General features: G+C 39.4%; 6 protein-coding genes, 6 non-coding genes and 2 pseudogenes across 12 annotated transcripts; 10 read left to right on the top strand and 4 right to left on the bottom strand.

Annotated features, from left to right (window-relative positions):
- Window positions 1-20,911: 20,911 nt before the first annotated feature.
- LOC100944792 (histone H2B type 1-J) lies at window positions 20,912-21,333 on the bottom strand. The gene has a single exon (XM_003801865.2). The coding sequence runs from the start codon at window positions 21,316-21,318 to the stop codon at window positions 20,938-20,940; it is 381 nt and encodes a 126-aa protein (XP_003801913.1). The 5' UTR covers window positions 21,319-21,333; the 3' UTR covers window positions 20,912-20,937.
- A 291-nt stretch (window positions 21,334-21,624) lies between these two features.
- On the top strand, window positions 21,625-22,054 carry LOC100944473 (histone H2A type 1). Its single transcript, XM_003801864.2, has one exon. It carries the CDS (start codon window positions 21,625-21,627, stop codon window positions 22,015-22,017), a length of 393 nt encoding a protein of 130 aa, XP_003801912.1. The 3' UTR covers window positions 22,018-22,054.
- Window positions 22,055-28,073: 6,019 nt separating this feature from the next.
- Window positions 28,074-36,672, bottom strand: LOC100944154 (histone H2B type 1-K). The gene is made up of 2 exons (XM_003801863.3): window positions 36,260-36,672; window positions 28,074-28,459 (listed from the first exon to the last, which is right to left on the bottom strand). The coding sequence occupies exon 1, from the start codon at window positions 36,648-36,650 to the stop codon at window positions 36,270-36,272; it is 381 nt and encodes a 126-aa protein (XP_003801911.1). The 5' UTR covers window positions 36,651-36,672; the 3' UTR covers window positions 28,074-28,459; window positions 36,260-36,269.
- LOC100959930 (histone H4) lies at window positions 29,126-29,437 on the top strand. Its single transcript, XM_012812774.1, has one exon. The coding sequence runs from the start codon at window positions 29,126-29,128 to the stop codon at window positions 29,435-29,437; it is 312 nt and encodes a 103-aa protein (XP_012668228.1).
- Window positions 36,673-36,967: 295 nt separating the features above from the next.
- Window positions 36,968-37,393, top strand: LOC100943830 (histone H2A type 1-J). Its single transcript, XM_003801862.2, has one exon. It carries the CDS (start codon window positions 36,980-36,982, stop codon window positions 37,364-37,366), a length of 387 nt encoding a protein of 128 aa, XP_003801910.1. The 5' UTR covers window positions 36,968-36,979; the 3' UTR covers window positions 37,367-37,393.
- An 11,602-nt stretch (window positions 37,394-48,995) lies between these two features.
- TRNAT-AGU lies at window positions 48,996-49,069 on the top strand. Its single transcript has one exon. It is a non-coding gene; the product is annotated as a tRNA-Thr (tRNA).
- Window positions 49,070-61,594: 12,525 nt separating this feature from the next.
- LOC100959615 lies at window positions 61,595-79,813 on the top strand (annotated as a pseudogene).
- On the bottom strand, window positions 61,934-62,006 carry TRNAV-CAC. The gene has a single exon. It is a non-coding gene; the product is annotated as a tRNA-Val (tRNA).
- TRNAS-CGA lies at window positions 64,542-64,623 on the top strand. Its single transcript has one exon. It is a non-coding gene; the product is annotated as a tRNA-Ser (tRNA).
- Window positions 79,814-83,286: 3,473 nt separating the features above from the next.
- Window positions 83,287-89,827, top strand: PRSS16 (protease, serine 16). The gene is made up of 12 exons (XM_012812777.1): window positions 83,287-83,356; window positions 83,431-83,597; window positions 84,327-84,426; window positions 84,585-84,714; window positions 86,043-86,166; window positions 86,376-86,453; window positions 86,550-86,597; window positions 86,956-87,246; window positions 87,987-88,128; window positions 89,053-89,232; window positions 89,354-89,499; window positions 89,604-89,827. Exons 1-12 carry the CDS (start codon window positions 83,287-83,289, stop codon window positions 89,670-89,672), a joined length of 1,545 nt encoding a protein of 514 aa, XP_012668231.1. The 3' UTR covers window positions 89,673-89,827.
- A 12,434-nt stretch (window positions 89,828-102,261) lies between these two features.
- Window positions 102,262-102,335, bottom strand: TRNAI-AAU. Its single transcript has one exon. It is a non-coding gene; the product is annotated as a tRNA-Ile (tRNA).
- A 4,033-nt stretch (window positions 102,336-106,368) lies between these two features.
- On the top strand, window positions 106,369-106,989 carry LOC100958982 (annotated as a pseudogene).
- Window positions 106,990-108,893: 1,904 nt separating this feature from the next.
- TRNAL-CAG lies at window positions 108,894-108,965 on the top strand. Its single transcript has one exon. It is a non-coding gene; the product is annotated as a tRNA-Leu (tRNA).
- Window positions 108,966-111,151: 2,186 nt separating this feature from the next.
- Window positions 111,152-111,233, top strand: TRNAS-GCU. The gene has a single exon. It is a non-coding gene; the product is annotated as a tRNA-Ser (tRNA).
- Window positions 111,234-127,984: the final 16,751 nt, after the last annotated feature.

Genomic DNA, 127,984 nt, shown 5'->3' with positions numbered 1-127,984 from the left:
AAAAAAAAAAAAAGAAGGCTCAGAGATAAAGAACCTCTAACCACTTGCCACTTCCTTTTAGAAAACTGTCTAAATTATATGAAATTTGGAAGACAAAAGTCCCATTTTCAGGCCACCTGGAATCATTGTCTACAGGGTATTGTGACCAAACAGGTGACAGAAATATATTATCTTTTTTGGCTTTATAAATTTGTTAGTGATACATTGGAAAACTTGTCAAGGAGACAGCCCAGAGTTGTCTGCAGGAATTCCTACATGTGAACTAGAGTGAGAGACCCCCATCTCTGCTAAATTTAGTTTTCAGAAAGTTCTTGCCAAGACCTATCTAAATTTCACAGGGTGTCCTAGGTGAGGAAGAGATAAGTCGATGTCCCTCAAAGGGGGGAATGAGATTCTTGGGAGGGTGTGGGTGTCCCCAGCCACTACTCCAACCAGAGTGCCTGAAGATTCCCTAGGAACGAGTGGTGAAGAGGTGTTCTCTGGGTACCTTAGGGAACACCCTAGAGCACAGAGGCCAACCTTAAATTGGCCAGTGTTGTTTGCTCTGGAAAACTGGCAAGATGGCCTCCAGTGATCTAAGCCACACAGAGGGGAGAAGATTGGGAAGGGAGAAAAGAGGAACATAAAAGCAAAAGCAGGAAGCTACTCACAAGGAGCTGTCAGAAGCATTGGCCTAACACCAGGGGGCTTTGAGCACTCACCAGGGTGTACCCTGGCTAGAGCCTCATAATTCTCCCCAAGTAGCAGCCACCCACAAGCAGTCAGGCTGAAGGAAGTGCAAAGCAATTGGGTCACTGTCCCCCATCCGAGGTGCAGGGGTTAGCCCAGGACAAGCTGCCTACTGTTTCATGTGTTTCAAGAACAGAGAGGAATGTCTACAATAAACCACTCCTGACAAGGAGAACCAAAACATAAGAAGAGGACAGGCACAGAAAGGGGAATGGAGAGAACAGACACAGACAGTGTGGCTCAATGATCAAGACAGGTTTATTCAGATAAACCTGGGACAGGCCTTCTATCTGAGTCCAAAGGCAGCTCTCCTTACAATCTAAAAGCTTTTACAGGCCTGCTGAGCTGGGAAAGCATATTTAAGGCAGTTTAGCCTGTTGAGGTGGGAAAGCCCATTTGGGGCCAAGTTTGGTCCGTGGCCCAGGCCATCCCTGAGAAATGGCCCTTCCCCTACAAATGAAACTCACATACTGCAAAGAGGGCCCCACCTCGGACACCATTCTGAGCTTAGTTCACCATCTCACAGTAGTCTGCCTTCCTCACCCAGCTAGTTTTTTCTACTTTTTTGGTAGAGCGGTGTCTTGCTCTTGCTCAGGCTGGTCTGGACCTCATGAGCTCAAACAATTACAAGAGCCTGGTTTATCTTGTTTTTTTTTTTTTTTGAGACAGGAGCCTCAAGCTATCCCCCTGGGTAGAGTGCCATGGCATCATGCTCACAGCAACCTCCAACTCCTGGGCTCAAACGAGTCTCCTGCCTCAGCCTCCCAAGCAGCTGGGACTACAGGCGCCTGCCACAACGCCTGGCCATTTTTTGGTTGCAGCCATCATTGTTATTTGGCGGGCCCAGGCTGGGGATTCGAGCCCGCCACCTTAGGTGTATGTGGCTGGCGCCTTAGCCGCTTGAGCCACAGGCGCCGAGCCTATCTTGTTTGTTTTTAACCCAGCCTTTTCCTTACCCTACACAATAAGTATCTTCACATACTGGGCGCTATAACAGTGAACAAAAAGCTATCTGAAAAAAGAGTTTAGAAAAAGTTTATTCCAGTGAACAATTTATTGAAAGTTCTAATGAAAGTTTATTCTAGTGAACTGAGACACATAGCCATAGGGTGTAAAATGAAAGTGCATTGCAAGGAAGACAAAGAGGGTTGCAGAGAAGAGGGGAGGATAATCCTGACCTGGTTCTCAACCAGGTCTGTTAGGCAGGCTCCAGATTGAAATTTGCTTAGTTCTGGTTGGTTGTATCTGCTGAGTTCTAATTGCTTGATATAGCTGAGCTCTGATTGCCTAAAGAAGATGAGTTGATTGGTCCAGGTCAACTCTGATTGGTTAGTTTCTAAGCCCACCATCAGAAGTTTCTGTCAGATATTTCTGTCAAATAACATCCAACTTAAATCAAGCATTAGTTGTTCTTATATATGTGTTGGATCTTTCATCAAATTTATCTCTAAGTATTTTATATTTTAATGTTATAATGTTTTTAAAAATTTATATTTCTGATTACTGCTAGCATATAGAAATAGTTTATATGTTGATCTTGCATGCTGCAGCCTTTCTGAATACAATCATTAGTTCTAGCAGCTTTTTGTAGATTGTACCTCATTTTGTACATAGATGATTATGTTGAGAAGAAAAACTGTGTGAATGCTATATTTCACTTTAGATCTTTTCTTCCCTTCTTCTTTCCTCCCGCCTTCCCTTCCTTCCTTCTTTTCCTTTTATTTCCTCCTGATTGCACAAGCTAAAATTTCCACTGCAACATTAAATAGAAGACTCTCCTGTTTACAGTCTAAGGTGAAAAATCATTCAATATTTCTCCTTTAAGTGTAATGTTAGATGATCTTTGTAGATCCTCTTTATCAGAGTGAGAAAGTTATACTCCACTCCTAGTCTACTGAGAATTTTTGTAAGGAATGATTGTAGGATTTTTTTCAAACCACCTGTTTTGTCTAATGTTTTTTCTGCATCTATGGAGATCATCATCTGGTTTTGCTTTTTTAGTTTGTTAGGATGGTATTTTATATTGATTCATTTGTCTAATATTAATCTGCTCTACTTTTTTGGAAAAACTAAAAATACTTGAACATGATATATTTTTTAATATATTATTGAATTTTATTTTCTAAAATTTTATTTAGAATTTCTGCATTTACAGTCATAAAGGATATTGGCCAGTAGTTGTGTTTATATTTGTCCAGTTTTAGTATCAAGACAATACTGCCTTCATAGAATGAGTTAGGGGTTGGAAACATTTTAAGGGGCCATTTTCTTTAGTCTGTGCAGTCCATAGGTCTCTGTTACAGCTATTCAACTTTGCTGTTATAGTGAAAAAGTAATTATAGATAATAATATTGAAGGAGCTAAGGAACTTTTGCCCCAAAACATGACTTCTTAGTATAAAGAATATTTCAAATTAAAGGCCATTCAGTGAAGGAGGCCTTTCCCCTATTTTCATAAAACCTGAGAAACCTGATTGAGAATCAAAATGGGCTGCTGACTTCTTTATTACATGCTAATAGACCTGGCCCCAAGGTCATTTGAAGCAAGATACTTGTCTCTCAAGTTAATCTACAAATCAATGTTTCCACCCATCTATACACATCCCCCCAGCAACCACTTAATACACCTATACTGTCCACATTCTCCCCTCTCCCTTCCAAAAGGCATCTATAAAGATCTCTGACCATCACTGAGACTTTGTGTAATCATTCTTGTGGTTCCTCCCCACGAGCATGGTATTTGGAAATAAACCTTTCTCTTATTAATCTACTGTAATTGTGAGTTGATTTTTCAACACCAACCAAGGGAAAAGGGCAGGTTTCACCATGATCCTTACAATATCATGTAAATTGTTATGGTTATATTCCAATAATACTTTATTTTCAAAACCAGGTAGTGGGCCATATTTGTTTTGAAGGCCATAGTTTGCTGACCTCTAAATTAGGAAGTATTTCTTCATAATTTTAATACTTACATGAAAATTCAAAGACAATTATAAAGAAGAAAATAATTAGACGATTTACACTGTGAGATAACAGTTTCTATTTTATGGTGTTATGCCCAGACATCTCTCAAACACCACACTGCCAGAGAAGTCAAATTTAAAGGAGTCTGGCTGAGACTGCCACAGTCTCCCAATGTGGGGTTTCTAAGAGCAGCCCCGAGTTGTCTGTGGCTCTGGTTTTTATAGGGCAAAACTTTTCCGGGGGAGCAAGCAAACATTATTACAGAAGCAAAAATAGCAGTTAAAGGGATAGGGGGAATTACTAGGGTATGGCAGGTAGTTATTTTACACAATGCTACGATTAGTAATTTTTTTTCCTTACAAAATAGGTACAAACCACAGTTGGGGGGGGGGATGCAGGGAGGGGAACTTACATGTAAAGGTTGTAAAGGGCATGATCATAAAAAGCTATAATCACTAGGGGCACAATCACAAGCAAACGCATTTACAGTTACACAGTGGGAGGGCAAACAAGAGGAACTAGTTTTGAAGGTAAAAGGGAGTAAATAGTAAAATGGAGTCAAGCTTGTTCTTTTAACATTTCAACATCATATAGGATGGTATGAAGACCAATTACATGAGGGTTGTTAGTGACTTTCTACACAATAGTAATAATTCTAACAGTTCTAATCAGATACACTTAAAATACCATACAGTGGGCAGGGAGGCCAGGGAAACCGTGTTTTTTGTTTTTTGTTTTTAAAGCAACAAAATGTAACAAAATAACAGAATGGAGTCAGGCCTGCTTTGCCTCCCCATTACTTCTCTGGAATAAGACTTACAACAAAATGGAGTTAGGCCTGCTTTTCTTTTACCCTAACAATGGTATGGTAATAAGGGTAACTGTAATTGAGCCAGAAATTTGTGTTGTCATCACCAGATCCAGACAAAGGTAATACTGCAGTGGAATGGAGACAGGGATGTTTTTCAATAAATTGTTCTGGGTCAATGATATGTCTATATGGAAACAAACAGATAGAAAAGACTTACAAATCAGTAAGTGAAGAATAAACAACCCATTAAAAAACGGGCAGACATTAATAACTTCCACTGGGTGGCGCCTGTGGCTCAAGGGAGTAGAGTGCTGGCCCCATGTGCCGGAGGTGGCAGGTTCAAACTTAGCCACCGCCAAAAACTGCAAAAAAAAATTTTTTTCTTCCACTAAATGACATTCTATGTACAGGAAGAATCATTATTCATCAGGAAACTCAAAATTCAGACAACAATGAAATATTACTAGACATTGTCCCAGAAAGGCAAAATTTTAAAGCCTGACAAGATAAAAGCAAAGATATAAAGCAATTAAAATTGTATATTGCTCACAAAAGTTTGAATTGATTCATCCATTTTGAAAAATATTTTTCAGTGTTTGCTATATATATGATTACCTTAAAACTGTCGATTCCACTTCTAGATGCTTAGAAGAAATGAATGAACATTTTCACAAAAGACATAACACAAAAATATTCATAGAGCTTCTATTTATAATAGGAGAAAAACTTAAAAGCAATTGAAATGTAACCAAAGACATTAAATCTTAAATTGTTAACATTTCCTGAAATTTTCTTCTCAGATAATTGTCTTCTTTTAATTGGTAAAACATAGATTAACATTTTAGCCATAATAAGATCTCATCATCATTAACAGGCCATCATGAGTCAATCAAATATTTTACCAATAAAATACAATTTTACCAATACAATATTTTATGTATTACTTTTAATCACAGCAAAACAAAAAAATTTAGAATTCTAATCTATAAACTTTAAAGTATTGACTTCGTAACATAATTAATTTAAAAGTAAAATATAGGAGCAGCACCTGTGGCTCAAAGGAGTAGGGTGCTGGCCCCATATGCCAGAGGTGGTGGGCCAAACCCAGGCCTGGCCAAAAACTGCAAAAAAAAGAAAAAGTAAAATAGAGCTTGATAATCTCCAATATAATGTCTTACATAAAATACTTTTTTTTATTAAGTATATAAATGGAATGTTGCTGGAAAGCCTAAACGTAATGTGGAAACCTACTGATTTGCTCTAATATTAGTCTTATATATTGTTCTAAAACAAAAAGTATAGTATTATAATTGTTCTTAACTATCCAAGTGTTTGTAGGTCAGCTATGGCACCTACCAGATGAAGCAAATGAGGCTTTAATAAGGATGACAGTTTCATAGAAATACATCCGTATAAGGGAGGACTACACAGTGCAAAAACAAACTTACGTAAGGACTTGAATTCAAGAACTTTTACTTACCAGATAAGAAAGCAGAATGAGAAAGCAACAATTCTCTTACTGACTTAAAAATTAATTTATTTGACATACATAATATAGACAACATTTAAAAACATGACAGTAGAATTTAAGAATTGAAAATGAGAAGTCACATTTTTGTCATGAGCAGAAAACGTACACACCTCCTCGGTACAAAATTGTCAAGGCCTGAGCACGGAAGGCTGAGAATTGTGGAAATTGCAAATTACAAAGAAATTGTTTTCTACCTTGACATCTATAAAAAGTTGTTCTAAATAAAAAGAACCAGCTCTTTCCACTCTTTCCAGGATAATGAAACAAATTCTGAAGTTTATATGCTTGGTGTTGACAATGTGCAGGTTGCAATGTGGTACTTATTGCTCTTGAGGGGATGAGGATGTTCAGAGAAAGCTACTCAAAGTTTCTGATAGGAAAAAAAAAACACTAATGAAGAGCTGTGAGTGTTAGAGAAAAACAGTGTGGTAGATTGAAGGGAAAAAGGGAATTACAGAAAGATACTGAACACAGAATACAAGGTAGAGGCTATGTGCATGGAAATAGGATTTTCTCTATGAGGAAAGGAGGAGGACCTGTTTAAATTAGTCACAAACATGCATTGAAGGTAGAAAAAAAAATTTTTTTTTTAAAACAGTCTCACTTTGTTGCCCTCAGTAGAGCTGTAGTAGCATCACAGCTCACGGCAACCTCTAACTCTTGGGCTCAAGATTCTCTTGCCTCAGCCTCCGAAGTAGCTGGGACTACAGGAGCCTGCCACAACTCTGGCATTTTTAGAAGCCAGGTCTCGCTCTGCCTCAGGCTGGTTTCAAACCTGTGAGCTCAGGCAATCCACCCACTTGGCCTCCAGAGAACTAGGATTATAGGCTGTGAGCCACCATACCCAGCCATTCTTTTGAAGAACTATGAATAGAGAGAACTATCTCATACTGAGCTTTGAGGTATATTTCCTTAGCTGTGGATTGTCAGGAAGATTGGAAGATGGTGAGAAGAGGTAGTGAGACCAGAAGCTATTCACTCGGGGCAGGGTTCCAGATGCTGAGCCATATTCTCTGAAGTTAACAGCAACATACATGTGAAACAAAATGTCCTTGATAATACTAAGTACCATAAATGGATGAAGGAATAAATGAACAAAAATCAAATGTGCATGAAAAATCTACAATATTTGGCAAATCACTGCAAGTAGAACCTTCTAACAGATAAAGGAATGCATAAATATGTAAATATATGTTAAATGAACTGTTAAGCACAGGTGAAGAAGTAATGAGGAGGGAACATGAGATAAAATAGAAGCGCACATTTTAGAATAAAAGCTATTCTGCTTTACTAGTGCTGTCTTAGTTGCTCATCAGGTATGTGACTTAAACAAGTTATTTTGCTCTCTGAGTCTCAACTTATCTCTAAAACAAGGGTATTTGTAAAAAATAACCTGGATTATGTAAAACAATGTGAATTATTCACATTTTATTGTTCCAAATACATAGACAGCCCTGAAATAGAAGGTGGCAATGTTTTACAAGGTATTTTGGGGTGGTATTTTGAAGAATATCTCAGGCCATGTAGTTCCAAGTACAGATTCAAAGTAAGGTAAAAAGTAGGCTGGAGACAGACTTGCCAAACATTCATCCTTTCATATGCACTAGGTCTCCTCCTCTCTAATAATATCCCAAAATTGAACTACTGACTGTGAAAAAATGATTATTTCTGAAGGCAGGAAGACAAAGATAATCAGAACAAAAGGGTCAGAGGAAGCATACAATGTTGCCCACAAAGTTGACTCATGTGGACAAGTCCCTTAGAGGCCAGTTTTTCTCTTCTGGGAGAAATGGAAATCTAGAAAGCTGTACTCTTAAGAAAGATTCACAGCCTAGTTTGTTTCAGGGATTGTGGCTCACAAAAAATATTATCTAATTTCTCTTCTCTAAGTGAAAGGTATTCAGTTCCAGCCTCAGAGAGGAAAGGTATATTTTCAACTGATACAATGCATCAATTTCCTTATTTAGCATTTAAAAACAAACAAACAAAAATTCCATATGTGTTAATAATCGCTAATAAACATTTAGAGCTAGTTGCACTGGGAAACATCTGCAGTCCCAGCTACTGGGAGCTGCAGATGGCATGCGGTGGGGTGGGAGCTGAGGCAGAAAGATCACTTCAGGCCAGTATTTAGATGGCTTCCCAAGTGTTTTAAAATCTTGGGCCTGTGTATCAACACTTCACTCCAGCCTGGGCAATACAAGACTTGTCAAAAGAAAGAGAAAAGAAGGAAGGGGAAGGGAGGAGAGGGGAGAGAGAAAAGATCAGGAAAAGAAGAAATTTGTTTCAACAAAACCTCAGTTGTTTAGGGTTTTTGTTTGTTTTACAAACTAAAATAAAATAAGACACCTCCCAACAGGCAGTTGACTAACTGGACCCTCTTAGCCAAGGGGATACCTAAAACTGAGTTGTTGGACACGAGAAAGATCAGACTTGCCTCATCATACCCTCTTCTTTCTCATGAAAGCACATGTAGTGAGAATAAGATGGAGTTGGTAAAGCCAACATGACACAGCTGATCTGGTCAGTTTAGGTCCTACATGACCTTCACCTCATTGCTCCCATTCTTGCTGTTTTGTTATTTCTGCTCTAATCTAAGTGTATATCTTGAATAGTTTAGGGTGATTAATTTAGGAGATTAACTTTTCAATTGGAATGTTGTTTTGGGTAGTGGGTTATGCTGATTATTTTTTATTATGGGTCATTGGTTATGATAATTATTGTCATTTAACATAAGGGTTAACATGGTTTTTACTTTGAACTTTCATGTATAAAACTGTTATTCTGGAAATGGAAGAACGGAACAGTCTTGGAGAGGCTACTCTCACTGTTTTTCTGAATCACTGGCCTTCTGACAAAGTTTGGTGGACCCATCTCCATATTGGCTGACAGTGACAGGCAGCCAGACTCCTCTTTGTCAGATAACACTTAGAGATGTCCTTTCTGATTCATTAACAGGTCTAAGACTATGCAAGATGTACCAGCAGGTCTTCAATATATGCAACAAACCACTTAGGTCTGGGCATAGTCTCCAGGAGTTTGTCTCTAATTAACAGACCCTTATCTTAACTCAAGCATTCATTTTTATTGACTCATGGTCTGTCTATTAGACAAAGCCTAACTCTTTCAGACAATTATCAGCTAAGTAATCTTTAAACCCACCTATAATCTGTAAGCCCCTGCTTTGAGATATCCTACCTTTTGGGGCCAAACCGATGTATGCCTTCCACATAACAATTTATAATTTTACCTGTAATTCCTCTCTCCCTGAAATGTATAAAGCCAGACTGCAACCTCACCACAAGCAGTCCACTTGCTCAAGGATTCTTGGCTGGCTCCGGGTCATGGTCCTTAAATTTGGCTCAGAATAAACCTCTTTAAATTATTTTACCGCGTATGGCTTCTTTTTCATTGACGGTATGTTTTTTTGTTTGTTTTTCAAGAGGAAAACTAGCAATTCAGCCAAAATGGCTGTAAGGAATGACAATTTGTCTTTGACCTAGATTACTCCCTGGAGAAAGTAAAGAAAGTTCTTTAAGTGCCTCCTACTTGGCAAAAGTAGAGCAGAGAAATATTATTTTGTTAATTTATTCACACATATTCTGTGCTAGGCACTGTTGTAGAAGCTGGGGAGTACAGGTGATCAAAATATAAACTCTACCCCCAATCTAGCTCTCAAAAATTTACATTTTAGTGGGGAGGGTGTGGTGTTAAAAACATTAAAAGAATGACAAGTAAAACATATAGCATGTCAGATCTTGGTACTTATGAGTATTATGACAAAAGGGTAGTGGAAAAGGATAGAAAATACATTTGACATGGCTTATGAGGCCTGACAATTAAGTTCATGAACTTGCCCCCATTTGCTTACATTGACAGCAATATACAAACAGTTCAGTAGAGTTTTATAATCTTAACATATCAGTATCTCACAGTTGTGTTTGTATCAACCATGAGATAGACACGTGGTGGTGTCTTGCTAAGTGGCATTTGTTATTTTTGTTGCATGTTCTTGTGTGTCAGAACTTGAATTACAACAAGGAACAAACATTAAAGTTCTTTTTAAACTTGGCAAGAGTGGAAGTAAAATCAGGAACATGTTATTTCAAGTTTAGGGGGATAATGTCATAAAGAAAACAGTGTATAAGTGGATTTTTCTGAAGGAAGAGAAAAATGTCACTGATGGGAGGGCAGTAACAAGGGAAACTGATGAAAGCATTGTCAAATTGCACATCAAAATCATTGGCTGACTGTGAGAAGCATAGAAGACCAAATAAATAACAATAGAGAAACTGTTAGGAAAATCCTAACTGAAAATCTTGGCAGAAGGGTGTGGCTCTGCATCATTACAATACACCTGCTCACATGGCATTCCATGTGAGGGGGTTTTCATTAAACAACCTCCCTACTCACTTGTTCTAGCTCCCAATGATTTTTTCCTTTACTTGATGATAAAGGAAATACTGAAAGGAAGACATTTTGATGACATTCAGGACATTAGTCATAATACTACAATAGCCTTTGATGGCCATTCCAAAAGAATCTAGGCTTGGTGTCTATAGCTCAGTGGTTACAGCCCCAGCCACAAACACCAGGGCTGGTGCGTTCGAACTCGGTCTGGGCCTGCTAAACAACAACTATAATAAAAAAAAAAAAGAAAGAAAGAAAATAGCTGGGCGTTGTGGCAGGAGCCTATAGTCCCAGCTACTTAGGAGCCTGACGCAAGAGAATCGCTTAGGCCCAAGAGTTTGAGGTTGCAGTGAGCTGTGACACCACAGCACTCTACCAAAGGCAACACAGTGAGACTCTATCTCAAAAAAAGAAAAAAAAAAAAAAAGAATAGTTCCAAATTGCTTTGAAGGGTGGACTAGATGCTGGCATTGGTGCGTAGCTTCCCAAGGGGAGTACTTCAAAAGTGACTGTCATGATATTCAGCAATGAGGTATACAGGACTTTTTCTAGGATGAGTTTGAGAACATAATTGTCATACCTCATAACTACAAGATGGCAGTTAAAGAAGTCCTCTCTAACAAGATGAGTTCCCAGTTGTAGGACCTCAAAGTCCTTCCTTACAAAGAGTAAAGGTCCCACCTCAGGAAAGGAATAGCAGTTTGTTCACCCCACAGAGGTCTTGGCAGAGCTCAGTTCCTGGACAGCTCCACAGAGAAATCCACACTTTCCCTTCCCCTCAAAGATCAGCCTGATGAGGGACAATGCGTCCATTGTAGCATTGGGGGTTCTCTCTTCCTGTCACTTGTGCAGGTAAGCCTGCTGAGAAGTTTCAGCCACTCTTCTTACTGATAGAAAAGGGCTCCAAGAAAGGTAACAGGAAAGCAAAGGACAGAACCATGTGAGGAACATGTGACCCTTCCATTTTAACTACAGGAGACAATGAGAACCCACATTTGTGTATGTGTTTTTGTACAAAGAGATCCCAGACAAGTATACAAGAAAGTAATAAATGTGGTTCATTGTAATAGTATGTCAAAGATAATTACAGTCAGACATTGGTTGGTTAAAGTGATGAAAACAGATTTTATTCAGTAACAACTATAAGTAGGGAAAAGAGCTAAGTTTCACCCAGATTTGTGCAGAGGTGACTGGGCATTCTGAAAGGAGAATGAAGGAGTAGGTAGGGGAAAGAGCAGGGTTTTAAGCAGAGTCAAGGTAGTAAAAAAATTACAAAAAAATGGGAAGGGTGGGGAGAATTGGTTCATGTGGTTTTCTCACTGTTTGGTATCCAACTTAGACTCCTATTTTACCACAGAGACCTGGAGACAGGGACCCTATCTTCAGATGTTGATTGAAACAAACAGCAAATTCTTTTGGCAGCCTCAGTTATTATCTCATGATGGTATTAGGATCATCCTGAGGATGTGAACTTGAACTATTTGAAACTGCAAGTGTTTTTTCAGGTCTTTTTAGGCCAAGGTTGGGGCCTAGTTCAGAAGTCTCCAAAGGGAATCTTTGTCAAGTACATGAGGGAAGTGGGTGGTTAGGGGCTGTTGGGAGTGAGACTGTGTATTCTGTATTCTTTGAATGTGCATTATTCAACTCTAGCAATGAAATGCCTAATTGAAACCATAAAAAAGTTTTAGTTATATTATCCCAAAGGGCCACAAGATGGCGATAGCACTTGTCAACTTCCAGCCGGATGGAAGCAGGGGACCGCCCAGCTAGCTGGTCCCCACTGTCAATAACCAGCTCAAGAAGCCCGCCACTCTTGATTCTCTCTTAATTCAGTCGCCCAGAATTTCTCTGCGCCAACGCTAGATTCTGAGCATAGCCCTTTGTTGACCGAAAGAGAAAAAGTTTCATTGATTCGGCCAGCGTTTTTTTTTTTTAACTTTTCTCTGTGGGAGAAGGGACATGGTTGTGGACACAGCGAAGTACACACAAAGAGAACAGAACGCTCCACTTCCAAGTGCTCATTATGCATGCGTCCACAATTACCAACACCTAGCCCTATGTTGTCTCTTTATCCAGCTTGATGGAAGGAATCTAAAGAAATCTCAAACGTGATTCAGTCATGAATATTTTCACAAGTATCCTAACAGATACGAATGTAAAGGAAACAGTATGATTTCACACCTAAGAAAATTTTAAAAAATGATTTGTAACATCATCTAATACCTTGTCCTTAAATGAAAAAAACAAAAAATCCTAAATTGCCTCAAATATTTTTTACAATGCTTTTGTGTGAATGGAGATCCCATTAGATTAACCAAGAACTTAATTGCTATTCCTCTTAAATCTATTTTAATGTATAAAATTTACCCACATCTCCTACTAGCCACGTTTGCTCTTTGGAAAAGCAATTGAGAGACTATAATTTGGTGGAAATTGTCACTGATCATGGATTGTCATTGCTTTAGACCATTTATTTGAAAAGTGTTAAGGTAAAGACAGTTTTTGTTTCCTGAAAAGCAATAAAGTAGTACTGACATTTTCCATTCACATTTAAGTTAAAAGGGTTCCACTAAACATCTTTGAGTTTATAATTGAAACTATTTTAATCTAAAAATCTTAGTTCCATATATGGTTAAAAACAATTTATTTTCTGTACCTATAGACAAAATAGTAAAAGACATCTTCACACTTATATTATTTAATTTCACCAGTAGAGAGTAAAGAAAGGAGAAGGGAGTTTCATTTCATGTTAAAGTAAGAATAATGGTGTTTTGCAGAAATACAGTGTTTTGAGTTTTCTCTGTACTAATAGTAATCCTTATTTTTCATTTAAAAAGAAATAAGTATATGGGTGGTATCTATGGCTCAGTGAGTAGGGTTGCTGGCCCCATATACCCATGGTGGTGGGTTCAAACCCAGCCTTGGCCAAACTGCAACAAAAAAAATAGCTAGGTGTTGTGGCAGGTGCCTATACTCCCAGCTACTGGGGAGGCTGAGGCAAGAGAATCACCTAAGCCCAAGAGCTAGAGGTTGCTGTGAGCTGTGACACCATAGCATACTACCAACGGCAAAAAAGTGAGATTCTGTCTCTTAAAAAAAAAAAGGAAAGTAAGAAAAAAAGAGAAAAGAAATGTGTATATTGAAACTATGACCTACATAAGCCAAGTTACCAATTCCTTTCTTTCTGTTATTTAAATTCTTTGCAAGTCTCACTTTGTCACCCTGGGTAGAGTGCCAGGGTGTCACAGCTCACAGCAATCTCAAACTCTCAGGCTCAAGCGATCCTCTTGCCTCAGCCTCCTTAGTAGCTGAGACTACAGGGCCTGCCACAATGCCTGACTAGTTTTATGAGAGCATTTTAAAAAACACTCAAATTATCTGCCATAGCTCCTTTCCTAAAGCCAAAAGACAGATAAGACCAAAATAGAAGGGGAAAATAAAGAATGAAAACAGAGACAGAAAGAAGAATGGGCAAGAGAAGAGTCCAAAAGACCAACTCTTGTAAGTCAAGACTTCCCATAGCTAATGATAATTATAAATATAATAATAATTTTTTAAAAATGAATATAATGAAAACAGATAATGAATATAATTAAAATTGCTTTAAACTTAATATAAAAATCATTTTTGATAAATCAATAAACTGAGTCATCTCTGAGGCTACTAGTAGACATACATATTCCTCCCTCCCTAAAACAAAAAATAGAGAAAGCCCTGAAATGCAAAGATGAAAGGCAAAATGGTTTGGAGTTGGTTACTAAGTATAATATAAGAAGAACCACTACATTTCTACCTCTCAGTTCTTATCCAGTGCATTCCAGCTATAAGGAAATTATGCCTATTTTTAGCCACTATTCAACACATATATACAACATCCAAAATTGAACACTACTTCAATTGAGTGCTGAATCACTAATGCTATTATAACTGAATCTTCCAAAAATTGAGAAATTTCTTATGAGGGATGGAGTACACATTAAGACCACTGAATTCCATGGTCATTTGTGCTTTCCATCACCTATCTATATAGACACGGGTCAAAAAAAAAAAGAGACATGAGTTATAAAGTATTGAATAAGTTGATAGATGGTCTTGCTAGCAACAGCATAAAATAAAGGGAAGCACATCTAAATCTAGAATAAGTCTCTATCCCAATGAAGACAAATCCTTGCCTCATTTGTGACAAAATGTTTGCAAAAAATGTAAGAATACTTGCCCTGACATATGGGATACTTAGCAGTGTCAGGATCAGCATTATACTATAGCACTCCAGTATAAGTTTTACCATCGCTATCCTGGCCACCTTGTTTACAAATTGCTTGCACAGGACATGAGTAGGAAGAAAGAGTATGACATCCATAAGGGTGAGGTTGTATACCTGATTATTAATAACCTCCTTGAAGAATGAGACTTTTGGTTAACATTCACATGAGACAGTATTATTCTTAAACTCTGGGACGATTCTGGGAAATTTATTCACATCACTCTTCCCCAAAACTTGTCAACAAAACCTTCACGTTTGGCCACTTAAAATCCTTGTCCATATAGACAAACCATTACTCATTACACAAAAATTAGTTTAGATGAATATCTTACACCATTCTCTTTCCAGAAAAAGTAAACAAGAAGATAAAGTTCTCCAAATTCTACCAAGTGGGAGCAATTCTCTCTTCCCTGTTATCATTCAGGAACATTCCTGAATGGGGCAACATTATTACTGCTTGTTACTATTGATGTGAGTACTAGGTATTAAGTCATGAGCGGCATTATTACATCCCCATTTTTTAATAGAGCCAGAGAAGATAATTTGGCAGTGCTTCACAGTAAGTGACAAGGCTATATTTTAAACTTAATCTTTTCCTCATGTTATTAAGAAATTTAAAACACAATTATTGTTTCAAAAGTAAAAATAATTGGAGTGGGAATCACTCACATGCCTAGCAATTATTGTACTCCATTAGTACCAGCTCAGGTTGTGTCTTATATATCACTTCAGCATGAAAATCAAGTGCTGAGGTATAACTTCGAAGTTTTGTAGATGCAATAATATGCAAGTAACAGTGGGAAACACACATTCATCTGGTTTCCCAATGTCAAGTGCATAGTGCAACTTCTGCAGTGAGTACAGAAATATTTGCAAAAACAAAAATACTAACAGTATATTAAGCATGTTCTGCAGGAATCCATAGATCTTAAATAAAATTCAAAAATTCTACTGTACTTTTATGTGTAGAAGGTAAATAATGCCTTTATGCAATATGCACTTGGAACATTTGGGAATAGTATCAGAAAAAAAATGATACACCAAAATTAAAAGCATGAAATAAGTCACTGAAATTAATGGACAATTTGTAAGTATTTATATATTATTATTTCTAATTAGATTTCCATACATCTTCAAAAATTGACAATAAAATTAGGAAAATCTATGTTATGAAAAAAATAACTTTAACATATGAAATATATTATTTTAATTGAAGAATAGGTATCTACATGATATCAGAATATAGGCTCCACTAACCTTCATGGCTGTATCTCTATCAGCTCAGGGGACTGGGTACCTTGAGTACAATAACTATTGTAGATTAGTTGAAAAAGAAATATATGCACAGTAGAAAAAGTATAGTAAATATAATCATTTGATATAACTTTAAAAAAATCCTTTAAAAACAGCTAGTTTTACCCCTAGACTAGATACAGTATTTTTTGTATAACTGGATTTCTTAATATTGATATTTGTCATTCCTGAAGAAAGTGTATTCGTTTTTAAAAAACCGAAACTGTGAGTTCGGCATCTGTGGCTCAAGCGGCTAAGGCGCCAGCCACATGCACCAGAGCTGGCAGGTTAGAATCCAGCCCAGGCTGCCAAACAACAATGACGGCTGCAACCAAAAAATAGCCGGGTATTGTGGCAGGCACCTGTAAGTCCCAGCTATGTGCGAGGCGAAGGCAGAATTACTTGAGCCCAGGAGTTGGAGGTTGCTGTGAGCTGTGATGCCACAGCACTGTACCCAGGGTGACAGCTTGAGGCTCTGTCTCAAATTAAAAAAAAAAAGAAAGTGTGTTGTACTACAAAGCCATAGTGGTCAAGACAGCATGGTATTGGCACAAAAATAGACATAGACATTTGGAATTGAAGAGAAAACCAGGAAATGAAACCAGCAACTTACAGCCACCTAATCTTAACAAGAACATCCACTGGGGGAGACTCCCTGTTCAATAAATGGTGCTGGGAGAATTGGATATCCACATGTAAAAGACTAAAACTGGACCCACACCTTTCTCCACTCACCAAAATTGATTCAAGATGGATAATGGACTTAAATTTAAGGCATGAAACGATAAAAATCCTCAAAGAAAGAATAAGAAAAACACGGGAAGATACCGGCCTGGGGAAAGACTTTATGAAGAAGATTGCTATAGCAATAGCAACAACCACAACAATAAACAAATGGGATTTAATTACATTGAAAAGCTTCGGTACAGCCAAGGAGACAACAGCCAAAGCAAACAGACAACCTACCCAACAGAAAAGAATATTTGCATATTTTGAATCAGACAAAAGTTTAATAATTAGGATCTATACAGAACTTCAATTAATCCACAAGAAAAAAAACCAACAATCCCCTACATCAATGGGGAAGAAAGATAAAGAGAACTTTCTCTAAAGAAGATAAACGAATGGCTATCAAATACATGAAAAAATGCTCATCATCCCTAATTATTAGAGAAATGAAAATTAAAACCACCCTGAGATATCATCTAACCCCAGCGAGAATGGCCTATATCACAAAATCTCAAAACTGCAGATGCTGGCGTGGGTGGAGAGAAAGGAACACTTTTACACTGCTGGTGGGACTGCAAACTAAACAACCTTTTTGGAAGGAAGTATGGAGAAACCTCAAAGAACTCAACCTAGACCTCCCATTTGATCCTGCAATCCCATTACTGGGCATCTATCCAGAGCGGGGGAAAAAAACACTTTTATTATAAAGACACTTGTACTAGGCTGTTTATTGCAGCCCAATTTACAATCACTAAAATGTGGAAATAGCCTAAATGTCCTTCAACCCAGGAATGGATTGGCAAGCTGTGGTATATGTATACCATGAAATATTATTCAGCTATTTAAAAAAATGGAGATTTTGCAGCATTTGTACTAATCTGGATGGAGGTGGAACACATTATCCTTAGTGAAGTATCACAGGATACTTGGAAAAGTATGAATCTTGTGTATTCAACTTTGATATGAGGACAATTAATGACAATTAATGACATGGTGGGACATGGGGGAAGGGGTGAGCAGACAGAGAAGGAGGGAGGGGGTGAGGGTAAGGACAAGAAAAAAAAGAAAATAGTGACTAATTCTCACATAAATTGGATTTCATTTTGACTAAAGTACATCATTTAAACATTAATTTTTACTTCAACTTGTTAATATGTTGTTTAGGATACAGGATACTACACCCTCATTTAAAAGTGAATTATGTTTGTAATTTCCCCTTTATAATAATATATTTTTTCCAATTTTAATATCAGGTGTATCCAGATTAAGCAGAATGATTTTGAAGTATTTCTTTTTCTATTGTCTATAAGATTTGGCATGATCCATTTTTTTAAATTATCTTTTATTTTTAATTATAAATATTAGTTGTCCGTTTTTTGAGACTTTGGAAAAAAATAATAAGAAGTTAATTGATAACTCTATACTGAACCTCAGAGTGAAAGCATTCTATAATAGTCATACTCATATTTGACAATGTGAATGTTACTTTCTTTGCATTATTAATATTATTATTGCTTGATACTTCATTGCAGCAATCGTCTGATTTCTTTTCTGAATGTATTTATCTTTGTTCATCATTCTTTACGAAGTTTTTGTTTCTAGTCCTTACCTTAAACATTGTTATTGTTGGTAAATTTTAAGCCTTTTTAATTCTGTGAAGGCAAAAGGTGGAAACCTAATATTCACATGTATATGTAAAAATAACATGTTTGTTTGTTTGTTGTTGCAGCTGTTTAGCTGGCCTGGGGCTGGGTTCAAATCTGCCACCTTTGGTGTATGTGGCTGGCGCCATAACCACTGTGCTACAGGTGCCAAGCCAAGTGTACATGTTTTTTAAAATGACAAACAATGATAATTTAGCTTTGAACCAATTCTTCTGTAACAGATTAGCAGTGGGTTGAGAATTGGTAGCATTTAGTTTTTCTTTCTTTTTTTTTTTTTGAGACAGAGTGCCATGGCATTATCAGAGCTCACAGCAACCTCAAACTCCTGGGCTCAAGCTATCCTTCCTGCCTCATTTTTTCTATTTTTAGCAGAGACAGAGGTTGCTCTTGCTCAGGCTGGTCTCTACTCCTGATCCCAAGCTCAAGCAATCCATCCCCCTTGGCCTTCCAGAGTGCTAGGATTACAGGTGTGAGCCAGGTCAAGCATTTAGGGGGTTTTTTGGTTTGTTTGTTTGTTTGCAGTTTTGACCGGGGCTGGTCACCTCCTGCATGTGGGGCCCGTGCCTTACTCCTTTGAGCCACAGGCGCTGCCTCAACCATTTCAAGCAAAGAAACCTTCATCTCTATTCCTAAGAGAACTTTACCAAGATGCAAACCCAAAAGGTGACTTTATTTATCCCTTGGGCAATTTAGTTTTCTGAGTTGTAGGAAAATTAGGTGAGTACTTTCAACTAAACTCAGTTTTCAAAAATTTAGCCTTTACAAACCTGTGGCTGGACAAAATGCCCAATGAGTCATCTTCTGTCCCAATCCTTCTCCTTTTCCCACAAATTCTGCTCTTAATCTGATTCCTATATGAAACGGGAGGATCAACAACAAAAAAATCATTAGCTTGGAAATTATCACTTAATTATTTGGATTAATAGAGAGGATCAGAGGCTAACGTCACACAGCAAGTAACGACATTCACAGTCATTTAAGTTCTGTGCATTCACAAGACTCAGTTATTAGTATGGATAATCAGGACGATGATGAGGGCAAAGTAAAAAAAATTGATTTCTTTTTTCCTTTCCCTCTTTTCAAATCATGAGTGTACATTCCCTACATAGAAATGCATACAACCGACCTAACAGTAATTTAACTAGGACATACTATACTATATAAGAAACTTTACAGAGGCAGTTTCCAAAGGCTCCGCAAGTGTTAAACAAAAAGTTCAAAAAAGAGAAGAAATTTTAGAGAGCAGGTATGGGCTTTAAAAAAATGGGTAGAACTTAAGTCAGCAAAGGAGAAGTGCATATTTGACAGTGGATTTAACAAAATAATAACTTTAGTCATTGCTGCGCTAAGTTTAGATCCATTCTAAACAAATCAGTTATGTATTGTCTACCTCTCAAAAAACTAGTCATAGTGGAAGCTTCCAAATGCTTATAAGAGACAATTTTCAAAAGTGATAACCTAGAGAAACTCATTTGTTGGCTGACTTGCTCTCGTTCGGCAACCCGAATGACGCAGTACTTGTATTTCCTAACTGGTTCCAGGCAAAGCGAAAAACAGGATTTAAGGCTGGGCGAGGTGGCTCACGCCTGTAAATATCCTAGCACTCTGGAAGGCCGAGGGGCGTGGGCAGCCTGAGTTGAAAGTTCCGGACCAGCCTGACCAAGACCAAGACTCATCTCTACTCAAAATTGAAAAACACTGGCCAGGCGTCACGGTGGGCCCGTAGTCCCAGGTACTTGGAAGGTTGACGAGCCCAAGTTTGAGGTTGCTGAGAAAAATGACGCCACGGCTGTATTCTACCGAAAGTGACAGACTCAGTCTCAAATAAATAAAACAGGATTTAAAAAGCAGTCTGCCTTCATTGCATCCTCATAGTCCGGCTTAATTTCGTCACACTTTCGATTATACGGACAAAGGGGAAAGGGTAAACAGTATCCAAAAAAGGCACTATCTTCCTGAATAAAAAATCACATCCTTTAAATTCCTTACCACCAACGAAAATGTCAACTGTCGGTTTGTGTGCGGGGTTCGAGCAGTGGCGAGTCCTGGATTCTTAGCTGCGCAGCCAAACCGCCCTTTCGGCAGCCAATCAGGAAGCTCAAAATAAAGGCGGGCAGCACCCGGGGACATTCAAACTGCCCGGGAAATCTCTTTGACACAATTTAAAATCTCTAACACAATTTAACATTCCATAGGCCCGCGAAGTACTTAAATTTCCTGCTGAATTCTCTTCCATCTCATTAGCCCTTATTGGTTCCAGAGGTGAGACCATCTTAAAATGCAGTTTTTAGAAATGACAAAAACTATCGGGGGTATAGTTAATTGTAAGGAAGTCTTAAAGGATAGCTTAAACCTTGAGTCGCTAGTGACTAAGTTTACTTTAAGGCAAAGCCCCAAAAGTATTGCTCAGTGTTACCTTGCATCAGAGTAGAAAGCTTTGTAGAGAGTTGTGGCAAACAAAGCCCAAGTATCAGCTCTCTTTTGACAACATAGGTGGCTCTTAAAAGAGCCGTTAGTTAAAAATTCAGTCAACTCACTATTTACTTGGCGCTGGTATACTTAGTGACAGCCTTGGTGCCTTCAGACACAGCATGCTTAGCCAGCTCTCCAGGAAGCAACAGGCGTACAGCTGTCTGAATCTCCCTGGAAGTGATGGTAGAGCGCTTGTTATAATGCGCCAGGCGTGACGCCTCGCCGGCAATACGCTCAAAAATGTCGTTCACGAAGGAGTTCATGATGCCCATAGCCTTGGAAGAGATGCCTGTGTCCGGATGAACCTGCTTCAACACCTTGTAGACGTAGATGGAATAACTCTCCTTTCGACTACGCTTGCGCTTCTTGCCATCTTTCTTCTGAGCTTTTGTCACAGCCTTCTTAGAACCCTTCTTGGGAGCAGGAGCTGACTTCGCTGGTTCAGGCATAGTAACTGCACTACAGCTCACACCAGAGAAAACCAAAAAAGTGAAGACAAAGAGTCCTGAATCGTCTTTATATAGAACGCCTTATGCAAATAAGGTGTAATTAAAGCCTACTCTGATTGGTAGGTTAGACAAAGACTAGTATTGCCCAATCAGGACTTGTAAATCCAGAAGTCAAGTTTCTATTGGTTAAAATGAAGCTACAGTCTTAACCTATGACACGTCTTTCTTTTTCGCGCCCAATATGGTTATAAAAAGCCTCGCTAGGACGGTTTCTTTCAATAACTGTTGGCGGTTAGTTTACTCAGCATGTCTGGACGTGGCAAGCAGGGTGGCAAGGCTCGCGCTAAAGCCAAAACTCGTTCTTCTCGAGCAGGTCTCCAGTTCCCCGTGGGCCGTGTCCATCGTCTGCTCCGCAAAGGCAACTATGCCGAGCGAGTTGGGGCTGGCGCGCCGGTGTACTTAGCAGCTGTGCTGGAGTATTTAACAGCCGAGATCCTGGAGCTGGCGGGCAATGCGGCTCGTGACAACAAGAAGACTCGGATTATTCCTCGTCATCTGCAGCTGGCCATCCGTAACGACGAGGAACTCAACAAGCTGCTGGGTAAAGTCACCATTGCGCAGGGTGGTGTCCTGCCCAATATTCAGGCCGTGCTGCTGCCCAAGAAGACTGAAAGCCACCACAAAGCCAAGGGCAAGTAATACCGTGGATTAGTTTGTAATAACTTGAGTCCAGTCCAAACCAAAGGCTCTTTTAAGGGCCACCTATATTCTCTTTAAAAAGAGCTTAATATTTTTTGTATGGTGAATGAGAAAAAGGGGAGCTTGGGAAAAGCGGGGCTATACTCACAATACTGATGGCCCTTGTGGAAGTAAAACAGTGGGCACCACGTATAACGGACGTATTATCCACACTTAAGGCAGATCTTAGTAAACCACTAGTGCACAGGCAGCCATTAGTTACATAAGTTCCTGTAGCTGTTCCGTACAAAATTATTACTCCCCTAACTTCACACCAAGCGAACCCTGCAGGCCACTGGGTGCCTGAGGAAGCCCTGACGCTATTGACCTCAGCGGGTGGCCGGGTGCTAAATCGCCACTACCTTAAGTACACAGCTGATTAAAACGCTACATGCGAATCCAGTGAAAGATGAAGATGATGCCTCTGGAAGCCTGTGAGTCCTGCAGAAGTCTCAAACTGGCAGGGCTACATACATTTTTCCCAGAATATAAGCTATGAAGTATACCCTTCTTTAGCCTGCCCAAAATTGCAAAGTATGTCCTTAATTGAACTTAGTAAAATATTAGGATGACATTTGACATTTGGAGACAACGTCTAGGTGAAAAGTTTCTCATAATTGGGAAGCGTGTATCTCAAGTGCAGTTATCGCAGAACCTGACCAGGATACTTTTAATAAACCTTAATAGAAATAACGAAGCTTGGGGAAATGTTTTTCCTAAATATTGCCATTGAAAAGTAAACTTGCTAGTCACACAAGTTTTTGTGTGGAAAGAAAAATAACAAAGGAGTGATTATGACCTTTCACGAAGAGTTGTCCATGAGTGTTGGAAGAAGTGTTGGTGGCTCCTGACAAACTGGCCTTCTACCAAGGCTTACATTTACTTGTGGAGAAGTTATTTAATGTGACATTGCAAGTAACTTTTGGTGGTGTAGTAAACATTGGTGGTGTTATTACCCGTGCCAACTGTTTTCCTTGCTCAGGTTGCAGAATCTTGCCTCCTACCTCGGCTCACTGAACGCTGACGTAATCATTAGAAAAAAGAAAAAGAGGTGTTCTTAGCTTTTTGTCTAGTATATTGTGGACACCTCTAGCTTTCTGGTGACACTTAACAAAAATCTCCGATCCAAGTATTAACCAGGCCTGACACTTTAGATCAAAATCTGGCGCGTTCAGGGTACTATGGCTGAGCATGGTGGTTCACGCCTTATAATTCCAGCACTCTGGCAGGCTGAGGCGGGTGAATTGCCTGAGCAAAGAGAGACTCCCATCTCCACTAAAAATAGAAAAAGTAGCCGGGCATTGTGGCAGGCAGCCTGTAGTTCAGCTACTGGGAAGCTTGAGCCCAAGAGTTTGAGGTTGCTGTGAGCTATGGTTCTAGGGCACTCAACCGCAGGGCAACTGAAACTCTTGTCTCAAAAACAAACACCTCTCAGAACAATATTTTCAGTGTATAAAATGCGAAAACAATTAGTTTTCAAAATAACTTCAACAGAGTGATGAAATATGTGATTATATAGTTAACACATTACAGAATTTGGTGAACATAAAAACTGCATATTAGTATTTAGTATAAATGCTTCAATATACGCAGCATTTTTAATGAGAAATGAAACTGAAATTTCTGAGATTTGTGGCCTAAATTAATAATAAAGTGAAATGCCAACGTTTAGTCAAAGGTTAATTTAAATATATTATTTTACTACACAAACTCACAAATTTCCCTGTCATACCACCACGACCAAACTGCTGAATTTATCCATAGGGGCATTGCTATGTGTACATACAGACCTCTGGTTAAAAACCCTTGCTCTGAAATTTGGTTGACCTACTCCATTCCTTTTCAGCTTAATTATAAGCTTTCCCTGAAATCTTTTCTTCCTATGTGGAGTTTCTTTAGCACTTAAGTCTATTGAAGTCACATATAAACAGTCACACTCTTAATGTTTCTATTTCTTGTACTTATTACTTCCAATCCTAGTATAATTATGATTTTTTGGAATAAAAATAACTATTGACAACAATATCTAGCGATGATAGGCACTCAAATGACTCCCCAAAAATAGTAAAATAGAACTTTTGATGGGATTTTTAGAATATATGTAACTCAAATAATGATTTTATTCATCATTCAATTGTTCTGTCTTTAAATGTCTTCCAATTTATTTAAATTAATGTAATAATTAAACAGATAATAGTTTAGCATAGGATGTATTTTGCAAGTATGACTAACAAATTTGCTACCGTATTTGTTGCATAGTGAAAGAATGTGAGAATGCAAAGAAACTAGGTTGTACTAAATTTATCTTGATAATTACCATATTAGAAAATAACCTTTTTAGCATCACAGTTTTTAAATGGTATCCTCTGTGTATGTTTATAGAAAATTAAACACCTCTGCCTACCAATTTCAGAAACTAAAGAGTCTGATAAACTTTTTAGATATCCACTACAGAAAGAGTAGCATTTTCCCTTTATCCTCTCAGTGTTTTTCTTGCTAGGCCTGAGAATTAAACTAATATAAGACAGATTAACAAGAAAAACACATAAATTTATTTAATGTAAGTTTTATGTGACCTGAGAGCTCTCAGAAGGAAATAAAGACCCAAAGAAGTGGCAAAACCTAAATGCTGTTATACTATGTTGAACAGAGTAAATTGAGAGAAAGTAACAAACTATGTGGGGAGTCTAACTGAAGGTAATGATTTTAAGAAAGTCTGTTTACACAGAGTTCTTTGGGTCTCAACTTCCTTATCTTGGAAAACAAAGAATGTTCTTTTTCTTTTGTTATGGAGAATACATCTTCCTTAGGGGGGTTTATTTCCCACTTTGATGAAGGGAAAGGTCAGAGTGCTTCTCTTGTAACTTTTCTTTTTAAATTGCTTTTAGCTCAAAAAAAATTATCCTTATACCAAAGTAGCATATTTTGGAGTGGCTCTTTTGGAGTGTTACCCCTTTACCATCCACTGTTATACCTATTATCCTCATTTTGCTATGCAAGCTGTTATGAAATCAGAGAAGGAGGATTCTGATTCCTGAGAAATGTACTGATTTCTAAAGTAGAGAAAAGTGTTTACAATGTATTTCAGCTAACTAATGTTGGGGAAATATAATTCAAAACAAAATCTGCCAAAAAAGAAAACAATTATTGAAAAGCATTAAACGAAAGTGTATATTGACCAAAGTCCTAAAACATTTTTTTCCTTGTAACTTAAGAAAATGACTTGTAGCCAGGCATTGTGGCTCATGGCTGTAGTTCCAGCACCTTGGGCAGCTGAGGCTGGAGGGTCACTGGAGAGGCCAGGAATTTGAGACCAGCCTGGGTAACATAACAATGTTGGAAATGGGGGGCAATGGCCCCCACTCTTTTTGGGAACTAAAACCTGCATCCCTGCCTCAGGCCAGTGGTCAGGAGGGGCAAGGGAATGTCTTTTGTTCTTTATGACACAGGAGATAGTGCAAAGAAATTCGTCTGGACAGAGGCCCACAAAATTGTTTTAGTCAAAGATGGGATTAAACTGGATGAAGGTCATGAGATTGTCTTAGCCCAAAATGGGATTACAAGATTAATCAAAATCTTTGAAAGCTCTCTGCTTCTGATCAGAGGCAGGAATTTGGATTTTGAAAATTTGGAATTTGAGAATCTGCCATTTTCCTCCTTTGCTGGCAAAGTAGTAGATTTCTCTTTTCAAACTTCTTGTCCTGCTCTTATTTTTTTTTTTTTTTGAGACAGAGTCTCACTATGTTGCCCTTGGTAGAGTGCCGGGGTGTCACAGCTCACAGTGACCTCAAACTCTTGAGCTTTAAAGCAATTCTCTTGCCTCAGCCTCCCAAGTAGCTGGGACTACAAGCACCCACCACAATGCCTGGCTGTTTTTTATTTTTGTTGTTGCAGTTGTCATTGTTGTTTAGCTGGCCTGGCCTGGGTTTGAACCCGCCAGCCATGGTGTATGTGGCTGGTGCCCTAACCACTGAGCTATAGGTGCTGCCCTGTCTTGTTCTTCTGCTGTGTCCTTGGGGACAAATGCTGAGCTTTTGATAACAGATTGACCTTGTTTCTGAGAGCACACATAGTAAGAATAAGATGGCATCTGTCAGGCTAGGGCAGATATGACACAGCTGGTCTGGTCTGTTTAGGTCCTGCCTGACCTGTCTCTCATTCTTTACTGTTTTGTAAATTTAGCTCCCACCCTAAAGATGCCCATCTAGAGTAGTTTAGGTGGATTGATTTAGGAGATTAACTTTCAAATTGAAATGTTTTGGGTCATGGATTCTGCCAACTATTAAGATAAGGAAGGATTAATATGGTCTTCACTTTGAACTTAAATGTATACAACTATAATGTTAGAAATGGAAGAACAGAACAGTTTTTGGAGAGGCTACTGTCACTGTTCTCCAGAATCCTGGCCTACTGACAAAGTTTGGTGGACCTATCCCTGTCTCTGAATATTGGCTGACAGTGACAGGCAGCCAGACCCTCTTCATCTGGTAACATTTCCACAAAAGTGGGCTATGATTGTGCCACTGTACTCCAGCCAGGCAACAGAATGAGACTTTGTCTTTTAAAAAAATAAAAATTTTGAAAGATGGCTTGTAATTTCAGGAAGTTTTGGAAAATTAATTTTAAGGTGGGAATTACACTGTCAAATAATAAGATAATCTTCAAAGTTACAATGTAGGGAGCAGGACCTCTAGCCTCCTAAAGTTTTACTGAAAAATCAGTGACATGAGGCAGATTAATTAACAGGTGAAAAGTCATACAAATTTATTTAACATGTATACATGGAACCTTTGAAAGCACATGTAAGAATAAGATGGAGTCAGGCTAGGGCCAACATGACACAGCTGGTCTAGTCGCTTGAGGTCCTGTCTGACCTTCACCCCCCCCACCCCCACCATACCAGTCACCCATTATTACTGTTTTGTAAATTTAGCTCCCACCCTAAAATAAAGATGCCTATCTTGAATAGTTTAGGTGGATTGATTGAGGATATTAACTCTTGAATTGGAATGTTATAATAGGTCACTGAGTTATGCTGATTGTTATTTAAAATAAGGGTTAATATGGTCTTTGCTTTGAACTTCTATGTATAAAACTGGTAAAACAGAACAGTCTTGGAGAGGCTACTCTTATGTTCTCCATAATTCTAGCCTTCTCACAAAGTTTGGTGGATCGATTCCCATCTCTGCATATTGCTGACAGTGACAGGTAGCTGAACCCTCTTCTTCTTGTTACACCTTCAAAATGAAGACCCAAAAATACAGGGAAAACTGTCCCTTTTTATGCTTAGGTTAAACAAAGTATGGCCAGCTGTGTAAAAATATGATTGAAAAAAGAGGATATGATTTAATGCTAACTGACTGGGAAAACCTAGCAATGCTTGTCTGTCTAGATTCCTTCTGGCTTCTTTGAGCATATATTACTTCCTTCTGGGTGTTGGGCAGGGCCCTCTCTGGAATGGGGGTGTTATAGTCTATAGTCAAATAAGGTAGGTGAGGTAATTTATGGCCAGTATTTACACAGAATAAATGTAGGTTTTATGACTGGCTTTTATGACCTGCCTCGGGGAAAAGAGGTTCTAGTTTTTTAGCTCTATCCTCAAGGAAAGAACAGGACTGAGAGGTCTACAGGACAGACAAAAACTCTAAGGCTTTCATTTTGGGTCCTGTTTCTGAGCCCCAACACAAATAATTGATAATAACATTTTGGCACCATATATAGACTAATTGGTGGAATAAAAGAACTCCAAAAATTTTTAATGTGTACATGATAAATTTTTCTAATTGGTGGGGTTAATAACCAATACAACATACTGTATTAAATAACAAGCTGGTTAACTTTTTAAACAATTATTTCTCTATACAAGATATCAAATCTATAATTACAGAGTTAGATTATGTAGAATGGATCTACCGGTTGTAGGCCTAACAGGACCTGCTGTTAATGTAAGGATCAAGGGAAAACTTCCCTTTATCCCTGAAAAGATTCATTCAACAATTAATTGACAAAAGCAGATAAAAAGGAGAAAAGGCATACAAATTTATTAAAGTACAGGAGCAGATATCACTGAGTGATTTCCCCAACCCCCCTCCAATGGGGTATAAAAGCTCCTATAACCTTTTCCACAGGGAAAGGAGGAGATGGGTTATGTAGACAATTATTGGAAGGGCAGTACATGATTATTAGGGACAACCAATAGATCCAGGAGATAACGTGCCAAGAGGCAGGCAGGCAGGCATGCATATCTAGTAGAAAAATCCATCCAGGTGTGGTTGCATTCTTCTGTCGTCTTCTCTGCCATCGACCGTGATGTGACAGGGAGTGGACTGAAGGCAACTATGAGTTTTTTGGTAAGAAGCATTCTTGTTCAGACCAGGAAATTCCAGAGAAAGTCCCTCCCTACCTTGGGGAAGAGAAAAAAGGCAAGGTTAGGGGGACCTTGATTCTGCACCTTATTTCTAAGGTCCTTCAACTTTCAAAAGCATTTAACATGCCCAAGAGCCATATTTGAGGGAATCACTCACACTCCAATGTTGGAAATGAAAATATGTAACTTTGGTGAAAGAGAATTTGGCAATATGCCTGAAAGATCTTAAAATTCTATATTTTATTAGTCCACCTTGTTCATTTTTTAGGAATTTAGCATACTGAGCATATTTCTACCACAAACTAAGGAGAAAAATGTTACAAAAATAGCACAGTCTTATGCAGAGTGTTAAAGAAATACATGTATACATGTAAAAATACTCAATGTCTTTAGTCTCCTCTGCTTTTTCGTGTATTGTCTATAATATTGAAATTTTGCTATTTAATAAAGATGGGGTAGGAATCACACTAAATGAAAACAGGAGGAAAAATAGCCTTAGTCTTAATTAAGTATTAAAAAGAACTGAAAGAAAATAAAAGAGGATAGCAGGACAAACTTGTTCCCTTTTCAGGTCCCCTCCCCCAGCATAGCGGAACTTCTCATCGCAACTCTTTTCGGGTTTCAGTCAGGTCCGCAGGAGTTACTTATAAAGAGAAGTTGCCATTCCCCTCAGTTGTAGTTTTCATTCTGTGTCTTTTGACAATGTCTGGACGTGGTAAAGGAGGGAAGGGTTTAGGGAAAGGGGGTGCTAAGCGCCACAGGAAAGTGCTGCGCGACAACATCCAGGGCATAACAAAGCCTGCGATCAGACGCCTGGCCCGCCGTGGGGGGGTCAAGCGCATTTCAGGCCTCATCTATGAGGAGACCCGTGGGGTGCTCAAGGTGTTCCTGGAGAACGTGATCCGAGATGCTGTCACCTACACCGAGCACGCCAAGCGCAAGACGGTCACAGCTATGGACGTGGTTTATGCGCTTAAACGGCAGGGCCGCACCCTGTATGGTTTCGGCGGCTAAATACCACTTCAGAAACATGTCCTTTACTAAAAAGGCCCTTTTTAGGGCCCCTAATATTTCAGAAAAAGAGTTTAAAATACCTACAAGTAGGTTCTTATGGCAGTTTAATTGTTTAATTTGTCTTTGCTGGTAACTGCAATCCACCACGGGTCGATAATTGCTTAATTTGTCTTTGCTGGTAACTGCAATCCACCACGGGTCGAGATTTTCTGAAGGCGGGAAGAAGCTTGCCTCATCCTAGCAAGTTCAAATTGTTTGCAGCTTGCTTATGGAACCAGTGATAAATGAGTAAAGTTAGAGTCCAAGCAGGACACTTCCCAGCTCCTTTGACTTCCATAAGGTGGAGGGATCTTAGAAAAAAACAATTGCATTCCACAAACGGCAGGAAGCTTGAAGAAACTTGGTGCCCTTTTTAAATAGGGGGCTTACCAGGGGTCTTATTATTGCTATGAACCTACGTAGGAGGGGCAATCTTGGCAATATGTCTACCTCCTTTTGTGTTTGCTTTCTGGTACTATTTTTAGGCACTGGAAAGAAACTACCTAGGTACTGGTGAACACCACATTGATTATAAAACAAATGGTAAGATTTCTGTCCATCTCCAGTAGCATATCCTTCTTTTTCTCCTGCCCAAGGAATTTGGTATATATTACTCCCAGGCTTTTTGCTTCTCAAATTAAGATGCATATACCCTCTTATCAATATATTATAAGGACTTTATACATTTGTTGTTGAAATTAAGTTGATGTTGAAATGTAGTTCTATTTTCTTCTCATTAATCTTGTTTTCTTATGTGTCAGTACAAAATTTACACTTTATTTTTCTGTTGGTAGATACTTAAATTGTCTCATTTTCCCTCATTACAGACCTGCAAGGGCATTGCTGTACCTAGCTGTAGCCCTGTAGTTACTCCTTAGAAGTAGAATTGCTTGATAATAGCTGTCTATTCAACATGAATAGAGGTGAACAATTTGCTTTCTAGTGTACAGTGACTCATGCCCCCTGTGGTGCTTGAGAGTTCTTATTCCCTATCATTAGCATCTGCTAATGTCAGACTAAAATTTTTGCCAATACAAAGATTTTGCTAAATGGTATCTCATTATTTAAGTTGCATTTCTCTAATTTAAATAAAGTGGTAAGTTTTTAATAAGATTTTTGGCTCTTTGAAGGTTTTCTCTTCTAGAAATTATCTATTATTTGCCCATTTATTTTCTAGGATTTTTTATGATTTGTATTTCTTATATTTTGACTTTTAATAACTGTCAGCATGTGACAAATATATTCTGTCACCTTGTGGATTTGTTTTTAAATGTTAGTAATAGCTTTGGATATGTAAAAATTAATTTTAATGCTGGACTTATATTTTTAGTTTTTGAATGATACCTTATAGGAGTTATCCTTCCCTTCCCCACTCCAAACTTCCCCTGAGAGATGCAGCCATCAATGTTTGGAAAAATTTAGGCTCCTTATCTCATGATTTGGCTTAAACTGGACAGTAAGCCTTTTCAGAAATAGCTGTAAGAATAGCAGTAAGAAAGCTATGGAAGATTTATAAAAGATTGACCTTCCTATTCTCTTAAAAAGCAATGATTAACTGAATGCATAAAATTTGAAAAGTATTGCAAGAGAAACAACAGAAAGGAAAGACAAAAAGGAAAAGAATAGTGCCTAACACACATTAAAAATATATTTAATATTGAAATAGGTATGCAATTATGTGCTGATTTCAAGGACATGGAGGGAAGCCAGTTTATTATCAAAGCTCACATATTCAATACCCTTCCAAAAAAAAAAAATCACAAATAAATGCTGTACATTTGAAGTGTTAAATGGACAGAAGTCTAAAATCTAAAGTTACAACCCCCAAAGAAATGATCGGTTTTTTCTTTCATATATTTGGAATTATGCTTAATATGCAATTCTGAGTAGACTTGTGAAATGATTTTCTTTGGGGAAAATGCCTACTAGTTAGTGCTTATTTTCAGCCTGGTAATTGTGCTGGTATTCTTAAAATATGTTATTATACCCAGGGATTTTCAAAATGGTTATATGTTTTATAAAAATATAAATATATGTGAGATAGCATTATGTTGCAATTTCTGTGAAAATCATAATTGAATTGAATGCTTTTTGTGTTTTTAACCTCACCTGCATAAACAAAAAAATAAAATGTGAGCTTTAAAAAAATTATTTAAATTTGTGTTAAGTGCTTTACATAGATTAACTCATAATATTCTTGTGATATAGATTTTATTATTCTCATATTAAAATGGTAAAATAGAGGCAACTCACAGATAGACAAATAACAAATATAGTCTAAGACTCAAACCTGTAATACTCTTAATCACTCTCAATATAGAGAAGTGGTACTAGTCCTATAATGGGGAATTTGGGGAAATGTGTCAGGACAGATTAAAAACCCTGCTGTCACTAGCCCAATGCAAATGAATTATTTCAGTTCCTCAGGTTGTGTACCTGTCAGAGAAACTTGTTTTTACTTTTGTGTCTACTATAAAGAAATCTGTGATGTAACAAGTCCTTCCCTATCATTTTTCATGTTCAAAGTCCACTGGATTCCATAATCCCTTAGGAAAAACTATCTTACAATTGTCCATTCCAGAAGGAATTATCATCCTTGGCCTAGTGCCCTATATGTTGTAGCTTTTAAGGCCAACTTCTCACTTGAGTATATGGTATACAGCATTAGCCATGTACAGCTACTAAGCATTTGAAATGTGGCATGTGACTGATAAAATAGACGTTTAATCAAAATATGTTTAAAATTTCAATTAGTTTACATTTAAAAACAGGTGCTGGATTCATTTAAGTATACTTTGAATAGCTTAGGTATGTGAATCTGAATCTACTTGTTATTATACATTAATAAACTCTAAATAGATATCAAAAATGTATGAGTTGTGATGTATTGTACAAGTGTTTTTAAAGTATCTGATTTTAGGCCAGGCTTGGTGGCTCATGCCTGTACTCCTAGCACTTGGGAAGCCGAGCCAAGTGGATTGCTGGAGCTCATGGGTTGGAGAACAGCCTGAGCCAGAGCTAGACCTCATCTCTAAAAATAGCCGGGTGGTGTGGGAGGTGCCTATAGTCCCACCTGCTTGGGAGGCTGAGACAAGAGAATCACTTGAGCCCCAGAGTTTGAGGTTGCTGTGAACTATGATACCATGGCAATCTATTGAGGGTGACAAATTGAGACTCTTACCTCAAAAAAAAAAAAGTATCTGATTTTTTGGACTTGAAATAAAAAACAATATAAGTTGTCAATTAATAATAAACTATGCATTGACTATATGTTAAAGAAGAACTTTGATATAGAGTGTAATAGTGAATATGTAAAATTCATTGTTTTTTACATTTTAATGTGGTTACTAGAAAAACAATTAGTATATCTGTGACTTGCATTACATTTGTATTGCAGAATCAGTCTTAGGGTAACTAACTGGTTTTAAAGCTTTCAGACCCCAAAATACTAATACAGATGCAAAAAGAAGAAAAAAATCCTAGCTTAAGGAAGAACAAGAAAGTAAGAGAGGAAATCAAAGAGCAAGTTGCTTTTTCCTCCATTTTAACTCTAGTCATACCTCAGATAATATCAATAAAACCCTGTGACATAATGTATTACACTTCTCATGGGCATGGAGTTGTGAAGTTTGTATCAAGCACTCAGAATAAATAATGATTAAGTTTTTCTAACTTACCCAAGGAGGAAATCTATGCCATTTTCTTCTTCTTTTGACCTCTTTAACTTCTGGATCACAAGATACTTTAAAACAGATCAAATATGTGACTGCTAAGTCATTAAGCATGGTCAAATAAACCTCCATGTTTCAACCCTAAAGCTACTCTGTTTCCCAAAGAATGGGAGAATCTAAAGCAGATGATTATTTCCCTGCATAGTGTTTTTCATAGAGCTATAACAATTGCCAGATTAAATGCTGTGGTTCAGAGTCACACAGCAATTGCTCTAAGTCTAAAGCATGAACTACTCTTTAAAAAACAAATTTTAGGGGAATTAATTTAGCACATTCGACTAATAATTTAAAGGAGATTATAAAATAAGTTAAAAGAGCTCTATTTTTGTTCCAAGTTAACATACATGGCTTAAGAGGAAATAAATGACAAAGAGATACATGGCATAAGGGGGGAAAGATAAACATAATGAATTTTCTTCTGCCTCTAGCTCTGTTCATCAGTTTTGCTATTTGAAAAAGAACATTGGAATGAACTTTGTGATTCTTTCCAACTATTAAGATCTACACTATATACAGAGAAACAAAATAAGATCCATGTGAAGAGATACAGAAATGAGAATGAAAGCATGAGAAAATTATGGCCACTGCCTGCATTTCCATTAAAACACAAAGTACTTTCAAATTCTGGAATAAAAGTAAAAAGATCTAAGAGCAAACTTTGTAAAATTGTATCAGTTTGTAAAAATAGTTTATAAGCCTAGAGTTAATGATAGCCTTGTGGGAGCAAAGGTAGAACTTCCCTTTTGCCCTCAGAAGGGTCAATGTACAATCAACTCACAAAGAAGTAGGTTAGTAACAGAAAGGCTTATTTATTTTAAAGTATATTACACAGGAAGTCTCAAAAAATGAGGATTTTGCTCCCCAAAGTGGTCCAGAAACTTATATATAACCTTCTCATAAAATGGGTTATGGGTAGGGGAGAGGAATTCTGTTTAGAGGATACTAAAAGAATTACATACATTATCTTGTTAAAAAAAAAAAAAAAAGGTGGGGGGGGATCTGTTCAGGTGTAGTTACTTTCCTGCTCTACTTTTCTGCAGTAAAGAGATAACCGGGAGGGGAAGAAAAAACTATTGTTCTCCTAAGTGGGTCTGCATCTCTGGCAGATAAAGAAACTTCTAAGATTTGGGGAAAGTAAGTGGGAGGGTGAAGGGGGGAAGGTCAGAGAGACCTTGAGGCTCAGTCCAGAATGTCAAAATGCTATATTTGGGGGTAAAAATATTAGCATACAATGAGTAAAACTTTGAGGGTAAAAATCTTAATCTAAAAGCAGTATTTATATATACCTTAAGATAGAATTTACCATCTGCATGGTGTTCTAGAAAACATGCTAATAATAAATGACATATATTATTTTTCTTAAGGTTCTTGTTCCCTGCCCCCAGTGAAATCTAAATAGGAAGAGGCACTGTAGAGGTACAATTTACTCCTGATAGCTACGTGAAATCAGTCTTAAGGATTATACTTAATTTTTGCTATGAATATTTTGCTGTAAAAATGAAGTCAGGAGCAAATAAAGTACAAAAGGATGTCCTGCTTAGGAAAACCACTCTGTGAAGGTCAAATTACAACATTCTCTCTCTTCAGACTTATTCCTTCTTCATTGCTCTCTTCTCTCTGAAAATTATTTAGATAGCTCTTCCACTTCTTTGCATTTTGATTTTCACATTTGAAAATGTGTATAATACCTACCTCATAGATATGTGTTAAGACTAAACCAGTTCATATGTCACTATGTATAGACCAGTGCCTTGTATATTGACAAAACACTAAACAATCACTTGTTGATACATTCCCTAGAATATTGATATAATCCACAAACCATTAGTAGCATAAGATTTAGACAGTAAACATATGCTTTGCATTTGTGCATTGTTAGTTTAACGCTTCCAATCTCCAAATATACTTCCAAAGACAAGCAATTCACTAATGTTCACTCACTGTATCCCTAAAGATTTGAACAGCCCGTGATGAAATATATATGTAAGAATACATATACATACATATATTTATACATATATTCACTTATATACATACAAGAATGTTGAATAAGTCATTTTCTTATAAAACCTGGATTTCTAAATCACAAATTTAGCCAGGTGACAACCAAAATTTTATCGACCCTTACTTTCAACCTCCATTCTTCCTAAAAAAAAAAAAGCAAAAAACAAAAAACCTCACGTTGCTCATTACTGGCATAAATAGCCATTCTAGCTTTCACTCGGCTCAGACTCTAGGCCCGAAGCAGTTCCTCCCCCGCCTCATTACCTCCCCTCTCCCCTACTTCAACTTCTGGGCGGTCTGGACCTGTTCTATTGGTTGTCTCCACTGGACACCAGCCAAGTTTTTCCCTGGCAAGGTCCTTAAAGTTTTATTTGTTGATTTAAAAATCACTGATTGAATCAGCAAATGTGAAAAATGCTGTTTTAAAAACTAAAAGTGGTCACGTAAAACCTTTCTTGTGATCCCTTACATCTCTTACTCAAGAGGAAACCTGTGTCTCTCACAGATTTTTTGCCTTTCCTGGTGATTCGACATTGCTTCCACCCAGTATGGGCTGGAAAAGTGGAGTAAAAGAAAAAGCAAACTTAACAAAACACCAAGTTTGCCCAAATATTTAATGTCTCTTCCTACATTTCTTAACTTTTCACATTGTATAGCCAAGGAGGAGTGAACTAAAGGGAGGCACTCGTTTATTATCATCTGCCCACTGGAGATAAAAAGAGAACATGAAAGACATTTATTAACACAATTTGCCCCGCGGTAGAAAGACAATAGCCTTTTGAGATTTTAACCGGAAGTCACAGATGCATGTTGGCGCCAAAAACCAGGAAGCGTTTTGTACTTAAAGAAAGCTTCCGGGAATACTAATTTTTTTAATGTCTTTTTTTTTTCCTCACACAAGACACTTTACAAGCGATATGCGCATTTACAAGCCACACTGTATTAAGATTAAGCGAGCTTAATTTTAAAGACAGTATTTACAGCTCTAATGTTGACGACGTAAGTGGCTCTTAAAAGAGCCTTTGGGGTCAAACTTAAAGACGCTTACTTGCTTAAGTTTACTTGGCACTGGTGTACTTGGTGACAGCCTTGGTGCCCTCGGACACGGCGTGTTTGGCCAGCTCTCCAGGAAGCAGCAGGCGGACCGCCGTCTGAATCTCCCTGGAAGTAATCGTCGAGCGTTTATTGTAATGGGCTAAGCGAGAAGCCTCACCCGCGATGCGCTCAAAGATGTCGTTGACGAACGAATTCATGATGCCCATGGCCTTGGAGGAGATGCCGGTATCTGGGTGGACCTGCTTCAGCACCTTATACACGTACACCGAGTAACTCTCCTTACGGCTGCGCTTGCGCTTCTTGCCATCCTTTTTCTGGGCCTTGGTTACAGCCTTCTTAGAGCCCTTCTTCGGAGCAGGAGCAGACTTTGCCGGTTCAGGCATGATGAAGAGAAAAACACAGCCGACTCACAAACAGCGAGAAGAAAACGTAACCGAGGCGCGACGTGTGGCTTTTATATAGAACGTCTTATGCAAATAAGGTGAAATGTAAAAGTCCTGTGTCTGATTGGTGGGCATGTTTAGTGACGTCAGAGGTTAGTTTTGACCAATCAGAATCCTCAAATACAGAAGTAATCATTTCATTGGTCAAAATTAAGCTACACTCTTAACCTATGACACGTCTTCTTTTTCGCGCCTAATAATGGCTATAAAAGGTGCCGCCTGGCGCCTTTAGAGTATTAGCTGCTGGTGCTGAGTTTGTCAGGGTCACCATGTCCGGACGTGGTAAGCAGGGTGGTAAGGCTCGTGCTAAGGCAAAGACTCGTTCTTCTCGGGCAGGCCTCCAGTTCCCTGTGGGCCGTGTGCACCGCCTCCTCCGTAAAGGCAACTATGCGGAACGGGTTGGGGCTGGTGCGCCAGTGTATTTGGCGGCGGTGCTCGAGTACCTAACTGCCGAGATTCTAGAGCTGGCAGGCAACGCGGCCCGAGACAACAAGAAGACTCGTATTATTCCGCGCCACTTGCAGCTGGCTATCCGCAACGACGAAGAGCTCAACAAACTGCTGGGTAAAGTCACCATTGCGCAAGGCGGTGTTTTGCCCAACATCCAGGCGGTGCTCCTACCCAAGAAGACCGAGAGCCACCATAAAACCAAATAAGGAGCGTGGTTAGAAACTGTTGAAAAACAAAGGCTCTTTTAAGAGCCACTTAAAGTGTCTTAAAAGGCTGAGCGCATAATCTTTTTTCGTTTTTTTGAGCATTCCGAGCACTCCTGGAGGGAAGGATGAGGTAATTCTTAGGTGTTACTTACTGGAAAGCAGTGAAAACAGAATTTCTTTAAGTGTAAATTGTTGCAATTCTAATGTTAAACAGTCCTAAGTGTGAAAGTAATGGTGTGTCCTTAAGAAGCAAGCTTAGAGACGGTACTAGATAAGGTACTAACAGAAGTTTCTGACTCCTAAGTAATTCAGTTAGCTTTAATTTTGACCAGGTGATGGAGTTTTGATGATTGGATTTCTAACAGCTGTATAGGTACGTTTTATTGATTGATTTTAAAATACTCAGGACTTGCCTGGGCGCGGTGACTCACGCTTGTAAGTATCGCTTAAGGCCAGTAGTTGAGACCAACCTGAGAAAAGTGAGACTTGTCTACTCAAAATAGAAAAGGCGGGGCACGGTGGCATCTAGTCCCAATTGGACGGGAGGCTGAGGCAGGAGGATTGCAACCTCAAACCAAAAGTTGAAGGTTGCTGTGAGCCAGTCAGAGGTCATGGTACTCTAGCTCGGGCTACAAAGCGAGCCTGCGTACCCCCACTCCAAAAAAGAAAAAGAGGGGCAGGACTTGAGCTCACGTTTGTAAATCCTTTCCCTCTATTTCTTTGAAACATTTATTCTCTTAATGCGTTCTTCTAGTAGCAGAATACAACAAGGGATGCAACCTAGAAAATCCACCACTGTGGAAATTACTTACAGGTGGGAAAGACAAACAGGTAAACGTGTAATATGTCAAGTAATACATATCCTATGAAAAAATACAGTAAGCTGTTAACAATGGGGAGTACTACTTTAGATACAGGTTAGGCAAAAATGACCTCTTTCAATGTGTTACTTGGTCAGAGAGCTACGTGAATGGAATAAAAGAAATGGCAGTTCTCAGGAGAAAAGGAACTAAAAGTGCAAAGGCCAGAAAACATTCAACATTTTGTGAGAATAATCAGAAGGCCTATGAGGCTATGAAGTAAAAGGCAGTAATATATGGGGGGAGAGAAGGGAGGAAACCCATAATATAGACCTTTGTAGGATATGTAAATTAACGTGGACAGTAATCAAAAGCAATAGCAATCCTGATCTAAGTTTCGTAACAATAGAAAAAGCTGTAGAATCTGAGACACTTTACTTAAAAAGACCATAAAAATATTAACTTTGTGAGGACAGATTTGCTATTGCCTGTGTGAAAAGTATCATCAAACCTTAAATATACCATTAGTGTAGACACAGCCATTTTAGTGAGGTAGCTATTTAGAGGACCTGAACCAAGAAGTTGAATGAATTAAACCAAAGGTCAAACCATAGAACAATGGCCAAGCCAAAGGTCCAGAGGTCAAACCACAGAATAATAAAGTCCCGTATCTCCAAAATATTGCAGGACAATTTCTCCTGAAATATCTTGGAGTGTGAATTCTCCACCCAGGCTACCAGTTCCTCTGCAGTTTTAAAAGACTAACTCTCCTTGCTTTTTCAGCAGATGGCTCTCATCTTTTACAAGACCTCCAGCAGATGACCTTTGATCTCTGTCATGGCACACTCCACCTCCTGAGCGACTCTTATGCCACACTCCAATTTGCTTTAAAAGAGCAGCCTTACCCTATCTTTGTGCTGTCACCATTTTCCATGTGGGGTGGCAGTCCATCTGCTTGCAAATGCTCTTAATAAATCTCTGCTGCTAACTCTATTCAGCCTGGTTCTCTGCAGCACCTTTCCACCTTTCTAACATCTAGCACTACCATCTTTGCCTGCAGAAACCTTATTGATAGAAAAAAGAATAAAATGCAAGAGACCTAGGAAAAGAAATTATGTTGGGTTCTTGGTATGAAGATGGTGAGATGGCAGATTACATCTTGGGTTACAAAGTGTTTATTAAGGATCAACATATATGAAAGGAGGCAGAAGAACTAGAATTGGGCAGAGTATGTCCAACGTGATACAGACCAGCTAAATGCTCAACCCAACTAGTGGAGAGCCCTGGAGCCAGTACTGCTGGCCAGAGTTGCCCCCAGGGTAGGCCAAAAGTGCTCTGGACCACCCTTTTAATCCTCACATTGCCCCACTGAAAGGGACTGCCCTGGGGAAGAACGTGTCCTTAATGTGGGGTATATAGTTCTGTAGCTGAGGCAAACACTGAAGGAGCCAACACATAGTACATATCTGTTAACTATCTCTGCAGCTGGACAGTAAGTCCTTTCTTCAAGGAGAATCTGGGCGATTCATTTCCATTTTGTGACATGTAGTATTATGTCTGTGATGTATCTGTGAGACTGACTTTATATAGCTAGTATTGCTTTTTTACTTTCATTAGGGAATTCAAGAGGGATACATTTTCTTTTTAGAGAAATAAGAAAATTTAGGCTTTCTAAAAACCTTTAGTCATTTGATATGCTCCAATAAGAGTTTTAAATGCATCAATCATTGCAAATGGAAAGTGATATAAAACAATTATGAGGTATAGGGGAGATTCTTCCACTGACTTTCCTTCCAGGTACAATATATTTCCACTTTTCCAGTACTGGAAAATAAGCTAGCTTTGCCCCATAATATGGAGGCTTCAAAATGAAAATCTGAGGCCCAAAGGAGCAGAGAGTGAACCTTTACATGGAAGAGCTATTTTGTCTCCTCACTTGTAAGCTACATATGTAACATGAATATGTTTATATGTTTATTCTCATAATTCTTTGAGGTGGATTCTAATTTAGAAAAGAAAGTGTGATGTTACTTAGCAATCAGATTCTCAATTTGTAGGAGACAACAATATATCAGAATATTATCTACCTCAACACAGAACCCACACATAACTGCTTTCTCTAAACCACCTGGTTCACATACTTTTAGGGAAGTATGTTAAAGGGAGACATTGAAAGATTCTAGCAGGAGAGTGTCATGATCAGATTTGCATTAGCAGATACCAACTAAGAAAGAAGACAAAGTTAATTATTCAAACAGTGTTTACAGTAATTTAAAGAGCAAAAATAGCCAGAGTTGCAAAAAATGAGACTCACAAAGTGTATATATTTCTTTTCTTTTTTTTGAGATAGAGCCTCAAGCTGTCACCCTGGGTAGAGTACTGTGGCATTATAGTTCACAGCAACCTCTAATTCCTGGGCTCAAGTGATTCTCCTGTCTCTGCCTCCCAAGTAGCTGGGACTACAGACAAAGTATATATATTTCTAAGATACATTTTTAAAACACAATTTTTAAAATACATACCTTCCCTCAGTTCAACCCTTTTCTTCCTCATCTTCATACCTATTACTACATGGATTCATTGTTATATATTGATTGTGGGGAATAATTTTAATAAAGTCAAAATAGTAAAAGGTCTAATTTGTGAAGGTTCAAACCCCCAAAGAAACTACATGATTTAGATAATGATAAATCTGGGAAATAACTGTGGCTACGAATAATTAGGGTCCTTAATTAAGGACAAAAGAACATAATTTTATATCAGGCTGACTGTTGGCATGGCTACACATATCAGAGAAGCTAGATCCCAAGTGGGCTAATATAAGTACCTGGGAAGAGTTCTGATTGTCTACAAGTCTGATGTCTGGACTCAAAATTAGCCATCAGCCCAGTGCAGCGGCTCACACCTGAAATCCTAGCACTTTGGGAGGCTGAGGAGGGTTAATTGCCTGAGATCATGAGTTCGAGACCAGCCTGAGCAAGAACAAGACCCGGTCTCTAAAAATAGCTGGGCATGGTGGGAAATGCCTGTAGTCCCAACTACTTTGGGACACTGAGGCGAGAGAATCGCTTGAGCCTAAGAATTTGAGGTTGCTGTGAACTATGACACCATAGCATTCTACCCAGGGTGACAAAGAGAGACTATGTCTCAAAAAAAAAAAAAAAAAAATCAAAACTAGCCATCAGTAAATGAACTTGAAATCCCAGATAATTCTTAGTTCTTAGAATAATACAAAGGAAAATATAAAAAAAAAATTGCAGGTAAAATTGCTGGTGTAAATTGATACTATTTAATCTATTAAAAGCTAACCTATTCCATTCACAGTAGAATTGCTAAGATAATTTTTATTTTTGAAAAGAAATCAGAGTATTTCATACTTTCATGCTTGACAATGTTAAGAACTAATGAAATTGGCAGACTACAATTATGTATATTCAGGGTCTGGCCTGTTTGATTTGATTTGGCACTCCTGCAGCTTTGCATTTGCTATTCTCTAGGCCCACAGTGTTTTGTCCTTGTCTCCCTGGATAAGTCATTCAGTTTTCAGATTCTACAATACATCTCTTCACTTTGTCTCAAAAAAAAAAAAAAAAAAAAAGGTTTCTTAATAGAGAAGCTGTTTGCCAAGGACTGAGGAAGGCATTAAACCACAAGGGATAATGTAGGACCCTGAAACTGTTATGTAGGTAATTACTATACCTAGGGCCAAAAGGGTAATAAGAGGAAAGCAAATCTGAAGACAGAAAGAGTTCCTTCCTTACTCTCTCTGATCTGTTTTTTCTTTCCATTGGCCAAATCCAACCAGAAGCCAAAAGGCAAAGACTAAATTCATATATAGGTCGGCTTCATGGGGATACAGGGTAGAGGAAGGGGACAGCAAATATAGACTGACAATAGTAAATATCTGGCATAGTTCATTCCTTTTGTCCTTTGATATTTATTCTTATTCTTTTCTCAAGTGAAAAATTTATATTCCAGCACAGGATGGATGAAATCAAAACCAACTCATGGGGTGATATCAGTTTGTTTATAATCCTACTTTAAACCTACAATGATAGTTATCACCTTACCACAAGTTATTGAGGTAAAAAGTAACATTAGTTTTAACATTATAGCAATAAAGCTGCTGTGAATTCTGCTTCTGTAGCTGATCATGAGGTTTAAATTAGCAATCACAGGCTGGGTATGGTGACTCATGGTTATAATCCCAGCACTTTGAGAGGCTGAAGTGGGAAGACCATTTGAGCCAAAAAGTTGGAGGTTGCAATCAGCTATAATCACACAACTGCAGTTGCACTCTAGCCTGGGGAAAGGGTGAGATCCTACCTTAAAAAATAAAAATAAAAAAGTATTATAGCTTCCTTCTAAAATTCATTCCTTGTTACCCTGATCTTTGTCAGTACCTTGGCTGGATTCTTTATATGGTGGTAAAAAATATGACTTTATTCCAAGGAAATCTGTGTCCTTATGGTCTTTCTTTTTTTTTTTTTTTTAATGGCTTTGCTACAACTTTTAATTGACCAGAGCTTGTGAGCAAAGCATATTGCGAGGCTTCCCTAGATTAGTAGAATCTTCTTTACATCTACTGTACAACAAACACCCAATTACATCCTGGATGTTGGGACCAATCATTCCAGCAAGAAAATTGAATTGAAAGGTTAACTATGCTTTCTTAGGGAAACATTTATCCATTGGGCATAAGGACCTTCAATCTCTCAGAACTCAAAGTCAAAGGGATAAATAAGATACAAAATTCTCCAAATAGATCTCTGAGTAATAACAAAAAGAGCTACTCTCACCTCTACTCTTTGATCACAGATATGTGCATTCTGGACATGAGGGAGATGGCTCTATATATTGATCACTGCTTTAATACTTACTAACACTATCATACTAATAGTTTTTTGTTTTTTTTTTATTGTTGGTGAGTAATTGAAGGTACAAGAAACCAGGTTACACAGATTGCATTTGTTAGGTAAAGTCCCTCGTACAGTCGTGTCTTGCCCCCAAAAGGTGTGGCACACACCACATACTAATAGTTTTTAATCCATATCAACGTATGGATTTTGAGGAACACATTCAAATCATAGCAATTTCCACGAGGAGGGATCAATAGTGTCAAATACTGCTGAGAAGCCATGTAAGATGAGTTCTGACAATCAAGTACTAGATATAGCCATTTTGACAATGAAATTTAAAATATCAGTTTAAGTGGAGTGTTCATGAAGAAAGCATGTTGAAGGAGATTAAATAAAAGAATGAAATGAAATAGAGTTTGATGACACTTTGGAGAATATAGCTGTAAACTGAAGGGCAGAACTATCAGTTGCTGAAGAAAACATGAAAGACGGGAGAATATTTCATTCAGATGAAAGAATTAAAAGAAAGATCCTATGAGATCAAATAGGGTTTTTCATAATACAGGACAAAAAGGAAAATTTTGCTGAAATTATGCCCTTGAATAGGAGAAAAAGTTTTTAATTTATTTCTTGTAGAAAATTTAGAAGTAGAAGAGGGCATAGCATTAGTGAATGAGATGGTAGGTTGGACTGTGCCGGATTGTCTCTTATCTTTCTTGGAATCACTGTATTTAACCTGTCAAAGTCCTCAGAATGGCTTTCAAAATTATGCATAAAAAAGAGGTTTTATTTTTTTAGAAACAAGGTCTTGATCTGTCACCTAGCTAGAGTGCAGTGGTTTGATCATAGCTTACTATAACCTCACAGTGCTGGGATCAAGTGATTCTCCTGCATAGCTAGGACTACAGGTATGTGGCACCATGCTCAGCTAACTTTTTACTCTTTTTTTTTTTTTTTAAGAGACAGAGTCTTACTTTATCACTCTCAGTAGAGTACTGTGGTGTCACAGCTCACAGCAACCTCCAACTCCTGGGCTTAGGGGATTCTCTTGCCTCAACCTCCTGAGTAGCCGGGTCTACAGGCGCCTGCCAGAACGCCTGGCTATTTTTTTGTTGCAGTTTGGCCAGGCCCGGGTTCGATCCCACCAACTCGGTATATGGGGCTGGCGCCCTACCCACTGAGCTACAGCCGCCAACTTTTTACCCTTATTTGTTTGTAAAGTCAGTGGAGGATATAGGAGGGAGACCCTTGTTACAGTGCCTGGGCTGGTCTTGAATTTCTGGCTTTAAGTAAGCCTCCCACTTTGGCCTCCCAAAGTGCTGAGATTGCATGAACCACTCTGCCCTGCCTGAGACATTTTTCTAGGCCTGTGACACCTAAGATACAGCTTTTCTCTCTCCTTATAGAGAATCACATTCAGATCAACCCAAATGCCAAAAACATCCCAGCAGAAAATGCTGAGAAGCACTTCTATCCACAGCAACTTTCTAAGTGGAATGAGAGAAGTCCCTCAGGAAAAGAAAGGGAGGAGAGATCCAATTCAAGAGACCTAAGACAGAGAGGGTCACCCTGCATTCTGTTGCATTTCTATTGGTTGCATTTTCATTCTTTGAGTTCATGTTCTTAAGACTAGAAAGCCCCCAGGTCTCTTGCCTGATCAAAAGAATTAATGTTGGTAAGCAGGTAATTCATTCAGCAAATCTGCCAACAATTAGGATGGTTTTGTACAATCTAGGGAAAAGGAGATAAAGAAAATCTTAGAAAACTAAAAACATTATTTTGGCTGCAAGAAACTTTATTATGGAACAGTTGCTGGGATAATTTTGAACCCCTTTTTTAAAATGAAAATTCTTTCCCACCAAAGGCCAAAATCTGAGTATCATCCTCTGCTCATAATAAAGTCATGCCTATCCTGCCCAGCCAGATGCTATAGGGAGAAATTGCTTTCATAAATCTCTGCCCATTCATTTTACAATCAAATAATATTGACAAATAATCTACTAAATGGCAAGCCCTCCTGATAGACTATTGAACAACATACAGTACAAACTCTGTAATTTGACCACCCAAAATACAGTAGAACCTCTTGTAATTTGACTATAACAAGTTGGTCAACATACAGAGGTGGTCAACATAAGGAACTAGGCCTTCTGTACCCATGTGTATATGTGTGTGTGTGTGTGTGTGTGTGTTACCTATGTAGTCTATGAAAATTAGGTCTATTTAAGGAGATGGTCAATGTAGAGAGGTGGTCAATTATGGAGGTTCTACTGTAGATATCTCCTTTCGGAGTATGTTGGAAAGGGAAGGAGACTGACATTAATAAAATAACTCTAATAACTTATACATCAGGACAAATGAATACAGAGACTCTGAAGAAAAAGCAAAAAAGAATCAAGGAATAGAGAAAATAAAGAAATTTGGCCTAGTCTGGGAGGAATGTGTTCCATGGAAAGGGGAAGTCAGGAAATGCTTTCCTAATTAATTGAAGCTGAAGCATGAATCAAAGTTAACCAGGTACTGAAAAGAAAGGAAATCACTCAGTATCAAAGGGAGAGCACATTTAGGACCTTGACTCTAGAGGGAATGTTCATAGAATATCAAGCCAAGAGGAAAGGAAGTCTCATAGAACTTTGAGGCCACACCAGAAGCCACCACCACCCCTTTCTGGTAACCTAGATAGATAAGAGGAAAGAAGTTTTACTATAAGATCTGAGTACCCCAAGACACTGAGCATTTTCTGATAGCTGCAAAGATAGGGAAGCCAGGACCTTGGGGCCACATGTGGCCTTCTGGATCCTTGAGTAACTTTTGACTGAATCCAAATTTTACAGAACACCTCCGTTTATTAAAAGAGATTCATTCAAGGGGCTGCACTTGGGGATTTGGAGGGCCACATGTGGCTTTGAGGCCATAGGTTTTGAGTCGAGTCTCATGCTATAATCATTTAGTTGTTAGTACTCTGCACTGTGGCCTCATTTCTAATCCAAATTTCTAAATATCCTGGCTGGACCAAAGCTGAGAAACTATAAATTTTGATAATCTGAAGTAAATTGGAGGGATTTGGGGGAAAAAAATCATGTCTCCCAATACAGCTACTATCTCTAGCTTATCTAGTTTGTAGAGTGAGTTAGAACAGGACAAGTAGAGGTGGTAAGATGGAAGTGGAAAAGTGTTGATCTAAGAGAGGGAGAGGACAGGAAAGAAAAAGTAGTTGATGCTACCTGGGGACTGCTGTGAGGTAACTAGAGATAAGCAGCTCTCCCGAGGAGCTTCCATGATCTCAGTTCTCATGAGTAGCACAGCACTCTGAGAACTCATAATTAGCACCTCATCTCTCCTGGCTCTCCTGGATTGATAGCAATTAAAAAATACTTTCTGTTTTCTTTCTTATACTTTTTGCAGCTTATTAGATGTTTATTAGAAGTTTAGCATAAAAGTATCTTCTTTTTTCTTCCCTTCTTGAGCCTTTCCTTCTAGGGGCTAAAATAGCCCTCATTTCTTCCCCACCTGTCCACCTGACATAGATTCTGAAACTCACACTAACAAAGCCTCCAAGACATTGTCACTGAGCTATCTTTTACTTTATATCTTTCTTCCAGCAATCTTGGTTCAAGTCTTCTTCCTAGTAATCTAGCAGCATTCACAGTGGTAATCTACGTTCACTTATAACACATTCTTCCTCAATTTTTTCTTCTGGGTATTTTATCTCTCCTCAGTTGTGAGGATAGGACCAAGTACATATTGACCCCAAAGTACCAGTTTTTGTCCATTCTTTGCCACAAATTAATGGAAAAACTCAGACTTAGGCCAGAGACAAATGTTTTTATCTTGTAATTCCCTAAAACATGTTTTCTACAGGTGCTACTGGCCTGAGTATAAGAAATTAATGTAATCTAACTCAGAGGCTACGTCTTAGTGAGAAAGCTAGAGTCTGAGATTTAGCACAGAGCAACTTGTAGTACCAGGAGAGTAACAGGGATAAATAAGACCAATACTATGTGATTTGGTCAAAATGTAGAGAGCTCACTTGGTACACACCATATGGTACTCGGTACACAGCTTATGTTTACATTAGATGCCTCAGGTTCTCTGGTTCACAGCAGTGTTTTGTAGTTTTGAGTGATCCTCACTAGAAATCTGATACAAACTAAACAGGGATATTATGAGATAAAGTGTTTTCATTTTCCAAGTTTTCTTTTATGAATCCACTTACATTAGTGTGGGAACATCTTAACACAACCTGTTAACCACATTTGTAAAAAGAAAACTGAATATCTTTATCTATGGCACTCATGGTCTTGAACTGCCATTTTTATTTGTTGTTGTTTGTTTGTTTTAAGACAGAGTCTCACTTTGTCCCCCTTGGTAGAGAGCCATGGAGTCATAGCTCATGGCAACCTCAAACTCTTGGGCTCAATCAATTCTCTTGCCTCAGCCTCCCAAGTAGCCAGGACTACAGAGGCCCACCACAACACCTGGCTATTCTGTTTTTTTTTTTTTTTTTTTTTTTTTTAGATAGGGTCTCGCTTTTGCTCAGGCAATCCACCCACCTCCGCCTCCCAGGGTGCTAGTATTACAGGTGTGAGGCACCCCACCCAGCCCCTTGAACTGGCTTTTTAACGTTTCTGTGCCTTGTCACCCTAATCTCTCAATGACGGTTAATGAGCATTACCACCTTCTACACTTGTTCTAAAAATTTACGGGTATTGAATGCATGATGACACAAGCTCAGTGGGGCACAAACTAAAAACATGATAAAGTAAGCCATTATTGTTAAATAAATAAATAGCATTGCTATTTAGGTGGCAGAAGGCCTTTATGCAGTAGTGATGTTGCAAACACTGGTACAATACTCAGCATCTTTATAAATTGACTTCAGTCAATTGATGGTGATAAGCTCATTCCAACCATGACATAAAAGGTTTTGTCTATCCTCAGGTTCATTTGACCCAGGCTTTTTGGCCAAAATGTTTGCTATAATGGACCATACATTTAGAGAAGGCACAGAGGTTGTGGAGAAAGGTAGATCCTAGGTAGAACATCCCCAACAGTTGTGAAATTAGGAAAAGAACTCTCCTAATAGCCCCAGAAACCCAGATGGAGCGCTCTGGGTGGGTGGAGGGGAGGGAGTGTTAGTTTGTCTCACATACACAGCAATTTGAAGCCAAGCTCCTCTAGCTCCTATTTTGTGTTAAAATATAATCTCATATCTTGGAAAACTTCCCTAAAGGAGAAGCAAACGGTTTTTCCTCCAGAGCCATAGGCCATCCTGTGGAACACCCTGTGAACACCTAACTCCTCCCTTCCAACAGCAGATAGATCTGTTGACGCCAAAGTTATCTTTGAAAGAAAAGGCCTCCCTGTGCCTGATTTGGGATGGTGGGAAACTGAGGACTGCGGGTCTCCTCTGAATCAGTGTGTCCTCATCTGGGCTTGCTTTCTTGTGCCAAAATGTACAAAATAGAAGGAAGCATGAATTCTTTTTGTTTTGGCAAATTTTTAAGGCTCCGTTTTTCAACTCCATATAGAATAAAAATTCTGTATTGGGGGACATTAACTTTTTGTTCTGTATTGGCAGACATCTAACTTTTTGTTTACTGTTCTATCTCCAATAGCTATAAAAGTACATGAAACACAGGAAAACAAATGACTCAACATTTATGGGGAAAATTAATTAAGGGAGAAATAAACGTTTCAAATATGTTGCAATATCCAATATTTCCTGTAGGGGGAGGTAGTCACCATCAAATAGATACTGTACTTTTTTAAAATTTGAAATCAATTTCAAAACCTTGCACTAAACAAAGTATTTTTTTCAATGTTATGGTTCCTCTTTTTTTTTTTTTTTTTACGAATTCAGAAATACTGATGTGTTTTCTTACTTACGAAAGCAAGTAAACTTCTGGGAAATTGCTACATTTCAGAAAATGTTATAAATACGATATATCTAAGGGCATGTTCAAGAGGGGCCCTGTGGCTTAGCTGGTCAAAGCGCCTGTCTAGTAAACAGGAGATCCTGGGTTCGAATCCCAGCGGGGCCTTAAATGTTCCCTTTTGCATTTTCAATAGCGTGCTGCCAAGAAATAAGTTGAAGATACACTACCCAATTTGTAGGGGTAAAGTCTATGTCAGTCATTTCAATTATGAAGAATCTCTTGCCAGGTAATTGCATCAGTTAGAATGAAAGGGAAAATGTATATGGCTTCTGTAATTGGTAGAAAGCAATTGGTTTGCTGATGAGGAATAACTGGTAGGTTATAGATTGTTTAAAAATAACTATATGGCGGTGTGTGGTGCACAGCAACACTTCAAATTCTGTCTTAGAAGTTCAGTCTCCAATCTCTTAACCTGTGATAGACAATATTTTCATTTATATGATAGATTTTGATTAACAGTGTCAGGTAAAGAATTAATAAGCTGTGGCATTTGGTTTAGAGTCAGATTTATTTTTATTTTTGAAAACAAGTAAGAGATCTTTGGTAGGTTTTAGATTCTCACCATTTCAGTTTTGTATAACCCTAAGAATTGTCATATGTTTGCATCACTAGAAGCTACCAGTGTTGGGGGAAAAATGGATCTCAATGATATTTTGAGGACATAAATCACAAATACATGACCACTTTCTTGAATCTTAAGTAACAACATAGTTTATAAACTAAAGTGTATTCTATGTAGTACTGACCTACACATTAGGCGTCTCAGTTTTATCTAAAGAGAATTCAAAGGTTATGACTGGAAGTTCCCCCAGAGTTATTTTCTTTTCACTTCAGTAGCAGTACTCCTGCATTATGCCTTATATCCTGCTTATACTTTACAGTAAACCTGATTTCTGCTTCCTCTTTTTATTCATAGCAGTTCTCCCCCATCTATTTCCAAAGGAATGTGAGAAAACTTTAATATTATAGTATTCACTCCTTCTTGCAAACTAAATCCAATGAAACCTGAAAATATCCTTGGATTTATATATTATATATTAAAGTGTTATTCCTGCCTTTATTTACCAAAAGTTCAATCATAGAGGGACAAATATGTTCTTTGGTACATGTCAGTTAAATAACTCCAAATGATCACTCTATAATATTAAGTAGAACACACAAATCAAGAGCCAAACTCTCACTCCCTGTCAGTTACTCCAAACTCAGCCTGCATTGAAAGGAGGCTGCCTACATTATTAACATATTCCCAGACTATCTCACAGTCTGGTTGAAGGATGAAGAAGTGTAATCCTCTCTCCTTTCCTCCTGTATTTAAGAAAGGAGAGAAGTAAATTAAGAGGATCAACAGAAGATAAGACAGAATATAGGGTGTCAACATTATTTAAAATTTTGCAAAATAACAGCGATTCAGAGAAGAATTTTTACAGAGAAATGACATGAAATATTCTTAGAAAAATAGTGATTAAGACAAGTTCAAGAAAGCAAGACAGACAAAACAAAATAAAGTAAAAGGCTTCAAGCAAAAGGGAAAACATTTGAAACTGAAAGGTCTGACAGTTTACTAGCACTTGCTTTAGTTTCTAAAGAGATGGGATTTTTAAGTTGGATCTTGAAATATTAATTTTTAATGGCAAAAAATTATTTTACACTCTAAAACAGGCAGAACATTCTTCAAACAGAGCATTTCATCTCAAGAACCTTCTGTTCTCTGCTTAATTCTCTAACATACCCAAGGATTAGTTCTCAGAAGATTGGTATTTAAAGGACTCTGAATTGGAATGCTGCTATTGAAAAACATAGGCAATTGACTAAATTATATATTCACGATTAAGTATTTAAAAATACAAACTTGGAATGCTTGTTCCATTAGCAAACAATTCCAACACGATTTTTTAGAATACTTACTAATTTATTTGAAAATAACAATAATGAACATGTTGCACATTAATAACTCCTTAAAATTTTTTATTTGATGTGTAACAATTATTTGGAGGTACATGTGATATTCTGATACATGTATACACGCACAATGTGTAATGGTCAAGTCTGGGTAATTGAAGTACACATCTTAGTAACAGCATGAAATTAGTTCTGACCTTGACCCCAGAAGTTAGAGGCTGCAGGAAGCTGTGATCATGCCACTTCATTCCAGCCTGGACTACAGAGCAAGACCTTATCTCTAAAAAGAAAAAATATATATTTTAAGGAAAAAAAATTCCTTCTGACCTTAAGGACTCTTGAGACAATACTGAAATGTTACATTGTTCCAAAATGTGAAAGAGCTTAATGAAGGTAAAAATTAGAAAATGAATTCTATTTCTCTTTGTTTATAATATCTGAGTTTGAAAAACTATGAAATGTGTTAACATATAGAAAAACCTGCTCAATTTTAATAAGCTTGTGTTCTTGGCTCACCATTTATTGCCTTCAGCCACAATATAAAAAGTGTTTGTTAAAATATTCTGTGTTTTAGCAAAATAATTTTTTTGGCTTTATGTTGACTATATTACAATGTCCTTCGTCATTTGAGAAAACAATGTTTCTCATGTAGAAATAAGCTAAAGTTTTTACAATCCTGTTAACGTCTATGTTATTTTTAAATGTTTTATTGTCACTTTGAAATAAGTAACCAAGTATTTTCTCAAGCATCCATGATCTAATTTCAATTATAAGTGTTCCAAAGTCCTGATAAATGTTAATATTTGCATTTCACAAATAAAATTCTAAATGTAAAATAAAACTCTCAGGATATCCTTTGCACCTAGAAGTCTTATTTCCCATAAGTCTCCCAGAAAATCATAATGATTTGTTTTTTCAATTTATGAAATGAGAACTTCTGGAAATAATTAGGTCTTTTTGATATGTTACTATTGATGAGTAGCATAGGAAGAGTTATGAAATTAGAAGAGATGCCAAAAGGAGGAAAGACAGAGAAAAGGCAGAGAGGAAAAGCAAGAGAAAGAAGGAGAGAAATGCTAAGTCTTCTCTAGGTTAAATTTGAATGAATAAAATGTTATTAGTGTAAATATTTCAGAAATTATATACTGAATGAGAACCTCCTAGAAATTTATCATTGCTCTTACTGTCCATGACATGTTTCTATTTATCAGAGTCTTAGTATTACTTTGGCCAATATTAGACAACAGCAGTACAGTGTAGTAAGTTATAATTTCAGTAATTTTTTAAATGTTAGTCACAATTTTACTTTCTTAATTTGAATCCAGCATCTTCTAGGTCAGTGGTGTACAAAGGGGAATTTATGTTACTTGCCTATGGAGTTTTATTAATACACATATGTGTAAGATCTACTCTAGACTTACCGAATCACTATACTTAATATTATTGATATATTCTTGATGTATTCTTGCCATGTGATTTCTATGCTTTTAGTATATTATATCTCGGAATTGTGAAGATTCATGAATAGATAAGCAAATTGTGGTATATGTATATAATGGGATACTATGCAGCCATAAAAAAGAGGAAGACTTTGCATCTTTTATGTTTACCTGGATGGAGTTGGAACATAGTCTTCTTAGTACAGTATCTCAAGAATGGGAAAAAAGTATCAAATGTATTCAATGCAATTATAAAACCAATATATAAACACTTACACATTAACTCAAATGATAAAACACAAAGCTAGTCCAGTAAGAAAGAGGAGAGAGGACAGAGAGGGGAGAGGAGGAGAGAGGGTGAGTAGAGGGAGAGTAATTGACAGGATCTCACCTAAAATACACAATGCAAGTTGTTTTGCATTTCAAAACAACTAAGAGTATATTATAAATGTCTTACCACAAAAATAAGTGAGGTGATGGTTATGTTAATTAGTCTGATTTAGACATTCCACATTGTATATCAAATCATCACAGTGTACCCCATAAAGGTATATAGGTATGACTTAATAAAAATTAAGTTTTAAAAAGTGAAAAAAAAAGGTTAATCTCTATGTTCATAACTATTTTGTCTAAAGTTTACTTTACATTGGCTATATTCTCTTGTTTTGTATGCCACCTAAAAACCAAAATCCCTTATTAGTGTCATTATTCTCATTATGAACTCTCATCAGTTCTTTCACTTTTGAAAATTATAAATAATAAATTAATTACAAGCATTTTAAATCTTTTGTCATCCCTTTTGTTTTATTTTGATGCTTCCTTGAAAGCTTGCAATTAGCTGTAGACTAGAGTGCTTCATCTTCAACAAAGGACTATTTCAAAACCTCAAGGAAAAAGACTGTACCAGGTATTTGGGCGTACAGGCTTCTAATGGCATCCATTCCACAACTCGAAACTGTTCCACTCAGCCAACATTTCCAGAACTCTAGTCAACAAGCACATGGGTTCATGAGACTGTGCTGGGGAAGTAAAACAATCCTACCATGTCAATAAAGAAAGAAGGAATACATTTTATTGAGCATTAACAGATTTACATTAGGAAGCCCCAGAGTGATGACAAAATTAGAGCAAAATCTCACTCATTTTATGCAGAAAAGCTGAAGAAAAAACAATAACTCCTCAACTTCTTGGGAGGCAAAGAGCTGCACTTAATGGCAATCTCTCATACACATATATGTGAGAGACCCCTGAGCTAATTCTAGAGGTACATTTTTACAGATCTAAAGTTTATTTTGTCCCTAAACCTTAGAAGTGCTCTAAATTATAAAAGTTATAGACTGTATTTAATCTTTAATAATACATATTTCTGAAAATTATCATAAAAACTCAGACTCACTCTATGTCCAAGTAAATATTCTATGAATCGGGGGAGGAGATATGAACACTTTGCCTTATATAAATAGAGGATATCATTTTAATTTACAACTGTTTACTTAACTTACAACTGCTAACTCAAGATCTAGTGGAACAAGAATTAACTATAAAGGACTGCATGAACTTATGAGGGATGGCTGTAGTTTTCATTTGGAATATTGCTGACATTGTTTTAGTGTTCTATATTCTAGATATATAAACAATGTATGTTACTCATAACAATTTACTACACTTTGTTTTGTAAGCTAAAATAAAACATTTGTAAATGTCTGATTGTTGCTACCTGAATAGAACTGGGAAATTCTATTGGGTATTCTTATTTTCATGGTAATATAAGTATTTGCACAGGTTCAGTAAGAACCTGTTCTCCTTTTCACTGAAACATGATTAGAAGCATTGGTTATGCAACTAAGGCTCTGCCTCAAATGTCATATTTGAAAAATGATGCTCATTTAATCAGATATGACCAGACAGTTTTAAGAAAGATTGAATTTATGGATTCCAAAGTAATCTGAAAACTGGCGTGGCACCTGGCTTGCAGGATTCCTGGCCAATTATAGGGAAATGTGGAAGGACAGGAAGGCCCCGGAAACTGGGTATATTTTAGGAATCATCTTGACAAGAGAGGTAATCACTTAAATTTATAGGTACTGCACTTGAAATCTGGTGGTCTTGGCTTCTGAACAAGCAAATAATAAAGATAGTAAATGATGAGTCTTTAAAAGTCCAATCTGAAGGCAGCACCTGTGGCCCAGTGGGTAGGGCGCCGGCCCCATATACCGAGGGTAGCGGGGTCGAACCCAGCCACAGCCAGCTAAAACAGCAGCGGCAACTGCAACAAAAATAGCTGGGGGTTGTGGCAGGCACCTGTACTCGGGAGGCTGAGGCAAGAGATTTGCCTAAGCCCAAGAGCTGGAGGTTGCTGTGAGTTGTGATGTCACAGCACTCTACCGAGGGTGACAAAGTGAGACTCTGTCTCTAAAAAAATAAATAAAGTCCAATTTGCGAGGCCTTATGAAAACTTTCAATGAAGCAAACTTAAGATAGCCTATGTGCTACACAGATGTAAATAATTAAGTATCTAAAATCTAATGACATCATTTTTATGTTATAATCATGAATACTCTGAGATTTTTTTTTTCTTTTTTTGCAGTTTTTGGCCGGGGCTGGGTTTGAACCCCGCCACCTCCAGCTCATGGGGCTGGCACCCTACTCCTCTCAGCCACAGGTGCCACCCCAATTCTGAGATTATTTTTGATCCAACTAGGGTAAGTCTGTAAGAAAATAAATGTGTTTCAAAGGAAAACTGCATTGTTTACACACAGCACATGCTTCTAGTTATCAGACTCCAGCCTTTTATTGTCTGTAAGTTATTTTACAAGTTTTGGGGTTTTGTGAACTGGTAAGGGCATGCAAATTCTATCCCATCCAGGAGAGTTTCAGTTGACTTCCCTCCCTCAGTGGAAAGACAAATTTGCCTCCATTTCCAATTCAATTCCTCTAGTCTTTATCAACTCATATTTTTTTACTTTTCCTTTAACCTGGTTATAGGGACTATTTGGTTCCCTCACTGAATGAATAAAATTAAATCTTTAATCTGTATGTATTATTTTTATTGAGGTAAAGTTTATATAACATGAAATTAACTCCTGTAAAGTGCACCATTCAGTGGTATTTAGTATATTTACAATGTTGTGCAGCCATCGTTTCTATCTCTTCCACACATTTTCATCACCCTAAAAGGAAACTCTATACTCACTAAGGAGTCAGTCCCCTTGTTCTTTCCTCCAGCTCCTGGAAACCACTAATCTAATTTCTTTATCTATGGATTTACCTCTTCTGAATATTCCATTAAATACTTCAGTTGACATAATGTTTGAGGTTCATCTGTGATGTACTTCATTACTTTTTATCTTGAATAATACTTCACTATATAGATATTTCATATTTTCCTTATGCGTTATTAATTGATAGGCATTTGTATTGCTTCCACCTTGTTGGCTTTTGTGAATAGTGATGTACAAGTATTTGTTTCATGTACAAGTATTTGTTTTTAAATCTATTGGCTTTATGCATGAGTGGCATTGTGGGATCATATGATAATTCTATGTTTAGCTTTTTAAGTGAACCACTAAACTTCTATACAGTGGCTACACCATTTTACATTCCTGGTAGCAATAGATGAGGGTTCCAATTTCTCTGCATCTTCACCAACACTTGTCATTACCTGACTTTTTTTTCTTTAACTTTTTAATTCTAGCCATCCTAGTTGATGTGAGGCTGTATCTCGATACAGTTTTAATTTGCATTTCTCTAATTAATAATATTGAGCAACTTTTCATATGCTTTCATTTGTGTATTTTCTTTTTCTTTCCTTTTTTATTTTTTTATTGTTGAGGATTCATTGAGGATACAAGAAACCAGGTCACAATGATTACAGTTGTTAAGTAAAGTCCCTCTTACAACTTGTCTTGCCCCCCTCCAAATTGTGTCACACACCAAGACCCCATCCCCCTCCCTCTTCATTTGTATATGTTCTTTGAAGGAATGTCTACTCAAATTTTTTGCCCAATTTTTAATTGGTTCATTTTTCTTTGCAATGTTGAGTTGTAATGGGTTTTTATATATTCTGGACACTAGACCTTTATCAAATATATGATTTACAAATATTTTCTCTCATTCTGTAGATCGTTGTTTTTTTTTTTTAACTGTCTTGAAAGTGTTCTCTGATGCTGGAAGGTTTTCAGTTTCAGTGGAGTCCAATGTATCTATTTTTCTTTTGTTGCATATACTTTTGGTCTTATATTTAAGAACCCATTGCCAAATTGAAGGTTATAAAGATTTATCCCTATTGTTTCCCTAGTAGTTACATTTTAAGTCTTTGGTCCATTGTGAGTTAGACTTTTTTGTATATAGTGTGAAGTAGGGGTTTAATTACATTCTTTTGCATGTGGATTTTTAGTAGTCCCAGCACCATTTGTTGAAGAGATTATTCTTTCTACCTTTGAATGGTCTTGTTGGCCCTTGTCAGAATTTAATTGGCCACCACCATATGAGTTTATTTTTGAATTCTCAATCCTAATATAATTTTCTATATAAACATATATCATTATGCCAGCACTGCACTGTTTTTATGACTGTAGCCATGTAGTAACTTTTCAAATCAGGAAGAATAAGTTTTCCAACTTGTTTTTCTCTTGATTTAGTATCCCTTGTAATTAAATATGAATTTTAGAATCAGCTTTTCCATTTGTGAAAAAAAAGCTTATGATATTAATAAGACTTGCATTGCATTTATAAATATGTGTGAATAGAATTGTCATTTTAACAATATTAAATCTTCTAGTTCATGAATATAAGATACTGTGCTAGTTAATTTTATGTGTTAACTTGGATAGCCCACTGTACCCAGATATTTGGTTAAATGCTATTCTAGATGTTTCTGTAGGTAGAGATGTTTGTGCTCCTATGAAGGTAGTTTTCAATTAGATTAGCATTCATATCTTTTGACTTTGAGTAAAAGAGATTGCCCTCCATAACATGCATTGACCTTGTTCAATCAGTTAAAGGCCTTAAGAGGAAAAAAGTGATGTTCCCTGAGGAAAAGGGAGGAGGGTTCCTTATATGTTACTAATTGATAGGCATTGTATTGTTTACATCTTTTTGGCTTTTGTGAATAGTGATGCTATAACACATAAGGAAGTTAGCAGACTAGCTTCTGATTTCTAATAAAAAATTGGACAGAAAGCATTTATATTGTTTCCACCTTTTTGGCTTTTGTGAATAGTGATGTTATAACACATAAGGAAGCTAGCAGACTAGCTTCTGATTCTAATAAACATTGGATGGAAAGTGAATAGAAAAACAAAAATTATTATTTTTTAATACAGCACTTTCTGTCTGTAGTTTCTTTTCTTTTCTTCATAGTTTACTGTTTCATCCAGTTTTGAAAAGCCTGAGAGATCTAACTTTGCTTAACTTCCAGGATGCCAACTGCCAGGGTTGGTAGACATTCTGTTTGTTGAACTGTCTTCCCCAGGCCTAGAAAATCTCTCTCCATCCAGAAACCCTTAGAGGGGTTTCTCTCATCTCTCCAGTCCTGACTCTTGGCAGCAAAAATACAATCTGCTCTAGGTTGATTTCTCTTACTTCCATTGCCATGTTCCTCCACTTCAGAAGACTGCACTTAAGGGTGCCTCACTTGATACTTCCCCAAGTTTCCCCTTGCCCTCTATTGCCATACTCTCCCATAGCAGAGGTAACAGGCAGTGCCTACCTGCAAGTCTATGCTTTGGCCAAGGAAGCCACCAGGCAAACCTTATAAATCTCTTAAAGTTTTGGAGGGCTTTTTCTTATCTTGTTTCCAAGAGTTTTTCTTCCTTGCCCTTCTGCCTATATACTGGAAATAAGAGCAGCCAGAGGTCTCTTTGCTCCTATGAAGGTCTCTTCAGAGTTAGGTTTACTTAAATTCCTTTGTGCCCTCAAGTCCCTGATGGATTCAGAAAATCTACTATTCCATAGCTTATGGTCTTGCTTTAGTTAGTAGGTTAAAAGCTTGCAATGTTCTGCAACCTCACCAGAAACAGAACTCTGCACTGAGTTCACAATTTTCAACAATATGTTTCCAGATTTTGTGTCAAAACTGCTTTCGTCATTCCTTGAAACTATCTCTTTTAAGATATATAGCAACAACCCACCCCCTTTCATTAAGAAAACTAACAGTTTGAGGGCCTACTTTGTGCCAGGTGTTTTGCATATTTCAGGTAAACATTATGTCACACTTCATCAATTCAATGGATATTAAGAAATAGCTATTATTGTTCTTTTTTTTTTTTTTTGAGACGGAGCCTCAAGCTATCCCCCTGGGTAGAGTGCCATGGCATCACACTCACAGCAACCTCCAACTCCTGGGCTCAAGGGAGTCTCCTGCCTCAGCCTCCCAAGTAGCTGGGACTATAGGCACCCGCCACAACGCCTGGCCATTTTTTGGTTGCAGCCATCATTGTTGTTTGGCAGGCCCGGGCTGGGGTTTCGAACTCGCCACCTTAGGTGTATGTGGCTGGCGCCGAGCCACTATCATTGTTCTTATGTTGAAGTTATGCCAAGTGTGAAATGTTATCAATAGGATGTCATGAAAACATCAAGAGAAGTGGCTGATCACCTTACCTATAGGTGCACCACTAGACTTTATATATACTTCAAGGTGGGATTGCTCACACATACAGGAAAACAGAATGTCACAAGGAAATTTGGATACGTGTCTGAAAGTTACCTCTAGGATTGTTCACTGATTTGACAAATGTTTTTTAAGATCTTGTCATGATCCAGTGTAGTCTTCACCATGGACATATTATCCCCCAAATAACAATGGTCCCTACCCAACTCTACCAGACCTTAAAATCCTGGAGCACCTATGACTTCTTATCAATTCCCTAAATGGTCATAAGGTCTTGTCCACCTAGGCAGTGTTTTCATTTTATCTTAAGAGGGATCTTCTCTATTTCTTTGGTCTGATGTAGTTTTCTGTACCAGTGATCAGGACAGATAGCAACCTTTTTCAGTGAAAGTACTTATACTGTGTGGCTTGAAATGCTTCCATATTGGGACATCATGGCAGATCTGCTTAAACAGAATATCCTGCATTAGAATCCCTTTCCCTTTCCTTATGCAATTTTGGAGAGTATTATCACCAGCAATGTTGAAGACAAATTAATAAAGCATACATTGATTAAAAGTTAAATGATGGGGAAAAATTATGAACCATAACTCTTCTACAAAATTCAGATTCATTCTTAGGGCAGGAGGTGAGAGTGGGGTATTTGGTAGAGAAGTGCTGATGTAGAAAGACTGGGCCATATAAAAGGTTGCATGAAAAATCATTTCCAGTGGAGCATCAAATTAGTACTTTAAATTCTGTCTTGGAAATTAAAGAGTGCAAAATTCTCATTCAGTAATTGCCAATAAATTGTGGGGTGCAGTGGCGTCTGAATGTAAGCATGGGGATAAGCTAAATAGGGTGTAGGATATGATGCTTAATCTCTATTTATATGTCATATGGAACAAGGGAGTTTATTAGTCTCTGTGCATTACCATTCTACTTTTGTGTTATCTCCTTTACTCTTTTTCTTATCACCACCAAAATATTTATCATACCTGCACTATAGTTGGCCCTTAACTGATTTTTGCAGACAGCAACGAATAGCCAATTTCTTTCAATCTCAAGTAAAAAAGTAGAACACATAAAGTTTGTTTACACTAGGTTTCTAGTGTGCCTTTGTATGAGTTCACATGTCTAAGTTTAACTTCTCATAAATTTGAGCATTATTTTTCAAGAACCATGAGAAAAAAAAAGAAAAATGAGCAAATCTGACATAATTTATATAAATAGACTAGTTTTGTTAGGTTTCTCCTTTCCTATGATCTAAACTCCCTGAAGGAGGGGAGGGGGCAGAAAAAGCTTCAGATATGTTTGTTTTGTTTGTTGGTTTCTAACTATAATTAAATTCAAGTTTTGCTTTGTTTTGTTTGAGACAGAGTCTCACTCTGTTACCCTAGGTAGAGTGCCCTGGCGTCCTAGCTCACAGCAACCTCAAACTCTTCGGCTTGAGTTACCCTCTTGTTTCAGCCTCCCAAGTGACTGAGACTACAAGCATTGGCCACCATGCCTGGCTGTTTTTCTATTTTTAGTAGAGACGGTGTCTTGCTCTTGCTCAGGCTGGTCTTGAATTTCTGAGCGCAAGCACTACTCACCTCAGCCTCCCCGCGCTCTAGGATTACAGGTGTGAGCCACTAGCCGGCCTTCAAATAGTATTTTCAATGAAAAATAAGAAGCAAAAAACGTTGCCAGGTGCCAAAGAAAAACAAGACCAAGAGATTAATCATGAAGTAGTTTAACTGTTTGTCTTAGGAAAAAAATATTTTTTTTTCCAGGCACTGACAGTTCACAACATTTCAATGGCAGGACCAGGACTACTTTTTAACTTACTTAAGATTGGAACGCTGCTGTTTAAATTCCAGTAAGTGATATTTACTATTTCCTGAAAAACTTAGGTTTCGTGTTTAACTTAATAAGAGTTGCATTATTTTAGCATTCTCCAGAGAAATAGAACCAATAGAGGAATGTGTACATACAGAAAGATTTTATTTTTTTAATTGACTCACACAACTGTGGAGGTAGACAAAGATTCTTTGCTTGACCAAACTTTAGTTAGGCTCCTAGGCCCATCTGTGCACATCCTTGTAAAATCTGGTATTAACTAAGAACCCTGCTAACAGTTTAGCAATATCCCCCCACATTTGATAACTTCTCACCCACAGTATCTGACAAGGTTCCTCATCTTCCACCATCCCCCAGATAATGTCTGATTACCCGGGCCTGTCTTCAGCAAGAATCCTGCTAAGATGGTTTAGCCAGAGTCCTTACACCTGATGCTTTCTCTTAGAAACTTCCTATCCACTGACTTCTACCCTGCTTCTCAGATTCCCACATTCCCACACATTCCCACTTGCCCATGCTGTCTTTGGAGTTGAGCCCAATTTCTCTTTTCCTCTGCAAGACCCTGTTGCAGTGACCCCTATGCCTACAGCGATGGATCCTTAATAAAGTCTTCCTCAGCAGGTTTAAAGTGGCATTAAACAAAGAGCCTCAGGTCAAAACCCGCTGCCATGTTGGGCTGGGTCAGGTCAAAAGGGCAAGGGAGTATCAGAAACTAGTTAAGACTGCGTCTTTGACAGTATTTGAACACTGGGGCTTTTCGTTAACTACCAGTGATCTCCTGCCCACTGCAACATTCTCCTCCTTCGCTTCAGGGGCTGAGTAGATTTTGGTTGAAAATAATTATCTAGCAAGAGATAAAGTATGAGTGATAGTAGCCTGACACCCGAGTCGCTGTCGTCACTTGGTTTCAAGGTGGAGCTGTTGCCTTCAGTAGAAATCCAGATTCCATAAGGAGCGACAGTGCCCGCTGCGCCTGTAGCCGGTTCATCTTTCTCTGACATTGTACTGAGAACCCTCAGACCCAGAAGGCGCCGCGCTGAAGGGAAGGAAAGGGGAATAGGGTAAAGAAGAAAAAAACTGCGCGTCTCAGAACAGCTTCCTGTGTTCAAAGAACAAGTGCGATGCGTTTTGTTTTTCATGAATAGATAAGGGAAAGGGAAAGTGGAAAGTCTTTATAACCTAAAACAGCAAATAATAGCTTGTTTCCGCCCGGTTTCGAACCGGGGACCTTTCGCGTGTGAGGCGAACGTGATAACCACTACACTACGGAAACAACTGCATTGGTTGTTGGCCTCTTTCTTGATTCAGAAGGCTTTGCCTAGCGCCTAGGCATGTTTTTTATAGTAAATGATTCTTGTTATTCATTTTTTTCCTCCTTTCCTATAAAATATTTTCAAAAACAAAAACAATTTATTAACCAAGTTACTCCTAAGGTCCCAATTCTTGCACAAATTCCAAGCGTGAAAAGCTAGACCAGAACCCTAGAGAATTTGATTTCAAGACCTCCACAAACTGTATACCCCAGTTTCTTTATCCAGAAAATGACTCTGGGAGCCAGGGTTGAGTGCCATCTGCACTTTCTGCTACAGCTTCTCTCATCATTTTCTTTGCAAGAATTACTAGACAAAGGCCCTGAACTGGCATTTATTTCCGGATATAAAAACATCGCTGTGATCCACCTGGCAATATGAGAATCCGTGGAGGTCAAACCATCAATGAAGTTTTGCCTGTGGTCCATTTCACTATAGGCATAGGCACAAGTGGGTCCCTGAACGTTTCCTGTAGTTATTTCCCCAATTCTAGACAGAATCTTTAGTTTCATGACTACTCTAGTGAATGCTATTATGATATAAAAAGCCAAGTGGAAGACACTAGAAATTCCTCTGTCTGTAAAAATAGTAAACCAAAAGAAATACTGCATTCCTAGAAGGATTTCAGAGATTGGTGCCACCATCAAGAACCTGAAAGAACCATATCTCTATTTAAATTATTATTCCACTGTAGAAGATATCGATTTTGGAGAATGGGGTGGATTATTCTAAATTTAGTCAGGTAATTATTACAATTGCATCTGACATTCCAGATGTAATTTCAGTAATGAAGAAAATTAAAACATTCCCTGGCACCCAGCATGCAGCTATTCATATAGTAATTTTTTTTCTCTATACTTAATCATAAAAACCACCAGAACCAGTAGGCAAGGTCAACAGTACACCTTATCTGCTTTATCTCAGGGGTATATCGACTCTGCACCCCCTTGTTACGATCTAGTCCATGGAGACCTTTACTACCTTAACCGTTCCATAGACTTCATTCTGGTCGCTTATTTTGATCATAGTTTTAGTGATAAGAAGGTTAACAACTTCTCTAAAACATTGCTAAGACATTTGCATACATGAGGGTGGGAAATAAACCTCACAAAAATTCAGTCTTACTCCTTCAGTGAAATTTCTAGGGGTCCAGTTGTCTGAAGCATAACAGACATCTCTTACTATTAAGAACATGGTACAACAGAATAGAACTGTTTAGATTTTGGAGGCAACATTTAGGCTTGCTACACTAAACCATTTACTGAGTAACCTGAAAATTTTCCAGTTTTGAATGAGGCCCAGAACAAGAAATGGCTTTGCTACAGGCCCAGACTACAATGCAAGTGGCTCTGCCACTGGAGCCATGTGGACCAGCAGAGCTCATTTTGCTTGAAGTTTCTAAGGTGAATAAGGGTACTGTTTGGAGGCTTTGGTAAGTTCCTACGGATGAATCATAGCACGGACCTTTAGAATTTTGGAGTGAAGTTATCCATCCTCTATGATTAACTACTCTTCCTTTCAAAAACGCTTAATATTTATTCCCAGATTCTTAGAAGACACTAAATGCTTAACTACATGCCACCAGGTTACCATATGGCCTCAGACGCTTATCATAAACGGAATATTGTGTAAGTTGCTAAACCATAGAATTAGACATGCAGAGCAGCATTCCATTGGAGGTGGCAGATATAGTCACTATCTTCATTGTGGTGATGGCTTCACAGTTGTGTACACTTGTCAAAACTTACCCAACTGTAAACTTTAAGTATGTTTAATACATATCATCTATACCTCAATTTTAAAATATCCTAGGATGACAGATCTTGAGTAACATTTAGTTATTATTAAATGTTTTCCTAGGCTTTAAATTTCTCTGTCAAATATAATTCTTGTGTCATAATTTATTCAATTAAATAATTCTGAGTTATTTAATAAATTAACAAATATTTATGACAGGCTTTTCTCGCTCTTATAAGTAATGCTGCAGAGAATAAGCTTAAACACAATACATAATCTCCCATGTGTGATAGTATATACACATCTGTGGGAATGTTGTGTCAAAGGGTATGTGTATTTGAAATATTGGTACATCTTCCCAAATTGTCCTCCATATCACCATGTATTGTCTGTGAAGAGTACAATTGGATGGGATCCTGAGCACACTTTAACACAACTCTTTACTTCGTTCCCTACCACAGCTATGAAGCAAAACAAGGCAATACATGAAAAACGGCAGGGTATTCTTGTAATGGGGGAATGCTGTCTTTTCTTAAAGAGGTTAAGAGCCGCCTGGGGCCTGGAGGGAAATTGTGAAATTGGCTGAGGGTAGCAAGGGACTAAGTGGAGAGATTTGTCCAAGGGAGTTGGGGAAAGACCTCCTTTTGCGTACTGGGAGTAAACATGCCAAGTAAGCAAGAGTGGCAAACATTAATAGAAAAGATTGCAACATTCAAGGCCTTATGATTATTTTTAAGGTGTAAATAGCAGCTTCTTGCCAGGCTGTGATGGCCGAGTGGTTAAGGCGTTGGACTCGAAATCCAATGGGGTCTCCCCGCGCAGGTTCAAATCCTGCTCACAGCGTTCCACAATACTTTTCTCAACTCACAAAACGTATAACTGTCGCGAATTTCCCTAACTCTCAGCTTTTCATCGTATTTCACATGCAAACTAAGAGAGCCGCATTCTATCTCGACCTCCGTGTTGGCGCAGCAAACTATGCCCTAGGCCCCTCTCTGATTTTTTCAGCTCTTACCTCCTACTCCTCCAAGCTGGGTAATCATTGCCCCTGAGCACCAGGAGGTTCTCTGTTTGCCTCAGGGTCTACGGTCTCTAAGGTTCACACAAAGCCTGGGAATTAGCATTCAGAATAGCTCCTTGTGTTGTACTGAGATCACTGGATGTGAAAGCGGCGGCTCCTGGTGCTGATAAAAGTGTTATCCTGAAAAGAGTTCTCTGGTATTAAAAACAAACCAACCAAGCAGGCTTACTGGAACCAAAAAAGTCGAGTATCATAAATATCCAGGCGTTCTTTAAAATATTGTATGGAAATGAAGAAATTGAGGCAAAAGGATACAGGCATCCCCCGGGTTATGAACGAGATAGGCTCTGTAGGTTTGCTCTTAAGTTGAATTACCATGTAAGTTGGAACAGGTATCCTATTACTTGGAATAGCCTTCCTTCGTGAGATCTGCACCTAAGTTGGATGATTGTAACTCGGGGACTGTACAAGCTTGGCCACGCGTGGTGGCTGCGCTGGGAACCAAACCTTGAGCTTCCTCTAACTTTCAGAGGAAAGGACCGCCCCCACTTACAAATACTTTCACATTTTCAAGGGTCTGTTTCGCCTACGTTGAGCCTTTCAATAATACTTAGTCAAATTATGTAATAACGACTGTAATTCTTTGATTTTGTATGTGTAATCATACTAAATATGAGCTTCTAAATTGCTGTGTGAATCTGGTTCCTCAAGTGTCTACCTTATTGGATTATTGCATATATTTCGCCTAATTTGGAAGAGAGGAAGATGTTTCTTAATGTCTTTTCTGTTCTGCTGAGTCCGAAATTATTTCTTTCCTAGCGAGTTATGGTTCTTTGGAGAGTGAAATGGAAAACATGATTAATACCTCAATAATGTATTTTATTCCACTTCTTTTCCATTATATCACAATTTAAAAGTATATGGGTCACTAATTACTGACCCACACCTAACATCAGCATTCAGTATATTTTTAAATGAAATTATTTAATAAATGGATAAATGAACTGACTTCATAAATTAATGAAGCATTCACAGATGCAAACAATAGAAATAAATAAGCACATCAATGAAAAAATGAGAATGATAGTCATTCCCTCACATGTGTGCTGTTCCTAAGTACAAAATATCTTTATAAATACAAATATCTTAAGAGAATGTAACTTACATTGACCACAAAGAAAATTTGTTTGCTTTGCAGGAATCCACAGTCCTGTTCATTTGTATCACGAAGCAACTGTTTTTTTAATCCTAATGAAGAATTGGACAACTGATACCAAGTCTTGGGAGAGGGCTGGTGGTACAATTGATTATGTCTGACTATGACCCAGAAGATTCTAAGTTCGACTCCTGGCTGGCTCAGTTTCCTATTCTTTCTTTATATGTATATATACTAATTGCCATCCTGTGTACATTATTCAAACCAGTAATAAAAACAAGTTCTTAAAGTCTTTCAGAAGAATTAAACCAGGCTCTTCACCTTTCATGGTACTGCCAAACAGTACAGGTTTGAGTGAATATTCGAAGTATTTGAAATTTTATTATCTTTATCTCCTTTCTTTTACTGATACCAAGAAAGGAAAGTTGGCTGAAAGAGATCTCTGGAAAGGCAAGTCAAAAAATCAAATAAATATTATTTGACAGTACAAAGAAATATTCTAACACATGCAACAGCGTGAATAAATCTTGAAAATATCATACTAAGGAAAAGAACACAGACATTAAAGATCACCTATTGTATGATTTCATTTATATGAAACGTCCAGAATAAGCAAAAATTTAACAATGGGAAGTATGAATGGTTTCCAGTGGCTGGAGAGAGAAATGGGTAGAGTTTCTTTTGAGGTGATGAAAGTATTTTGAGATTAAGTAATGGTGATAGCTGCACAAATTTGTGAACATACAAAAAACACTGATTTGTACACTTTTTAAAGGTTGGATTTTATGATATGTGACTTACATCTTAATTTTTTTTTAATTCAAGGAGTATAAAAGGAAAAAGTACGATAAAAACTGACTGATATTTTCTCCATTGAGATATTTTCTGTTAGGCAGGCTGCCTACTCTTCAGACTCTCTCCACCCAGATTTCTGTCCTTGAGCATCCACTCTGGAGGAAAGAGAAGGGACATCACCTAGAGAAATACTGAATCTCAATCAAGAAAGGTGAGGGTCAGCCAAACAAAAGTTAAATGTACAATGAGAGGGTGATGGTGTAAAACAGTCAAGAGAAATGGCAGCTTTGGGGCAACGTCTGAATAAACAGGATAGCTGTCAGTTCTAGGTGTTCCTCTGAACCATATCCTGATGGCTGTGAAGCAGTGGAAGAGCTTAAGAAGAAAATCAAGGTCGCATGGGGGGCAGGAGGAAGAACGCATAAAAGCAAAAGAGATCTTAATTTGTGGTGTACGCGGTATTTATCTCACAAAAATTTATTGATGCTGGACAATGTGTATTATAAGAGGTGTTGGGAATTAAAAGGTGCTGGGCAACCTCATTCTGTTGGGCTATGAGAGGATAAATGAGAGACAGAGGGCGTGGGGATGGTCCAGAAGATTTGGAGTTTCTTAAAGTAAATGCGTCTCAACTTTTAGCACACTAGAGAATTATTAGGAAGAAGTACCAAATCCAGTTCTCTGGGCCTCATCTCCAGTGATTCTACATTGATTCTAGGAAAGGCCCATAAATTTTTAGCAAAGTGATGCCAACCAACCATACTGTAAGTAGCACTGTACTAGTGTTTTGATTGGTGTTTTTGTTACATTGTTTGTTTTTCTGTTTGTTTCACCCAATTTTTACGTGTAACATCAATGGAAACTTCCATGGAAGAAGGGGGAAGATGGAGTGTCATTTGGAAACCTGTAATGGATTTTTAATTACCAGACTTTAGCCAACTGAAATAATCACCTTCTACTCTCTAAATTTTTGTTTTTATTTTTATAAACATGTAAATTGTATCAATTGTTTTGTTTGTCTTTGTGACAGTGGCTTATTTTAGAAAGATACCATCTCCTTCTTACACAAAAAGACCTTTGATATAATAAGCATATTACATACACTGTTGAACTTAGCTTATCCCGCCTGTAAAAAATCGACAAAATTTTTTCCTTTTCCTTCAGAGTACTCTACAGTTCTGTTGTCCAAAATGATAGCCATTTGTGTTTGTGTGGGTGACGGGGGTGGGGAGGGTATTTGTTTGAGGTTTGGGAGACAGTCTTGAGTGCAATGGTGCAATGGCTTCACCATATCTCACTGCAACCTCTAGCTCCTGGGCTCAAGTGATCCTCCTGCCTCAGGCTCCCAAGTAGCTAGGACTACACGTGTACCACCACTTCCAAAATATTTTTTCTAGTTTTTGTTTGAAGGAAAGGAGGGTGGTCTTCTTGTTTGTCTTGAACTCCTGAACTCAAACAATCATCCCACTTCTGCCTCCCAAAGTGCTAGGATTACAGGCATAAGCCACCATGTAGACCCCTCATATATTTTGAAAATGTAGTACAGAAGGAGGGATATTTCATGTTTCATTGATTATGTTAAATTATAATATTGGGTTAAAGTAGAATTAGCCAAAAGCAGTGTTATTCCTGTAGACCCAGCTTTTTGAGGTAGAGGGAGGAATTGCTTGAGCGCAGGAGATGGCTACCAACCTGGGCCATATAGCAAGAGCACTGTCTCTTAATATAGCTATCTATCTATACACACAAATTAATTTCACTTGTTTATTTTTACTTAATGTGGTTAGTAGAAACTTACAATTGCTTGTTATATGATATTATACATTAACTCTTAACACCTTGTGGTTATTGATGTGATAACATCAGGAAAGTGTTAGAAATGTACAAGGGACACAATCCTTTTGAGCAATGTACCAGGGATGCAGTCCCTTCTGAGCAGACTCTATTATGGTGGTGTCTGTCATATTCCACAAATTTTTGGTTGATTTTACTTCAATAAACACATCTCCAAAAGCAATTTCTAGTGTTCAAAATGGTAACTTTCTCATACTGGATTTCTTTTCCTGCTTTTATTTTTCACATTCAAGAGGGTTCTGTGAGTTGGCTGAATAAAGAGCTGATTGGTAAACAGAAGATCCTGTACTGCAATTTTGTGGGGTTTTCCATAAGCTTTACAATTTTGAAAAATGTAACCCTAGTTTTGTTGAATACAGTTTGAGGAATTTATTCTTGTTGACATCTGTGGTATTCAATTATTATATGGTGTGGAAAACTAAGAAGCTGGTGTGTAGTTGTGGGTGTAGTTTCTGAGGAAGGCAGGGACATCTTTAGAGAAGAAAGGAGGAAAGATTGGATGGAATATATGAAAAGCTGCCTGAAAAATCATCCCCCCATATGGCATTACTAAAGCACTGTATTTTTTGGACATCAAAAAAATTTCATCTGATGACAATTCTCCTTCCCTACACAATGATATTATCAGTGATTTTCTTTGCAATCATCAAATATTTTGTCTTTGATCTATGACTTTGCCATTTGAGAACCCGCAGTAAGAATTTCAGTGGCTGCTGGAAATCACTGTTTTTAATTTTGTGTGATCCCCACAATGTCTTGATTTTTTTTTTTTGCATTCTGCAATACTTATTCTACATATTGTCCAAGAAATTTTTGTGAATGTATCCGTGAATGTTCAATTTCTTTTCTCCATGTTCATGAAAGTGAATAGAACAGAACTGAACACTGGGAAGATAGAAAGGAGCTGCTGGAACCAGAAAGCAAAATCCTTTTCCTCTTGCAATGTCTCTGTGGTATTTTCAACTGACAAAATCTCAGTGCCAGCTGGCACAAGAAAAGGACAAAACAATTTAAAGGGCTCAGATCCCTTTTCAAAAAGTACTCTAGAAAATAAAAAAGCAAACAAACCAACAAAAGCAATAATTGGCACAGTTGACTACAGAATGCCTAGGTTCTCAGAGCAGCTTCCACTGAACTATATCCTCTAGCTCCTAACACACTGAAAATTGCTAAATAAATCCCACTGATTACACATTTTGTAAATAGTGAATGCTCCATATTTGTGCTCTTGTCTTTTACTTCTGTTCTCCTCAAGGCACTTCAGATTTCTCTGAATGATTTGTTCTACTCCAAGTCCTTTTCCTTCAGGCCAAGCTACCTAAATCATCTTCAAAATTGCCAGTTTTCCTATTTTTTATCAAACACATTTACTTCACATTTAGATTACTAACGTAATTTTGCTTTCCAAAACCTCTTTTGTGATTTTATAGTTCTTACCCAAAGTCTATGTTTTCTTAAATTACTGTTTTAAAATCTCATTCCTTTTATATCTCTTCTTTTTTATGTCTGTATGTTTGGTGATTTTTATACTATACACATTGTAGTAGTTTACTAGCACTGCCATAACATAGTTTTGCAGTCTGGGTGGTTTAAACAACAGAAATTTATTTTCTCACATTTCTGAAGGCTAGTGGCCAAAGATCAAGGTCTTGACAGGATTGGTTTCTTCTGAGTCCTCTCTCCTTGGTTTGCAGGTGGCCATCTCCTCCCCCTGCCTTCACATGGTCTTCCTTCTGCATCTTCACACTGACTTTCTTCTGACTTTCTTCTGTGTGTATGTGTATCCTAATCTCATCTTCTTCCTACAGACACCAGTCACACTGGATTAGGGTCCATGTAATGATCTCATTTAACTTAATTACCTCTTCAAAGGCCCTAACTCCAAATACAATGACATTCTGAACCACTAGAGGTTAGGATTTTAATTAATACTATCATGGGTACAGTGTACTGTTTCTGTATACAATTTTAAATACTTTCCTCCAACTGGGTAACAAAGAACTTAATCCTTTATTCAATAAATACTTGTGTATATCACGCAAAATGTAGTTTATGTGTACATAATGTCTACTTTGTGTCAGTTACACTAAGCACTGGAATAATACTGAACAATAGAAATTCTTTCCTTTCTAGTGGCAGGGTTACAGACCTTTTTAAAAGGAAAGTGTATAGAAAATACCAGAAGATATGATAATCAAGGATAGCTATTAGGGTTTGATATACTTGACTTTCAGGTTCTTGGTCTCAGTGAGTCAATGAACATGACAGACCACAGGATCAACAGGTTAAGTTTTATTAGGTTTTATTCAACAGGTGTTACAGCTCTCACAAAGAGCCAAGTCTCCTTTTAGTGCAGGATCAGCAGTAAGATAGGTTTTATAAAGCAAGTGTTACAGCTCTTACAAAGAGCCAAACCTTACAGAACAGGATAAATCAGCAGTAATACAAGTGTTACAGCTCTTACAAAGAGCCAAATGTCCTTGCAGAGCAGGATCAGCAATAGTACAAGTGTTACAGCCCTTATAAAAAGCCAAACGTCCTTGCAGAGCAGGATTAGCAGTAATACAAGTGTTATAGCTCTTACAAAGAGCCAAACATCCTTGCAGAGCAGGATTGGCAGAAATACAAGTGTTACAGCTCTTACAAAAAGCCAAATCTCCTTCCTCTCCTGCTCTCTCTCAGAGATCTGCATCTGGGCTTTCTGCTTAGGGGCTTATATAGGAGCAATTGTCCAATGAGCTTTTGGGTCCTGAAAACAGACCAATCAGGAGAAGGTTTTGAAAACAGACCAATCAGAGATGCACTGGAGGAATTGACCTGCCAGAAGTCCACATGAGGGGATGCCAGGGGCCAGTGTCTTCCCTTGCTAGTGTCTGCAGAATTTCTCCATTCCCTGCAACAGCAACAGGTTCAGGGATGAGGTGGCCGGTCTTGGTACCACCTTGTCGGGTATCAGGTTGAGTTTGTAATTTTCTTTTTTTGTTTCAGTTTCATCGAAGGTACAAAGAATTAGGTTCCTAAGGCTTGGATGTTTCTTTGAATTTTTTGTTTTATGAGGCCCAGGTGAGGTTGGAACCCCCCATCCCTGGTGTGTGGGTCAGGCATGCTAACCACTGAGCAACAATAGCCAGCTTGAATTCACTCTTGTGAATATTATTGAAGGAAAGAAATGAATAAGCCATGGGGATAGCTATGTAAAGTCATTTGAAACATAGGAAGTAGTGCCCACAAAAATCCTAATAGGAAGTTTATTTTGTGTATTAGAAGAATAGCAAAGAGGCTAACTTTGTTGGGGGTAGAATTATATTGTAACATACATATCAGTTATTCATTGCCACAAATATACTACTTAAAAAACCACCTCAATTCAGTAGCTTAAAACAATTAGAACCTATTTAGCTCAAAAGTCTGTGGTTTATTAATAGGTTGGGATTGGCCAGACTGTTTGTGTCCCAGCTGGGCTGATTCAAGTATCTGGTGAATAATAGTCACTGTCCACACATCTCTTACTCTCCAGCATGCTAAACCCAGGCAAGTTCTCCTGGCAATGTCTGAGAACAAAAGCAAGCAGAACAACAACAACAACAACAAAAATAGATCAAGAAACAAAAACTGTGGCTCAGTGCCCATAGCTCAAGCAGCGAGGGTGCCAGCCACATACACCAAAGCTGGCTGGTTCAAACCCAGCCTGGACCTGCCAAAAACAACAATGACAACAACAACAACAAATAGCTGGGCACTGTGGCAGGCACCTGTAGTCCTGGCTACTTAGGAGGCTGAGGCAAGAGAATTGCTTAAGCCCAAGAGTTTGACGTTGCTGTGAGCTGTGACACCATGGCACTCTACCAAGGGCAACATATTGAGACTCTGTCTCAAAAAACAAAAAAAACTGGAACTAATAAGCAATTCTAGCAAGGTTGCAGGATACAAAGTTGATATACAAAAGTTGATCATTTTTCTATTTGCCAACAATGAATGGTAAAATTTGAATTAAAAATACAATACCATTTTGTGGAAGCTAAAGAAACTCCTCTTTGGATGCTAATCCACTATGTTGATTTCAGATTAACCCCTCTTCTAGGAAGGTCTCTAGGACTCCTATGTCTTCAACTGTTACCATAAATCCTGCCTTAGGTTCTTCCCTTTTCCTGAGGGGTTAATTTCAATTGTCTGACACATTCCTTCCCTATAGTATATAAGCCTTGCAGGTGAAAGAACAGAACTGCTCAATGAAGAACACATTACATTAGCACACCCCAAAAATAAATGGTTAGGTATAAATTTAACAAAATCTGTACAAGATCAATAGGAGAAAAACTACAAAACCTGATTAAAAAAAATTGATGAACCAATTAAGTAAATAGGTATTCCATGTTCAAGAATAAGAAGATTCAATTTAGTCAAGATGTCAGTTCTTCCCAAATTGTTTTATAGATTTAATGAAAACCCAATCAAAAATCCTAGCAAGTTGTTTGATAGATACTAACAAATTTACTCTATAAAGTTTATATGGAGAGGCAAAAGACCCAAAAAAGCCAACACAATCTAGAAAGAGAGGAACAATGACAAAGGACTGACACTACCCAACTTTAATACTTAACGAAGCTACAGTACTCAAGACAATGTAGCACTGGTGAAAAAAAGACAAATAGCTCAATGGAACAGAATACAGAGCCCAGAAATTACCTGATACATATATAGGCACTTGACCTTGACAAAGAAGGAAAGGCAATACAATGGAAGAAAGATAATCTTTTCAATGAATGGCACTGGAACAACTTAATATCCACCTCTCAAAAAGATAAATTTAGATTCAGATCTTATATCCTTCACAAAAATGTATCATACACCTGAATGCAAAATGTAAAATCATAAAATTCCTAAGAGATAACATAGGCAAAAAAATCTAAGTGACTTTAGGTCTGGTAGTGATTTTTTAAATACAACACCAAAGGCATGATCCACGAAGAAAAATAAATTATCAGTAGACTTTATTAAAATTAAAAATGTCTGCTATGCAAAACACATTGTCAAGAGAATGAGAAGACAGGACAAAGACAAGAAGAAAATATTTAAAAACTTTATAAAATCTTGTTATTCAAAATATACAAAGAACACTTATAACTCAACAGTAAGAAAATGAACAACTTGGGGGTGACACCTGTAGCTCAGTGGGTAGGGCACTGGCCCCATATACTGAGGGTGGTGGGTTCGAACCCGGCCCCCAGTTAAACTGCAACAAAAAATAGCTGGGCTTGTGGTGGGCGCCTGTAGTCCCAGCAACTTGGAAGGCTGAGGCAAGAGCCCAGCTCCTTGCCTAAGCCCAGGAGTTGGAGATTGCTGTGAGCTGTGATGTCATAGCACTCTACTGAGGGTGATAAAGTGAGACTCTATCTCTAAAAAAAAAAAAAAAGGCAATGAACAACTTGATTAAAAAGCAGACAAAGGATCTGAACAGCGGATGGCCCATAGCCCTACAAAGAATGTTAAACATGAGTGTTCAGTCATGAGGGTATTGTAATTTAAAACAATAATGAGGCATCACCACATACCTGTTAGAATGGTAAAAATCCAAAACACTGACAGCACCAAATGCTGCCAAGGAAGTAAAACAACAGGAGCTCTCATCCATTTCTCGTGGGAATGAAAAATGGTACAGCCACATTGGCAGACAGTGCTATAGTGTCTTATAAAACTAAACACATTTTTACCATATAGTCCATCAATCATGGTCCTTGGTATTTACCCAAAGGAGTTGAAAACTTATGTCAACACAAAAATCTGTACACAGATGTTTACAGAAGCTCTATTCATAATTACTAAAACTTGGAAGTAGTCAAGATGACCTTAGTAGATGAATGTCTAAATAAACTATGGATCATTCAGACAATGAAATTTTATTCTGTCCTAAATAATAGTGAGTTATCAAGCCATTAAAAAAACAGAGGAAGCTTAGATGCATATTACTAAATGAAAGAAGAAAATCTGAAAAGGTGACATACTGTAAGATTATAACCACATGACATAGAAAAGGCATAAAATTATGAAGATAGTAAAAAGACTAGTGATTGTCAGAAGTTAAGGGGAGGGAGGAATGAATAGACAGAGCACCGAGTATTTTTAAGGCAGTGAAACTATGAAACTATACAAGTGGGTAAATGCATTATGTATCTTTCCATAATCATTGAATATACAATATGAAGAGTGAACCCTAATGTGCACGATGAATTTGGTGTGATATGAATGTGTCTATGTAAGTTCATCAATTCTAACGATGTACCACTCTGGCACAATTCATTGACAGTGGGGAAGCATGGAGCTACTAGGCAAGGTGTATATGAGAATTCTGACCCAATTTTGCTAGGAAACTAAAACTGCTCTAAAAAATAAAATCTATATAAACACACACACACACCAAAAAGAAAAAAATCAAGCAGAAAGCAAAGGACTTATTCACAGATCTGCTTTTGCTAATAGTTCATTGGCCAAAGTCATAGTGTTCAGGTGAAAGTGGAAGGGCACTACAAGGTCACAGGAAAAAAAGCATGAGAGGAGAGAATTGTGTCATTAATTAATTAAAATCACCAGAATGTAGCTAGTTATTTCTGGTTGATTTGATTCCAAAAGTCAAAATGAAAATAATTTTTTATTATCCAGTTATGTGATCAACATACATTCCAGTTTTTTACCCCAATTCTACCATCACCCAAAGCCATGATCATGGCCTCATTCATCTTCACTCTGTCCTTAACTTTAATCTCTGCTCTTCATCCTATCACAAAACACAAAGTTAAGGAAGGTGTTTAAAATGTATTAAGAAGCTCAGACATAAAATCAATACTTTTATTACCCATTACTTGGATATTAAAAACAAATTTTTGGCCAAGTGCAATTGCTTCACAGCTACAATCCTAGCACTTTAGGATAGCCATTGTAGGAGGATCATTTGAGACCAGGAGGTCAAGACCAGCCTGAACAACATAGCAGGATCCTTGTTCCTTCAAAAAAATATATTAAAAATTAGCTGGGTGTGGCAGCACACATTTGTAGTCTCAGCTACTCCAGAGGCTGAGGCAGAAGGATAGGTTGAGCCCAGGAGTTTAAGTTTGCAATGGTATATGATAACACCACTGCACCCTAGCTTGCACAAGAGAGCAAGACTTTGTCTCTAAACATAAGTAAATACAAACCAAAAAAATAATAATGTAGTTTGCTTTTAGGTCAAATTACAATATTGAGAATATAAAGTAACCGCAAACTTAGAAAAGGAGCTTGTTCTGTTACCATAACAAGTAACCACCAGAACCAGTTTTGAATGCAGTCTATCTGTGATAATCACTTTTGTATGCACACTTTCACAAACTAACCAATCAGGGTCAGCCCGTGGAGTCTGAAAGTCAGCCAATCACTGAGAGTCTTATTTCAATAAACACACCTGTGAAGGCCACCCAAACATTGGCAGTCTCTTCCAAGTAACCAGTCTCCCACAATGATGACAACCTAAACAAAATGAGATCAGCCATCCGTTCTTCTTGAAGAGACTATGGCCAACAAACATAGCTCTCTCCCTTAAGTGAGTTTTAACTTTGTTTTTAAAGTATTGAGTCCCATAGTCAAATCGGAAATGTCTACATTTCACTTTCCACTGGGATTATAGCTGTCATTTATTTTTCATATCGGCAATTCTGAGTATTCTGTAAAATAACAAAAGCCTTTACAACCATGTCGTTGTCCTGTAAATGGTAACTTGGGCAGGCATTGGTTCTTTTATATATGTGTATTAGGTTCAGCAAATAAAATCTCAACATCTGAAAACACCCTCTGAAGGACACCTCTTCATTACAGTCACTCCACAAATATTTACCAAATATGTAATGTCTTCAAAACCATTGAGACCGGAATATCCAGAAAAATAAAGAAAAAATTCTGTCCTTGTGGGGGGAGGAGGAGAAGAAGAAGAGAAAATTATGCATTGTGCCTAATTGCAATTATCTTAACATTAAAAAAAAATCAATTTCAACAATGTAGAAAAAGCCACAAGAGACAAGGAGACCATCAGGTAAAGGAAGCACGTGATAGCCACACCCAGACTCCCTATTCTGAACTATGAGAAAGGGACAAGGAAACCTTGGAGCTAGGTGGACAGTGGCTGTCAGACTCATCTCTACCACAAATGCCAGTCCCACTCTACTACTCTCATTTTTTTCACTAAAATTTTTATCTTATGGCTTCATGCTATTTGTTCAGTTTTTTTCCTTCTTCTTCCAGCCCCTTCGGAGGGGCTTTGGGACAGAATGGGTAGATGTCATTGCTGAGGATTAAGAAATGAAGTCAACATTTAATTCCACCTTTAAGTCCAAGAGGTTGTCATTTCCAATATGTAGCTGAGTGTGAGTGACAGAGGCAAAATAAGCCCAGAATACACAATACACAATTCTCACAGCCTACACAGGATTTGAACCCACAACCTTGGCATTATTAGCACCATGTTGTAACCAACTGAACCAACTAGCCCCTCACAGTGTAATCTTTCTTTTAATTTTTAAAAAGCAAAAAGTTTGTGGTTTCTTTTTTCCTGAAGAAACTTTTTGTTAGATGTTTTTAATTACAACCACATGATCAAGCTTCTCTTCATGTTTTGCAATTCCCCTTCCCCCACATTTGCAGAGGAGGGGGAGGAGGGAAGACTAGGCAAAAACTCTAACGCTCTGAGAAAGGAACATCACCCCTTTGGGAAAATAAAACTTTACTCAAATTCGCCTGTTTCACTTCAGAAAATACTACAGAGAAAAATTCACAAGCAAGGCTTCCTTCTTTTGACCCTGAGAAGAATCTGGAAGAAGCTGATTGATCTGCACTGTATGCCAAAAGGTTTGATTACAAAAGTGACCCACCATCCAGGATAGCTGGTGGATTGGGTCCCTGCTAGTGGCATGAGGAATATTCTCCCTACAGGAAGGAATGAAATCTCTGGCAGTTCTCCCTTCCAAGTCTGGGAGATGCTCCTCTCTGTGCTACCCTAAAAATGCTCAGCAGTTTGTATAGCTGTTGCTCCAATACTGTTACTGTAATTAACTGATTACTAGTATGTTCCTCTTTCCTCTTCTTGAGGGCTAGGACTATACTATATTCTTCATTTCTCTAGTATCACGTGTATCTGCACAGCATAGTAGGCAGCACATCATTTAATTTAATTAATGGGGAAAAGGTGTGTAGAGGTTATTTTTGCTGATTATCTAGCTTTCAGGTCTTCCAAATGGAGCACAAAAATTCTCCACAGGTGTCAGGCAAATGTTATCAGAAGTCTGAATTTTTCTTCTTTCCTAAAAGTTATTTTCAACAGAAATCAGTTTGATACAGGACAGGTGGCTCCTCAGCCAGCTCAGCTGAGCTGGGATGGAGGACCTGCCACCTCCGCCAGGGGAAGTGTTGGTGCGGTGGCAGCCAGCAGAAGAACCAGCAGGCTGGAGGGTAGGCAAGGGGACGCCCCCCACCCCCAGCCTGGCTCTAGTAGCCACAGGGGCCGGACAACTGCTGGGGAGTCTTGGTGTCTCCTTTCACTTGCACTTATGACTTAGCAACAAACCCCCATTTCCTATGCCCAGGTCAGTTTCATGTAAGTTTCCTAGGCCTCAATTCCATGAATGGACACAGTCCATTCATTAATACATTCATTCACCTTGCCCAGGGGAAGGGACTGTATTCTTCATTAATGCTCTCATTCACCTTGTCCCAACAGAAAGGACTATATCCATTTATTTCCTGTCCTAATATAACTACAAGAACCCATGTGAGTATATATACCCTGGGACAAAGAGCCCAAGGAGAGAGCTTTTTTCTCCCAACTTGGTTTTTTTTCTGTTTGCCAGGAGCTTTGATGTTTTTGTATTCTTTTTTTTCTGTAAATAAATCCTGTCTTACCACTGATCTATGGGTCCGTGGATTCATTCTTCCAATCACCAATACCAAGAACCCACAGAAGACGAAATTCTGGTATCATATTCATCTCATTGGTAGTGCAGTGGGAAGATAGTGAAGAAAGATAGGCTTCAATAACACCTTGGAGATCACCATTCTCAAAACAAATAAAAACTTTGTGCAATCCCCTTATCTTCCATCCCGCCCACACCCCCACCCAACTAGAAACTTAGTACATGAGGTTCTTCATGATACCCCAAATCATTTCTGATTTGTGGAGAAAAGTTACTGCTGAGCACCTAGTCTCTTCACTCTGTCCCAGGAGTGACAGTCCCAGGAGCAACAACAGACACAGTCTGAAAGTTACAACTTCTGCACCTTCTCCTTCCACCCCTGCCCCTTCCCTTGGGAGTTTAGTTTTTTTGAGGGATCTCTTACCTTCTCCCTAAGACTACTTTCTTAGACTCTCCTTTTGAAGGGAAGCTGTCTTCTCCAGAACCTCAGACATTAGGGAAAGGAATTTGAATTCAAGAAACTCCCTGTTATCTGGCAATCTTTGGCCTATATCTTTCTAATGCCTACAAGTGACCAGAAGCGGAATCAGGACCTAAAAAATGAGGCCTGGAATTCATCTGCACTCTCTGGTAAGGCAGCCAATACTCCATTTCTTTTGCCATTGTCATTCAGTGTACTGGTAAGCAAAGACCTGTGTCAGGGGAGGAAGGGGCCTTCACAGCTGATGAAAAATTGACCAGGCCAGCCTTTTCTCATCTCTGCTGTTCTCAGGGAAATTCCTCTAAGGTGAGCCAAGTGAGTGGCTCATTTTAACCTAAAGCAACTGTTCCTTATCTAGGCAGAGAGGACACTGAAGGTAAGGATGCCAGTTCTGAGAGGCTTAGTAACTACTAGATGTTCCAGTTATTAACTGACCTGAAATAACAGCATAAAGAAAGTGGAAAGAATAAACACAGTTCTGGAGAATAGAACTTGAAACATTAAGATACATATCAAAAACACCATTCAGGCACCAGAGTCCTGAGATTGTCAGAGAATTTCTCACAGCAGTTAAAGGCCACAAGTTGACCGAAGCTGAAAACATTCAGCTATTGAACCACGAGCCTATGACTGCTGTTGAGAGCAACTGATGGTGGAAGATAGCGAAGAAAGGCCCACAGAGGAGATGAAAACTCTTCCATACAGTCACAAGCATTCTGCCTGCAGGACCAGAGTCTTAGCAGAAGAAAAATATCAACAACAAGGTAGCAGTGTGTGGGGAGGACCCAGCATAAGAGTGCAGCTGACCCAGGCATTTCATGAAAACCAAAGGCCCAGCTGCCAATCCTTGGACATTCAGAGGACTGTATATTTGATTTTACTTTCTATCTGAACAGGCCTTGATTTTATGGTTAGCCAGGTAAATCACAAAAATAAGCCTTTCTCAAAAACATGATGAAAAGAAATAACTGTGCTTCAGGGAAAAGAAACCTGGTGATGACGGATTGAGGTTGTTGGGTCTGAGTACTAAAAAGGGGATGACAACGACTATGGATGACCCCTCTGTGGTAGAAATATCTGCATTACAACCTTTGCCACAGTTGTGCTGAGGTCGCTATACACAGCAAGTAAAATGCTTGTTTCTTTTGATGGGCTTTGTCCTCATTAGTTTCATTTGTTTCACAAGGAACTTTCCAAGCAGGGGCACAGAGATACTGGAATGAGAGCTGAATTAAGAGATTCTGGTTAGATGACTAAGAGCTCCCAGAGCAGCGCATATTTGCTAAAACTATTTTTTAAAAAGTAACTAAGTCAGGGCACTGTGGCTCATGCCTGTAATCCTAGCACTCTGGGAGGTTGGAGGATTGTTTGAGCTCAAATGTTCAAGGCTGCAGTGACCTATGATGACACCACCGCAACCTCAGCGACAGCCCAAAATGAGAACTCATCTCTAAAATTAACATAAAAAAAGAGTTTAAGAATTTTCTAAAGTGGCTGTTCTCTTTTATATTCCTAATGCTTGTAAGTCTTAATATAATCATTCCAGGGAAGCCCTATCTCATAGTTTTTATTTGCATTTCATTAATAACTAATGATGCTACACATCTTTTCATGTGCATATTGGCCAATGGTGTGTTGTCTTTGGAGAAATATCTATACACATCCTTTGCTCTTTTTTGATTATGCATTGGTCTTATTATTGAATTGGGATGAAGAGCCCTATATTTCCACCTTAGCAATTAAAACAATTGAGTAAATTGATATTTATTTAAAAATTAATAAATGTAGTAATATGTTAATATTTAAAGGTCTTCAATGGCAACATATCAAACTTTAAATAAAAGTCCAACCCTTTTCTGTGGCTTGCCAGTAAGGTTGACTCTCTACTGATTTCTCTGTTTTTTGTTTTTTTTTTTCTTTTTTTGAGACAGAGTCTCACTATGTCACCCTCAGTAGCGTGCTAGTGGCATCACAGCTCACAGCAACCTCCAACTCTTGGACTTAAGCGATTCTCTTGCCTCAGCCTCCTAAGTAGCTGGGATTACAGGCACCTGCCACAGCACCCAGCTATTTCTTATTGTTGTAGTTGTTATTGTTGTTCAGCAGGTTGGGCCAGGTTCGAACTGGCCAGCCCTGGGGTATGTAGCTGGGGCCCTAGCCACTGAGCTACAGTCACTGAGCCTGATTTCTCTCTTTTCACCTAATTCAAGTTCCTTCATTTTCTCCTCCAGCACCACTGATTGTTGATGTTCCTTAAAGGTGCCAACCAGGTTCATGACTCTGAGTCTTTGCACCTGCTATTTCTTGGGCCAGGAATCTCATTCCAGATCACCTCATGCTTCCCACAGCTCCTCATTCTTGCTTCCACTCTTTTCCTCCCTCCCTTACTCCCTCTTTGCTCCCTTGCCTCAACTCTATGTCACAGTCTTAAGGGATTATTTCTTGGGCAGAAAATTAATTGATGAATTAATTAATTCATCCATATAGGCTTTTACTTACTACATATTTACTAAGCACCTACCAAGTGCTTTGAAGTTTGGTGTTTATGTTTGGGATTTATGGGTCCACAGTGAACAAAATAGACAAAATTCCTTCCCACACAAACTTATGTCCTGGAAAATGGTTTGGAGGAGTAATGCAGTAAGATATGATCACTATCAAGAAGTTATAACAGTAGAGTCAGGGGTCTGAGTGTCATGGGTTGTGCTATTTTGTATGAATGGTCAGGTAAAACCTATCTGTTAAGGTGAAATATGAGTAGGGTGTTATAGGAAATGATAAAATAACGATTGCAGACACATACATATTTGGAGAGAAAGTATTCCAGCGAGAGCAAAGATTCCAAGGAAGGAGTGTGGCTGATATGCTTGTGAAATATGAAATAACCCCATATGACTGGCACATTGAGCCTAGGAGCAGAAGGTAGGAGATAAAATCAGGAAGGTATCAGGGGGCCAGATCATGTGGAGTTTTGATTCAAAACTTCAGATTTTACTTTAATTAAGATAGGGAGCCAGGGAAGTATTTTGAACCAGACAGTTAATGACTAAACTTACATGTAATAAGATATCTGTCTGCTGAGTGGAGAATAAACCCATGTGGCATAAACTGGGAAACCAGCTAAAAGTCTTTTGTGACATCCCAAGTCAGAGATGCTAGTAGCTCAGAATCTATTTCTCATTGAAGATGGTGAGAAATCATCAAACTTTGGATATGTTTTTTAAAGTAGAATCAGCAGCATTATTTGATGGATAACCCATTCACTTGACAAACATTTATTGATTTCCCACTATGTGAACTGTTATAGGAATTAAGCATTTGGCAATGGACAAAAGAGATGAAAATCCCTACCTTTGTGAGCTTTAGTTTACAGACAGAGAGACAGACTGTGAGCCATATGATTTTTTGATGTGTAATATTTCTCATAGTGATAAATGCTATGAAAAATAATAATGAGTAAAGCTGGTAAAGAAGTAGAGGAAGGTCAAAGGTTTGGCAATTTTTAAAAAGATAGTGACCATGGAAGACTTTTCTGAAGAGACAACATCTGAATAAAGATCTGATTGAGGTAAGGAGACAAGCCACATGGATTTATAGGAAAATAGCAATCCACAGAGTAGAAACGACAAGGGTGAGAATTCTGAGGCAGGAGCAAGCCCAGTCTGCTGAGAGAACCATAAAGAGTTCAAGGAGAGCTGTGAGATTTTGGGTCAAGGGACTGAGGGGAGTGATGGGAACCAGAAAGGGGCACTGGAAGAGCCTAGAGTACAGGTAGGACTGAAAAAGAGATGCAGGGACTGGATTAAAAAGAGGGGGAGAGACTGAGTGTTGGGACAACCAGGAGAGACTGAAGATATGCTGAGGGGCAGGGAGAGAAGAAAGAGAGCATATGGACAATGGAAGGTTTAAGAGGAGAGAGGCAGAGAATGAAGGACAGGAAGACACAGGAAAGGGGAGTCTCAGGTAAAGAAGGGAAACTAAAGGGTGGGAAGGAGCAGATGGAGGCGCAGTGGGGGCTGCTGAGGGGCTGAGAGAGAAGAAACTGGCTATTCAGCTGCCACATGAGTAGCCTCCACATACAGACTCTGGCGTCCCTGCCCCGCTTTAGCGGTTCCTACAGACGCATGACCTGCCAGGAGAGGCATCTGAAAAGAAACTTGAGCTTTTGATGAAAAAGGATGAATTTAAAGCCCAGCCCCTGGGGACAGGATTAAGTCTGTCAGGAGTGGAGAAGAACAGAGCATCTAAGGCCCGAGCACTGGACAGTATGACCATAGCGCCTGCCCCATGGCTGGGCCCTCTGCTCCTTGTTTCCTTCTGGGGGCTCTCAGCTCCAGGTAAGAGGGAGCAGTGGGTCTAGCAGGGCATTGTAAGGAGGCCAGCCTGACTCCCTCCCCTCTGTGTCCCATAGCCTCCCTTCTTAGGCGCTTGGGAGAGCACATTCAGCAGATCCAGGAAAGCTCTCATCTGGGCCTGGGCCTGAGCCTGGGGCCAGATGATGTAGCCCTCCCAAAAGTGGGGTGGCTGGAGCAGCTGCTGGACCCCTTCAACTCATCTGACAGACGATCCTTCCTGCAGGTAAGGACAGGAGAGGAGAAACCCACTTTCTACTCTGCCCTCTTCTCAGTTTTCTCATCTGTCCCTCAATCTATACTTTTTGTCCTGTCTACACGTCAGGCTCCCCACTCCTCTGCCTCTCATGCTACACCTGCTGTCATTATCCTCTTCCATCCCTGTTCTTTAGACTCACCCTTAGTCTCCTCTCTCCTTCCTCAGGGTTCCATTCTGTTGGCTTCTTGGGTTCTGTCCTTCACCCTTTCCTTCTGTCATCAACTCCCACTCTGTCACTGTCCCTTAGTGCATACTACTCCCTGTCTAGGTATAACCCACCACTAGGTCTCAACATGTAACAGAAATTTGAATAAGCTTTGGACATAGACTCAGCTTACAAAATGCACTCAAAAATATCTACTAAATGAATGAACAAACTGACCATTTTTGAGAGCCTCCTCTATTCATAGTCCACAAAGGTCATTTCTTCTTGGGCCCCACATTTCCACCTGCATTACTTTAGGAAATAGCAAGTGTATTCCTTGTACCAGCTGCTCCTCTCATTATCTGCTTTTGTAGATCTTGCATTCTGATGAGTAGATAAACAGAAAGAAATGAACATATAAATAAGCTCGTTTCAGATGGTACAAAAAATGGAAGGAAAGATCCATTAGGGAGAGAAACAGGAACAAATGGAGTTCAGAGTAAGGCAATACTCTTGAAATACTATTTCTTCTTCTACAACACACCTTGTAGCGTTACTGGGTTAATGACCAACACTGGACTCACCAGGATGGACCTGTATTCCTGCATCTGGGAGGTGAAGGCAGTCTTGGGCCTGGCTCAGTGATGAGAGGTAAGAGGAAGGGGGCAAAGGTGGGGAGGACGAAAGACATGGTTATTAGGAAGCTGTGAAAACCAGGGAGGTGAGCCATGTGTTTCAATCCTGTAAGACCTAAGGGGTGTAGTGGCTTAAACCCAACTCAAATTCCCCCTACTCCATACTTTCCACAGGGCACCCTGCAGCCCTAGCCCCAGCCTTTGGGGCCCTGGTGATTAGCTTGGAGCACAGATTTTATGGCCTGAGTATACCTGCTGGGGGCCTAGATGTGGCCCAGCTCCGCTTCCTGTCCAGCCGCCATGCGTGAGTGGGGTAGGGAAAGTGTTTGTAGTCAAAGGATGGGAATGTCTGTGTCCTGGTATCTCTGCATCTTTGTCCCTCTCCACCACCCAAAGTCAACCTCTGAATTTCTGGTTCCCTCTCTTTTCTTCTCTGTCTTTCATAGTATCTTACTCTTTCTCTCTCCATCTCTGGGTCTCTGACTGTATCTTTCTCTTACACTGTATTCTTGTCTCTGTTTCTATCATCGACTAAAGTACACCACTGTCTCACTGTAGCCTACTCATTTAGACCACAGTACTTATTACCTGGATGACAGCCACAGCATCCACAGTTGTCTCCCTGCTTTTACCATTGATTTACAGGTAGAAGCAAAGTAGTTCTGTTAAAGCATAAAGTCATGATCATCCATAGCTCAAATCCCTCACATGTCTTCCATATTGCTGAGAATAAAGTCCAAGTGTTTACAACAGCCATGAGGGTCTCACAGGCTCTTTGCTTCCAGTTAACGCTGACCTCTACTCTCTCACATGCACTGGGCTCCAGCTACACAGAGATCCTTGCTGTTCTGCAGACTTACATGTACTTTCCTGCCTTGAGCCTTTGAATTCCTCCCTCTTCAAGGAGTGGCCTTCTCCCAGCTCCTTCAGTGTATCTCATTCACATTAACAACCCTCATCATTTCTTTTTCCCTAGCTTTATTTCTCCCACTTTATTGTTCTCAACAGGGCTTCTCCATCCCTCTCCTCCTTGGCATCTCTCTCTCTCTGTACCAGTCTGCCTGACTCTGTCTCATTCTCTCCCTCTCTGTCTACTTCAAGCCAAACTCGTTTATAATAACAGCAGGATGGCACTAACTGCAAACCGTGTAAGAAAGGTTGAGGAAGAAAGACTGACCCTGGAAGAACATTAGACATATCTCAGCATCTCTTTCCGTTTCTTGTGTATCTTTGTGTCTCATCCCTCCGGAATGCCTTCTATCCCAGCCAGCTAAGGACTTCTTCTCTGAGTAGCCCTCCTTGACTGCCCCCAAACCTTCCCTATATTTCTCAGGTTTTCATCTAAAAACTGCTTTGGAAATATTTCTTTCTCCTATTAAAACGAGAAGAGAGGGAGGATGGAGGCTTTTTAGAAGCCTAGGCAGGGTCTCCCTTGGCCTGGGCACACGTGCTTTCAAAACTATATATGACTGTGGAGAGCACTCAGAAATGCATCATGAGAAATGAGTCCTGGCTTCTGTCTAAACTCCTCCCTATTCACGTTTCTGAGTCGCGGTTTCCCCACCTGTGCAGTGGGGAAATCTTCAGGGATTCCCAGGGATGAGGACTGACAGAGCCTCCTTTCTGATCCAGGCTGGCTGACGTGGTCTCCGCACGTTTATCACTCTCCCGCCTCTTCAACGTCTCCTCCCTCAGCCCCTGGATCTGCTTCGGAGGCTCCTACGCCGGCTCCTTGGCGGCCTGGGCCCGGCTGAAGGTCCCCGGGATTCTGCCTGGTGGGAGAGAGGGAGGGAACTTGGACTCCGGGGTCCCAGTCTCAGATGATAGGAATAACCTCCCACCACGCCCACCCTTCCTCTCACCTCAAACTGTCTTCACAAGAGCCTGAGATCATACAGAGTGAGTGGAGTGACACAGGGGCGGGAAGACAGGGGGTCCCGGGGTTGACAGCTTCTACTCCTTTAGTTCCCTCATCTTATTTTCGCCTCCATCGCCTCCTCCGCTCCGGTGCGGGCAGTGCTGGATTTCTCCGAGTACAATGATGTAAGGATGCCCGGCCCAGGTGCGGAAGGAGGGGAGACCTCGTGGGTAGAGTCCCCAGACACCTCCCAGATACCTTTTCCTACGGTGCTACCACAGGTGGTGTCCAGAAGCCTGAAAAGCATAGCGATTGGCGGGTCCCTGGAGGTAGGAAGCGACCAGTCGGAGAGGGACGGGGACAGCGTGAAAGTCTGGGTCTGCATTGTATTGGGGTCTGAAGGAGGTGGGATCCCAGGAACACAGCAGATTTTGGAAGAAGGCGGGAACTGAAGAGGGACGGGGAATCACAAAGAGAAGAGCGTCCCCCAGTAGGAAGCAGGGCTTGGGAAAGGGACGATATCCTATCCGCCTTATCCCAGTGTGGCGCAGGGCCCTGCAAGAGGGCGGGTCTCTGGGCTGGGTCCGGCTGTGGGAAAGTGGGGAACTCTGAGAGGTGCAGGTCCCCAAAAGGAAAAGCCAAGAGCTAGCCTTGGTCTTGGCCAGCTCTGCCTCTCGCTCCCCGCAGTGTCGGGCCGCGGTGTCCGCTGCCTTCGCGGAAGTAGAGCGGCGGCTCAGTGCGGGAGGGGCGGTTCGAGCAGCACTGCGGGCCGAGCTGGGCGCGTGCGGGTCTCTGAGCCGCTCTGAAGACCAGGCGGAGCTGCTAGGGGAGCTGCAGGCACTGGTAGGAGGTGCGGTGCAGTACGACGGGCAGATAGGAGCGCCACTGAGCGTGCGACAACTCTGCGGACTCCTCCTCGGGGGCGGAGACAACCGCAGCCACCCAACTCCCTACGGTGGGCTTCGTCGGGCGGTGCAGGTGAGCACCCCTCCATGCTCTAAGAAGAGTTAGCAGAGGAGGATTCCTGTTCCGCCTTCGCAGTGTGTCTTGGACAAGCGAGAATCCTCTCTGGGCCTTAGTTGCTTCATCTGTAAAATGGGGATGAAACCTCACAGGCCAGATGAGAATGTGAAATGAAATGGGATATGTAAAACAATCAACTAGAAGCCCAGCAGACAGCATGCAAATGTTAGAGACTGTAGTGATTGTTACCTATTTTGCCTTTCTTGTTCTGCCCTCTTTTCTGAGTCTGCAGCAGTGCCTGGTGCATAGCAAGTGTTCAGTTAGTATTCACAGAATGAAAACATGTAACCCCAAGGACCTGAGTTCTCCCAGTTTCCTGGGTCCTCCAGTCTCTGAACCACAAGAGAGCTGTCACTTTTCCAGCATTGTCTGGACTAAGTGTGGTACTAAATACTTTAAATATATTATTTCATTTACTTCTCAGGCGATAGACACTATTATTATCCCTATTTACAGAGGAAGAAACTGAAGTCAAAAGGTTATACTTGTCCAAGGTCTCAAAGATAACACAGTCCCACTCATCCAGTGCCTTGATCTCTAACTCACAGACACCCAGGCATCCACCCCACTGACTGCAGACTCACAGGAGAACTCAGGAACTCGTCATTCTACTTCTGACTTTTGACTTGTGGGTCTGGGCTTTGGTTTGCTGGAAGGAGAGGAGAAATTTATGTATGTATATGTTTTTTACCTAGATTGTCATGCAAAGCCTAGGTCAGAAGTGCCTAAGCTTTTCCCGAGCAGAAACAGTGGCACAGCTGAAGGCCACAGAACCCCAAGTGTCTGGCATTGGTGACCGGCAGTGGTTGTATCAGACATGTACTGAGTTCGGCTTTTGTGAGTTCCTGACCTAACCCTTACCCACAAAACATACATTTTAGTCGCTGTATGGTCCAAACTCATTTTCATTTCCATAGGACAACTGACCTTGATTGCTAGGCATTGTGTAATCCAAAGATGTTGGGCTGGAAAGGGTAAAACCCATGCTACGTACTAGAGTGTGCTTGTGCTTTTATATGACCTTTATAAGCCTCCTCACACACACCATCAGGCTTCAGTATGCATGATCTTTCTTTCAACCTGCTCTTCTTTGTCCCTATTCCAGTGATAACCCTATGATTTTCACTGTCCTTAGACTAGGAAGTTTAGCCTTGTTTTGGTTGCTTCCTTCCCATTATCCAAATAGCTGGTCAATTACTCAGTCACACCCACTCTGCAACCTGGACAACTCTCTAGTCCACTCCTGCTCCTTCTATGCTTACCTCTGCTATCTTGGCAGAGGCCCCTATCCCCCATGCCGGGGCCCCTGCCCTAGCATCCTCCCTGGTCTCCAGGCTTTCACATCACTCGTATAATCCAACAACCACACAAAATCTAGAGAAATCTTTTTAAATATGACCTTCTCTGCTCAAAACCAACATTCCTCAGTGATCTCAGGGATACATCTTCTCTTCTCTCCCTTGGTCTGGCTCACTCTTACTCATTTCTTAAAGTTTTATCTCTTGAAGAGTGCTGTCCCTGAGCCCACCATCTTTTCTTTGGGATCCCCACAACCTGGCTTTTTTTTTTTTCCATCATAGCCCTATTTGCTCCAGGCTGTCACTGTCAGGGGATGTGTGGGTCTCTTCCAGGACTGTGAGTTCCTTGAATGGAAGACCAGGAATGTCTTGGCCATCACTGGAAGGAGCCCTATAAATGAGTATTAAAGGAGATTGAGGGGCTAGTAATATGCCCCACCCTTACAGGTATCTCCCTCCCCAGATGTCACCTGTGAGGATCCTATGTGTCCTTTCTCCCAGCTTCCAGCACTGCCCTCCCATCTAGACCTATGTGAGCAGGTGTTTGGGCTCTCAGCCTCATCTGTAGCCCAGGCTGTGGCCCAGACTAACTCCTACTATGGTGGACAGACCCCTGGGGCCACCCAAGTGCTGTTTGTTAATGGTAAGTATACCATCAAAACCTGTCTCTCCCCAAAATAAGAACAAGAACAAAAGAAACCTCTCTCCTAAGCATCCATCTAGCCCCAGTTCAACATATCAACATATATCCTCTTTCTTTTTAGGGGATACAGACCCCTGGCATGTACTAAGTGTAACGCAGGCTTTGGGATCCTCACAGTCAGCTCTTCTCATCCCCAATGCCTCCCACTGTTTGGACATGGCACCTGAAAGGCCTTTAGACTCCCCCAGCCTCCAGCTAGGGCGCCAAGTAAGAGGGCAAAGGTTCTGGGTAATATGCATGCTCATTGAATGTTCCTTCCTTCTACTACTGCTGAAATCTGACTCACAAGAGTTCTTCCCACCTCTTCACAGAACATCTCCCAGCAGCTGCTGATCTGGCTCACGCTGGCAAAGGATAGCCAGGTTAGGGGTGGGGTCTAATCCTACACCCTCACTACTCCCTGCATGGCCACCTCAGCCCTGGATATATTCATTCACTGGACAAAATAAATCAGCTTGTTTTGAGGATGAAATTCCCAGGAATTAGGATTCAGAACCTATTCTGCATATAGCTAGCTGGTGTCTGCAAACATCCTCACTCTCAACAAAAGGTGTTTTGTTATAGACAGAGTTATGTAAATATAAATAAATGATTGTTCTCATTTTGAATATTGTCATTTTAAATGTTAAATGTCAAAGAAATATAATTTCTTATGCTGGTGCCCTCCCCCTGCTAATCAGGTTCTGGCTCAAATTCTGCTACTTCAGCTCTGGGGCTGGGAACCCTGCTGCAAGTTTCTGTTTGGGGACCTCAGACCTTGACACTGTCTCTGCTTCTCACTGTTTCTCTCACTGTACTCTTCTCTCAGTCTCTCTCTCTCTCTGTCCATTTTTTCCTCTGTCACCATTTGTCTTTCTCAATCTCCTTCTGCTTCTCTGAATATCTTCATTTCTGTTTTTCTCTGTATCTCAGTCTGTTTCTCTTTTTATTTTTCTGTCTCTCAGTCTGTGTTTCTGTCCCTGTCTCTTGGTTAGTGTCTTCATCTCTATGGTACTATCCTCTCTTTCTGGTACCTCCACTGCAGTTTATTTCTGACTCTGATTCTTGGCTTCTTTGTTTCTCCAAGTCACTTTCTCTCTCACTCTCTTTCTCTGTCTCTGTATCCCTGTATTCCTTTAAACCAGAGGTTCTCAACTGTATTAAAGGGCCACGGCATTAGGAAGGTTAAGAACCACTGCTTTAAACTTTCCTTGTCTCTCCTTTGCTATACTTTTAATCTCTCTCCCTCAGGTTATGTCTGTTTCTGTCTCTGACACTTCTTTTCTTTCTCTGTCTCTTCCTATGACTTTTAATCTTTGTGATTCTCTAGCTCTTTTAGCCTTTATTCCAAACTCATCTTTTATCATCTCTTTCCACAATCAAATGTCACTGCCAGGCATTTCCTGCTTACAAACCTAAAGGCTCTTCAACCTTTCTCTGAACTCATCTCCTATCATCAGCTCCTAAAATCAGCTTTGTATCAGCTGCTTCCTCTACCTAGAAGACTGTTCCCTTTAATAACCCTCCAATGGCTGCTTTCTTTGTAAAATTCAAGCTCAACTAAAATGTCCCCTCCCCTAAGAAGCCATCTCTGACTGCTTTCTTGCTCCAGTCTCTATCATATTACTTGTTTCACGTGTTTTCTAGTCAAGTGCAATCTATTATTGCCTTTTTTCATTTTTCATTTTTGTTCTCCTCTGTATTAGACCACTAGGGTGAAAGAGGGAACTGAGTTATTGTAATAAATACACTTATATTAATTCCATATTTCACAACCCCTACAATTTTTACATGACGTTCTTTTCCAAAAGCTCATCAGTTTACTGGGCCAAAGCTTACAAAACACTTTCTAAGATGAGGGAGCTTTAGTAAGTTTGTGATTTATATGCCTACTACTTTCACTTATGGGTTATTTCAGCATCACAGAAAAGATTTTCGTTTTAATGAAGATAAATGGGGTTGAGGAATTTAGAAACATTGTGTTCTGATGATCTCTGGTTTCTCTCAAACGATTCCACACTTCATATGATCAAGTGAGGCTCTGTCCTTGACACTGTGCTTTAGAGGTTTCTGCTCTGGCTTGTGTCCAGGCATAACCTTTTCACAGAGGCAGGAACTTCAGAGGCCTTATAAACACGCCCCTCTATGTTCCCTCACTAGACCACACTCTCAACATCACTCATTAGAAGGCTCTCCAGTTAAGTCTGGAGAAGAGCAAAGGTAGAGGACTCATGCTACCTGATCAAAAGATTTCCAATAAAACTTCAATAATTGAGAAAATGTGATTTTTGCATTAGCATATAAACAAATCAATAGGGCAGGACAGATATATACAGAAACATTCGTACACATATGCCATATACCTGCCTATCTTGTGTTCAAATTTACCTATTTTAAAAGAATGCCAGTTATACTGGACTAAGGTCCAGCCTAATGACCTCATTTTAATTTGGTTACCTCTGTAAAGATACTAACTATATTTCCAAATAGGGTCACAGTTCAAGCAACTGGGGATTAAGAATTCAACATATATTTTTTGGTGGTGGGCAGCAGAGTTTGACTCTACCCATAACAGTACCCACATGATAGCAAGTGAAGGCTATTAATTCAGAAATTGCTATACCAAGTCAGCAACAGAGACTCACAGGCAAGAAAAGGAGTGGAAACATTGTGTAACTGAAAAAAAAGAGAAGGTCTTAGGTATGTCCTAACTGGAAACACTGGGCATATGGAGGCTGTAGGCTGGCTAACTAGAAGAGGGACATCCTATGCTATTGGTTAGGAGTGCATATTTGGCTTCGCCTGGTTTATCCTAAGTTCGAAGCAAGGGCAAAAGTTAGGAAATTGTGAGTTATTAACCAAATCCTGGCCATTTAGAGCCAATTGGTACAGGAGTTATTGTCTGATTTCTCTGATTGGTTGCCACAGATAGTTAGTTGTTTGACTTCTGGACTGGTTACTGTAAGTACTAGATTGGCTTCCTGGGCTGGTTACTACAAGTTTAGGTCACAGTTCTATTTTTACATAGAATTTGGCCATTGTCCATGTGTATATCCTATCTCTAAACCTCTCCCCTTGGATTTTGTGTGGCTTACGGACTGTTCTTTAGATTCAAGGTGCTTCCCTGCATTTAGCCAGAAACAAAGTACCCTCTTTGGTCTCTCCTGAGTAGGTACAGTCTTGTGCATATCCACAATCTTTCAGGCCACTAAAGCTGAGTGTGATCTTCACAGGGCCCTCGTTGGTTCTTTTCTCCTAGATATTCCCATTAAATTTCTGATACATTCCTAAATTAAATCTACTAATTTTTGTGTCCCTACCTTATTAATGTCCTTGACATGTCAATACCCTATTAATGTCCTTGACATGTCAAACTGCCCTGATTATTCTTCATGGAGATATCTTTTGTTTTCAGCAGTGCCCTTAGGCATAGATTTTTCCATGCTCTATTCTAAATAAAGTCACCCTCTTCAGACAGGGCCCCTTCAGCCAGTTCTCAAGGCTTGCCATGCCCACTAGGGCAGAACCTTTTCAACACAGAGGTGGAGCATTAGGAAAGACAGCATGGAAGCCATCAGTCCTCTCTAAAAGACTTCCACTGTTCTACCACAATTCAGTGAGTGATTCTTAATATATTGTAGGAACTTAATCAAATTCCAGAAAGTTTAAATGAAAATCCTGCCACCTGTGCCCTGGGGTATGGGAAGTACAGCATTTATATTAACAATATAACCTATATTGTTAATATAGGTTCTAGAGTATTTTGAAATAAACAGCACAGATAAAACAAGAAAACATCAGTCTTCTGGATGTTATATACATTTGAACTCATTTTAAAAAATTATTTGACTAGACATTTGTTTAGTCAGGTTTCAACATGCATGTTTAATTTGCCCTCGGTACCTCATTCTAACTTGTCTTGGTCTTCATCTTCACTCCTTCAAATTATCATTCTGTCCCTCTCTGGAAATCCTTCAGTGATATCCATTAGATCTGTCGGAATGTTCCCTGGTTCCCCTGTTTCCAGTATCAAGAATGAGTACTGGTACCAAGTTGAATACAATTCCACACAAACAGTTTACTACAAGAAAAATAAAGAAGCTATATGAACTGAAGGTGAAGAAAGCTACACAAAATGATACAAAGTGAAAATATGTTTTAGAGTGAGAGGAATGGGTCAGTCTCTGTGAGTGGAGAAAAACCACAAAGTCTCCCTACATGCTGCCTTTTAATGCTAACTAGTTTGTCCCACTTTTCTCCTGGCAGGATTGGGTGTTGTTTCTACCTTTCTGGGTGATCAACAGGTGGAGGTTATATAACAGATTACATAACAGGTTGGGTATGTGGAGGTCTAGCAATTAAATTTGTGAACTTGCCACTGTGTGTGTACCTTGGCAGCACTGTACAAACAACTTGTCTCACAGCTGTGTTCATGTCCACATGATATGGGAACGCGTGTGGCAGTGTCTTGTTGAGTGGGGTTCATTATTTCTGAGTGTTTTTGTGTGTCCTACAATGATAGCTCTGATGGTCATTCCAGAAAAGGAGTTCCAAAATTGCTTTGAAGGGTGAACTTCCAGCTCTCCTCAATTTCTGGCTTTATATTTCTTCTATCATCTTTTATTATATTATGTAATTTGTTTAATTATGTCATAGTGCTTGTAATTGTAAGCTTCATCAAGACAGATAATTTAGTTTGCTTATTTAATTCTATATCCTCTTTCATAGAATAGTGTTTGGCACAAAATAAGCACTCAAAAGTACTCATTTAATCAATGCATCAACTAGAGTTTCACAATCTAGTTTGCTGACTAGAACAATGAGATCTCAAGAGATTTTTGAGCATCTTATTTCACTATCAGTGTTATGATTGCAAGTGTGGGTGTATGTGTGTTAGCAGAAATGGTAGAAGTTCTTGATACTAGATCAAACACCTTCTGTCAAAAATAAAAATTGCTTAACTAATGCTATAGTTAAAAGTTTTCTGACAACCAGTTTCAATGACTATTTTTCTTTTTTCTTTCGAAAAAACAGCCTGGTGATCATGTTGTATTTCTCTCTCTCTCTCTCTCACCCTCTCCTTCCCCCCCGCCCACACTCCTGAATTAACCATTTCCCCTTATTACAACGACTCAGAGCCAAAGCCAACCACCATCATTAGTTCTGAGTTTTATTTCTATGGCCAGTGAAAAAGGCCTTCTGTTCTGTACCTGCCAGGGGCAGATATTTCCTGCTTCCTGCCTCTGAAGTTGCCCAATTTGAGCCTCAATACCTACATACTCCTTAGATCTAGATGTTTCTCTCCAGGCCCAGGTAAATATGACCCTGGACATTTATTTGGGGACCTGGCCTCAAGTTCTTGGCATTGATTTGGGGATCTTGATTATGCCAGGAGGTGGGAAGGAGCCAGAATTCTGGAGAAGATGCTCTGCTTGGTCTTTTTAATTGCACCCACACAGAACCAAAGCCATTTCAGTGTCTTGGTAACCGCGGAACCACCACAAGGCCAGCCGAGGCCAGCCTTAGCCGTTTAGACGCCTATGGAAAGGGCCCACCTGTATGGAAATAGTCTGCAGGAACATAGAGGAATCCGCACCCGCGCACATCGGTTCTGTGATCCTCTGGCTGAAACCTCAGGCTTACAGCAGCTTCCCATTCTTCTGGGCCTTCTCTAGATGGGAGAAAGGAAGCCCACCTTAGAGACGTTGTCTTGAACCTTTGGGTCAGAATTGACTGTTTGAGAAAGGCGAGGTTTTCATGTCTGGCAGGGTTCCTTTGAGCTAAATGTTGAGATTTTCTCTTTTTCTTTTTACTGTTTTCGCAATGGGGAGAGTGAAATAGGAAGAATGTGGGGATTTTTAAAAGTTGGTTTTTATGGTCTTGGGGTTTTATCCCCGAGAAAATAAAGTTTTAATTTCGTTGTTGGCTATATCTTCTAAAAAAGAGCAATGAACTTTAAGTGGTGGCCAGTTAGTCCACTTGGTTAGAATGTAGCATTAATAACACCAAGGTTGTGAGTTTTTTTTTTTTTTTTGAGACAGAGCCTCAAGCTGTCCCCCTGGGTAGAGTGCCATGGCATCATGCTCACAGCAACCTCCAACTCCTGGGCTCAAGCGAGTCTCCTGCCTCCGCCTCCCAAGTAGCTGGGACCACAGGCGCCCGCCACGACGCCCGGCTATTTTTTGGTTGCAGCCATCATTGTTGTTTGGCGGGTCCGGGCTGGGGATTCGAACCCACCACCTTAGGTGTACGTGGCTGGCGCCTTAGCCGGTTGAGCTATAGGCGCCGAGCCAAGGTTGTGAGTTTGATCCCTGTAAATGACCCTGTACTGACCATCAGTGGGATTTCTTTTATGTTTGCATCTTCTGTCAACTCCGTTCTTATTGCCTCCGAAGGCAAGCTTTAAGACTGCCACTGCTGAATTTAAGGACAGTTGGGAAGGTAGTACTGTTTGCCCTGGGTTGTGACTCATGTCTGTGATCCCAGCATTTTGGGATGCCGCGGCCAGCATGTGGCTTTGAGGACAGACGTTTGACACCAGCCTGGGCACTGCCATACCTACAAAAAAATAAAAAATTAGCAGACGGTGGTGGTGCATGTGTTGTCTTAAAGGTGTTGCTATTAGGGTCTCACAGAAAAGCGATGTCGTGAAGAATAAGCACGCATATTGAAATTGTGCTTTAAATAAAAGTGACCATCTGCTTGCTCAGGCAAAATGGCAAGCTTTCTTTATTTACTGGTTGTTTATATAATCAATCTTGTGCATGCGCACTATATAGCAATGACCTCATTAACATTCATTACAATCCCTCTGCAAATGTGCATTGGACATCAATGACTTCATTAATCCTTTTAAACATCTTGTGACCACCTGCCTGGTAAGTAGCTCCTTCCTAGTAATCTGATAATCCACCCAACATACACCTTTAAGCATAACCCTTTCAACATAACCCGGTTTAACATAACTAAATGGAGAACATGTTGTCAGTCATTACTTTCTTTGTTCTTATCTGACGAAGCCTGAGACTATGGAGGAACAAGGTAGATTGAATACTTTCCCTTGCTGACCTTGCCAGTTTGGAGGTGGCTGTTACTTTGAATCTTTAAGCAAGGCATAAAGAAACTTAAAGAAACTTCTTGGGCATACAGGAATTTGTGTGCAAACCTCTGCTTCTATGTAGGCCTTAAGTCGGGGGGAGGTTGCTGGAAACTTTTATAAGAAATTTTCAGGCTGGACTTCTCAAAAGCCTTTCATGAGCCCAGGTTTCATCTGTGCCATTAGATCCCTGTATGCATTGGATAAATTCCTCTTTTCTTGAGGTCCCTGAGCACATTTCCATTCCCAGACCTATCAGTAAGCGACCTTCGTCACTTACCACAGATCAGGAAAGGTTACTGATCGGTATCTGGCCAGTTTTCCAAAGGGCTTTTTTATTGACCTTATAAAGTCAACCTTAATTCCTTAATGCAGTCTGGACATCTCTGGAAATGCCACTCCAGCCAGAGCCTTGGTCAAGTTAGGCCATATGGGATTCTGCCTCAGTTTCTCACAAGTATGCCTGCACAAAGTCTTTTCATTGCTCTCTCAAATGGCTTTTTTGGCCAGAATCATATAGGCATTTTGCCTATACACATGCCTACTTGGGAAGACCATGTGAGCCCAGGAATTTGAGGCTAGAGTGAGCTACCATCACAGAATTGCATCCAGCCTGGGCAACTGAGAGAGAACCCAAAATATACAAAAAATAAAAAGGTAGCCCCACTTGCCATAGCAGATATAACTTGATATCTTGCTAAAGTAAAAGAAGAGTCAATTTCCTGTTTTTTTCTAGGAAAAACTTTTTGAAAAATCATTTTGGCATAAGTCTTTAAAAGAAAAAGAAAAGAAGACATCACTTGCTATGGTCATTTAGCTCTGCTGTTCAGAGCACAGTACTAATGATATCAAGAGCATGGGTTTCAACACTGTTTGACCTGGTCTGGGCATATTTCATGTTTTCTCAGACTCATCCTAAAGTTTGGAACAATATCTACAGTAACTCTCAATGGGTAATTTAGAGGATCTGAACTGAGATGATGATTTCAACAGCTATTTCTGATGGCTGTATAATGGCTTAGATTTTTGATTTATCCCCATTATTCAGAAAAAATTGACTTATATGGATTGTTTCCATCTGAGAAAAAAATTGTAAAAAGCATCCACACTTACTACAACTTCTCCAGTTGGGTTGTCACCAGATTCGTAAAAGACGAACCAAGATTTTTCAAATGACATGTGAAAATTTTTCATTAACATCAACAGGGAAAAAAAAAACCTTCATTTAAACCTTCTGAAGACTGAATCAACATGTTGAAGACATCTGTTTTTCTTTTTAATCATGTTCCTAGAACTCATTATAGAAGGCATTATTTTGAAATGCTTAAATTAAAGTTTAATTTGAGGAGTATGAAATAGATTCACATTTCAAAGTTGGAAAACATAAAAATGGAGATACAGTAAGAAGTCTCTTCTTATACCTGATCTACCCCCAAATCATTTCTTTTCTTTGTTTGTTTTTTTTTTTTTTGAGACAGAGTCTCACTATGTCACCCTTGGTAGAGTACTGTGGCATCACAGCTCACAGCAACCTCAAACTCTTGGGCTTAAATGATTCTCTTGCCTCCGCCTCCCAAGCAGCTGGGACTACAGGCTCCTGCCACAATGCCCCACTTTTTTTTTGGTTGTAGTTGTCATTGTTGTTTGGCAGGCCCGGACTGGGTTCGAACCCACCAGTGCCTTTGTATGTGGCTGGCACCCTAGCTGCTGAGCTACAGGCACAGAGCCCCAAAAATCATTTCTAACATCCATAGGTAAACTCTATGTGCTTATGTATTCTTATGTATTGCTTATGTATTCTTTCCAATTTTCCTTACACCAGGAAATATTTATACAAATTCTTATTTTCTCTTCACAAAATAGCATGTTTATATATCACAATGCAATTTTCCTTCATCATTTAGCAGAGTACTTGGAATCACTATTTTATTATATTTAGAGATCTATCAGATAGCATTTTCAATATGGTACACTTGATAGAATCAGAGCTTATTTTCGGTCAAATTGGCATGTTCAGCAGAAGTTAAACCTGAGATGTCCTGTTTGTAATCATTGAAGGAGGGAGCGTATACAAGCAAGGGCTTTGTGAAACTTGAAAGCAGAAAGGATGATGACACTCGTAATGCTCTCCTACAGAGGGGACAAAAAAACACTTTTTGCCTAAAAAACTTAAAATAGCATATGAATATGTGTTAACAATTATTAATGTCTCCACTCTTCCAAATACAATAATTAGTTGTTGTTCTGTGTCTTGTAGATGCTGATGATATCTTGTTATGTTTAAAAAGCAGAATCTGGAACAGTTTGTGCGAGATTCTGATTTTAATTTTTAAAGCAACTTCATTATAGGATGATTTACTTACAGTAAAACGCACCCATATTACATGTACAGTTTTATATATTTGACATACTTATAGATACATGTAACCACTATTACAATCAAAGTAATGATGGCTTTGGTTAGAATAATTATAAGAAAAGAACCAAATGGACAATTTCTCAAACATACTTTAAAGTGGGTTGTGGGGCATGTGCCTAACCCTCAACCCTTTTTCTTAACTACAGAAAAATCAAAATTTACAAAAGAACTCTTTATTTTACGTCATCAGCAAAAATAAAGTCCTAGTCCTGCCACCTCCTCTAGCAATTAAGAAAGTTGCCACAAATTGCAGCGTAGAAGTAAACGGCCCTATTTTGCTTTTTTTTCCTGTCACAGTCCAGAGTTTCACTGCAACCACAAATACTGGGCTCAAGCAATCTTTACTCAGCCTCTCGAGTAGCTGAACAGGTGCCCACCACAAGCCTGGCTAATTTTTCTATTTTTAGTAGAAATGACCTCAAACATCCGGGCTCAAGCAGATGCTCAAGTCGAGAGGACCTCAAACATCTTGCCTCAGCCTCCGGAGTAGCTGGAACTACTGGCACCCGCCCCAATGCCCAGCTATTCTTTCTATTTTTAGACACGAGGGTCTCAGGCTGGTCTCCAACTTCTAAGCTCAAGCAATCCTTCCGCCTTAGGCCGGAGCCACCGCTCCATTCTTAATATACCCCCTAGAAGTAAAGGGGTTACTAAAAAAAGTTGGTAGCCAGAAATCATTTTTCTCTATGCCAGTACTCTCACGAAACGCATTTCCCTTTTCTGGGGACTGGGATGGGGGTAAAAGAGAAGGAAGATCGCAGCCTGCCTTCTCCCGTGGCTTCGCGGTCTGAGACGTTCAGTCCTTCACGAGGCTTCTCACCTGCAATCTGTAGCAGCGGTGCAGCCTCCTTGCATCTCCACATGCACCCGGCCCACCCTGACAGTCGCCTCGATTTTACAACACCCTAAAGGAGAGCTTTGTACTATGGGTCTCTAAAATTTGTCCGGTCTCGGGTCAGCAGCCGCCTACTGGGTCAAGCCCTAGGCAAGGCGGAGTCCTGCCCTAGCCTCGGTCTCCCTGAGCCCCCTGCTCTTCTTTTGGGCCACAGGGACAGGTCTAGATTTACCTTCATATACTGGTAGCAGAGGAAACAAAAAGAAAGCAACCTCCCGGATAATAAGCCTCCGCCTTCGCCGAATTGGCCAATTGATGGGCCCGTGGGTCAGCCGCCTTACCAGTCTCCCACCGTTCAGCCCGAGGGCGGCCCCCAGGCTGACGCAGACCTCAAACACTCGAGGAAACCCTGGCTAAATTGTTCTGGGGGCGGATGTGGGATACCCCTAGAACCTTACCTGCCCCCATCCTGGCGATCTGGACAACTTGTTTCAGTTAAATAGAAAAAGGGTTGCGGTAGTGACGTCTTCCGGACATTTAATTAGCCCTGCAGAAAATTGCTGTGAGAGACTCGGCGAAGAGGCTGGAGAGCAAAAACCCCGCCTGTGTGGAGCCGCAGCGAGTGTAATTACAAAATGGTTAAAACTCCGGCGGAACATCACGTCGAAGGCTGCCTGGCGCTGAGCTGGACTGCACTGCATGGTCTATGAAACACAAGGCGCCTGGGGCCGGCGGCGCAGAGCACAGCGAGGCTGGCAGCCCCGCCACCTGAGATCTTCGGATCTTTCCACGCTCCGCCGCCCACTGCTCTGCGCTGCCTCCCTGGCTGCCCGCCCCGCGTGGGGCAGTTCCTTCTCCGGCGCCCCTTAGCTGGCCCCAGCACCGCGGGCCCCTCGCAGCAGCCGGCTGAGAAGGCGAGCAGGACCCGCTCGGAGTGGGGATGGCGGAGGAAAGCTAGGCTCCTGAGAGAGGGAGGCTCCCCAGTCTCTCTCCGGGCTCGGCACCCTGCTGTCTGCACTCTTTCCCAGGACAGTGCCACCGCCCGCCTCCCTGCTGGCCGCCATGGCCTCTGGGGTCAGGACAGGGGAACCCCGCGCCTCACCTTGCCTCACTACTACTGTCCTTGGCCAGGCGCCGCGGCCTCCCTACTGCCGCCCCTAACTTGTCGGTCGCGCGGCTTCACATCGCTAGCGCGCAACCCTGCACTCCCCATCCCACGCTCCGGCTAGGGAGCCTCGGCGCAGCCCACCCGGCTGCATCAGCCCACGAGACCGCAGGGCTTCCCGGCTTTCTAGCGGAGAGGAGCCGGGCTCTGAAAGAGGAATGGGACTCACAGGGCTCTGCAGAGCCCCCAGCACGCGTGAGGAGTGGCCAGGCGCGGGTGGGATATTGGTTAAGAAAGCCGACCCCTTCCAGGAAAGTTAGAGTCTTCCCACTGTCCTCACTTAAGTTAGCTCCGCTCTCACTTTACGCGGTTATCCCTCCTCTCCCTTCTCTCGTCCTGACTCCCCACCTAAGCCCTCTTACACTTTCCCTATACATATCGAATCAGGAATTGGGTGAGCAGAACACTCCTCTAGGTCCAGGCTGAATGTTAAAGGGTGTTATAAAGCCAAGTCCATGTTAGGACAATAGGCTGCTGATTGTTAATATTCTACTTTGAGGAACTCACAATTTTCTTTTTCTAATAAACTGTATCGTCAATTTCTCTCAATGCCGTTAAGAAGGTGTATTATCTATACCAAATTATGAATTTTTTATATATATATCCATCCATAAGATCTACCTTTTGATTATATGCTTTAAGTTTTTATATATCCTTAATTATTTTGTTTCATTTGATCTATCTTATACTGAGAATATCGGTTTTTTGTTTGTTTGTTTTTTCCTTTTTGCAGTTTTGGCCAGGGCCGAACTGAACCACCCCCGGTGTATGGGGTCAGCGCCTTGAGCCAATTTCAAGGCTCTATTATTACTGCTTTTTAAAATCTCCTTGTATCCCATAATTTTTACTTCATAAATTGGTTAATGTACTCTTCAGTAGACAGCTATTTATAATGATTCTAATTTGATTGGATTCGAGGTCTTTAACATTAAATTGGTCTTTTGTCATGTTTAATATTTTGGGACTTGAATTCAAATTAGTCTGTTATAAGGAACACAAACTCTGCTCTCTTACTGTTTCCATTTCTTGGTGTATCTTAGCCCATCTACCCACTATCATAGCTCTCTCCTAGGGCAATCAGCTGTCAGCTAACTCTGAAAGGGTCTTCAGAGACGTCTAAAAGAACAAACTTTCAAGAATTTCTGCTTTTACCTTTTATCTCTTCATGACTTGAGAGAGGAGATTGGTTTCGGGACTACTTTAAAAAGACAATTTGAAATCAAATAAACTTTCTTTAAAAAAATAGTCAAAAACTCTTTTCACTTTTTTTTTCTCCATTATACAGGGCTCCCAGTCTTGGACCGTCTGCCCCATGGGTATAACTCTTAGAGGAAACGGAAAATGTGAAATGTTCGGGAACTTGGGAGGAGAGTTGGGTTGTGAGTGGGTTAAGAAACAGAGAGGGCAATGGATTTGGAATTTTGCAGAACAAAATTTCGCGAAGCATTGTACACTGATGTAAAAATGTAAAGAAATGGCCCGTACGGGGATCGAACCCGCGACCTTGGCGTTATTAGCACCACGCTCTAACCAACTGAGCTAACCGGCCGGTTGAACAAGGTGGCAGTTCTCTTCTTTACAGCTGTTCTCAACAGAAAACGTTCCTTCCTCCGTCTTTGAAAATATTGTGTATATAAACATAACTTTCCGTTGTCACACAAAGGAAAAAAAAACTTTCTTTACTGCTTTCCATCCTGAATAAAAATAATTAAAACCTTTCTCTTAAAACAAAACCAAAAGAAAAGAAAGAACATTGATTTTAAGCCGTATTCATAGACCTGAAATAGGCTTAAACTTTTCAAATTGGGAATCCATGGAAATGTTTACTGCTCTTTAAATGTCTAGTAGGTAGTATGGACCATGTGTGACATGATGAATCACTACTACTACTAGCGAGTCCATGCACATTGGTGCCTGAAAGATATTCCCAACAAATCTGATTTACGCCAGGAGACCCCAGGGCCAGACTTGATCAGTTAGGGAGTCTTCCTACCTACCTGTTGCCTCAGATTTCCAGAGTGACCGCAAAACAATGGTCACTTATAAATTGTCTTTCCAAAGTAGTCCTAAACCAACCAACCTCCTTTCTCAAATCGTCAAGAGATTAAAGGTAAGAGAAGTGATCTTGGTATTAATGAGTTCTAGAAACGAGGCTCTAGACACCATTCCAGAGGCCGTTAAAGCCAATCTTTCTGTGAGCCCAATATTACCCAGTCTTTGCTCCCCTAAAAATGTTTCCATTGTTTTTAGTATCATGTTTATCATTTCAGGAATTTTAAATGCATAAGCAAAGTTATACAACTATTTTTTTTCTTCACAGACAGTAGCATTTTATCCACACTTCTTCTGTCCCTTCTAATTTTTCTTTACCTAGAACTAATTTTTGTAATTTTTCCATATCAAAACAGAAAAGTTATTTAGTCCCTTTTAAAGATGCAAGCATAGTATTTAACTATATGGCATTTATCATAGTTTAATATGCAGTTACATTAGTTGGGGGGGGAGGTAGTTTGTTTGTTTTTTGTTTTATAAGACAAATTCTCACTCTGTTGACCAGGCTAGGATGCCATGGCATTAGCCTTGCTCACAGCAACCTCAAACTCCTGGGTTCAAGCGATCCTCCTGCCTCAGCCTCCCAAGTAGTTAGAACTACAGGCGCCTGCCACTACTTCCGCCGAACCTCTTAAACCTGAAACTGTACGATGATTGCCCTGCAGCGAGTTTCCCAGCAGCAAGTGACTGCAGCCCAGCCTGGACCTGGAGGTTCAGTCCTGCCCAACGCAACAAGCAACTCTGGCGTCCTGCAAAGGTGCCATTTGACATTGACCCTGCAATAGAAATGACCCAGAGAGGAAAGATTCAACAAAGGTGGCTACAAACCGAGTTCTGGAGGTCTTCTGGGAACCAAGCAGTGGAGGAAACAGGTCATCATGACAAGCAGGTTATGCAGTAGGCTCTGCCCCTCTGAGACTTCCGTGAAGAATAATCTCTTTTCCATGCCTCCTCCCCTGAAGATATCCCCATAGTTCTCTGTCCTCTTCTTCCTTCTTCCTCAAGATTCATGTAACATCTGAAAATATCTGTCTGGAAATAAATTGGTGGAGACCGGTGTTGTCCACGCGAGTACCCGCGGACTCTCAGTTTCGAATGGGGGGAACTTTTCCTTGTAGAAGTCCCAAAGGGCCTCTCTTTGAAGAAAACCAGCAGGCCATACTTCAGATTATAAACAGAATAGAGACTCCAGTACCCCAAATGATGGTGGAACACCTCTTATCAACACCACAGCTGACAACGTGCACATGAAAACCTAGTAGGACTTCATCTTCTCTAGCACCCTAATCAAGAGGAGCTTAAAGACTGAAGGATAACTCCATAGTACATTTTTAGAGATGTACATTAGCAGTTCCAGTAAGAGATCTTCAAAAGATGATAAGCTCATTTCTACCCGGTTTCAAACCGGGGACCTTGTGGGTATGAGACAAACATGATAACCACCACTCTATGGAAACTTGCATCTGCTGTCATCTTTTTTCAAGAAGAGGAAATTCTTGAAAAGAAGAAATTTTTCTGTACATGTTTTAGCAATGTTAAATTGATCTTTTCTTTTAGGAAATTATCAATGTTAATGTACTGTTTTATATATTAAAATTTATATATTAAAATCGACAATAATATCGAAGTCCCAATGTTATTATTACACCAAAAAACATGCCTTGGGAGAAAATTCTCTTTCAAATACAGTGCAAAAATTTTAGACAGCTTCCAAGTAGGCTACATTTCAAAAAAAAAAAAAATGTCCTCTACCTTGTCCTGTTCTGGTTTATCTGATCGTAGAAGGCTCTATGATCTCCAGCAGTTAGAAGCCAGAAAATACCCCGGAGCTGATGGACGGAATTCTGGAAAATGCTCACTCTTTGTGGAAGGCGGCGCTTGACGGGTAGAAACTGAGGGACAAGGAGCTGGGTGTACCCAGTTGTCTGCCAGGCAGGGTGAGGACTGGGAATGAAGAAGGGAGGGGTCAGAGTTTGTGCGAGTGGGCTCAGTGCCAGATGCGTTTAGACGCCCAAGAGTCTAGTGATGGGGAATAATGCATTCTCAATTTCTGAAGTCCGTTGTTTTATCACTTGGGAGAGGATCACTGGTATAAACCAATGTAGACCACAGCTCATGAAATCTTGTCTGCTGCCTGTGGAATGGTATCAGGAATCACATTTTCAGACCTTATCCGGGCTCAGAGCTCACACAAAGCCGAGTTGAGGTCACTTGGAAAATCTTAGGCCAAAGACAGGAAGGTTACTGAATTCTAAGCCTGATTCTGGGCGTCTGGGGCAAGGGAGATTGAAAGACTCTCAGGGAATCATCTCAAAGAACATGATACCCTTCAGAAATCCTTTTGGTAGGAAGCAATATCTCCAAATTGTGGAGTGCCTGTTCAAGACTTAAAAGAAAAAAAGACAATCACACCCAGATTGTGTAGATTCCAGGACCCAGACCAGTGTGTCTTTTGATTAATTTGCATAATTCACCTTCAATTACAATTTTATAGTAAAGAGACAACAAAAAGAATACATTTTCTCTCTTGAATACTATATATATAATGCAAAGATTGTGCGTCCCTTAATAGTTTCACATTTGTGTAGAAGCATCATTTTATAAATTAGTGCATTTTTTTAAATTTCAGATTAATATAGGGGTAGGTACCTGTAGGTTGCAATGTACCCGTTGGGTGGGAATTTTCCCAATCCCTTTCCTCTCCTCCAGGTTAATGAATTTTTTTTTCCTTTTTTTTTTTATTGAACGGTAACTATGTACATTAATGCACTTCTAGGGTACAGTGTGGGGTTTTCACATGTTAATGAATTTTTTAATGAAAGTTTACAGTCAGTATCCCTTCTCACATTTCCACCTAACATGTATTTATACTTGAAACCAGTGGAGTGAGTAGATCAGTCAATTAACATCTACATTCTTTTAAAATTTACATTAGAGAAATAATTTGCATATTTTTAGTCTGTTTTCAATTGCTTATAACAGAATTCCTGGAACTGAGTAATTTATAAAGAAAAGGAATTTATTTCTTACAGTTGTGGAGACCAAGAAGTCCCATTTAAGGGGGGTGGTGTTACTGCTGTCCCCAAATGGTGCAGGATATCACATGGGTGGAAAGGAAAGAAATGAGTTTAGTCTCTCTTCCTCTTCTTATATAAGCTACCACTGCCAGTTTAACCCATTAATCCATTAATCAATGAATGGATTGATCCATTCATAAGGACTCTGCCCTCATTATCCAATTACCTCTCAATACTACAACATTGAAAATTAAATTTCAGCATGTGCTTTGGAGGGGACAACTATTCAAACCAGAGCAACCTGGAACATAGTTTTAAATAAACCATAATATATTATCATTGTGTCAATAAAGAATAACTGATTCAGGGATAAATTTTTGCTAATTTGTAGGATAAAATCAATCATAGATTTCTATATTATTTATTTTAACAAATAGAAAATAGCAGTAACCTTGATAATTTCTCGATAAGAAAAACCAATCAGGTCTGGCGACAGCCATCAGATGAGCCAAGATGGGTGCATACAAGTACACCCAAGAGCTGTGGAGGAAGAAGCAGTCTGACATGATGTGCTTTCTTCTGAGGGTCCCCTGCTGGCAATGCAGCCAGCTCTCTGCGCTCCACAGGGCTCCCCGCCCCACCCTACTGGATAAAGCACAAAGGCAGGGATACAAGGCTAAGCAAGGTTGTTATATGTAGGATTCGTGTGTGCCGTGGTGTTCAGAAATGCCCAGTTCCTAAGGGTGCAATCTATGGCAAGCCTGTGCATCATGGTGTTAACCAGCTAATACTTGATCGAAGCTTTCAGTCTTTTGCTGAGGCGTGAGCTGGACACCACTGTGAAGCTCTAAGAGTCTGGAATTCTTACTGAGTTGGTGAAGATTCGATGTACAATTTTTTTTTTGAGGTTACCCTCATTGATTGATCCATTCCAGAAAGCTATCAGAAAAAAATCCTGACACCCAGTGGATCACCAAATCAATCCACAAGCATAGGGAAATGCGTAGGCTGACATCTGCAGGCTGGAAGAACCGTGGCCTTGGAAAGGGCCACCACACTATTGGTGGTTTCTGCCATGCACCTTGGAGAAGGTGCGATACTCTCCAGCTCCACCCTTACTGCAAATGTAAGTAATGTTTGCAAAATTCACAACTTGATAAACAATTTAGGAGGTCATGTCTGCTAAAAGATATTATTTATCTGTTAAACTAGTCTGCAGATTGTCTCATAAATGCTTTGTCAAATTATGAAATGCAATAATGTTCAAAGACAGTAAGTGGTGGTGTAGCTTGTTTCTTATAAGATAAACTTTTTTTGTCATTGCTTTATCTTATCTGGGAGTTAAATGTCAGTGTTTAAAACATGATGTCTGGTATAACAAGTGTAAAATAAATTCTTTAAAAGAAGAGTGCTGAAACTACCCTGTAGATTTGTTTGGTGCATGTGGTAAAACCTTCAGCTTTACTGGGGTGATGACAATGTTCTGGTTTACTGTCAAGTGGCTGGAGGTTTTTTGGAGTTTGGCAAACAAATTTTTTAAATTGGGTTTGCTTTGGAAATTTGTGCACCTGTTGTTTCTCCAAAAGTCACCCAATACCATCTTGGTTAACCTAAACAAAATTGCCTCAATCTCCACTGTACCCTTTAAGTTAACATAGGAGATGAAAACTGCTCCTGATTCAATCCCATAGCTCCCTGAAATCTTGAGTCCTGAATTCTATAGTAGTGGTATTTACACTATACTTTGAAACTGATAGAAATTGAATGTTAAGCAAGTAAAAATTATTAACCTTAAGTTTTTAAGCTACTAATCAGTGCTTCAGTGGGAAGCTACAAAGCCAGTGGCCATTAGAAAAATACTTTTCAAGTGTGAGATTAGAAAATTGAAGTTATTTTTAAGCAAGATTCTTAAAAACCTTTAACACTAATTTGTGACCATTATGAATCCTCCAGCCAGCCATATTAGGGAATAAATGTATACTTGGCTGCTTAAAAGTGTGTATATCATTCTCAGGGCAATAAGTGTAATAACTCATCTTGGATCTACCCATTCCTTAAGGCTCCAGGGAAAAGTCATAGATGTGTCAATTTAAGTTAATGGTTTCTGATCTAAACTTGCACATCTACAGTTATTTTTCTCATCTCTGCTCAAACCACCCTAAAAATCCATAGTTTTTCACAAAATTAGGCCATTGTATGCTCACATTGACTTTAAACATCCTACCACATTGTGTTGCATTTATGTTTTATGTCTGCTAGGAGACTAGGGTAATGTTCCCTAGGGTATATTTGAGGGTGAAGGAAATACAGAAGAGAAATTGTTCCATTTTGTCATATTTTCAGTTTGATGATTTAATAGTTTGATTTCAAAGTTCAATTGGTTTCTCTGAACTAGTTTTCACCTATGTTCTCTAGGTATTTCAAAAGGCTCAGTTAATTGATTTCCAGAAAAATACTCATAGCAGGCTCATGCAACTTCATGAGACCTAAGACCTAAATCACTTTCTACTCAAAAAAGAAAAAATCTTATACTATACATTCCATACATTTTGATTTTGTGTGCAGGTTGTTCAACTAAAGGAATAAATATCTATTAAGAAAAGAAAAGAAAAGAAACAATCAATCTGATAGTATCAGTGCCAAAGCAGTCAGAAAAATTGAATTATCTCTTAGAAAAGCAGATGTCCAACTCATGTTTCCATAGTGTGGCAGTTATCACGGCCACAAATCCTCGCATACACTCCCGTCTTGTTAAGCAAACTTGTTTGTTTTTCAGCAAAGAAATAAAGGCCCAGGAGTACCATGTTCCCAAACCACTTAAGAGGAAACACTGGGGGGGGGGGGGGGGACGAGTGGACAGGAGAGTTCCAAGCATTTGGGAGTGCAGGTTTGGAGTTTAGACTCAAAAATGGTAAGCACGATGACTTATGCTAGGGAAAGAAAAGCAAGTGTCTACATCTCAGGGGGACAAAAGGAAGAAAACCCAAGAATGGAGAAATAGGTCATCTACAACTTCAGAGAAAAGCATTGTGTGCTGTGGTTCCATGGTGTAATGGTTAGCACTCTGGACTCAGAATCCAGTAGTCCAAGTTCAAGTCTTGATGGAACCAAGGTTTTTGTCGACTTTTTTTTCTCCATCTCTCCACAATCCATACTGTTGATCATAAATGTTCCTGGTCCAAATTTAATTCCTAGTATTTCCAAGTCACATCTCTTGAACCTAGTATCTTTAGTTACCAACCAAAGAACGACTTAATTGTTGCTGAGCACAGTTTGCTTCTTGGATAAAAAGGGAGAAATCTGGAAAGAAAATGCACAAGAAAGTCACCGAGCCCTGCTGCAACTAGATGGAAATCAAAGTTTCCAGAGATCTGCAAACAATTGTGGAAATAACAGATAGGCAGTCGCTAAGAAGAAAGAAACGAAATTTGGTGACAGAAAAGTCGAAATGGAAATTGAGAAAAGGATTTACCCAAGAAATGGGTCTGGGAAAGAAAATTGTCCTCAGAAAAGACCTCAAAGGAATCCAAGCTTCCTTTCTAAGGGCTGAGGGATAGAAGTGGCCGGGAAGATGCAACTGGCGATAGTCAATAGTCAATACACATTTATGCTGCTTCAAGTTTCCACCAGCAAGTTTTCCTTGGACAGAGAACCCGAGAAAATGCGCTGAATAGATTTCCGCCCCCCCACCAATAGATTTCCGCCCCCAGTTATCAGAGTTTACTCCACGTAGCCTCCACCTTTCCTAGCAAGGATTCCCTTCTGATCTGGGCCAAGACTAGTTCATGAAAAATCACCTCCCTGGGCAGATTGGGAAAGCTCGGTTACCCAGAAATTGCTGGGGCAGTTAGATTTGGGAGAAAGGCACAGATGAGAGGAAAGAGAGGGCGAGGTGAGAAAGCCGGGGATTTAGCTAAGAAAAACTCTAGTGCTAAAGGAGGTCAGAGAAGCGAGCCCCGGGTGCAACAGAGCACCTCAGCCGCAGTGTTGTTGGAACAGAGACCACGGAATTCTTTAAGTTCCTTTCAGTCAAACACTTTTTGAAAATATGCCTGACCACATAGTTCCTTGTGGAATGTGAATGCTCTCTGCTTCCATCTTGCCTTGCGAATCCTTCTCAATTTCTATTTATCTTATTATGACAGAAAGAACAATTGGAAATACTGATGTCTCCAAAGTCTTCTGTAAACAAGACACAGCCATATCTTAGTTGAATATTTTACATGATTTGATGGAGGAGGGGACGAATTCCTCATTTAACATTACACTCTCAAAGAAAGAGAACACTCACATATATCATGGAAGGTTAAGTGTTTTCGTTTTATACGCTAAGACTCATAATTTTTTTTTTTTTGCGTTTGTCGAAGAATGTGAATATGGTCTGAAATCCTCTGCTCGCTATCACTTTTATTTTTAAATAAATACCTTTTTAAAATTAAATTTAGATAGACTTAATGGAACTTTGTTGAAGATTCTACTTTAAATAATGCGCCCTAAGTAATAACAAAAAGCCTTTTGTAAGCCCTTGACTTATTCAAAATCACAAACTACTGGTCTTTTGTGCTGTTAATTTTCATCAACAACCCTCTTCCAGAGATAAGAAGTATTCATTGGCGATCACTGTAATTGACTGAGGGGAAATATTAACAGTTCTTTAAAAGATGAGTTTCTGCAATTCTATTTTTCATATATAATAAATTACTTATCAAAATTTTCTACTTATGTCTTTTGGGGGGTGCTACCATTAAAAGTAAAGTTAATTCAAGCCAGAAGAAAAATCGCTAAAACATTTAGAGATTTGTTGTCAATGGAAATAACAAAAATTCAGGTTTCAATTTATGCAGATATTTTCTGTTGCAGTATTGCATGACAGCGTCTTTGAGCATAGAACTACATAATACTGGGATAAAATTCTGTGACAGATGTACAGTGGAAATATGCTTGCAAGAGGAAAAGTCTTGCAAAAATTGTCAACTGTTTAGCTTTCAGTAAAAAGGACTGTAACCCCTAACTCGAGGGGAGGGTTAAAGAACGTTGCAAGTAGAAAAGAAACAGAAGGGGAATATAGAACTTGGAGGGCATAGGGAAAAAAAAAAATTCCCCAAAGCTGGAAAGCAAGTGTGGATACTGCGGAATGGTGACACTTGAGGCTGGAGATACCTGCTGATTAAGGCAGGATCATCAAATTGTGAAAGGCTGTCGGGAGGAAGGTGAAAAGAACTTGTTCAGTGTGACAAGTCTTTAAAATGAGTGCAAGGACCCATATCATTAAAATCAAGGACCTGAACCCCCTCAAGACGAGGTGGCCGAGTGGTTAAGGCGATGGACTGCTAATCCATTGTGCTCTGCACGCGTGGGTTCGAATCCCATCCTCGTCGAAGCCTTCCTCTTCGTGAAAGTTTGTTTTCCACTCCAAACCTGAGTTGACTCAAGGAAAAAACCTGTAGAAAATAGCTGAAGTTCATACACATACCTACTCCACATTAATGTTTTTCCGATTTAGCCTCTATTGATAATTCCTACCTGAATCGTTTTTACTATGACGGCTGAAAAATGAGTTTTCAATTTCAGCATTCCCCTCAATTCACCAGTTTGCACTTTGGCATTCTACTGTACGCCAGAGTCCTTCCTGAACCTCTAGTTGTTTTTTATGCCTATGGATGTGAAATCTATTTTTATATGTGTACAATTCATTATTGCCTTTAATTATGTTGGTATTCAGATTAACCCAGATCGGTCAGGGGGAGCCCCTTCAAACTATTTACTATGTCCTTGTGACATATTGCCGTCATAACTTTTAGGACTTTCTTAATCGGCTTCTGGCATAACATGTTCCAGGTTTGACTACACCCACCCTGTCCCAGTCTTGAAGTCAGTTATTTCTCAGAGGTGAGCTTTTAGTGAAGAATAACATTAGAGACCAATAAAGGGGCTAGGTGTGCCTATTGCTTCTGAGTATCTTTGCTTCTAGGACCTGTCAGCAAAAATTCATGAACATACATACACACACACACACACAATATGTATTACAGATATATACTGTGCACACATACATGGGTATATGTACATGGACATATGTCATGTTTTTGCAATGATATTTCCAATTGTAACCTATCCCCACAGGGTACTCTTTTGCTTCCCCCCACTCTACCTCTTATTTTTAATGTCTTTTCTTCGACAATTGGAGCACTGGCTGAAATGACATTTACTCACAGGCTTTATCCTATAACAAACCCCAAATACCTTTAGAATTGCTTTGTTAATATAACAAAATAACACAAATCCATTAAATAGAGTCCAGGATTTGCTATAATTTCCCACTTTGCTCTAATATTGTTTTAAAAATAACTTGGTTTGGCTCTTTTTGTCCCTTTGATATGGTATGATATTCACTGAAAATATAGTTGGGTTTATTTCTTTAACTTTGCTTTCTGTTTTAGGCATTTTTTTAAACCACTTCTCATGAAGAAAAGAAAAAAAAGATACTCAGAAAAGTGTCACTTCTACCCAATCTCTTCCACTGACCTTCCTCCACCCTTCCTACCCTTGAGATAACTATTTCTTTCTGATTTGTCCTTCTATTTTATGTATTCTCATTTCCCCTTTTACCTTGCATCACAAAAATTAATATAGTTATATATATACATATATATACACTTTTACACTTTGCTTTTTCTTCACTTAACAGTGAAGAAATATCAGTGAATAGAAGAAATATCAGTATTTCTAGAAAATACTCCATATCAGTTAATAAATATTGTCCCTATTCATTCAACTTGGTAGTACTCTAGTGTACACATGTACCATAGGTATACAATTAGTCTCCTATTACTGGACATTTAAATTTAGTCAAAATGCTTTTAAGGATGAGTGAGCAAAATTAGATGTAAACTAATTGGTCTAGGGGACTTCCAGATAAGAACATCTTCAAAGTAGCAAAGTAAAGGAACAAAACATATTCCCCTTATCACCTCATTTTTATTTTTCCAATTGAATTTTTGTGTGTGAATTCTCATAATTTAGGGTGCTCATTATGTAGGAGAATGTATATTTTCTTGCCATATATAGAAACTCACTATGGAATGCTTTAATTTAAAACATTTATTCCTATTTTTTCAGCATGCATTTAAAAAATAAATAAAATAAGACTTTTCTCCAAAAAATTTTGCAAATGTCTTACTAAGATTTCCTTTCTCCCATCTGCCTGACTACCCATGGAATCCTGATGGATAAACTTTTTAAAATATTAATGCATTCCATTTTTCTATCATTTCTTATTTAACTTCCTTGCTTCTATATTTCCTATAAAGTCCACAACAATCTTGTTCATGTATGTGGGGATACATATCTGTTCGTGATTATTGCAACATGTATTGCTTTGGAGAAGAATTCTCAAAGCTTCCCATTAATTATCTAAATTCTACAAATCATGCATACACAGGAGCAAATAAAGGAGTAACAATGAACCAGAGACTCCTACCAAATTACAAATGCAATAACAGTCTACCGGCTCCATCCTCCTCTCTGTGGGTTCTGCATTGGTGGATTCAATCATCCAAGAATCAACCAACATTGGGGGAAAAATTGCATGTTTCCTGAACATGTAGACTTTTTTCCTTGCCACTATTCCCTATACAATATAGTATATCAACTAGTTACATAGCATTTACATTGTATTAAGTATTATAAATAATACAGAGGTAATTTAAAATATGTGGGAGGTGGTATGTGCCTATAGTCCTAGTTACTTGGAAAGCGGAAGCCAGAGAATAGCTTTGAGCCCAGGAGTATAAAGTTACAATGAGCTATGGTTGTGCCACTGCACTCCAGATTGGACTATAGAGCAAGATCCTGTCTGAAGGAAGGAAGGAGGAAAGGGGGGAGGGAAGGAGGGAGAAAGGAGTGGGGAAGGAGGAGAGAAGGAGAGAAGAAAAAAGAAAGCAGGAAGGAAGGAAGGAGGGGAGGTAAGGACTGGAGGACAAAAGGAAGGGAAGGGGAGGGGAGAAAGGGAAGTGAACAGGAGGGAAGGGAGGAAGGGAGAGGAGGAAAAGATCAAAGGACTCGCATAGGTTAGGCAAATACTATATGCCATTTTATGTAAAGGACTTGAGCATCTGTAGATGTTAATATCTGCGGGAGGTCCTGGAACCAATTCCACTATAAATACCGAGGAAGACTGTATAGTCATTAGCCAGAAGTCAAAAATACTTTACATAAATATATGCATACACACACACACATATCTATATATCCATAACATACTAGAGTACATATATATATATATATATCTTCTAGTCACTGAAAAATATCCATTTCAAAGAATCCATTGAAATTATGGTGAATTTGTCACTTCTTCCCAGGCAAAAAGAGAGATTTGCCTCCTTTTGAAACAAGTGAGAAGGACAGGTATTTCAAAAAGAAATGGAGAAAAAAAAATGCTTAATGTATTTATAAAGATTAGGTGATAGGTAACAAATTTTAAGAGAGATCAAATTAAGGAAATACTGAGCACCTAGAAGTGATTTTCTTAGTGATATCTTTTGCCTATGATCCTGGAAAAAGAATGTGAGGCCTTAATTGAAACCCACAGGATGGTTTCAATCCATCGATCTCTGGGTTACGGGCCCAGCACACTTCTGCTGCACCACTCTGCTTCTCAGGATCCAACTCTGCCCTACCTTATTATAAACATTATCTACTATCTCATTTTCTTCATATTAATAGTTTCATTTATTCATAAAGTGAAATTTAGGTCCAAGAAGAATGACTTTTTGTGAATTAATGATACACATAAATCTCAAAATGACACAAGTAAATCTCAAAACCACTATTTTGCACAAAAAATGCCATACTATAGGACATACTATGTGATTTCACTTATATAAAGTTCAAGAACTTGCGAAGTAACAGTGATGATAGAAATCAAAATAGTGATGACTTTCCTGGATGCTATATTGATTGATAAGGAAACACAAGACAATTTTTAGGAATAATGGGAATTTTCTCAATCTAGATCTGGGTGGTAGTTATAGGGAATTACACATACATAAAATGCACTGGGCTGTATCAACATTTAAGATCTTTGCATCTTATCATTTGTAGACGGGAGGGAGGGAGGCAGAGAGGAAAGAAGGAAGGAAGGAAGGGTCACATTCTACGTTATGTGTCAAGAAACTAAGGCAAAAGTGACCAGAGAACAATTTCCAAAATTAAGATGTAGAGCCATGAAGTGGCCCTTAGGAATATGAAGAAATTCTGTGCCCTATTTGGAAAAAGTGCCTAAGTGGTTTGCTAACACCCTATAAATATAATACACTGCTTTGTCAAGCCATGCTCTGTTTTTAGAAAGGCAGGATTGCCTAAATGTGGCAACTGTTAATGCATGACAGAATGGCAGATTTAATGGAGGTAGTGGCTCTGATAGATCTTGAAAGCATTCTGAAAAATGTTGGCTTTTAATGTATTACTTCTTTAAAATATCCATTTTCTCTCATATCAATTCTAGGAGGTGAATTAGGAGACATCAAAACTAAAGCGTGGTTATTTGTTTTCTGGAAGCATATCCGCAGGTAAAGATCATGTCGTTTCATTCAGGTAAACATATTTTCAAGGCCTATGTATGCCAGAAACAGGTTTTCTCTCTGTTGTCCATGGGTTAAGAATCCCGTAGACCTAGGAAGTATGGAAGCTTCATATTTGTTAACTGCTAAATTGGAAAGGTGATCTTTCACTCCTTTGAGAGAAAATGCTATCCACAGACACATGCTCAGAAAAGTTTAAGGGTTCTCGTAAATCTAGTTTAATGATTTCTATGAAAAAGACACCAAAAGCAAATAAAAAAAAAGTTATGTGTGGTACTTAGTGGGCACCTTTGACAGTACGGAAAAAATACCAAGACGCAGTAAAGTGTTCAGTTCTCTTATAGCCCCTCTATCTAGTCATGCTCCCTTCACCCACTTTTTTCCCTAACTTAACTTAATGCCATGTAAACAGAGCACTTACCTACATTAAAAAAAAAATACTTTAATTAATAAAATAGCAAAACTGTGCTGTCTACCTCATCTCTGAAAACATCCCTACAGAGAATATGACCTCAGTTTATAGAAACACAACTGATTCTGTGTGTTCATCTTACACCCTGCAACTTTGCTAAATGTATTTATGAGCTCTAATATTTGTATTTGTGTGTGTGTACATTTTGGGGGATTTTCTAAATATAGGATCATGTCATTTGTGAATAGATGTACTTTACTTTTTCTTCCCATCTGGGTGCTTTTTAGTTTTTTATTTTTGCTTAATTGCTCTGGATAGAACTTCTAGTACATACTAAATAGCAATAGTGAATGTAAATATCCTTGTCTTATTCCTGATCTTAGGAGGAAAGACTTAAGTTTTCACCATGGACTGTAATGTTAGCTGGGTTTTTGTTGTTGCTGCTGCTGTTGGTGTTCATTTGTTTGTTTTTGTTTGTTTGTTTGTTTTAACAAATCCTTGTGTGGAGGGCTGACTTTCAATAAATTGCAGTGAGGGAGCGGCTCTGCTCGTTCAAAACCCTGACCCAGAAGCAGGTCATCTACAATTAACTGTGGGTTTTTCATGAGTGTCCTTTATCACTTTGAGAACATTTTTTTCTATTCCTAGTTTTCTGAGTAGTTTTATCATGAAAGGGTGTGAGGTCTCAGGAGGAAATAGGAGCGTATTATTGGATGCTGGAGGAAAGGCATCAGTTGAAATAATCATGTGGATTTTGTCTTTTTTTTTCTGTTAATATAGTATCATCTTAGAAAATACAGATAGTATCATGAACAGAATGCTGGCAGAACTGATAAATTTAAAGTACTTCTTTGAGGTCTCAGGAGGAAAATAGGAGCATGTTATTGGATACCAGAAGAAAGGAAATTCTTGTTATAAAGTGGAAGAAAACTTGGCTGAAAACTTTTCTAGGGTTAGGAAGAAAATAGAACTTTTTAAGCAGTGAACTTGGATATTTAGCTGAGATTTTCAAGCAAAGGTAAGGGCTGGTTTCTTCTTGCTCCTCATAGTAAAATGCAAGAGGAAAAAAGATAAATTGAGAAGGAACTCTTAAACAAAAAGAACTGGAATTTGATAATTTGAAAAATTATCAGCCTAAACATATTGCAAAAAATGTTATTTTCCATGGTCTGGAAAGAACATGGAAAAATAGAATTTTGTCCTGTTTGGTTTGTTTTCATTAGGATTCAGAAACACAAAAGGTCAAATTTGTGATATGTCAGATAGCTGAATAGAGAGTCTTACTATGTAGCAGTAGAATATAGAGATCTAAACATTATAACTTGTGGGCTAGAGAACTGAAATTCTGGGCAATGATAAAGTTGTCCAGGTGGAGAATACCAATGGGCGGGGGCGGGGGGGGAGATCAAAGACGAAGACTTGAAAAACAGTACTATTTAAAGTTTGTATGTGAACATATAAAAGGGCTTACTTAAAAGGGCAAGAAAGGATGGAGAGAAAGAAGACAGTGTCACTTATGCCAAGGAGACGTTTCAAAGGCTACTTACTGGGAAGTATAAAGATGAAGACAAAATGTTACCCACTGGATGGAGCAAGGAAGTCAATGCTGAACTTGGGTTATGGTTTAGGTAGCAATGTGGACTGAAAGCAGACTGAATGTTTTGTAGATCACACAAGGCAATGCAAATAGACATAGGAGATACAGAAATTAGGTTGGAGAAAGTAAAAAAATAAAAAAGATCTATGGGAAGTCATGGAGCAGATTCTTAAATTTTGCTAGAATTTAAGGTAGGACTTGAATATGTTTAAATGCTGTTAGGAAATACATGTGAATAGGTACAGACTAAAGATACCAGAGAGAGAGGAGAAAGCATGGAGAAATTGGCTCCAAGTAGAAGACTAGGCCATAGGGAGAAGAAGAACATCTTCTTGGGCAAGGAGAGAAGGTGAAACAATGAGGAAGATGCAGGAAGGAATTTTGTAAATTTGTTAACTGAAATCATGATGATGCAATATGATAAACAAATATGAGGCCTGAATATCTGAGAAAAATAAAATTACCATTCTTAGACTATCATCTTTTACTTATGTTATAAATATATGATCATAAACATTCCTTGTTCATGATATTCAACCTACATTATTAGATAAGGATTGAATAGAACAGAAACATATACAGGCATTTCATAACAACTTAACATATAGCAGAAGTGGTATCACAGATCACCAAAGACATGGCATGCATCTATTAAAAAAATTGGGTGGGGCAATTGCCTCTCCATATTGGAGAAATTGACTATCTGTCAAACTAAGAGGAGAAAGTTCAAACCTGTTTAGCAGTAGAATGCAGCAGAAAAAAACTCTAAAACTTTCAGAGGAAAATTCAAGGGAATGGGATAAAGAATTTCTTAAAACAGACCCTCAAAATTCCATCAATTCTCCTGAGGATACACTTTAGCGTATCTAAACATAAGTCCAAGTATATCTGAGGCAATTGTCAATAAGAAGATTTTTTTTCATACATCCCACTATCCCTACCCCTGATAAGCACTAACATGTTCTCTATCATTCACTATGGGCTGTCTTTTTGAGAATGTTATTTAAATGAAATCAAACAGTATGTGACCTTTTAAAACCGGCTTCTTTCACTCAACATAATGTCACTGACATTCATCCGAACTGTTACATATGCCAATGATTTCTTTTTATTGATGATTTGTATTCAATTAGATAAGCATATCACCATTTATCCATTCACCAGTTGAAGTACATTTAGGTTCTTTTAATGTTTTTCTCAATAATGAACAAAGCCACTCTAAACATCCATGTACAGGTTTTCTGTATGAGCATATGTTTTTATTTCTTTAGGAAAATTATAAGGAGTGATAGTCCTCGGTCATATAGTAATGTATTTTTAACTTTATGAGAAACTGTCAAAGTATTGAGTTCATGACATGATGGGGGTATTGTATCAACTACCATTTTACAGATGGGGACAGAACAATGAAGAAGCTGAATAGCCTGCCTAAAGACACATAGTAAGAAAGTGATAGAGGCAAAAATTGTGTCCAGAGTGTTGATGAGGATGTGGAGAAAATATTGCACATTGTTGGTTTGAATGTAAATTAGTACATCTATTATGCCAAACACTGGGAAGATTCCTCAAAAAAACTAAAAATAGAACTGCCATGTGATTCAGCAACCCCACTTCTGGGTATATATATCTTCAAAAGAGTTGAAATTAATATGTTGAAGGGGTAGCTGCACTCATGTGTTCATTGCAGCACTATTCACAATAGCCAAGATATGAAATCAACCTAAGTGTCCATGTATAAATAAAGAAAATGTGGTATAGATACATAATAGAATATCATTCAGCCTTAAGAAAGAAGGAAATTCTGTCATTCTTGACAATGTGGATAAACCTGGAGGACATTATGTTAAGTGAAATAAGCCAGGCAGAGCAAGACAAATACCACACGATCTCACTTATTGTTGGACTCTAAAAACGGTGAACTCATAGAAGTAGAGAGTAGAACTTTGGTTACTGGGGTTGGGAGAGAGGGAAGGAGTGAGGAGTTCTTGGTCAAAAGTCAAGTTTCAGTTAGAGAGGTGGAATAAGTTTTAAGATCTATTGCATAGCAAGATGACTATAGCCAATAAAAATGAATTTCATACTCCAGAATAATTGAGGGTAAATTTCAAATGTCCCACCATAGAAAAATAGGTAAGAGAGATGATGAATACATTATTTTACTTGAATTAATCATTCCACTTTGCCTGTAATATACATATCAAAACATCACATTGTACCCCATAAATTTAGACAATGGCAAAAGTACAGCACAGTTCAAATTTAAACTGACATATAGCTCACTTGAGATAAGTAAGTTTCTTAGCCATTCCACCTTTTGCATGAGGATAAAGATAATAATAGGGAAAAACTCATAGGAATATATTAGGAGAATTAAACCTGTGAAGCCATTAGACTAGTACCTGCACACAGTGAGGAAACAATACCTCTTAGCCAACAGTACTTCTTATAGTCCTTTTTTCAGACATCCAACACCTATGATGTCAATTTCCTGTATGTAGAAAGTGTGATATAACAGTGGGTTAATTTCAATTTTTACCTTGAAGGCAGTCATTCTACTTAGTCAAGAATTCATACTCTAGGGATGATGGTTCAATTACTTCAGCTTTCTTTTCCTCATCAATAGCAAATGCTTTGCTAATTAGCCTAAAGACTGTCAGAAATGGGTTTGCAAAGGTAAAATTAATGGTATACACATATTAATCAGTGCATGTTGCCAACAAGCTCATTGATAAAAATTTATAATATGCAAGATGTGGGTTGCCTAAACTAATCATACTCCAGGAAAATATAACACAAGCCACAGATATAAACCATGTATATAATATTAAATAGTTTTGAAGGCACAATAAAAAGAGCAAAAATAGGTGAAATTAGTTTTAATAATATGTATTTTTAACACAATAGATACAAAATATTATATTTCAACATTTTATCAATTTTTTAAAAAATTACAACTGAAATCTCTTTTCACATTAAGCGTGAAAAATGTGGTGTGTATTTTATGTTTACATCACATCTCAGTTCAATATAGCCTCATTTCATGGGCTCAACAGCCATGATAGCTGATAGATACATGGATAGTGGAGGTCTAAAATGTTTTAAAGACACTTTCTATTCCTGTATCAATGCAGCATAAGAACATAGCAAGGCTTACAGGTAGCTTCCTTAAGGTGGCACCCCAGGTTCAATCCCTAAAGATTCCCTGTTCAGAAGTTATATTAGAAATCTTATTGACTGATACCCTAAAATATGGAACAGAGCAACCGCCCTTGAATATTTTTGTGTCCACTTTAAGTGAAACTTTCACTCAATATGTGAGTGGGTTTTCTAAAAGAGAGAGAGAGAGCTAAAACTTTATCAAATTTAAAAAGCAGGTTAGAAAATAACTACAAATTTTGTGGTGCCTGCATATGTGTTTATGTGTCTATATATTTGTGTGTTTATGCATGAGCATCTGTGCACAGGCATCTGCCCTACAGGTATTGATATCCCCACCAATAGTTTAACTAGCTTCCCCACCACTGATGTAGAAATAGCCTGGCTTACTCATTATCTGGGGATCTCAAGATACAGTCTCTGCTCCACTTCTTGGCTATCATGGTTAGGACAGGGATTATTTACCCACTTGAGACAATACATAAAAGGAAGGCAAACAAAAAGATAATAGAAGGGTGGTCTTAGTGGAGCAGTTGCAGCTAGCCACAGCAGAGACTTGTCCCCCTCAGGAGATCTTTCTTTAGCTCTGTAGTCCAGATCCGTGGTCTAATCAGATCCATTTTCCTGAATATCATATGAGTTAACACCTCAGTCAAACAAGGCATGTTTCTTAGTTTTTTTGGAACTCAATTTAATTTATATTTTAAGAAATTAAAATAGAGATTCATCCTGAGCAACAGTAAGACCCCATTGCCACAAAAAAAAAAAAAAATTTTCAGAAATCAGGCAGTTACGATGGTACATGAGAGTAAATTTCAAATGTCTTGCCATAAAAAAATAGGTTACAGAGGTGATGGATATTTCATTTTGCTTGATTTAATCATTCTGCTTTGTGTACAATTACGTATCAAAACGTAATTACAGGTGGCACCTGTGGCTCAAAGGAGTAGGGTGCCAGCCCCATATGCCAGAGGTGGTGGGTTCAAACCCAGCCCCGGCCAAAAACTGCAAAAAATAAATAAATAAAAAAAACATAATTATGTACCCCATAAATTTAGACAATTACAATTTATCAATTACAAATAATATTTTTTAAAAAATAACTTTTTAAAAATTAAATAATTTTTTAAATTTTTTTTTAAATAACCTCCAACTACTTGGGAGGTTGAGGCAGGAGGATACCTCAGCCCAGGAGTTTGAGTTTGCAGTGAGTTATGATCATGCCAGCGCACTCCAACCTATGACACAGTGAGACCTCATCATAAAATAAAATCAGAAAAAAATAGAAATTAAAATAGAAATTCCCGAGAAGCTACATTTATATTCAGCATAAAACTGTAAACATGGTCCTTCAGGACAATAGGTTTTTTCTGATTAATCTTTGACTATCCCTGAATACATTGAGATCATCACTGATGATCAAAGTTTTTGAGAGGCCATCTGAGATCCCTCTGCCTCTAATTCCACACCCTTATCTCCTTTGATACCTGTTTGGCTCATCAAGGTCCATCAACTCCCTCCCCCACCTTCTTATTGCTTATCCCCATCACATTTCCTTCAATTCTAGAGGAAACTTTCTAATTTCCTGGATGTCCCAGTCCCATTGTCCCCAAACCCTGCATCTTCCTAAAACTTACCTCTGTCTTGATCTTTCTCTGCCATCACAAAGTCATTAGGTTTTTGGAAACCAAATCCAGGAAAAGATTTAAAGGACAATTGTTCCTTTTACCTTTGGCATCCCTTTCCTAAGGAAACGAGCCCAGAACAGCCCAGCTGAGTGAAAGATTGAAGGGCAAATAAAGGGATATTAAATAAATATATATGTTATATAATATAATATATATGTGTATATGTATATACTGGCTAACATAAGTGTCAGTCTGCATTGTTGACTGACTGATAGCTAGAAGGATACTCATAGCAGAAGTTGGGAGTAAAAAGGTTGGTTGAACCTGGAGAGGCAGAGGTAAACTTGGAGACTGGTAATCAGACTGCCATTTCCATGTGCCAGAGATCCAGGCTGTGTAGTTCTCTTGGGCCATCTAATAATCCTGTGCCTTGCAGGGGGGAAAAAGCAGTAGTCTAAGCCAGATCAGATCCCATCGATGATTCCCCAAGTCCTGTTCCTTTATTTCTCCTCTTCCCTACTGCCCTCCCCATCCCCAACGTTAAATACTTGGTTTGCAACCATCAGTAACTCCCTGATTTAAACTCACATTTTTAATGTTTGCTAGTGTCTCCACAGAATTCCCCACATATCTCCAACCCTCCAATCTGTTCCCATTTGATCTTCCTTCCCATGACAGTCAGAGCAATCTAAAACCCAAGTATAAACATCTTTTTTTCACCAAGTATAAACTTGTCTCTTTACTGCTCAAAATCTTCCTCATGACTCTCTCTGGTGTTTGGACACTGTCCATACTGCATTACCTGGTTTATAAGCATGTTGGTGACTTGCCCTTGCTAATCCCCAGCTAAGCCTGACTCCTTGGAAGTTTTTCTTAATAGATTCTGCTCTATCTTCCTTACCTGATTGTGCATGTTTTGTCCTTGGCCTGCAATGCCTTTCTTTACTTGGTGCCTAGAACACACACTGTCAGGTAGAATTCAAGTTTCAAATCTTAGTCGTAGATAAAATGACCCTCTTCCCTGCTCCCATTCCCTTCACACTTGTCATTTGTATTGGAATCACTAACTTACATATCAATTTTCCCACTAAACTATAATCTCCAAACTGGGAGTTGTCCTTCACCTCTGAATGTTCAGTGCAAAGGGGAATACAGGGCATATAGCCATCACTAGACAAATGTTAAATTACCATGCAAAAAGCAGTAGACAATGTATAATGTTTACCTTCTAGTTCTGTTTGACAGGATGGCAATTCTGGGTTGTGGGATGCCTTTAAATATTGAAACAGCATAGATATTTAGAGTCAGACATACTAGGGTTAGAACTCTAACTTTGGGAAACACAGGCTGTTTCTTGTGGAAATGATACCTTTGGGAATGCCCTTGCTCCCGATTCTTGGGGGGTTTTGATTTTGCACCAATGGAAAGTGAAGGGGCTGGAGATCTAAAAGGTTTTCTCCCCAAAGAGCACTGGGCAGGTGGAGAAGGCATCCCAAAATCAACACTGCTGCCTGACTTAACTGGCCTGGGAACAGGGGTCCTTTGAGCAAAGGGAGCCATGGAGGGAGTTCCAAACATAGTCTTCCTTGCAGAAATGCTGACCTTCCCTAAGGCAAAAGGTGTGCTCTGGCCCTGAATGTTCTGTCTCAAGTCTTTTCCAAAGCAGGTCATGGTGCTAGTGGTCCCAATTTGCAATGCTCCAACACTGAAAGCTCCAGAGGTAGAACTTATGTTTGGGGCAGTCACACTGATCCCAGAATCCCCACAGTCCATACAGGTTACTAATCCCCCAAAGATAAAAGGTCATGGGGCTGTGCTACCAAACACCGAGCCACAAGCCCCACTTTGGTGCATCTGGGCGACGAATCCTAAGCTAGATGTACTAGCTTGACTAAAGGGAAAATCTGCTGGAGAGGTACTAAAGTCTGAGGGGATGCTGGCAGAGACATGAAAAATAGAAGCTGAGGATGTCAATCCCCCAAAGGATGACTGTGTGGTAATGCCAAAGTTGGCTGAACTGGAGTTAGCATTGGGCTTGTGGATGCCACTGTTGAGTTTCCCAACAGAAAAGAGCTAAAGAAGCTTGGGGAAAGAGCTGACAGGGGGACACCTTGCTTTTGCCCATCTGTGGCCCCAAATGTAGGGTGAAACGTGGCTCTTGGGGATAGTGGGAAAGATGGCGTTGAGCTGGACCCCAAGGGAACTGTGAATGCTGAGGTCAGGTTGGAGACTCTGTGTACTAGGGCTAAGGCTAACAGATGGCGGCCCATGTCCCTAAAATTAGCAGTGCTGCTGCTTGGAGATATCAGGGTAGCACTGGAGAGAACCTGGCTAAAGATAGTGACTGTGTGTACAGCAGGGTTGGTAGCATGGTGTGGTGGGAGAATGAAGCTTGTGGCTGGGGAGAAGCTAGCCCTGAAGGCCTGAGCAGCTCCAAGCAGGAAAGTGTGACAAGCGGAAGGGACAGAGTAAGTGTTGCCCATGGTACTGGTAACATTCACTACACTAAAATCCAAAGGTGGCTTCCAAGCAGAATCTGTGCATGTGCTGGCTAAGGTAGTTGACATGTCCACAGTGGTGGCCTTGACTAGGCTCTGAAAGAGATGGGTAGAAGCAGAAGTAAATGGAGAAGAGATCTGCTTGTAAGAGAAAGGAGCTATCAGGGACATAGTTTCAAGTGGTCCTATGCTGCCAAAGATATGCTTGAAGGTAGGAGCTACGATGCCCTGAGTAGTGGAGAGGGAAGAGCTTGAAGATGTTGCAGCTGTGACTGAAATTCTGGAGTACAGGGATCCTCCAATGTTGCTATTGTGCAGGGGCTCAAAAATGGGTCTTCACCTGAGGTGAGCAGAAGTTGCAGCAGAAGATGCAGATGCAGGAAGATGAGGAGCTGGGTTTCTCATCATTCCAAAGAAAGTACTTTCCATGGTGGGTGCTGCAGGAGTAATGGTAAATGAGTCTGGGGTCCTGATAACCTGTCAACCTGAGGGGTTGAAGGTAGCCAAATGGCATCAGTGACTGATGATGTGGGGGTCAGCAGGATGAAAGTAGCTGTGGGTTTTGAGTCTACAGAAATGTCTGGAAGGAGCTCTGACTGTGAGCACCCATATGGGATCAGTAACTTGGATATCTTCAGAGGTGAATAGGCCACACTGGTTGCCTCTCTGGTTGACTGTGGGGAGGCCAGCAAACACATAGATCTCTGCCTTTTCTTTAAGCTTTCCAACTTAAGATTTGTGCCGTTGGTTAGAACTGTTCCTGAAGACAGCCAAGTGAGAGATAAGGAAGACTGAATAGCAGGCCAAGTTTCAGAAATAGGGTCTGTGGTGGCCTCAGTTGTATCCTCTCTGGCTTTGTTGCTCCATTGTAGCCCAGCTTTCTCCCCTAAGGTCAAGTCCTCATCAGGGACTGCAGAACCAAACTGGGGAGATGGAGTCACAGACAGCAAGTTCCCAGGGCTTGAGAGCAGCAGTGAAATCTGATTTTGTTGTCCAGAACTTCCAGGTCCTCCTGGGGACTCCCTGTCTAATACTAGTGGGACTGGATAGTGAGACTGGTGATTCATTTCTTTCTTTTTTACCGGCCACTCTGGTGTTTGCAGTGATGCACTGAGAACATTTCTTTTCCAAGGCTCTGAGAAATCTCTGGAAGAGCTGTAAGAGCTAGAAATGGCATTCCTTTTGGAGCTGAGGGGGCCACCTGTGTGTATGCTGGCCAAGGAACAACTGGGCCTCTTAGTCACATTGTGGTCTGATCTCCAGGACAGGATGTTTCTTTTTAGAGGCCCTGGCCTGGGCACAAAAGAAGCGAGGGCTCCATTTTTCAACAGGGGCCTAAATGTGGATAGTCTGGTCTCTGGACTTCTCTTATTCTCCAAGCACTCAGGGATAGTGGTTCTTCCAACCTCACTTTCCCCTTCCTGCAGTCTCTGAGGGCCCTAAGGACTGTCTCTCTTGCACATGGGCCTGGGGGCTCCTCGAAGTGTAAGGGCCCTGCATAGTAGACATCTGAATGAGAAACAGAAGGGGCACTCTCCGGTCAGCAGGAGTGATCTTGATGGTTACTGAATTCCAAATTGCCCTGGGTTGCCTAAGAGACCAAATACTCCTCTTGAAGTAACGTTCCCCCAGATCAGAGGGAAGAGGCCAAATCGTAGAATTCTGAGATCTCTTCATGGAAAAGCGCCCGCAAGCCTCCTTGACCCCTACGTGGCTGGATTGACAGTATCCCAGTTTCGTGGCCTCCTGGCAGGTCTGTACCGCCGGGAGGGTTGAGCAGGGTGGACGGGTTGAACCAGATGAACTTGGTGAAGGGGTTGAGCTGGCTGGGAGTTCCCAGATTTCTCCGGCAAATCGGTGCGCATCTGGGCTGAAGACGATGGCGAGGGTCCCGGCTTGCCCAGGTAACTACCCATAAGGAGAGTTGAGGTGTGGCCAGTGAGTTTGAGAAGGGTTTCAGCTTCTGAGGTTTCGGATATCTGCAGACTTGACGGAGTCGAAGTGCACTGTGTAAGGGTGACGGTTGGGATCCAAGCGCGAGAGTATTAGGGCACTTGGCACCTGACAAACTCCTCACCCACGGGAACAGGGGACGCCCTGGGCTTCGACAGCCTCATTAGCTTGATCTGAGATTTTGAGGCCTAAGTCGACAGCTCAGACTTCTGTTTTCTCCGCTGGAGTTTCAGCACTCTGCGTGGAGAGAGGACATCCCCCAGGAAGCGCGTGGCTCATCGCCCCAGCGGCAGCACTGCCTGTTTGGCACAGCGTGGACAAGGCTCACCGAGTCGCGCAAAGCGGGCTCAGACTCGGCGGGCCTCCAGGGTCCAGGCTCAGGGTCTCACAGAAGATCGGTCTGTTTGCCAGTTCCCCCAGTGCGGACTGCTCTTGGGGTTGCGCAAGCCTGGAGAGTTGGACCAGTAGAGCGGTGCAGCCTGGGTGGCTTCTGTGGCTCTAACAGTCAGAAGCCTACTGGGTGAGAATCCCAGCCATTCTCCTTTTCTTTCAGCTCTCGCCGCCGCTAGTAGGTGCCAGTCATCTGCGCAGAGAACTGGAACCACCACCTGGCTCTACCAGCTATTCTCAGAGGCTGAATCTAAGTCCCTTCCTACGGACCACACTTGGAGAACGCAACGCCCTTGCCATCCGGGGCGGCCTCGAGGCTTCGGAGGAGGCAAACGAGATATCGTGTGTATCCCACCCAGAATCTGAGCCCTCCGCAGGCAGCTGGCTCACTCCCTAGCTCAGACTACCTCATGATTCTTCTGCTGTAAGAAAGACACTGTTAAGAGAATGAAAACACAAGCTACAGACTGAAGAAAATGTTTCCCAAACACATATGTATTATAAAGGACTGGTGATGCAAAATACATAGAATGTTAAAACTCGCAATAAGTTAAAAAAAAAAATGGGCAAAAGATCTGAACAGACACCTGACCAAAGAAGATACATAGCTGGGAAAATGTATGAAAAGATGCTCAAAATTATATGTTGTAAGAGAACTGCAAATTAAAACATCAATAAAATATTACTACACACCTACTCAAATGGCTAAAATTCAAAACACTGACAACATCAAAGGATGAAAAGGATGCGGAGTAACAGGCATTCTCATCCATTGCTAGTTGAAACACTAAATGATATAGCTACTTTAGAGGCAGTTTAGCAATTCTTACACATAGTCTTAGCATACAATCCAGCAAGCACAATCCTAGCTATTTATCCAAATGAGATGAAAACTTATGTCCACATAATAATAT

This window comes from Otolemur garnettii, unplaced genomic scaffold (genome assembly GCF_000181295.1).
Source record: "Otolemur garnettii isolate 467f Iridium unplaced genomic scaffold, OtoGar3 scaffold00223, whole genome shotgun sequence".
Lineage (NCBI taxonomy): Eukaryota > Metazoa > Chordata > Mammalia > Primates > Galagidae > Otolemur > Otolemur garnettii.
This window is presented reverse-complemented; position numbering and strand designations above follow the sequence as displayed.

Excerpts from the sequence above, each read along its gene's own strand:
- LOC100944792 (XM_003801865.2), bottom strand. The coding sequence starts at position 21,318 with ATGCCTGAACCAGCGAAGTCAGCTCCTGCTCCCAAGAAGGGTTCTAAG.
- LOC100944473 (XM_003801864.2), top strand. The coding sequence starts at position 21,625 with ATGTCTGGACGTGGCAAGCAGGGTGGCAAGGCTCGCGCTAAAGCCAAA.
- LOC100959930 (XM_012812774.1), top strand. The coding sequence starts at position 29,126 with ATGTCTGGACGTGGTAAAGGAGGGAAGGGTTTAGGGAAAGGGGGTGCT.
- LOC100944154 (XM_003801863.3), bottom strand. The coding sequence starts at position 36,650 with ATGCCTGAACCGGCAAAGTCTGCTCCTGCTCCGAAGAAGGGCTCTAAG.
- LOC100943830 (XM_003801862.2), top strand. The coding sequence starts at position 36,980 with ATGTCCGGACGTGGTAAGCAGGGTGGTAAGGCTCGTGCTAAGGCAAAG.
- PRSS16 (XM_012812777.1), top strand. The coding sequence starts at position 83,287 with ATGACCATAGCGCCTGCCCCATGGCTGGGCCCTCTGCTCCTTGTTTCC. Across the intron at positions 86,167-86,375 it reads CGGCCTGGGCCCGGCTGAAG|TTCCCTCATCTTATTTTCGC; the intron begins GTCCCCGGGATT and ends CTACTCCTTTAG. Across the intron at positions 86,598-86,955 it reads CGATTGGCGGGTCCCTGGAG|TGTCGGGCCGCGGTGTCCGC; the intron begins GTAGGAAGCGAC and ends CGCTCCCCGCAG.